Raw genomic sequence first — 118,694 nt, 5'->3', positions numbered from 1 at the left:
TGGGGATGTGATGTCACAGTAGGTAATGACATCATTGACGCACAAGCACTACTTCTGCGAATCATGAATGATGTCATGTTAGGGGAGGGGCTTTTAAGGGACGGTGTCAGTTTAAGGGGCTCGGGTCAGGAAAGGTCAGAGGGGAGGAAGGAGGGTCAGGAGGAGGAAGGAGGGTCAGGGGAGGACGAGGTGACGGACAGGAGGAAGGAGGGTCAGAGGGGGAGGAAGGAGGGTCAGGAGGAGGAAGGAGGGTCAGGGGAGGACGAGGTGACGGACAGGAGGAAGGAGGGTAAGAGTGTGAGGAAGGAGGGTCAGAGGGGGAGGAAGTAGGGTCAGTGGAAGACGAGGTGAGGGAGGTGAGACCAGGGGACAGCAGGGTGAGAGGATGCTTTGCTCCAGATCAAATAAGCCGGTGAATGAGAGGGGTCAAAGCCCTGCAGCCTCTCAGCCAGAGTCGGCCCGGAGTTCAAACCAATGACCGCGGGGCGGGTCAGGCTCCAGTCCCCACACGACCCTGTGCAGAATAAGCAGTCAAGGGGCCGAGTTTGCCTGAAACAAAACTTATTCAGCTCTGCCTTAAATTTACATGATCTTTATTTATAAGTCTGCTTAGCTTTAAGGGCATGATGGTCATCGCCTCTCTGTGAGTCGCTCTGTCCAAATCTGGGCTGTGGGACTTTGTGAAACCAAAACAATCAGTGGAACACTTAGAGCCGCTAACATAACAAACACAACTAATGGTGAGATGAAGGAAGAAGCGGCCGGATGTTTTAATCTAAACTCTCATATTCACAGTCACTTCTGTCGTCGTCTCCCAGATTGGAAACAAATAGATGAATACTTATCCATACTTATTTCTTGACATTCATTTGTGAGGTGGATGCTGAGATGACAGGAAATGGATGCAGCGTGAGGTGAGACCAGACAGCTCCACACTCAATTGACTGATATCAATTCTCCGGGCGCTACAGGCGGCTGTAACCTTGTTTTCCTGATATTTCCTCTGCTGATTGAACACTGAATTATCACACATTATGCATTTAGAAAGACAGCCGAGCAGAGAATCATTGGATGTGATGAACAATAAAGAGTCTGTTCTTTAAAGTATCATTGTCTCACACTGGAGTGGAAGTTCCCATCATCCTCCGGTTTAAAGTCTCTGCATGCATCACAGCCAATCAACAGTGCCGATTTTTGGGGATAAGCTGTAATTATTTGTCCCAGCAGGTAAAACTCAACAGTGTTCTGAGAAGTGCTTTGCTAATTAATTTAATTAACTTTAATTTTTCATCTGCTCATGGATGAAACGATGGCATAGATTTATGTGGCGAGCACAAATGCCCTAATTGGAGCGTCGTCGTATGCATTTGGCACTGGCGGCGCTCCGGTGTGGCGGCTGAAACCTTCCCCTCCCTCCTCTTCCCTCCCGAACGCGTTCAGGATCACAGGTCAGAGTCTGAAAACATCCTGCTGCTGAGTGTCACACCCCCAATTCTGACAAGATGACAATAACGCATTCTGCAGGATCTTCCCTCCGGTTCTTCATATCCTTGAGGGACCCTGGTGTATGTGTGTGTGTGTGTGTGTGTGTGTGTGTGTGTGTATGTATGTGTGTTACTCTTGACATTGTCTTATGTACACAGCAAATGACCCTGCATATTTAACAGGGGTCATATCTGCAGAGGGGGGGAGGGGGGAGTGTCTGTAAAACTGCATAATCCAATGCAGCAGTGTGACCTGTGTCAAGCTGGCAGTGCAGAGTGTTTCTGACACTGTGTCACAAACTTGTTGACTCGACTCTGCTGTCCTTTCTGTGGATGCGGTGGAGTGGAGGCGCTGCGGCGTCGAGCGTCAGGTTGTTAGATCTTTCCCTCTTATCTGCAGGCCGGGTGTATTTGCATACGCGCCGCATCGGACCGCCTCACACGCCTTTCACAGGTGTCCACCTGCTGGATTAGCATATGAATGCTCCTGTAATGAGGGTCACGTCTGGGGAAAAAGCCAGATTCTTCTCTCTGGCGTTTGTCTTCATGCGATACTTTACAGCGACGAGAGAGAGACGTTTGAAGAGACGCTTCAGACGGTGAAGGTCTTTGATCAGACTGGGATCCAGGATGAGGCGGTTAACGCAAACGCACAATTATCAGAAACTCAACTGTCGATGAGATGAGAATAATTTCTTTGGCAGTCAAAGTGCCGCAGATTCAACAGAAGGTATTTGTGACCCTCATCCGCTGACAATTCACCAGCTTAAGGACGGTGCAGTGATGTAGATCTGCTATAAAGAGGCAGAGAATGGGGATTAGTGTGAAATGGAGATGGACCAAATGATCCGACGCTTATTTCAGCCTCCTGATGAGACGTCCTGGAAATCATTCATGTAACCTCCAATTAAATAGTTTAAACCCCTCCCTCATGGCAGAATCTCAACAAATCAGAAAGTTTGTGTTTTCTATAAAGCAGCTTCACTATCCTACACACACACACACACACACACACACACACACACACACAATAAAACCGTTATATAAAATAGCGTATATACAAATCAAACTCTGTTTTAAAACCAAGCTGATAAAAGTTATATGCAAAGGGAATGAATAGAAAAATGATTAAAACGTAAAGCTTCAGACTCAAAGCCTCATAAAGACACGAGGCCAACCATCTTTCATAAATCAATTCAAATAAATGAATATCAAGCACCGCATTCTCAAGCTGCTCATCGACTCTTAACCGTGTTGTGTTCTTCTCCTTCGACCAGACGGGAGATATTTCAGAGCATAGTTTGTGAAAGTTGCATAATGGAGGTTGACGCCTGGAGAAAAGAATCTAGGAGGAGAGAAACTAAAACAAGCTGAACTCTTTCTCCTGTGACATGGTTAACAGATTTGAATTTGCCCACACACACACACACACACATGGTGAGACACGCCCACACACACCCTATATGAGCCATGACTGACACGTTGTGATGAGGCGAAGCACGTGAACGCAGAAGAGAAGCGGCATGTGAGTGAGCTGCTGCTGCACATGTGAGACGCACACGCTAACGCTGCGCTCTCTGGTGTAAAAGCAAAAGAGTCAAATCAAAAAGGGAAAACTTCAAAGACATGCTTATAGGGGATAGGCGTGTTTGCTCTACATATATGTGTGTGTGTGTGTGTTAAGAGAAACATGCAAAGCAGAGGAGAAGGTGCAACTTCACTGGAATGCACCAGAGATCAGATCAAAACTCTCCATCTAAATAAACTGACTAATCAACTGCTTGGGCTCAGATGTTATTTTTATTCCTAATTGATAGTCAGATTGAAGCTATTTGAAGTGTTCCTTGATATTGTGTTTTACCCCACATGTAAATGAGGCGCGGCGACGTCTCTCTCAGGGTAAACACTGTAAAAAAGGCCAAGATTAAGATCGAAGGGAAGGCGGTTGTGGCAAACCTGAGGCTGGTCTGTACTCAGTGTGCACAGTAGTGCTTCAGCAAGAGGGAGCGGAAGTGGATGCACATGGGTGTTTGCGCAATACAGCGTCGCAAAGGTTTCAAACTAGACCTCAAAATGACGATAAGAACACAGATATCTGTATAATAAGATCCCTTTGTTAGTCCAGGGAACAGAATCCCACCGAGGGCTCCAGCAAAACAGCAAAGATGCCACTGGAAACTCTATTCCAAGTCAGAATGAGCTCTCACACCATCAATGATCTAAAACAACAGTTTTCCTATCAAGCACTCGGCGATAGAGTACCATCAGCGCCGCTCGAGGACGCTCAAGCTCCTACATTTCCATAAGTGTGGGACGGACGGCATCAGTAGTCAGGCGGCGCATCACGGTTCATCACACGTCTTCCTGCCAGTGGAGTCAGACACTGATTTATTATCATTAGCAATAATGAAAGAAATATGGAACAGTAGTTACCATGTATCAGACATCAATTTTACTTTTGAGAATAAATGCAGACAATTCATTTTGGCGGTGGTGAGATGACAATGACATTGGGTCAGATGAGGGATGATTAAACTCTCCACTTCACTCTCACAACTGGGCTTGTTTGAATTTATGCAGAGTGATCCTCTCGACGCTTTTAGAGAGGTGGAGAAAGGCAGTTTTGAAAGCTTTGGTGTTATACAAAAAAAAAGAGAGAGAAATGACACACAGGAGGCTGGTCCAGAATATCAATGGCCTCTCCTCAGCTACAGGGGAGGCGAGAACAAAACACGCCATATGCTACAACACGCATACGGTGTGTGTGAACGGCCGAGTAGGTGTAGATCACAGGACGCACACACACACGCACACACACAGTGTTGTTTGCCGTCGGTGCAGGATGTCGGAATATCGCCTCTCGCCTTTTATTTATCCCCAATAAAAAGTGCAATAAACACTGAATATGATCAAATCACACTACTGCATTACAGCGCAGAACCTCCAACCTGAGAGCTGAAGCCTGTCACATCAAAGCCTGGTTTACAGAGCCAGAGTTCAGTCATCAGGAAGCCGCGTCTGCATCTTCCTGCTCACACAGATGGGTCACCCAGACAAAATTAATTGCGAGAGAAAAACATTTATTTGTGTGTGTCTGTGTGAATTTTTGCCTCTGTGGAATAATCTGAAGAGGCTGCTGCTGCTGCTGCCTAATGAACGGGGGTGTCGGTTCTACGCCTATGGAAAGTAGCGTCAAGTAACCGGCTGAGGGAGTGGGGACCTGTAAAGAGACGTCTCGCCGCCTCAGAAGCTCCGTACAGCTCTTAACGCCTTCACGAGAACAACTATAAACACACTAACGCTCGGCGAGAACGGCCGGCGTGTCGTCTAGGAGGAAACTATCGGGATACTTTCTGAAATCTGCTCCTAGTTTGCATCATCCAGCCCAGATTTTAACTAGCGTGCAGTTTATCCAACAAACTATGAACAATTCAAATGAGGCGATTTTATCACTCGGCTTTATCTGGGAATCATTACTGGCATAATAAGTGGGCCAGGAATAACTGCAGCAAAGCTCCCTGCAGCTGCATAAATTCACACATTACAACACAACTGCAACAAGTATAATAATAATACAAAGCAGCTTATCACATTGTGCAAATTACAATATTATTTTTTTTTCTTAATCACAACATCCCACAACACAAATTAACAAAGATTGATATCCAGTGATTAAGGTTCCTGGACGTGCTGGTAATACTGCAACAGTGTTACAAAAGAAATCAAACCCTACATTTCAAAGTAAAATGGACTCCAGCAAACATTACATTCTAAAAAAAAAAAAAGAAAAAAAAGTGATTTATGATATAGGAATCAGCGTGTGTGTGTGTGCGTGTGTGTGTGTGCGTTACTTGCTTCCCTGTGTCGCGGTTATCGCTCATGTGTTTCAGATGACATGCCAAATTCAGCAGAGCCTGTAAATGGCCACTGGCTACTGGTGGATGGACTCAGCAGGGTTTGGAGTTTTAGCATCTCGCCGCTGGTTAGCTTGGATGCTTCCCAAATGGACCAATCTGTGGTAAATGGGGTTACACAGCATCTAGGGTTGCAGATGGTGTCTGAAAGCACACAAGCTTGAAATGCTGCTTCTTTTTCTTTTTTTTCTCTTTTTCATTTAGTGGGAAGACTTGAGCAACACAAAGTGGGGTTGGGGTTTGGTGTGCAAGGTTGATACTTTTAGATGAAGGTGATTGTTAACACTCAGTTTGAGGCTGGAATCCATTCTGGATACTGGTCTCTGTGGAGACAATCGGCCCCCCTAATAACAGTAATCTATCTCCTCGTTGGCCAGGACAATAGCTGTTCTGCAGGGGATGTAGACCTGAGAGAAAGAGGGAGAGATATAGGGAGAGAGAGAGGGAGAGGGAGACAAAATGGATGATGTTAACGATTGGTTGATTTAGCAGATTAATGAATCTTTTTCACAACCGACACACGAGGTGAACTCACAATCCACAGTCTCAGCGATATCAACGTGAAAACAAAGACCAGAGGAGAGAAAGGAGAGGAGAGGAAGAAGGAGAGGAAGAAGAAGATGAGACGGGAGCTGGATTCAAAAAGACGTGCGGGGAGGAAAGCGACACATGCTGCAGCCTCCAAGGAAGAAAACTGTTTGGCTGAGAGTGTTATAATCAAAGTGTCAGGATGATGGGAGGCTGCAGGTCCGTTGCCGCCTCTAGGTGGCACTGTGGTCAGCAGATCTCACAGTAAACACAAGACACAACAGCTTCAGTTTGGGCTCTGAGCTGCAGATATGTAGAAGATGCAGTTAAGTTCTTCATCTGTGTTAAAGTTAGACTCTTCACATTCTATTAAAGAGGAAAAGTTCAATCCTTAAATAAGCAATTTAAGCATCATCTGCAAATGACCAGAGTCTGGACGGAAGCAAAGGAAAGGGACAGGAGGAGGGTGTGTGTGTGTGTGTGTGTGTCTGTGTGTGTGTGTGTGTGTGTGTGGAGACGTCAGCTCCTCTCTATAGGTACAGTACAAAGAGAGGAGAGGTAGTGAGGGTGTTAGTTTGGCGCGGTGAATCTCATAAAGTCTTTGATCAATCCTTGTAACATTCACAGAGCGGTTTGGAGCTCGCGCGGCGCCACTGTGCATCATTACTCACTTCAGATTTATGCCAAAGGAAAAGCCAGCCAGACATATATGATTCTATATTTCCCGACAGAAAAAGCCGAAAAAGAGAGCAGAGCTGTAAACAATTCAATCACCCCCTGAACTCCTCACGCCGCCTTTGGCATCAGTGGATCTGCGCTCGGCTGTGGACGTGTTTCTCTGTCAACACTTTGTCACCGAGGGAGCGGAGCAGCCCGCCGCCGAAACACTGACACACACATTGGTGACTAATTAAACAGTCACAGTGGGAGAGCCTCCATGCACAAGCGCCGCCGCAGAGAGAGAGAGAGAGGGGGGGGGAGAGGGAGAGGGAGGGAGACAGAGTGAGAGAGAGAGAGAGAGAGAGAGAGAGAGTGAGAGGCAGGGAGACAGACAGAGACAGAGAGAGAGAGAGAGAGAGAGAGAGAGAGAGAGAGAGAGCAGAATGAATCATTGCACCTGTTTAGACAAAAGGCAGCACTGAGCCCAGCCTGGAATGTCAACATCTTTTATTCCCACCAATAGATGATGTGATAGTGACAAATCCTAAATCAATCTGTGAACAAAGAGCAACGAGCGCAGCAGCAAGTGTCGCCGCATCAATTAGCTGCAGACGGTGTAATCAGCATAACAATGCTTACAGCCGCAACATGTGAAGGGAAGGTTGGGCGCACGCGTACCTCACACACACACACCACTCACACACACCTCTCACATAATGCAGACGAGGCGGCGAGAAAAGAGCAAAAATCACATTGGATTTCCCGTCACTTTAGATTTCATTCATAAAGCCTGTGAGCAGTGTGACGGCAGGAACACGCCGGGTCTGGCAGAATGGTTCTTTTCACCGCCGCGTCCGTATTTCTTACCGGGTCTGTCAAGGTCACTGTTACTGCAATTACACAATACAGGCCTGATGAATGGAGCAGGCTTCATATTCCCTCCATCAGCTGAGGCTAACTTCAGCAGGTACAAACTCATTCAGATAGGACTAAAGGATACTCTGACAGCAGCCCATACCTCCACCAAGGCTCACTGTTTGTTCTACTATCTACTACAAATCTGATCCAAGTCTTTTGGAGACATTGAGCCAAACAAACTCAGGCAGAAACAGAAGCTGCCTGATCCTCCTCAGGTACATTCAGTGTGAGTGGAAACATCTGGAAGCACAGCTGTATACAATTATGACATAAAGGTGTAAACACGGTACACATGTAAACATTATGTCACAAGCAAAACGCTGCATTTGCTTTAGTTGGAGTATTCTACCAAAATGTTACCCTTCTCCATTCTAAGTCAAGGTCCTGCATCCAAATACTCTGACCTCCAAAACTGAAAAACAAATCCAAGCTGCTCATCTGTTGTGAAGAAAACCTTCCACATTCCAATTTGAGAGTAAAATAATCACATTTGTGATTATTTTGTCAACAGAAACAGAAAAACAACAGAAAAAAGCTTCTCTCATTGTTGTTGTTGTTGAGGTTTTTGTGTTTGTGTTGGTTGAAAGATTTCACAGCCTTGGACAGGCTCGGCTCACTCTCTCTCATGGTCAAACTCCTGTGATGAAGAGGAGACGCAGTTTGTCCTCAAGCTCAAACAGGACGATGATACCGGTATTCCAGAAAGTTTGAGGCTTAGCTTTGTGTCGGATTCTGAAGGTTGTGAGTTCTGTGAACGTGAATCTGAATCCAGGTGAAGCTGCAGGAGTTTTGTGTTCAAACCAAACAAAAGGAGGAGGAGGAGGAGGAGGAGGAGGAGGAGGAGGAGGAGGAAGCCAAACTGCTGCTCCATCAGTCAAACTGAAAACTTCCGAGTTATTCCACACACACCTTGTCCTCTCCTTCACTTCTTTGGGTCTCTGGCTTCTCTTGTTCGAGCTCGACTCATCGCCCTTGAGAATTTGGGGGTTTGCTCCTCACTTCAAGGGAGAGTCAAGTCCGTCTGTCGGGCTAATGCTCCATCTGATCAATGTTCAAACACGCTGATGAAGCATTCATGAGGCGCTTCACAGGTTCCTCTCATCCGCCGGCTTTCCGTCTCCTGACGTGGGCTGCTGGTGAGATGGCGGCCCGGTGATCCGGCGCTCCAGACGCGCTCCTGTCGGGCTCCGTTACAGACTTACTGAGGATCAACGCTCGCTCAGCACTGCAACACACGCAGGTGGCAGGCTGAGATTCAGACTCTGACCCAATGACTGAACACGAGGAGGACGACCAGCTTCACCGTACATATGATTACAGTGTTAGAGTACGAAGGTTTTATCTCAATTTAGAGTGAAATCACGGAAACTTTCTGGTTTTACCATCTCAGGACCAATGAATGTTTTTCCTCGTCAAACATCCATAAGAACCTCTACACAGGTTGAGAACCGCTGCTCTGATGTCACGTGTGTAGGTCATTGATCAGACGCAGCAGGTTTCGAAGAAGGAGCCACGCCCACTTAGGTTTGGCAGCCAATTAGAATCAGGGCTGTGATGAAAATAGACAAAAAACTACGACACAAATTGAGCTTGTTTTGGTTCAGACATACTACACGTCAAGATTTGTGACAATTAACCCAAAATTGTAGAAGCATATACGCAGAAACTGCTTTGGAAAATCAGGTGAGGCACAAAGGGGCATGGCCTTGGTCGAGCCACCTGCACCATCTCAAGTCTGCCTGAAGTCTAACACACTTTTGAGGCAACCTGCTAACATGACAACCAAAACACTACGTCCCGAGCGCACACACGTCATAAAAAGAGGTGTGTGTGTGTGTGTGTGTGTGAGTGTGTTTCCCAGGTGTGTGTGTGTGTGCGCATCAAACCCCTCCACGTGCTGCTGCAGTTTCACAGCTCGGTTGGAAACGTTCCTCTTTTGATCATCTGCTGCTGCGTCTGCCACATCTCTCTCTCTCTCTCTCTCTCTCCTTCGTCTCCTTCCTCACCACTAATTAATTTCTTTTTGTGCAAATGTCAAAGGAGATGGCACCTCTGATGCATGCAAAGTTCATCAAAAGCTTCTGTGTGTGTGTGGGGGGGAGCTAATTATTTATCAGCGCTGCCCCGATATTCCTCACATCAACGCTTGATCGTCTTTTTAAGTGACAAATAACAGGAGACGTTAAGAGTCCTTATTTTGTTTCTTTTCCCCCCACTTTTAATCTTCCCATGTTTCTTTTGTTGAGTGAAAACGTGTCACAGCGTCCCAGCTGTTCCTACGAAGCGGCCCGCTGAGGCAAACTGTCGCTGAGGCAAACTGTCGCCGAGGCAAACTGTCGCCGAGGCAAACTGTGACTGCCTCCTTCTGATTTCCTGCTCGGCTTTATCCTCACAAACACAAAGTAAGTAAGAAGCAATTGTTTTCACATTCCGCTGTACGACCGCGCTCATTGTCAGTATTAATTAGTACTTTATATAAATCTGATATAGTAACACTGTTTACATGTTTAAATAAAGGATGTTAAACTTTTAAATCCCACTTCTTCCTCTTCTTCTTCTTCTTTCCTGTTCTTTTTCTATTTAAATAAGTGTGAACAAACATTTTAGGTCAATTAATTTCTTCTTAAACTCCTTAATAATACTTAGTTAGCAATTCACTACAATAATTATTAAGTGTCAGATGGATTTTAGGATCAAGCTATTTACACTAAAGTCAAACTAAAACAGCCTAAATGTCACAAAGTCGAGTTCTTGTTTGTGAGCTGAACTACAATTAGAAAATAAAGTTACTTGACAACAGCCGTGTCCAATAACATGTTTATATACACGATACAGGTTTGATTCTGATCTAATTAAGGCCATAACTGGATGACCAGATCAAACTGTGACACACACACCCCCGTCTGTGTGTTATGTTTGTTTGTAGGCGTTCCAGTCTTGATAATAAAGGGAGAGTCACATATGGGGTTTCAAAGAGACGCCACGAGAGAAGACAAAGGTCCGAGGGAGCATCTGTAAGCGGCGGACGCTGTGAGCACACAGTGTTTGTGAGGCTCTGTGCTCTGCTGGTTTCATCCAATGATCTGCATTCTCAGTCTGGGAAGTGATGCAGTCTTGGAGGATATGAGAGTTTATTATGGCTCAATAAGAAGGAAGCCATTCTGAAGACACGGGAGGGAAAGTTTCCACAAGACTTTTGGAAGCAACAGTTGTTAAATAAAACATGGACGGTGTGGGCGCCACCGCCGCTCACAGCCCCCGCACGGGCCCTCGTCTGATTACACTTCTCATATCCAGGTAGGTGTGAGGACGAGGCAAGGAGGGAACGAGGAGGGAACGAGGAGGACGAGGACGAGGAGGAGTAGGAGGAGGAGACGGCTTCTTTTATGCAACATCCTGCCTCACTGTGCAATCTATACAACAAGACGCTTCGGCATGTGCCCCCCTCCCCCCCCTACACACACACACACACACACACACACACACACACAGAGACCTCGCTTTCACTCCCCATGAATCTCTGATGGCGCCAACATTAGTGGATGACTTGTTAACTAAACTTCACATTTTGGCCAAGAGGGATGTGGGTGTTTGAATTAATAAGAGTTAAGAAAAGATTTAAGAGAATGTGGAATAGAAGTCTTTAAGTGATGAAACCGGAGCTAATAGGACGGAGGATGACTGTCTGCAGAGGAGAGGAAGAGGCTCTTTAACTGGGGTGGACAGAATTTTAAATAACATCAAACCGCCGCTCTTTACGGCACCGCGAGCGTCTGAGAGCTTTCCAACGCTCCGTCTCGGCTCCTAATACAGAGATTTCCTCGCTCCATTAACCGCAACACATTGAGTATCGATCTGAGGAAGTTCAGGTTGAGTTCAGATAAACAAACACACCTCATCAGGTGCTACGTTAACTACACGACTAACGACCTCGCCGCATGTGCTCTTTCATTAGACGAGTGATGATAAGCACGGCGAGGAGATGTGCGGCGACTGTGCGGGCCGCCCCGCTACACACCAGCCTCCTCACACACACACACACTCCTTACCTTCATTAACATCGACGCCCGCCGACGCCGCCCCGCTACAGTCGGAGCGCTCGGGCGTCTGTGTTGCTCTTCGCTAATTCACCTCTGATGTTATTCGTAAACATCTTATTGCCTTTCAGCAGTTTAATCAAGGAAAAAAATGACATCAGGAAATAGGGGGCGGCAGACGTGAGGAAGATCCTGAAGCGCCCGGCTGCTTAAGATGCACGTCGGTGTGTTTCTCTCTGCATTTTCATGGCTCGACCTATTTCATGCTATTAGCCCTGAGCGATCTGGTTGATGGAGGCCCGGCGGTTCATTCTGCCACATATTCCTCTCCCCTCCGTGAAGCCGCACGAGGTGAGAGGCACGAGAGGAAGAGTCAACTTTCTAACGCCATGAATAATGCACATTGTGTGGGAATCTAAAAGAGTGGCGGATATCCGATTCACATAACTCCCAATGACTGCAGGATAACAGGCGGCTCCGGCAGAACAAAACACAAGTTTACCCAAATAAACACAAAGTCTGAGGCGCTGAGGAGGAGGAGGAGGAGGAGGAGGAACCACAGGAGAGCAGGACCCGCCGACAGACTCAAGTAACCTCTAAGAGTTTGGAGACAGACCCATATTTGATCATTTCCTTGATGCCACATTAAAAGCACATCACATTGATGAGGTAGACACTCAATTATAGAGCAGCGGCTAAGCTAACAGAGCCAGACGGGCCACATTCATCATTATACCTCACTTGAACTTCATCAGCGCGGCCTTAAAGGATCCACTCAGCACCCAGTCCATTCTGAGCTCATCCAGCTTATTAAACTAAACTCAACTTAAAAGTCTCAAAGAGGACGAAGAGGCAACACAGAACTATGAGCGAGACCAGAGCCGGACCCTCGCCACGACATCGCCTGGAGGTCAACGCATCACCTTGTACTTGGTTCTGAACTAGATTGGAACTAATTGAATCAAAGAAGAGAAGAGTATCAGAGTCCAATTCAACCGGACCAAACTACTTTTGTTTAATGGAGTCTAGAAAAGTGAAGATTTAGGATTACAGCTGAGAGAGAAGTCTGGTTAATAGACCGCAATCCCACTAACGAGTCAGAATGGAACATTGATGAAGAGTAAAGCTGAACCCTTTTACCTTGATGGAGTTGGGCCGTCCGTTGAAGGGCTGTGCCTCTGTGAAGAACTCCGTGTGGTGGTCCAGACGTCCGTGACCTCCGTACTGAAGCTCGTCTGAGTCCAGCTTGATTTTGTATCTGAGGAGGGTCCGGGGTTAAGGAGCGTGTTCGCTTGTTTGCAGACTTTGGTTTTAGCTGTTAGAAGCCCACTCAAATCTAAACACTCAGCGTCTCATCGTCTCATCCGGCCTCTCAGCACTCCAGAGTCACAGAGCCGAGGCCCCGGCAGACAAAGACAATGCTGCCTGGAATGAACATAAACACAGTGATTCAGACGAGGCTCACAGTCCAATTCATCTCATTCTTTGCATAAATAATGACTTTCATTTTAAAAAGTGATGCAAACGGGTGACAATAGATCCACACAAACACAAAAAATCGTGCGTTCCCTTCCTTCCTTCCCGCAAAATCTCTCTGCAGTGCTGCCGAACAAAGACGCTTTCACCTTACAGAGCTGACTGACTGACGGCTCCGCGAACTGGCAGCTCGCACAACACAGACGCCATAGTTTCGTCAAACACCGCATTCCACGATAACGAAATGAGATGAAAGAGCAACAAGCTGAAACCTAAATGACGCCGTAAGCAGCAGCAGCAGAGAGAGAGAGAGAGAGAGTGAGATCTCTTTTATCCTGTATTTACCTGTTATGAAAGAGCCAGATCTCATCCATAACGTGACAAATTACGCCCTTCAAACGGGGAAAATTGAGTACACTGTCGAACATGAGATCTAAATTGTCGGGGAAGTAAAGCCCAAAGTCTGTAAGGAGAAGTGAATTTGGACGGAGTTTAAGGAAAACCAATCCAGGCTTTCTTAAAAAACCCTCGACATTAATACGGCCCCCACTCCTGCCTGCCAAACAACATAAAGGATAAATGTCTCACACGGCAACAAGGCCATAATTATGATGTCACTGGAAACAATCTAAGACATTTTAAAAGCAGGATTTAAATTTCAAGAAAGTGCACTTTGACAACTGTGTTACCATGTCTATACATATCTGAGAGAGAGAGAGAGAGAGAGAGTGAGAGAGACAAAGACAGAGAGACAGAGAGAGAGAGAGAGAGACAGAGAGAGAGACAGAGAGAGAGAGAGAGAGACAGAGAGAGACAGAGAGAGAGAGAGAGAGAGAGAGTGAAAGCTCTGCCAGTCAAAGACGATGGAGCCGCGGTCCCCTTGATGTTGATTTCAATGTAAACTCCTATAAACACACGTGAGTATTTACATGTCTGTAGCCGGGGCTGCAGGAGGGAGAAGGTTTTTGGTTCTGTGACACACACCCGGGGCGAGGAGCAGACGTGAACACACACACCCCCAATTGGCTGGATGAATAATCACCGCCGCTCCCCACAGGCGGTATTCCCAGATTCGAGTCTGATCCCCAAACGTCTCTTCATTCTGCAGCAGAGCCGGGGAAGAATTCCGCCTTTGCCGCCTGCTTGTCGGCTTTGATAACGATGATTAGAAAAAAAAGAAGCTCTGTGCATTGTTTCCGCTGAGGAGGAGGAAGATCCCCTCCCTCTTCACCTCCTTCGCTCCTCTCTATGGCGCCTTATTGACAGACAGACTCACTTTGTTGTGAAGGTTTGACAACAATTATGGAGGGAAATGGAAATATTCGCAGGGTGTGTATGTAATGCTCTCACAGGGAGAAGCAGAAGCTTTGTGAATTTAAATGTCAGGACCCACAGAGGCTTTTAACTCCTTTGCAACTGAGATAGATGCTTTCTGGCCACTTTGGTAGAAAAACCTGATCTGACACACACTCACACAAACACACACACTCACAGCTGATTATCAAGCTGTTACGGGAAAAGTGTTTGTTTAAAATCATACACACAATGAATCAGCATCAATTGGCGCTCACTTTCGGGCCACGGGAGGCATCGAAGTCAAATATTTACCTCTGTTTACGTCTGTTCTGCTCCTGCTCCACTCTCTGTTTAAGTATCTGAACCAGATGCTCGCTCTTCTGTCTCTTGAGACACTTTAGGAGGATTTTTCACCTTTTCCTCTCAGTTTGGACCTCGGAGCAGTGAAATTGGACCATTTGCCAAATTTCACCATTTGTGAGGGCAGAACATGTGAGTGGTTCATGCTGTGAGCAGAACCAGAACCTGACCTGGGTTCCCCCCATGTGCCTCTGAGAGCTTGTTTGCTGGAAGCTGCTGTCTACGTTTGACATTGAGTGTTGGTTGGCCTTGCAGAACAATAACACAAAAGAGGCTAAAAGCCTGAATCCTCTGTGGTTTGTCACAATGCGTGACCTTTCTGCATTAACAAATATTGACGTTCAACTACAGAGAACATCTGTGAAAGGTTAAACAGTAGAAAGCGTGTTGTTGTGATTCCTTTCTAATGAGGCTCACATTTGATTTAGAGTTCCAGTCACTCAAACGCCTGGACTCTCTTTGTGCTGCGTGTGGAGCTCGTGTGTGTGTGTGTGTGTGTGTGTGTGTGTGTGTGTGTGTGTGTGTGTGTGTGTGTGTCTGTCTGAGGCATAGCTGCAGCACTTCAGAGTTCTTTATCAAACTTATGTGTAAGGAAGCGAGAACCAGCACAAATTGGTAGTTGGAGACTTTGGTGATTACAGACGGCTGCCTTGTCGCCTGTGGTTCAGCTGTGAAGTATTATAATCAATACAGCCTCTGTGAATAAAGGGGAAGATTTAAAATCTAAATCAATTTTGTCCAATGAGCAGAAAGGACCGAAGGCAATCCAGAGCTCGGTGATTAGAGCCATTGATGACCTGAAAAAGACGAGCTGGACATGACCACGATTGCAGACCGTGTCACCACTTAGTCTGTCCATTAGATGGCTTCTTTTCTTGCTCTATGGAAACAGCAGCCAGGCGTGGGTGAGCCAGAGCCAGAGTGGAGCGAGATGTGTGTGTGCACGTCTCAAGGAAGCAGCGCGGCCTTGTGAGACCTGTAAACATCTTTCTAAGTGGAGGGCGAAACAGAGAAGAAGAGAGACGTCTGACAGATGCATCACAGACAGCTGGAGGTAAACAAACCTAAATATTAATTATATCAAAACTGGCCTAAAGTTGAACACTTGAATATATTAAATATTTAAAATTTTCATTAATAAAAAATTCATTAACATAATTAATAAAACAAAGTTAAACTACTGTGTTTGCTACAAATTCTATTTTATAATCCAAGCGATAAAAATAGAGACAGGGTAATAGTTTGACTACGCAAGAGCTTGCTCTCTCTCTCGCTCCCCCTCTCTCTGTCTGTCTGTCTGTCTCTCTCTCTCTCTATTTCTGGAGAGTTGATTCATGCATTTTGCAATTTTGGGCACCCAGGCTTCTAATCATTCTCCATAGAAGTTTGCAAGTTTGGGAAAGCGGCACACTGGTATGTTTCTCCAGTACACATCAAATCAAACCTGAGCTACTATTTCTACAAAATATACGGATCCTGTGGTTAAATGCAATTTTGTGAAACGTGAAAGCTGCTTGAAGTCTGCGCTGTTTGAACAGAGGCAGAGTTGGGAGTCACACACACATCACCAGATGGATGAGCGTTTGCTGGTAATATATGGTACAACCCAATGGGATCACACACTGAGAAAAGTGTTGCAACTTTGCATAAGGAATTCATCTTGAAGCATCTTACAACAAGCTGCCGGGAGCGGCACACAAATCAACACACAACACACACATTTAAGGCTCCTCTGGCGGGTTTAGCTGCGGCATAATTCCAAATAACATCAGAATAAATGATCATCACCTGTGCATGTCAGGCTGCATTTGACTCTAAATTAGGGCGAGTTAGTGTCACTTCACCCAGAGCGGAACTCCTCCAAACGGCATTCAAGAAAATGGCTCAGACAGAAAGGGAGACTGAAGACCTGACACCGGCTCGGCCGCCTCCTATTGTCACAGTGTAAATCAAAGAGCAATCTGGCTGGACAGGTACAGCTTTCACCACGGGTCCAACTGGGGGATTTCAAATACTCAAAGCGGCCTGGATAAAGCCCGGCTGCCTGAAGAATACGTCCACCAGGAGTCAGGGAGAAAATAATAAAAAGCACTGATGGTTTGAGTGCCTGCCCGAAAAGCTGACGTTGACTGCATTTTAATGGCCGACACTTTTGCTGAGGTACTTCGCTTCCCATTCTGTCCTGTAATTTGTGAGTGGGTGGGGGTGAGGGTAGGGTGGGGGGGGGACAAGGCATTCAAAAGGGGACAAGGAGAGGCAGACGGAATGCTCCTGGGAAAAATACGAGGAGAGTAAACAGCCAGGAGGACTCCAAGGACTCACGGAGGGGAGAGGACTATAATATTGCTGTTGAATTATTATCCGTTTATTAGGAAAGAAAGACGGCAGAGTGTCAGAATTACAACATTCCAGCGGAACAGAAGCTCTAAGCAGTTATTAAGCTGTGGCAACCGCCGCTCCTCCAGCTGCACAGTGTCAAATGTGAATTCTTTACAGCATTATGTGACCTCGTTTCAATTTATAATCAAGCGGCTCACTCAAACTTCACGCCGAATCCATTTTGAAATAGTTCTGTAAAAGCTTCACCGCAGCACCTGCCGCTCAAGCAGCACAATGTGGCGTGTTCAACCAATCAATCTCACAATTTCTTAAATGAGATGTGTTCAGACATTGCAGAGTGCGTGTGTGTGTGTGTGTGTGAGGCTCCCTGGTGTATCTGGATGTGGGGTCACAGCAGCGATGCGGGGCTCTGCTGCCACCTTCCTGACCCTCACACAGGTTTAAGAAAGTTTAAGTATATGACAGCCGAGTGTAATGAAAAAGCACTTTTGGACTCTTTGAGCTTGTCTTGTTTACCTCCTCTGCTTCTGAGTGGCACTTTCATCTGTCTTCTCCCCTAATTGGATCCTCTGCACACATTCCCATCGGAGGATCTGCATCTCCTCACACTGGCTGTGCATTTACCTTCCTCACACGCCGCACATTTGCCTCTACGTGTTTACCGCTTCTCCGTATAATGACAGCCTGAGCTTTGCCCCTCGCATTTATTTGCATTTCCTCCCGAACCCTCCCGGTGTCTGAGGCCTCACCTTAAACATCAAAAGCAGCACCAGGAGGGGAGCGACGTGGTGCCATCTAAATGAAAATAAACCCTCAAAAACGGTGCTACAGACGGGCTGCAAACGCTGTGCCCAAGTTTCACCCCCGTCAGGAGAGAGAGAGAGAGGGGGGGGGGAGGGAGAGAGAGCAGAGCCAGAGAGGCACAAACCAACAGTCACAGCACATAAAACAAGCTGATCATTAATGAATGATAGCCAGAGTCTTGGCTGGGTGACTGTGGTTGTTGTTATTCTCTCAATAAACACGACTATCGCTCCCCGTCAATATTCATGCGAGACCTCTTTGTTGATCTCTGTCCGGCTTGTTCCAGGTTGAATCTCGAGCTACTGTGTCGCCTCGCGAGTCTCACTACGTCTTCTTCCCCCAGTGGAGACCAGTTGCCCCCCCGCGGCCTTCCTCCTCCTCCTCCTCCTCCTCATCATGGATCATCATCTGTCACTCTCCCCAAATTTAACAGAAGCTATTTCCATTAAAAGGTTCCATTCCAGTCATTAGCCTGACACTGCATGGTCACATCCCATAAACCCTCTATCAGTCGTTTCTATGTGAAGCTTGGTTCCTCATTTTGTGTCTGAGAAGCTTTGACATGAGCCAGAGTTTCATCACACCTCTGATTCAAATCAAACATCACCTGCAAATCAAGGGGAACAAACCGCCGCCGCCTCCAGCAGCCTCATTACGGGCTGGATCATTATATCTGCTGTGTAGTGTTCTGACGCCGAGGTGTCCAGAGGAAACTAACAAACTAACCGTCTCGCTTTTGACTCGACGCCGCCGCCGTGTTATTTGAGTCGTAGCTGAAAAAAAGCAAGGCGGCGTCTCCGTCGTCTGTGGGGGGAAACGGTTGGCATGATCTGCACCGAGCCCCCAAAAGAGAATGATGTCAATTATAATAAATCTAAATCCGTCAGCTTTCTGTCACCCTTCACATCCCTAATCATTAAGCCTGCTGTAATCACAACTGTGGGACTCATTAAATTCCTCTGCGCTGCTCGCTGGGAAGACAGACAGCCGCCGCCGCCGCTAAAGAGAGGCGCTTTCTGAATCACTGGGCTCTGCTATTATTTCCCCCTAATAGCATCACAACACCACAATAAACAACTGACTCATATTCCCCCCAATAAGCACTGCTAAAATTACATCAGGCGAGTATTCATCCTCGGAGGAAGAATGGCGGGTCATTGCTCCCTGATCCCCTCGTTAGGCCGCAGACGCTCGTCTTGTCAGAAGTGATTGTTCTCGACTGAGACGCCCCAAAATATCAGGTGGAGAGAAGTTTGTACGGCGTAATAACAAGAGAAGAAGAGTGTTTACAGCCACGTTTAGCACTGAAAGGCCGGCGTGTCTCTGTGATGATGAAGAGGAAACACTGAGGAAGCTACAGATCGGATCAAACCACTTCACTTCGTCCCCCGTCGGATTATTGCACACATTGTTTCTTACAGTTGAGTCCTTTTCTGTATTTAGATTTCATTTCATTCCATCTCAGAAGCAAAAGCCTCGTTGCAGCACTCAGGTTGTTCAGGGTAAACGTTTGTTGTCTTGTGTTTGTGTATTAAAAGATCGGTGAATCAATAAGACAGTTGGTTTGGTCTGAAAGCGGCGGCGTGCGTAGCTCCGCTCTTATTTCCATCCTTCCATTCCTGTCAATCCTTCTTTAACAAACATTTAGCGTCGCGGGCGAAACACTCACACTTATCGATTTTGTCACGCTCAGAGTCGCCGCCGCCGCGTCGCCCGTAACTAACAAAGGCGTCGTTACTCAGTGTGCGCCGCAGCGTGAACGCAGGGAGACGGCGCCGCAAACCTGTGAAACTCTCAAAGATAAACGAGCGGCGTTCTCGACAGACGAGGGTTTGAAAAGGATACTTTCCTGGAACTTCCACAGCCACCCTGTAGTCCTGGAAGCTCTTGCTGGGATGGAAATTGAAGATAAAGAGCACATTCGCCCTGTCAAACACAATAACCTTGTCCCCCTCATGCTTGGCGCTGACAAAGGCCTGAAGGTGGGGGAGAGAGAGAGAGAGAGAGAGAGAGAGAGAGAGACGGTGAGAAACAGCCCAAATCTTTGCTTATGAATAATCATTAACTACCTCATCTTGGATTTGGACAGTAATACTGAGGCACATTATATCAGCCGGCTCCACATTTCCAAACAGACAAGCGACGCATTCCCCACATCAAATTTCAGGTGGCACTCGTCGGCAGGGAAACAGGTGCCTGGGGTGGTGTGAGGCTGGCTGTCAGCTTGAGACAGCTGCACACGACGAAGCCACCGCTCTCCTGTGGAGCCGGCTACTGTGAACGTGTCATTAGCAGAGATTATCAATGTCACCCGACCCCCTATTTTTAGTGCCTTGCTCCCCAAAGCCAATTTCATGGCGGCGTATTCACGACGGAGCGCGGAGATAAGCATCCGTGGCGTAGAAGCGTGGAGGTGAAGGAGGCAGCTGACAGGCCTGAGTCCTGCTTTTGTATGTAAATATGAGGGAAACTGTATTTCTAAGTGTGATTAGTTAGTTTTAGATTTCTTCTCAGACGACTTTGGCAGCTCTAAACTTCACACAAAGGAACCCGGAACGTCGATCAGGTGAATAGGGAGTGAGGAATTATGGATTCTTCCCTACAGAACAGCTCGGCCCTCTTCTGATCACTTCAGGTTCCTTTGGACCTGGATACGGACTTGGTCATTACCAAACTTGAAAGCAGTTAAATGTTGGATGTTGTGGTTTGGGTCATTCAATAATAATAGCTTCATATTCTCCTATCAAATTAGTTTGGAATCCATTTTTCCCTGGATGCCTGTAAGCGCTCCACCTTCTGAGGTAACAAAGCGTCTCCACATCCCGGCGCTCCTCTGCTCGGAGCTCCTCAGCTGGGAGGAGCTGGAGGTATTCTGTATTTCTCCAAACAGCGCTGATGAAGTAACCAAATACTAGAAATAATCACCGCCTCCCTCGCTCTCTCAGCCTCCTGTAGGACTTAACTACCGCCCTGATTGGGTGATTTGCCGAAGGACACTTCAACGGCGTGAGAGCTCGCTGTCGGAAGGGTTTGAAATCAGATCCCGGCGGCTGATTGATGGGTATCTGCCTCCCTGCACCACCCAGCTGCTCAGAGCTTTACATAGAAGGGAAACACACCCTTGACACTGACATAACATCTAATATCATAATCCTACACCTCACCTGAAGTGACACAGCAGAGAGTAGCTCATAACACACACACACACACACACACACACACACACACAGTATAGTAGTGCTGTCATCCACCGTATGGCTTTTCAGCAGCAGCCAAGAATAAGAGACCCGATGTGTTTCAGGTCAGTACTGCTGCCAAATATATGCATAATCCCTGCCAGTCGCTTCCTCAGGGATCAGCATTCCCCACCATTCCCCCAGAGGAGCGCGGGAATCAGCCAGCCGAGCTCTGCTGTTCCTGTTCCTTCTCCTCGCACCTCCAGCTCTGAATCACACGGCTTGTGAGAGGTTGTAAAGGCTCCATGTAGGCCGGGGCGCACTTCTGATTGATAGTCCAATATGTTGAGACCATCCTTTACACTACACATGGTTCTAATTATGCTCACTGGTACAGACCCCTCCCTCTCTCTCTCTCCCTCCCTCCCTCCCTCCCTCCCTCCCTCCCTCTCTCGCCTCGGTCTTGCTGGCAAGGAGAAGTGGATGAGAGTGGAACGCAGCAAGGTGAAGTAGCTCTAATCTGAGGACAGAATCGCGGGGATGTGAGGGAGGCGATTTTTGAATCAATTACACAGACTCAGTTCTAATCCCTGTCAATTTAACCACACACACACACACACACACACTCCATTTGCATTATCCCATTACTTTGCTACCAGCCCCTCAAGAGAAAAACACGGCGCCACATCGTTTCTCTCCCCCAAAGGCTTCAATTGCGAGCGAAGAGAGAAGCTGCGGCGTGATAGTGAAATCATTACTGTTCACCTTGACAGCAGCCCCCGAGAAACAAGACGTTCGCTAAAATGAACTCCCTCATTTATCTCTGCCTATTGCGGACCCACGCCTCAATTTGGAGACGGCGGAACAAAGAAAGGTAAAGATTTGTGTTGATGGAGGGCAAAGAGTCAAATGACTATTTAACAAAAACAATTTATCAGTGCATTCGCAGCGCTTTAATGGAGTGAATGTGAGGAGGAACAGCTTCCTTTAGAGGGAGGAACGGAGGAGTGGAGCGCGTACGGAGCGCTTACAATCGCAGTCTGACCTTCAGCGTGTTCACCTGAAGACGTGTGAGGTCGCGCCGCGTTCGTACGGTGCGGGATATTTGGTAAAAACATTTATTTATATCTGGGGAAAGTGCTGCAACCTGTAATATGTTGCAACTACCTATAAACTCTTCTCAAGTACAGTGATTGAATAATATAAATGTTACTTTCCTTCCTTGCAAAATCAGCTGTGCACAGGCTGAATAGTGCTCCAGATGTAGCTGAGGTGATATTTCAAGCATTTGTGTCACTGTGAGAGAGTGTGTGTGTGTGTGTGTGTGCGTGTGTGCAGTGTGTGTGTGTGTCCTTACAGCTCCAGCAGCCAGCCAGCCGTACTTGTCCTCGGTGCGGTTCATGTCCCGGTCAAAGGCGTAGAGCTGACGGTAGCGGAGGTTATCGGCGTCCACAAGGTTAAACTGCCGTCGGGCGTAGTGGTAACTCTGATTGTTTCCCACTCTGGGGAAATCCAGCCACTCCGGATGCCCAAATTCATTCCCTGCGACACGGAGAAGATTATTACATAGGATGTGGGTAAATGCAGGAGACTGACACACATTCTCCATGAATTAGCATAGATTTTGTCGATTTTTTTAAGCAGATGAAGCGTGAGAGAGGGAGAGAGAGAGAGAGAGAGAGAGAGAGAGAGAGAGAGAGAGAGAGAGGGAGCGAGGGGCCACAAAGCGCAGTCAGCAACATGTTTATAACCTGCAGCTACGCCTCCCTCGGCAATTCTGCAAAAAAAAAAAAAACCTCTTGCAACTTTTCACCCTTTATGCCCATCCTGTCGCCCAGGAAACGGGACGCTTTCATGGATAAACCTTCAAACAAAAAGCCAACACAGGTGGAAACACTGTGGGAAAATAAAATCCCACCGCTTTCATTTGAGTTTTCACTTTTTCAACAAAATATACACCCGCATTAATTCACCGGCAGATATTCATCTATTATTTCTTCATAACAGAGAGCAAACTTCCCGGTGTGTGTGTGTGTGTGTGTGTGTGTGTGTGTTGGGAACAGAGGAGGAACTGCAACAGAACTATTGAGGACACAAATGAGTGCAGAGCAGGAAGTCTCCAGGAGATCTGTCTCCCTGCACAATATTCATTCATTCAAATCAAGCAAAGTGTCGGCTGTGCTTCGTACTGAGCCGCTCCACAGAATTGTTCTCTTCAGGTTCTTTAGCGTGAGAGGGAGACCGGATGTTAGAGGTAGAATAGATTTAGAAGACACACACACACACACACAGAACACGCACACACGCAGCACAGAGTGTGTACATTAAGCTGTGAGCACATAAGTGTAGGAGTGAGCCGTCCCGACGCCACTGTCCTCTCACGCACAGTGATGAGATAATGAATCCGTCACTGGATGTCAAGGAAACGTCACAAAACAACAGTGGGGATAATTGAAACCCTGGCAGAGGAAGAAGCAGGAAGACGTGAGACACAGAGAGGAAGATGCACCACAACAGAGTAGAGACTCGATGTTTGTTTGACGCAAAAAGCCCCCCCAGCTTCTCCCCCCCAGCCCAATCTACTTCAAAAGAAAAAGGATATAAAAACAGATTGATGGGATGAAGCAGAGCGGATTGGGAGTGACGGCAGATTCTAATGAAATGCATTATGTAGGTGTTAAAGAAATGGGAAAACAATGAGCGGTGGACTCCAAACGGAACAAACCCACTGCAGCAAGACAGAGAGAGAGAGAGAGAGAGAGAGAGAGAGAGAGAGAGAGAGAGAGAGAGAGAGAGGAGAGAAGGAGAAGGAGAGAGAGACTTTTCCTGTGACATCTGCGTGAATAATAAAGCCTCCCACGCAGCTCAACTTGAAATGTAAAGAAGAGAATTACAAGTCAGACTTTGTCTCCTTCCTGAACTCCAGCAGCAGCAGCTTGAGTGCAACACAACCTCAGTAACACTGTGCGGTGTCACACACCTGCTCTGATTGTTCACAGTGTCAAACGTCTCTGAGCAGCTTTCATGATGACTGATTAGAGGACAGACTTTGTTTCCGTCCATCTTCCTCTGCTTCCACTCCTATCACTCACGGCGTCCCTCAGGGTTTAGTATCAGGCTCTACTCCGCTTTGTTTGCTTCGGCTTCATCTTGGCTGCCGTTTCCTTTGACGCAGGCGACCACTGTTAATAAAGTGTGACTATAAAACCACATGTTGGCCTTGAATCTTTGAGCAACGGTCTTATAAAGATCATTAGAAACTCTATTGAGACATTTTTATTCATAAATATATTTTTCTATCCACTTGGTTCCATCCCTGCACTGGTTAACTTTGTGCTCTGCCAGAGTCCCCGGTGATTGGACCCAAACCAGACTGTGGTCACTGCTCCTCATTACGCAGAATTATCATCACTCTGATTCAATCAGTGGGGAAAGTAGCAGCAGCAAGAAGCTAACTAAACACGCCGCTGCTATTGTGGTTCAATGCAGAACAGAATCATTAACTCACCTTGGGCACAATAATTCAAACGGTGCCGTGCAGAACACAAAGAAAAAATGCAGGTTTTCAAAAGGCTTGGAAGAAAGAGATCCTCTGAGAAAACCCTCAGCCAGCAGAAGCTCATAAAAGAAGGAGCGCAGTGGGAACAGAGGCTGGGCTCGCCATCGCAGCCCGTAACTGCATTCACACGTTTCCAAAGGGAAGTACATTCAACCAACGCTGACAAGGACATGGTCAAAATGAAGATGAATGAAATATTAACAGAACATTTCGCACAAACGCGGCCACAATGAACCCACTGGCTGTCTGCAGGCGGCGTGATATGGAGACGTGTCAAGTGGGAGCAGAAGCAGCAGCGACAGAGGATCGTCTCCATCTGGTGCAACAGGTTACAGCCTTGAAGAAGGAGCAACCTAATGAATAAGCTCATGATTACTTGAAGGAACCGGTTCTTTAGGATTTATTTAAAAATAAAACCCACACTATGGTTCTCGTACACTCTTATAAATATGTGATGCTCAATGCAACATTTACTACAGTGCATAATTTATTATAATACCTTTTCTCCCTCCGTCTGTGTTGTCAACACCTACTTTTGAATTCCTACATTTCCCAGAATGGCTTTGACAAGCCTGAGGGATCTTGGTTCTTTGTGTTACACTGTGTTGCATATGTGTAGTTGACGGGATCCGGAGCAACCACAGTACATTGCACATTCTTACAGCTGAGAAGCCAAAGCTGAAACAGATCAATGCCACGATGTGCAATACACCGTTCAGACCGCAAACCCCCCCAAAAAGAGAGAGGTTTGCTGTATTTCACACGCCACCGATGACAGATCCTTACAGATGCAAGCTCCAGCTGCACCGCATCCTCGCCTATGTGAGCCGCGGGTATTCAGCCGTGTGTGTGTGTGTGTGCCGCCCAGGGTTGAGTGTGTATGCAGCATTTTGTTCCAAGCGCAAAACTGCAGCAGGTGATACCGCTGATTACTTCCTCCTCTGTGGCTGAAGATGTGCTAATCAGTGAAATCACCTGGTGTCGTCTTGGCTCGGAGCAGGAATCTGCATCCACTCAGCTCTCTGTGTGACATGTGGCTGAATCCCCCCTCCAGGCCAGCGTGGAGACATTAAGCAGCCCTCCAGCCCACATATTGCTTAGTTGTAGGCAAATTTCCGCAAAAATCAGCAAAAATAAAATGCAAATGGATGCATTTCCACCAACTAGTGCTGCTCGCAAACACGCAGGTGTGACAATTAGATGTCGTAATCTGGTGCATCACGCCGCAGTCACTGCTGCTTCCCAGCTAAGACGCCAATTAGTTTAATGAAGGAATACTTATCCTCTTCCACACACGCACACACAGTTTTCAGGCAAAAGCGGAGGGTCGCCTGCAACGAGAGTCTGTGACCAGGTTCACACCGGCGTGTTGTGATTACACAGCATGAGTCCTGTGACCACACAGTTCATGGAGTCCAGGCTGTAACATTAATGATGTACGTTTGTCTGCAGCAGGAGAAATAAACAGAGGAATAAACAACAAGAGGCTTTCTTCAAATCCTCTCTCACCTTTATCCAAAACACAAACTTTACACCTCAGCCAAGCACTTTTCTCCCCTGATAGCTGGTATATATGTATACGTTCAATCACCGCGCCAAAGTTTATGGGTTGAAGAAGTTTTGCTGTCCAATCATAAGGATTCTTTCCATTCAAACTAAAGTGGAGTAACCTGAATCCTGTATCCACTGCTGGGGCCGGAGAGCAGCAGAGTCCCTGAACGCCACATTTTCCTCAAACTGGTTTGAGCCGGAGAAGCCTTTCAGGTGAATAGAAAAATGCCTTCAATCAAGGAAATTCCGTCGGGTGATTGCTCCGGAATCTCCCAGACATCTCACCTGAACGACTCACAGACTATAGAACGCTTCAGCTTCTCTTTCTTCTTCTCTCCCCCAAAATGTCATGCATTTCCATTCAGGTTGTTCAGGCCCACAGTTTAAAATGCACATATCAATGTAGAAGCCTGCACCTAAACATGCACCTGCACCTATATACTGCTGCGGCTGTCGATGCAGAGATAATGATCCTCAGAAGAAGTCTTACGTTAGCTCATGTGACCTTCTGACCTCTTAAGCAAACTACACATGTACCAAGACATGCAAAGTACTGTGTGCTATTTCATATCATTCAGGATGTAAATGTTTTGTATTTAACTTTAATAGGCAATCAGCGGTGAGTAATTCCTTCTCACACACCGGCATGTTGAGAGGTTCTTGTGTACACTAAGGCAGAGACGGCGAGAGGAGGAGGAGGTGAGTGATTTCCGGCGCAGGTTCATTCGGCACTCGCTGAAACCTGACGTCTCATTAGAGGTTTAAAGAAACACGTTGGATACACCTGCATTAGTTAATCACTCCCCTCATTCACCGGCTCCTGACTGTAACACACCGGTGTGTATTCCTCCCGTACGGCCGCATTAATCACCGTGATAATCGCCTTCCTCTGCCTCTTCATGGCTGAAACAAAGCAGATAGCGCCCGGCTCTGCCAGAGTGAAATATGATGGATTCAGAGGTAAGTAAAAACATCATTTCAGTCTCATAATATACAGTGGGGTGCGAAAGTTTGGGCACCCTTGTTAATTTTCATGATTTTCCTTTATAAATCATTGGTTGTTAAGATAAAAAAATTCAGTTAAATATATCATATAGGAGACAAACACAGTGATATTTGAGAAGTGAAATGAAGTTTATAGGATTTACAGAAAGTGTGCAATAATTGTTTAAACTAAATTAGGCAGGTGCATAAATTTGGCCACCACAAAAAAAAATTAACTCAATACTTAGTAGATCCTCCTTTTGCAGAAATAACAGCCTCTAAACGCTTCCTATAGCTGCTAATGAGAGTCTGGATTCTGGTTGAAGGTATTTTGGACCATTCTTCTTTACAAAACATCTCTAGTTCATTCAGGTTTGATGGTTTCCGAGCATGGACAGCTCTCTTTAAGTCACACCACAGATTTTCAATAATATTCAGGTCTGGGGACTGAGATGGCCATTCCAGAACCTTGTACTTGTTCCTCTGCATGAATGCCTTAGTAGATTTTGAGCAGTGTTTAGGGTCGTTGTCTTGTTGAAAGATCCAGCCCCGGCGCAGCTTCAGCTTTGTCACTGATTCCTGGACATTGGTCTCCAGAATCTGCTGATATTGAGTGGAATCCATGCGTCCCTCAACTTTAACAAGATTCCCAGTCCCTGCACTGGCCACACAGCCCCACAGCATGATGGAACCACCACCAAATTTTACTGTAGGTAGCAGGTGTTTTTCTTGGAATGCTGTGTTCTTTTTCCTCCATGCATAACGCCCCTTGTTATGCCCAAATAACTCAATTTTAGTTTCATCAGTCCACAGCACCTTATTCCAAAATGAAGCTGGCTTGTCCAAATGTGCTTTAGCATACCTCAAGCGGCTCTGTTTGTGATGTGGGCGAAGAAAAGGCTTCCTCTGCATCACTCTCGCATACAGCATCTCCTTGTGTAAAGTGCGCCGAATAGTTGAACGATGCACAATGACTCCATCTGCAGCAAGATGATGTTGTAGGTCTTTGGTGCTGGTCTGTGGGTTGACTCTGACTGTTCTCACCATTCTTCGCTTCTGTTTATCCGAGATTTTTCTTGGTCTGCCACTTCGAGCCTTAACTTCAACTGTGCCTGTGGTCTTCCATTTCCTCAATATGTTCCTAACTGTGGAAACAGACAGCTGAAATCTCTGAGACAGCTTTCTGTATCCTTCCCCTAAACCATGATGGTGAACAATCTTTGTTTTCTGGTCATTTGAGAGTTGTTTTGAGCCTCCCATGTTGCTACTCTTCAGAGAAGATTCAAAGAGGAGGGAACTTACAATTGCCTTAAATAACCTTACACCTTGAACCTTAAATACTCTTTCTCATAATTGGATTCACCTGTGTAAGGAGGTCAAGGGTCACTGAGCTTACCAAACCAATTTTGAGTTGCAATAATTCATTCTAAAGGTTTTGAAATCAATAAAATGACAACAGTGCCCAAATTTATGCACCTGCCTAATTTAGTTTAAACAATTATTGCACACTTTCTGTAAATCCTATAAACTTCATTTCACTTCTCAAATATCACTGTGTTTGTCTCCTATATGATATATTTAACTGAATTTTTTTATCTTAACAACCAATGATTTATAAAGGAAAATCATGAAAATTAACAAGGGTGCCCAAACTTTCGCATCCCACTGTAGCTGCAGCACTGCCATCTGAGGGAGAATGCTGGGAATTAAAAGCAAACAAACACGCAATTTCGTAGCTCTGGTTCATGTCTCTTAAACGCTGCCTCAAGAATAAAGCTTTAAATACAGAGCAGGTCATTTATGAAGCGCGGCGGCAGATTGAACCTGTTCCCTTATTCATACACACCTGTTTGCCCTGGAAGAGGCCTTACTACTGTAGATCCTCATTTGCATGTCAAGGACAGGTTTTGTGTCTGAGAGATGAAATCTCTATGTGCGTCTAAAATGTGTTAGTGATCAATACATCTGACATCTTTTAATCTATTTATTCAAATGGAGAGATTTGATTTGATCTCTTCCACATTCTAGTAGAGCTGCATCTCCCTCGTTCACACACACACACACACACACACACACACACACACACACACACACACACACACACACACACACACACACACACACACACACACACACACACACACACACACACACACACACACACACACACACACACACACAGGAGTATAAACATCTGTCGTGGCGGTGGAGGAGTTTCCCCCTCTGGTTTGTCACGTGCACTTTGCTTTTACACACCCAGCAGCTCATCACCATGGTGATCCTCGCTGCTTCTTCTGTAAGCCTAAATGATCAGGACGTATATTTACATACGTCTTAAAAAGATCTGGTGTTAAATAAGTTACAGCCTGATTTGATTGACAGGCGTCTCAGCCTGTCAGAGCTGAACTTGAACTGAAGTGACTGCTGCTTGCTGCTCACATCTCAACTCTCCCGGGACCCCACTCCTCCCAAAAGCTGATTTTCTGGATCCAGAAACTGACAACCACAGAAAACCAGAAGCACACTTGATGTCACTTCCTGTATGTTCATCTGCTGTCTCTGCCTAGAACCCTCACATCTGTGCTCTACAGGGGCCCAAACTGGCTCATCTTCATTTACTGGTCTATACTTAAACACTACTCTCCCTTAATGCAGCACTGTTGTGAACACTGAGTGAAAACAACCTTTTTTTATACCGTTCAGGCCCAAGCATGCTCGTCTCTGATTGGTGGGTTGCATTGGGTCTGACCTGGCAACAATCAGAATCACTTTATTTGCCAATTAAGTTTGCACTTCAGAGGAATTCACAGGAACAAGTGGCACAAATGCCCCATAAATACCTTGTATGTTGTCGGTGTGTAGGCGGGTAAATTCAAATGTGTTACATTATGATGTAATCATGACACAGAAGCAAAGGATCGATCAAACACAAAGCTATTATGGGCCGTTTGGAACCAATGGGTTTGTCTGTCCGGATGCATTCCAATTCTTTTTTTATATTAGACCAATTGAAAGCAGGGGAAACAATAAAAGATTATGTCACCTGTGGAGCCAAAATGCATAATGACAATACTCAGAGTTATGGTTCCAATAATGATATGATTAATGGGGGGCAACCATGTTTACACAAGGTTATGTCGGACAGCTTTTCAGCCGGCACATCCCATTACTCCTCTGCACGGCCCTGCATCAGATAAGGGCCTGACAGTTACACGCTCCCCTCAGTAATTAGCAGCAACGGGAAGGAGCCAAGGATCAATGTATTTTCCATTGGAGGGATTCTGGCAAAGGACAATCGATATGGGAATGGGAGGGGATGGGATGGCGGGAGAAAAAACAAAAACAAGCTGCAGACGAGATGGAATGATTACTTGCTAGATTGATTTCTGGTTAGTGTGTTAATGTAGAGCAACACTCTGAGTTTACACATAAAGGTTCCTGCTCCAACAACAGAGGTGGGATTGGAAAATTCATCAAAAACCACCAGCATGAGAGCAGTTCCCTTTTTTTTCCCTGAGATTATCTATTTAAAATGTATGAAGGGGAAATTCAGTGTGTGCGGAGGTCCGCAGTGTAACGGCAGCCTGTTGCACAATCCCATGAATACATAGGAGAACCTTTAGCTCCATTATTTAGACGGTAAATCTGCAAGGTTATCCAAAGTTTCTGCGCAGCCCTGAAAGTCAGGAAGTGAGAGCGTTTCCATTCCATCCCTGCTGATGTAATGATAAAACCACTGAGGCGTTTCATTACTGCCACGCCACTTGGCGCTTTAATGTCATTGACACTCCAACAACCTTTACTGTATCCATCTCACGCCATCTCAAATCCTGATGCTCCCCTGTCCCGGCGCCGTGTGCGGCTTTCTATCGGTCACGAATAAATAAATGGGATTTTCGTGGCGAGGCACTTCAAATAGATTTGCTTGCTCAAACTCTTTGCTGTTGCTCAGCACTTGTTAAACGGCTCTGCAACCATCGATCCAATAACATGAATGTCATTTGCATTTATGTGATTTCTTCTTGGGAAATATTATTGTGATGCTCATCTTAAACTTTGCAACTTGTACTTCAGTGGGATGTGACCTCACAACCTCGTCTCCAAACAAATATGTTCAAGAGTAACTAACCTGCAGTGGCACTTTACTGCATATTCACCCGTTGTGCTACAGCAGGAAACACTGTCACTTTCTTATAAAGCCTCCAGAGTTCCTGCAGGTGTGTCAGCTGGATGGACACATTGTGGGCGGATGTGAAGGAAGTGAAATGTAGGCTTTTCTGTTCTACCGTTTCTCTTTAAAAAATAAAAAGCTTTAAAATGAGTTCCCCCTATAAAAAGACACTCTGTTTTCTGTTGTTGCATTTGCAATGATGCAATGTCCATTTCTCCTCTGCACTGCTCCATTCTGTCTGTCTGCCTGAGGCCTGAGCAGCACACACACACACACACACACACACACACACAAGCTGACAGAAGGACACTAGGCTGCTTGTGTGTGTCAGGTCATTTGAAATGGGTTAAATGTCGATGTAAACATGTTACAGACATAACGACTCATCAGAGCTGCTGCTTTCAGTCCATGACCTTTGCTTTTCTATGGACATGACCTCCAGCACAGTTGAACACTTGCTCCCTGGTATGTTACACTATAAAAGAAATGGAAAACAACAAAACGACTAATACGCCCCCTTAAAACACATCTTTGATCCATTACTTTCTTCTCTCTTTTGTCCCCCACATGATTCCCTTTCCGTGTCTAAACGCCGGCCTCCTCTCCACATCTCTGCTCTTAAATCCACCACACATGAATTTCCTCACGCTGTCACGTGATTTGACAGCGTGAGGAAATTCTAGTTTGATTTGCGTGTTTGTTTGTTTTTTTTGTCTGAACAATTCCTGAAACTCTAATTAAAGAAAAACGAAAGACATTACAGTGAGTCATTTCCTCTTCCTCCAGGACGTTGTGCCACTAACGGAGGAGCTTGTCCTTTCTCCCAATTTACTGCCTACACAATTCTGCAGAAATGAAACTGATACATTAATTTATGCATGACAGGAATAAACAAAAACAGGAGAAACCCACTGGCACAGACTACAAGTCCTTACTGTCTGTCTGCCATCTTAAATCAGCTACAGAACTGGAGGAAAACAACTCACGGAAAGGGAAGGGAAGAACTTCTCTGAAGAAATCTGTGCAAAGTGAAGGAATGGAGGACGGTCACATACGACACACAGCATCCTAAAGGCCCTGGCAATAAACTGGCTTCAAGTCCGGACAGGGCCAAGCTGCATCAGCACCAGGAACCGGCTTTGATCTGGAGGTTAAAGCTTCTCACAGCCCAGCGACGCAAAGAGCCAGAGCACCATTAGGAGCTGACTTCACCTGGCAAAGTGAGACACGTCCCCACTTAGACCGTGAAAACTAAAAGGGTGATGGATTCAGAAACAGGTTTTCTGTTGAAGATGTGAAAGAGAGCCGAGTTTAGTTAGGAAGAGGTGAGAGGGTCTGTGTTTGCACTCTCCTCCTGTAGATCAGATAGACTAAAGTGGAATCTCTCCCGGAGCTTTCTAGGGCTTCAAACCACCACCAGTTTATCTGCACAAATTGTTATTATCTTAACAAATCTTGTAGGTTAAAAATGTAAAATGTCCGGAGTGAATTTGACTAAATCACGATCCTGCCCAGGACACACGGATACGGATGATGGATGGACGGATGAGCGATTAAACAATCGCCACAAAACACCTAGAGATTTAGCTTCTGTCCTGGATAAGTGAAGCAGAAGGTAACACACTGCTCTGTCACACACACTCATATTGCTCCATATGCAGTTTAACTTAAGTGCATTGAGTCTTAAATGTGAACTCGTCACCTATCGAGAGCTTTACTCGCTTAAAATGAGATACAAGTCAATATTATTTATTTATTCCTCTATTTTTACCCTCTTCCTCTCCAGCAGGTCAGACAGGTTGTTAATTCTACAGAGCCTTTCTATGGAATTAATGCCTTTGACTTCTGTGCTTTGTGTGTTCCAGGTTGCTCAAACTCCCACGGTTTAATGACATAACGCACACAATTTGGAAGTATAATGGCGCATTAGTGCACCTGGGATGTTTAAGTTGCATTGCAGAGACAAACTGCACGCGTGACTGCTAAGAACAGAAGGTCAAAGGTCAACTCGGGAAGCCACTGTGCACAATCCAGCATCGACAACGATTAGTCCCGGGTATTGACTCCATGTTTTTGGCCACGACTTTCCCTTCCAAATAAGCGTGGGCTTGTTTACAGTCAGTGTGCACGCCGCTGCGCCCTTCTGGACTCTGGGGAGAGGAGTGATGGCCAAAACAAGGCTGCAGGAAATCTGAATGCTCATTAGAAATAATAACAAATGCCATGAGAGGGGATGAATAAACTGTTCAATGAAATTATTATTATTATTAGGCTGTGCACACTTATCCAAATACTAATTCCTAATTTAGGAGTGTTCCTTAACCACTTGTTATTCTCAGATACAGTTAATAAACGTTTCTAAACCCTGAGCAGTGACTGTAGCATCACAAACCGAGGGAAGACAAAGATCAGAGAGCAAAGCAGCCTGGAGCGCCACTTTATCCCCACCGAATAACTGACATAATTACTCTCAACCGTCCTTCAGCTGACCATATGAGGTCAATGCTGTGACATCGTCTTCAAAGGGAGCCGCCCTGTTCTGAGCGTCAGTCAGGAGAAGCTGCTTTGATGCCTCTCTCTCCCCCCACACATCAAGCCACTTTGAGGGATTTCTAAGTGTTGTGGCCGACCGGCCCGAAGGGGCTGAAGCGTCACAAATGGAACGTGTTCCCTCTTCACTCCCTGGTTAACTCTCTTTAATCATTTAAGTTTATATAACGCGGCGAATAACCACTCGTAATGAATCCGGGGGAAGCAGCTGAGGCATTCTGAGGAGTGTTTCCTTCAGACGGCGAGCTCAGCCAGGACACCGAGTCAGCAGGTGGAGCTACAATGCTGTGGATGGGAAGTGTGTGTGTGCTGATTCACACTCGGCCGGAGAGCGGCACATGCACGGAAACACATTTCCTCCCGCCAAGGTCAACTTGCAATATCATTAATTATCACTTTATTATCTTTAGCAGCAGGCCTTGGTGCAGACAAACCGTAGCTTAGATGGGCGGTGAATATGATGAGCATCTGAGCACTGACGGAAGAAATTGGATCCATTTGAAAAGCCTATCTGATGTTAGACGAGGCCTTTTGTCCTTTATTTCACCGTGAGCTCGGGAAAATAAGTGTAAGCCAATGTCAACCCCACTTCTCAAGCTTTCTTTGATGCTTATCTTCAGCCTTGACTCGCTGGTGGCTAGTTACTCCAGAGATGTAGCCCTGGAAGAGAGCTAACAAATCTAATAAGTTACATTTCCCCCCAAACGGAGGAAAGGCACTAAGCCCACTTCAAGCTTTTTCTATCCTTTGGGAGGAGAAGATATGTTTACTGGTGCTCAGGTAAAATTTCAGACCCGACTACGATACAACACACACACACCTCCATCAAATGGCTTCACACCCACGGCAGCAGGGCAAACCAACACAGTAGGGATCGCCTTATCAATTAAATATTTATACTTCAGCCTATTTCTGCCTGCTGCCTGTGGAGGCCTGTGGACGGACAGCAGGATGAATGTGTGTTTCTATCTGTTCAGTGAGCACTTAGGGAGTGTGGAGTGTGTGCCTGAGGGCCGCGCTCACATTCAGCTGCAGCTCAGCTCACCAGAGACTCCGGCCTTTGTGTTCAGAAAAGAGAGGGAACCTGACTCACACTCAGGAACTTGACCTTTGGACTCACAAACCACCACAGACTTGCAAAATGAAAATATATCAATGATCGCATTGTAGATTTTGTGACCTATGATGTAATTATATGATAAAATGAAGTGTCCTTCTTTTTAAAAACTGAATATAACCTGATTAGTTTTACCATCTGGATTTTATTTCCTTCACATTACACATTTTTGGAAGAGTTTCATAATGCAACAGGACACTTTTCACTTTAATTGACAGTAAACAAGGTCATCCAGCGGTGAGCGTGGCTCACTGGCAGCTTTGTGTAATAGGAAGTGAGGAGAACACTGGAGAGAAGGTCTGTTAAAGTAACAATCCCCAAACAGTTCAACTGCCTCTGCCCATTCACTGGAAGATTTCCCCTTAAAATGTTCCATTATTATGAGTTTGCCCTTAAGAGTTTGATCCATTTTTTTAATATTTACATTTTTCATATTCTGGAAAATAACTACCTATAGCCCTAACATGACTCCATGGCCGGTGACATCATTTCATCTTATATAATGAATAAAATATGAGTTCATATTTCGCATTATGCTCATTTTGTGTCGTTACTTTGAACCGTTAAGGAACCCATTTTACTATCTTTTAGTATTTCCATATTTATAGTGTAATATAGTGGAGTGTGTGTGTGTGTGTGTGTGTGTGTGTGTGTGTGTGTGTGTGTGTTAAACACTGTGAGTTGCAAAATCTATAGAAATGAATCCAGTAATGCAAACTCATAGTGAGTGGAGTGAAGTGAAGGCCTGGGGATGAGGCTGTGGGCCTGTAAAGTCCTTTGAGACATTGTGATATTGGTCTATACAGATAAAGCTGACTGAACTTGACTGGATACATCAGAGTGTCTTGCATATTAAAGCCTTGCAAAGGTTGGAAAATAGACTCCCTGATGAAAGTCCAAATGAAAGAGAGAGAGAAAAGAGAGAGAAGAGAGAGAAGAGAGAATCTATCACCTCTGACACCGCCGCTCTCCATGACACATTTATAAATATCTGACTTTAGAGTGCGTCAGTGTGAATTATAATGATATTAAGCCTTCACTCACCTATAAAGTTGAGGTAGCCCTCTCCACCCAGACTGTGTGTGAGGAGGCGGATCATCTTATGCAGCTGCATGCCGCGGTCAATGACGGCCGTCATTGGAATCTCTGTGCTCATGTTGGTGTACATCTCTTTGTCCATTAGCCAGAAGGCCAGCGACTTATCTCCCACCAGAGCCTGGTAGTAGGACAGTACAGGGTCCATTAACCACAGATCAATCACGCTAACTACCCTGATGCTGGTGCGGGTGGAAGGTGGATCCTACCTGGTCGTGGCTTTCTGCATACGCGATGCATTTCTCCCCGTAGCGTCTGTTGGTCAGCGTGTGGACAATATTGCCCATGTCCCACTCCTCATCCTTGAACTCCTTCAGGATCTAGTGTGTGACAGAGAGGGGGTTATGGAGGAGGGCGGTGATAGATGTGTGAGCTCACCGATCCATTTGGAGTCTGACTGATGTCTGAGGCTCAGTATTACACTCTGGCCCGGCAGTTGGCAGGCTTCCTACCTATCTGGACTTTTCTCTGGGTTACACTTCTTTCTCAGATCAATCTCTGTTTTGACATCTCTATATCCCCACCGTGAGTTATGTCCACCTATGAATGGCGGTAATGGAGTTTTTAATAACTTCTACTACAGCCCATGGGTGGTAAGGCATCAACGTTCCTCCACCCCAGATGGGCAAGGTCACAGCCCTTCATCCCAAATAGAAAGATCCCACAATAAATTCAACCCTGGAATCAATGCTCTGCCACTGGACAGCCTACACACACACACACACACACACACACACACACACACACACACACACACACACACACACACACACACACACACACACACACACACACACACACACACACACACACACACACACACACACACACACACACACACACACACACACAGCCACTGAGTTACTTTCACAGGTCAGAAGTAAACACAAGTCACCATAACATGCCTCTGCAAAGCAACAGCATCTTCCTCCACTGAGCCTCTGCTGCTGCTGTGTCTGTATCTTCCTCCTCCTAATGAGTCAAACCCGCAGAGGGAAATGAGAAGAGAGAAGCCAAAGTGCTGCAGAGGGCGCAGAGATGATTTCATTAACCAGAGAGGTGACAGAGAGCCACACTATCCGTCGTTGCAAACTTAAGTATGCCCTTCCCGAAAAACCCCGTGTGATAGAGTGTGTGTTTGGGCGAGCGCAGGCCGGTCCGTCTGGGTGACAGGCCCAATACGCCGGGTGGAATTGGCCCCGACAGCTGATTGACAAGTCGGGAAACCTTTATATTACTCTACAGAGCCATAATCCTCTGAGCAAAGAGAGTAAATGTGCCGATCAATACGTCTGCGATGAACTGACTGCTCCACCTAAATAGAGGTTATCCCCTCTCTATACATCACCATCTGCTCGCCCCTCGCCACCCCTCCTCACCGAGACTTGTGCGGTTTCCGCGTTAGCGATGGCCGAAGGAAACCGAGGCTAAATCTCAGCCGGGGCCACTTGTCATCTACATGTACGACTAAATGTGGCACACGTCTTCCTAACTCCCTGTGAGTCCGCACAGCACAGCCGGAGATTCTCAAGCAGTGGCTAATTTTAGATTTAAGCTCAACATCAGAAGTGGCCTGAGTGAACAGCTTACCTGGGCTAGAAACGACATCACACCCAGCGTTAAAAACAAACAAGTGAGAGTTTCAGTCTCAATTTAAAGCTGCTTTTGGAAATGTGGAGACGTGTTTTAGTTTAGTTTAGTTTACCGCTGCAGAATGTAGATTCATTTCTCCAAGCTGCCTGTTAAAGGTTAAGAAGAACACGGTGCTCATATTGTTAGTGCACATTTCAGTATGATCGCTTCTGCTTAGATGTAAATATATGTGAGGAGGTTGGTCTTGGCAGAAATGTGCAGAATGTCCAAAAGTGAAATATCTTTGCTTGGCTTTGTTATTATTCTTTACTGCCCACTGCATTTCAATCTTTTGATAATAAGACTTGATTTAAATGTAACTCCTGTTGAGTAACTTCAGCATGTACTATGTAATTGTACTGTGTAATACAATAGCCTTAATTACAAAACTTGACTCTAAGAAGAAATTCATTATTATCTTATGTCCTGGTGTGGTTGATCATAAATACTTTGTAACATTATTTGCTGTTGCAAAGCTTAGAATGCAACACGGACCCTTTCCTACTCTTCAGCCCAGCTAAGCGAACGGCTCCACAGCTTGAGCCCCCCCCTGAGTCCGTCCACCCGCCCGCCTCCACATTCACGCCACAATCAGACACTTTACACTTCCTTATGAATCATTACAATTCAATTCGACCGCAAAAAAAGTGGTCCGGGAGCAATTAATCTGGCAGCGAGTCTGTCGGCGTGGAGACGGGAGTGACTGGGTTGACGACTTCGCTACCACCAGCTCACCCACATCAACCCCGACCAGCCGAGCTGCCTGGCACCACTGACACGCCACTTCATCAATGATAATGAGCAGTGCACAAATCTTACTTTACAAGCCGGCTGTCAGGAGCCAACCAGAGCGCCCAGATTAATTAGGCAGAGCCGGCGGATTAAAAAAAAAAAAAAGAAGGGAGAAAAAAGAGCAGTGTGGGATGAGGTCATCTCCCTGCCACTGACATCCTGTGCGAGTGATTCAAGAGTCTCTCCGCCCGCCGCCATCACACGGTCCTGGAGCTGCACGAGGACTCGCAGGCGGGGAGCCATTTAGTGCAAACCCCCTCGCTTCTTCACGTCGGGCTTCCTGCCTCTTCTGCCTCTGCAAACACGTCCGCTGGATGTGTGTGTTTTTCCCGTTGCTATGGGGACATCTGCTCTTCACACACGTAGCGCCGCCCCCGGACGTGAGCGGCGAGAGAAGGTGTGTAACACTCGATCCCACGGATCAAGCGAACGCCTCCCCATCTCCGTGTTTTCACTGTTTTGGAAATTAATGAACTTTCCCCCGCCCACGCAAATGTCTTTGCCCGGGGCTTTGCTCGACTGAAAGGCACTCCCAGCTCACCGCACACTTTTCCCTGTAATAAGCTGACGCCGGAGAAGCTCACACGCTCTAAATCCTGCGCTGCCAGTTAACACAATGCAAGCAAGGGCCTCCCAGGGCAAAATGAGCTGAGAGAGTGAAGCCAACACGCCGCTGTGAGTGAAGGCAAACGGGGTGAGACTGCAAAGGGGAGGGGCTAAGACAGCGAGCGAGCAAGCGAGCGGAGGAGAAGCGGCAGAGATGTTGACATTAAAGTGTAGGTGATTGAAAGGTTTGTGTCGGTGGAGGTTGGGCATCTATCTGGATGGAAGCTGAGCCGATGATGAGGAAACTGTGAAGGCGGTTAGGCTCGTTTAGTTTAAACAGAGTAACGAAAACAGAAAAGGAGAGCAGCGACCTTGAGGTCAAACCGAGGAGTCAAAGGGAACTAGGGAACACCAGAGAGACCTGAAACCCGCTCGCCTTCCACCTCGCCTGCTTGTAATTGTTTAAACCCCGTCTCAATCTGCAGCAGCTGGAGGGAAGCTGCCTTTGTAACGTTATCCATTAGGAGTGACAGCACTTTACGCTCATATTCAGATCAGAATCGCCCAAACTTGTGCAGCGCGCTCCTTATCTGGCCCTCTCATTAGGATATCTTCATTTTTCACAGCCTGTTGGCCTTAACCGCCTTCTGCAGCCAGCAAATGAGTCGTATCAATCAGTCATGCCGAGGACGAAGACGCAGCGTGAGGCCCAGCTGGAGGCGGGGAGGGAGGGAGGGGGGGGGGGGAGAGAGAGAGAGAGAGAGAGAGAGAGAGAGCGCGCTGCATGATTACTTTTCTTGGTTCTTTCTGTATTCTGGCCCCACAACATACATTCACACACACACACACACACACACAGAAACACACACACACACACACCTCACTGGAGGCCCCACTTCAGTCCATTCAAATCCCTCCCTAATTGACACTCTGTGACGAGAGGCCCGGCTCGCCCCTGAGACCACTTCACCGCACACACACACACACGCACACACACACCTCCAGGCAGGCGTGTTACAAACGCAGATGAATTCTCCCCTGCAGTGGAAAACATGAATTCCGCTGTTCACTAGCAGCTTCAGGATTCACGAGGCATTGTCTCCTCCGGGAGGGGGGAGGAGGAGGAAGAGGGGGAAGAGGAGGAGGAGGAGGAAGAGGGGGGGAAGACAACAAATTTAATTGAAGAAAATAAATGAATGAATTAAAGCAGGAGGAATGTCGAAGCAAATACAGCGTTATTGTTTGATAAGTCAGAACATCTCCAGAGGCAACGGGAGGATCCTGTGAACCCCCTGGTTACCGCCGTGCAGCTACAGCTAGTATCGCTAAGGAAGGTCGTCTCTCTCTCTCTCTCTCCTTCCCTCTCTCTCTCTCTCTCCTGCGCTCCCACCAGTAAGAAACCCACCGCTGTGAGAGACAGACTTGATTAACGACGCGCTGACTTCCCCCATCGAGAGACACGAGAAAACCGTGGGGTTGGAGGACGCACGCGGCGCCGAGGTCACACACACACACACACGCGCACAAACACACTCCACTCTGCTTTCCGCCAAAATGTGGGTAAATATAACTTTTACTGTGACCGAGTGGAAACAAAAGGAATCGCACAAGAAACAACAAAACTTCACTCGCAATTCAGTGAACAGCTTTCTACCCCACTCGCTCTTTCGCTCTGCTCTGTTTTCACTCAGCGTGCACGTTGAACATTAAAGCTTTGCATAGGTTTAAACAAATACATGGAAAATATTAAGTACATACATTTACTATCTGGATGTGGTTTAGGTGTTTTTATGAGTTACAGCTACCTGGCAAACATCCTAACACACACACACACACACACACACACACACACACACACACACACACACACACACACACACACACACACACACACACACACACACACACACACACACACACACACACACACACGCAAACCCAGCCAACCCCAACAGACAGACACGTCCCAGGAGACAATCTGCTGTCTGCTTTCTCACAAATGTCTTTTCTGTGGAATATTTTGCTGATTTTATAACAATAATAAATAAACTCCATTGTAGCACTTTGACAATGATTGAGTTACACACACACACACACACACACACACTTGGAGGGTCCGGATAATACATGATGAGCTCCATACTTAAGCTCAAGTGTAGCAAACATGGCTTTGAAACACAGAGCGCCGGTTGCAAACAGCTTCCTGAGAGCGAACGCAGCCTGGCACCGACATCCTCTCAGCACAGATGGTGACGGAAAACACATTTCAGATAAGGAAAATATATATTTATCCTTTATTTATGGATGCTAAGGTATAGACACGCTGTCCGTACACACTTTCACACCTGAGAGTTGCTGGGTTTGAAACACACTTCTCCCTTCATGGGCGACTAAGTGCTTTTCACAAGAGGCGGTTTGAGGTTGAAGTGCCTGGCTAAAGGGCACTTCAGCAGTTGTTGTGGATAGGATGGAGATTATTTCCTGCCCACATTTTCCCATCAAGTCTCAAGCACGGCTGCTTAATACCAATATTAGCATTAGAATGTCAGCCAGTAATGATTCATTTAGAAACAAGCTCAGTAATATTAAAGATATCGACTTCAGAACTGAGGCTGATTTAGGGGAAAACATTCCTATCATCCATAATCAGTTACTTACAATTAAAATAATTTTTAAGGAGACATAATGTCCTACATGATCATTATTGTAAGTTATTTTATTTTATTTGTAATATAAGCCGTTAAACATTTGCTTTACAGTTTCAGAAAATCCGGTAAATCCAATCTACTAGTCTTGAGCCCTGATTGGTCCTTTACCTCAGGCCACGCCTCTCGCCTCTCGCCGAACAATTCAACGAGACGCTGGAGAAGTTGGGGAGCACAAACACGAGGAGGAACACACAAAGCGGACAGCTGGTCAGACATGATGCGTGTCTCTGAGGAACATACTGCACCCTCAACCAACCTAAACACTTCAATCAAACACAACAAACAGCCTGGAGAATGTTGACTCAACTTCTACAGAGGAAATAACCACGAGTGAAATGTTCCTGTTCGTGTTGTAATATTGTTTTTCTCTCCATCAGCAGGCTGTATATAAATATGTATATGAAAGCAGCGGGTTACTAATGGTGAGTTAAATTACAGTTGTCAGACAGACGTAGACTCTGAATCACAGCACACACACACACACACACACACACAGCACACACAGCACACTCCTGCTGCGTTCAGGTGACAACAATATAAAACTGCACAAAATGAAAATTAATCTCGCAAATGTATCATTTTATTTGGAGGTGAGAAATGGAGACGCAGCAGACGAGTCAATCTGAAGGTATGGAACCCCAGCGTACACCGAGATTCATCACATTTCACGGAAGTGCGATGGAGCAAATGCAGACGTATTCCATTTTCATCTGGCAGCTCGGGGGTGAAAGTGATTCTGTGTGTGAGCAGAGTCGATCTCTAAAGATTACAGATCCACAATGTTCTTATTTCCATTTAAGTCACAGTTTCTACTTTTGGAAAGCAAAAAATAAAATACATTAAATCCAAACTACTACAAGTCTCTCAGGGTGCAGCATTGTTGTACACACTGAGTGAAAACGTTTTAGGTGCCGTTTCTTTCATGATTTCCCTCCAGGTTCCTCATTGATTCCATCCTACAGACTGCTGCTTTAATTATGAATGAGAGTATCTGGCGTACTTGAGCCTGCTGGGACACTATTTGGCATTTGTGTGGGGGGGAATTCACAAATTGTGATTGCTCAGCGATTAACTTTCCCTGACAGCTTGTGGGAAATCAGCACAGCCTCGAATTCAAAGTGAAAAATAACCTTTGGCAAAAATATAAAGGGACCCAAGGACAGAAGTTTCAGACGGAATAATGAATCAAAGGAAACGTAAAGGTGCCTGTCATGCTGCTCAGATGCTCCACTTATGAGGAAAACACCCACGGAAGGAATTTCAGCCTGAATCTGTGACTGAACGACCTTCATGTAACATTACGGAAACTCATCTTCCTCCTGGTTTGCATATTCTGACGTCCCTGCAAAAGGACTCACGCTGACGGATGAAAAGGTCGCTTTTCAACAAAACTCACCTTAATTTTTCAATAACAATTGCATGCTTTTCATGGTTTGATCCTAACTTTGTGTTTGAAGGGACGAACCATCGCAAAGCAGAGGAAGAGGTGGAGGAGAAGAGAAAAACAAAACCAGAGCCTCTTTTACAAATGCAAATGAAATTAAAAAGTGCACTCACAAATTACATAACTTGCTTGCACACACACACAGAGACACACACAGAGACACACACAGAGACACACACAGAGACACACACACACACACACACACACACACTCCACAGAGATAGTGCTTGTGAACACCTGGGCAGCTACTGAGCAAATCCGCCGAGGTCAGGGTTGAGTGTCTCGCTCTGGGCTCAGGAAAAAAGATTTGGGGGCTTCGCAGCAATATTTCCACCTGCCACCTGCTTTGCAACATATCAAAGTGATGCTCAGCGTCTCTTGCCACAGGCTAAACATTTGGTCCTGGCAGAGGAGTGGGGTGTTTTTTTTAGGGAGGGCAGCGACGGGTGCAGCTCCACTCAGAGGCACAATCTGTGAGCTACATGTAAACAAAAGGCTCAGAGACATGCAAACCTCAAACTGACACAGACTCTGAACAATGCATCCCATTCAGATTTAACTTCAAACAACCGGATCATTCTTCCTCTGGTTTTGTGTAAATTATGAAGATGAAAACTGAAAAGTCGACTCCAGAGGAAAACAAACGCACCCTGGCCCCCTGCAGCTCTGTAGATTACAGCGCCGTCTTGACTTGTAGATGGGAATGAAAGCATCCTCCGCCCACAGGTAACACCAGAGCATATAAATTAATTTCTATGTTCAAGCTTGTGTTGGAGTTCTCCTTCAAAGATTGGAACCTGACAAAAAGCTTTTCACGCCGCCCGTCCTTGTCGGTGAAAGTTGCATTGAGGAATATCTGTGTGCTCCGTCTCCTCCAGGAGAGTGGAGGACTTGATTGCAGCGCCGCCGCGTCGCTAAACAAGATCTGACACTCAGAAAACCCCTTCAGGGATTCAAAAGCTTAGCGAGGCCCCAGCAGAAATATAAAAACAAGAGTTTAATGCCTCCTCATATTCAATCCCTTTTGTCTTCCGCGCCTCTCCTGAAAGCAGACCCCCCCCACCCCTCGCCGCCCCCCGCCTCCTCCTCCATTTTCCATCTATGCACAGCTCGTGAAGGAGCCGCATCGTTTCCAATCTGTCAGCCACCGAATGCTGAAAATAAGCAAATGGTCTTACCTGGATCCACTTGTCGGGGATGGCCATGGCCAGCCTGTAATCGAAGCCCAGTCCGCCCTCCTTCACTCCCCGGCAGACGGCAGGCATCCCTGACACATCCTGGGGAGAATCCACAGCGTTTCATATGAGATTCTCTCTTTGTGTGCACAGCGGGCAGCCTTGGCGTTTTCATCTGTATTCTGCCTCGCACTTATATGAAATCACATCAATACTCACTCAAAAAGCCAGCGCACACATTAAGGGGCCAAAAACCCCTTAACCACAGAGCCAAACACTGACATCCCATTTACTTTTGCATTACTTCTTAATTACGCCAATGAATACCAAAGTAAGCCATGCCTCACTAATAAGTGCCTTTTAATTAATAATAGCTATGGGCAGTGTCATTGCAGAGCGAAGGAGTGCTCAGTGTGTGTGTGTACGTGTGTGTGTGTGTGTGTGTGTGTTTTTACCTCTGCGATGGTGATGCAGTCGGGATAAAGGGTATGAAGAACGTGATTGGCAAGCATCAGGTAAACCAAAGAGTCCTCATCCACTTGCAGGCCAAAGTACTCGCTGTAGTCCCCAGAGAAGCCACTGCCTGAGGAGTAAACACAGCAGCTGAGCCTGAACCCTGCAAGCCTCCACCGCTCCCCTACACACCCGCACGCTCACTGCTGCTCCAGTCTGTCTAAACTAGGCCACCTTCCTGTGCCGCACCGCCACCGAGCTCTCCTAATGAACTTACTCTAGTTTACTAACTATTTTGAGGAAGGAAAAAAAAGGAAAACCATGCTGATCAGCCTCAGGGTGGAGAAAAGTGGAGAACATATGATGGGTAAGTGGCAGCTAGTGGACTGGAAGGCTGGAGGCTAGTTTGCAAATAAGCATATTGCTGACTACTGCAATATTTCTGTGGGTAAAAGTTGATGTATATAATGTTAATAACACCATTTGTCCTTTACTTCTATTTCTATCCGCCATTTTGTTCACAAGTGTGTGTGTTGTGCTGCTGACAAACACACTCATTATTAGAGGACGCTCTGAATATAAAGGCAGACTTTTACTATTGTTACCATGACATCAGATGTGTGTAAAAAATGTCTTTCTTTGTTATTATCTATCATGTATTTACTGTACAGCAGATATCTTCGTCTTCATTCCAGCTCTATATCCATAACTGTGTCAGAACTGTTTCATACTGCAGAATCCATCTCCTCTTTGTGTCTATAAATGAGACTGTAAACTGATCCAGCGGGTACAGATCAATACCTGAATCTGGACTATATTACATCACTTCATAGTCCATCATAGGACACTTAGGCCTGATTGATGCTTTAAGTTCCTTTAGAAATAAGCAAAATGTTACCAAAGGCCTTTTCTTGTGATATGAAGGGTTAAGTAATGAAAGTGTTAAGATTTAAAGAAATTAATGGCCTTCTCAGTAAAGTATGTTTGTTTATGTTTCGCATTACTCCATACTTCATATTTCTCTGATTCTATGTGCATAAGTCATGAAATATTTGAGTTGCAGGTAATTTGAGTCTAAATGTATTTGAGTATCCGTCCTTCTGTCTGACAGTTTCACTTTCAGGACATCTTCACTCAATGCAACACAAGTAGACTTGATTGGATCTCTTCACAGTACAATCCTTAAAAATCCTTCCAATCAGGTAGGATTGCAGCGCTTCAAGTGGCACTTGGCAGGAAGACCTCCATTCAGCAGGTGAACCTCGCTGCAGCAAAGGTGCCAGCCAATCAGGTTCCATTATGCGGCCCTCCCTCTCTGTGTGTGTGTGTGTGTGTGTGTGTGTGTGTGTGTGTGTGTGTGTGTGTGTGTGTGTGTGTGTGTGTGTGTGTGTGTGTGTGTGTGTGTATGGAGACTTTTCACTCACATTAATTTGCAAATCTGAGCCGTTTCCAAAATGTTTTCCTGATTTCAAACAGACCACTAGAGAATTATCAGATGACTTGTAAAGGCCAAGCGATTTAGCTTCAGTGAAATGTGCCGTGATGAAGAGCGTCGCTGCTCCAGGCCTTACCGATGCCGTGGTGATGATACAGCATGGAGGTGACGCCGTCAAACCTGAAGCCATCAAAGCCGTACTCCTCCATCCACCAGCACAGGTTTGACAAAAGGAAGCGCAGCACTTCCCAGCTAAGGGAAAACACACACACACACACACACACACACACACACACACATACACACACACACGCAAGGTCAGATAAACAAGAAGCTGTGAATTATTCACACAACTCATTATGCAGGTTAGGCACCAGAGATTAATTTTCATTGCCAGAGGACATTCCCATATTGATAAGCGGAGCTCCATTATGTTGCAGATGGAGTGGCGGTGACAGGAGATGGTGTTTTCATTAATTACATTGTAAAGGAGAAGATATCTTTGATGTGTCCAGCTGTCAGCGCTGTCAGGAGGAGGAATCAGCAGCAGAAAGTACACGGCAAAGTTCTCTGATGTCAATCAGAGCACTGGCATGTCAATGCCGCACATGTTTATGTATTGCCGAGCTCATCCCAGTGTATTTGAACTGATAGGATTTCATGCCACACTTGGGTAAACAAACACCATGCAGGGGAATTGAGCTCCGTCTCTGGAGGACGAGATCAGTCATACTCCTCTACTCGCTTTGACCTCCATCCTCAACATGTGACTGTATCCTCTGTCCTACAAGCAAGAGGGGGGGGGGGGGATTACACTGTAAAAACAGGCCACCAAGAATCTGTGTGAGTGTGTGAGTGCAGCGTGAGGTCATGGGTTTGTGGCCCGATGCAGATTACAGCAGCGTGTGAGAGAAGCTGTGTGAGCCTGCCGGAGGCTGCACAGATCCATAGATCAACTGGATATGAACATCACAACACCAAGTAAACTACACACCTCGCCTATTCCTCAATGGCACGTTGCCATGGATATAGCGGTTAAAGAGAAAAGAAATGTTTCGGTTTCTCTACGCGGTGAATGTAATGAAATATAAGACATGTGGAGGCCATGAGAGAGAGAGACACACACACACACGCACACACTCACACACGCACGCACTCACACACGCACGCACGCACACGCACGCACACACACACACACACACACACACCATTTATGAGGCTGATTCCATCTGAAAAGCTGCTTCTGCTGTATCTGAAACATGTAACTGTGATGCTCTCTGTACTTTGGCTTCAAAAGCAATGAGACAGGGCAGCGCAGCCACAATGTTACAGAGACTGAGAGTGTGTGTGTGTGTGAGTGTGTCTGTCAAAAGACCTAAAAGGAAGTTTAGACCAGACACCAGAAACGTATGAAAGTATTTCTGTTAAATTGGAAAGCAGCAGGGAGATACTGACTCGGGCACTGAGCAATGTTTCAATGAATTCATACAAGTGACCATGTGTGTTTGGGCAAAACGCTAAAGAATGCTGAGAACAGGAAGCAGCTCAGGCCCTGGTGCTTAAGAAGCTTTATATATTGTGTTTCCACTCTCTTGCTATTCAATATTGGCACTCTGGGATCAGTGTGTGTGTGTGTGTGTGTGTGTGTGTGTGTGAGGCAGAGGTGTTTCCTCCTTATCTGATGTCTCCATAATTCTGCTTTCTGGCTTTTTGTTTGTGGCTGTCTGACATTGAAATGATTCCCACGTCAGGATGCTGTGTGTGTGTGTGTGTGTGTGTGTGTGTGTGTGTGTGTCTGTGTGTGTGTGCGTGTGTGTGAAGGCTCAGGCTTTCACAGCGTTTCATCTCATCCATCTATAAGACTGTGGACCTAAAAGCTATGCATAATGCAGTAAATGAATAATGAGGAAGAAAATAGTTTGCCTTTCTAATCGTATACTTCACTCCCCCTTTATTGTTACTGCGGGCAAAATATTGCTAACACATCACTGGCACTTTCCCTGAATGAACAAACGTACACTTCTCAGAGAACTATCCAGGTAATTATTAGAGTAAATGACTAAACTCCTGATTTTTACCAACTAAGCCTCGACTCAAAGTGCATTTTTACATATCCTATGCTTGATCTCTGAGGATTGGGGAGCCCCAGCACAGTTTGGCAGGTGTGAAGCCCCGCATGTTACAGCGCTGTGCCTTCCTCCCCTTGAGGAGGAGCAGGAGGGAGCCTGTATGATGGAGTACAGCAGCCTGCCTGCCTGCCTGCCTGCCTGCCTGCCTGCCTGCCTGCCTGCCTGCCTGGCTGCCTGGCTGGCTTGCTGGCTGGCTGGGTGGGTGGGCACGCAGCCCCTTTGATAAATAGATTAGGTCCTCCACTCCACTGCGCAGAGCCAACAAAGGCTCCGGCACAATGTATCCTCACGGGATGGAGATAATAGCCAGCGAGAGCCAGAGGCCCAAGATGAAACCATCCTGCCACATTAGGACCCACAATGCCATTCATCATCAAGTCCAATTACAGTGCCAAAGTTAGATCTCTACGCCCGACGCCATACACTGCTTATCTATGTAGTTAAATGAAGTTATCCTTCGGTCAGCGCCGTTAATAAAAAAGCAAATTACACGTGAGGCTGTCCTAATGCGACGCCTCCACAATGACAGCCTCGCCCTTTTAGGCAGACCTAATAAAGTCAAACGTTAATATTGCTGCTCGTGGCGCTAGATGAGGTCGTCTATCATTCGCCGCCGCTCTAACCTGCCGGCGGCGACGACACGCTTCGTAAGCCAGCCAAGGTCACGAGCGGGCGAGCCACGCATGACGCATTTTCCCCCGCAAATCTGTTTCCGTCTGCGTCACGTTTACACGACTTCTTATCAGAGCTGCTTCCTGCTCTGCGGCGCCACATTAATGCGGCTCACATTAAAAGCGATTTAAGTTCAGGTGCGCGCGTTAACTGACGCACAAACGTGCCGAGGAAGACGAGGGGGGTGGGGGGGAGAGAGGGGGGACAGGCAGGGCTTGTCATCGTGGCAGAGAGAGAAGATTTAAGTCTCTGTTTTCACAACATCACAGGTAAGCTGCAGATAAGACCGAATAAATTCAAGCAGCTGACAGGTCATTCCACCGCCAGTGTGATGCTCAAACAACAGCGGCCGACAGTCTGATGGATGACGAGACTCTGCTGGACCAAGAGGACGACTAAGGTGCCTCATTTAATGTCTTTCTAACTTTACTCTAATGCTCCAGGGTAATGACGCATCCAGACCAGAGTCACTGACACACACACACACACACACACACACACACACACACACACACACACACACACACACACACACACACACACACACACACACACACACACACACACACACACACACACACACACACACACACACACACACACACACACACACCACACCACACCTGCTATAAATCCAGATTTGGAGGTTGAAGGTTATTTATCAATTGAATCATTGATTTGATCATCGGGGCATCCTTATGGACAAAGAATATTGTTGATGGATATGACTTGATTTATGTCTCTTCTACATAGATTGTGTGTGTGTGTGTGTGTGTGTGTGTGTGTGTGTGTGTGTTGCTGAATTCAGCACAAGGCATTTTCAGTGTATTTACATTACACACACACACACACAAACTGCATGAGCTCATCAGACTCTGCGGTCACAGCTTTGTTTCCCTCTTCATTCCTTCCATTTTTCTCTCTCCATGCTATGAATTCTGGGAAGTTTTCTCTCTGTGTGCACCTGTACAGCCCCTTGAGACGATGCGTGCATGCTGGGCACCAAACCAATTCCATGGAGGGCAAAGTGGCTGCAGGTTTCCAATCAAACCAAACCAGCTGAACTTTATTGATTAGCTCCCCCTGTCCGATCTGCAGCTGGCCCATGGCTGATGGCTGAAGGCTGGAGTGGAAACCTGCAGCCACGTCCAAATCAACCGCTTCATACTTCCCTCCATGTTGAGCTGTCACACACTCCACACCATGCACTGTGCTGGACACGTATGAGAGCCATGCTTTCATGCTACACACCAGTTTGTGAGCAGCTGCAGAGTCAGTGTGGTATACAGGCTGAGACACACACACACACACACACACACACACACACACACACACACACACACACACACACACACACACACACACACACACACACACACACACGGCCCCGCCCCCCCGCCTCCGCCTGACAGACTGCCCCTGTCCTGCTTTGCTTTGTGTCAGATCTCTGCCATTTGTCTGGCTTTCTTTAGGCTGCCTGGCAGCTACTGTACTTAGGCTGCTTTGGCATCCTGGGAGGCAGATTCTGCTGCCGTGGAGACCGCTTGTATGTTTAGCAGCCTGTAATTACTATCACCTTTTACTTGCTGCCTTTGACGAATTGGTTGTAAACTGCAGTCTGACACGCCAACGCTCCCCCGGAAGAATCTGCTCCAATAACAGCGGGCCCATATCATAAGTTAGCATACGTTTGCTCCTTTTAGCACTGAAGCTGCTAACAAAGACTATTTCACCTCTTTAATAATTGTTTTCTTGCTTTAACTTCTGTGTAATTAAATGATAGTATTATATTAGAATCTACCCGTAATTAGTGTTTCCCAATGTGATGATGTATTGGGGTGTAATTGAAATAAAAGTTACACAATTAAACGGCAGGATGTTCTCCACTGTACACAGGCAGATAATTAAAGATCATGTGGAAATAGCTGAGAGGAAAAAAGTCTCTCTCCTCCGTCGTCATGGAACTTTTTCGGCGCTCCGTTGTGTGCAGAGCGGCTCGGTTCCTGCCCACTGGCTCCGAGCGGCACCGAGCGGAGGCTCCACAGGCGGCGCCAGCCAGCAGACAAGCACACCTACAGCTAAAGTTGTTCAGCTAAGTTGAACTCATTAGCCGAGGCTCACCAGAGGGGAAAAACAGATTTCCCCTGCTGCGTGGCTCGTTGGTGGAAGCTGGAGAAAAATAACTCCTAAGTGCTTTCAAATACTGAAATGACGCACTTTTGCCCCGTGGCCACACTTCAGCTGTGAGTGTAATGATTGACCAGGAGCTGGACACTGGCCCCGACCCCAACCGGACCAAAGTGGAGCCAAAGAGGCACAAACACAGACGGCCCAAAGGCAGAGCGTCAGGTTTGTGTCTTAGCCTGCTAACTTTTATTCAAACCATTACCCGGTGTCGCACTGTAGTTACTCAGAGTTTCTACTCAGAGGTGCTTAGCTGCAAGTTAAAAACAAATAAAGCTCCCATTGTCGTCGGTCCTGCTCGTCTCATTACGGCGGAGCTCTCTCTGATTCCTTCCCTCGCTCCTGAGTGTCGTTTCCATCCAGAAAGAGAGCGAGGAGATATGGTTTTGATGTCAGCGACAGGAGTGAAGCTTGTGATAACGATACTTTAGTGGGATGAGTCGTTTCCATTGAAGTGGAATAAACGTTAACACGAATTAACCTTTAGCGATATGCAGAACGTATACGTGAGTTAAAGAAGGCACACAGATGCAGAGCTGGTGGAGGAGTGATACAAGCTCGTCCCTAGGAACCTCAACACGCCGTCTCCTGTCTGCTTTCCTTTAGGATCAATGGCAGCAAAGAGACGCAGAACAAAGAAATACCAATTTACAAAGCTCCATCCTTGAAATTCAATCCAATGACACGTGTACTAAATTAATTTCCATCTATTTGTGAGCTAGAGAAGAGTTCAAACCAGCAAAACCCTGGCCTCAGTTTGTTTCTCCTCGCCTAGAATGCAGACAAAAACAGATAAAAAAATGGTTGTCGGCTTTTCTCCCGCGTCTGAAAACCCCGACGGACCAAAAACGGCCTCGCCCCTCGCCCGCCGCCTTCGTCCGTGTGTTTGTCTGACGCAGCGTTTCCACCATAATCACCGCACACAAGCACAAACCGGAGCGCGGCGTGTAAACATCCCACGCTCTCCCGGTTTGTTTCGCCGTATTTGAAAATGTTCCTTAAGCATCTCGGGCTGTAAATGAATAATGCAGGAACGACGGCGGCGCTGGTTTGGTCTCTAGCCATTATCAGCATCTGGGCGACGTCTCTGTCTGCCGTCTCCACTGTTTATCCTGATAAGAAAGGAGGCTTTTAAACTTACCTTTCAACATCAAAGTGAAAGTATTCCAAAGACATCTAATTGAACATTTCTGAAGCTACAACCTTCTCAACATACACCAACAAAACTCCTGCAGCTCAGACAAGCATCTATACAATGTGTGTCCTTCTGAAGTTTCAATGCGGCCGCCGTATCTCCTGATAAGACGTCGCTATTCAGTGAAAAAACACGTCTAGCATTTCAACGGGAGCCTTTATTTGAGAGGCCAGACGTTCTCAATACCCAAATCCAGACGCATTTGACTGGAAGGAAACCCAAGTCGCCGAAATTGAATAGAAAGCGCCGTATCTAAACCACGCCGTGACCACGCCGGGCTGAATAGGTTATGAGGGAATATGTGCATCGGGGAGGAGGACGCGTTTGCCTGATGAAGACGCGGGAGTGGACCCAGGCGGAGGCGAGGAAGAAGACAGATCCGCGCCTGGATAGCTGCTATCAGTCAGCTTCTGTCAACCTAATACGAACATCATGGTCTGCCTCAGATGGCTGATAGCAGGGCTGCTTGATTAAAAACAGACTGTATTCCTCAGCGGCTTCCTCCGTGCCCTCTGTGCTTCATTTCCTTCCAAAGGGAGCAGCAGAGAAGCGACACAGTGGAGACACAAGCAAGCAAACAAACATCAGGGGTGTGTGTGTGTGTGTGTGGGGGGGGGGGGGGGGGGGGGGGGGGGGTGGCAGGAGAGACAAATGAAGTGAGGAGGACATTGCGGGGCTCCTTTGGGCTCGAACAAATGACTCCTTATATGCCTCAGAGTCACGGCGTACGTCTGTGCCCCGTCTAATGAGCGCTTCTGATATGAGCAGACTTCAATAACTAATGAAAGAAGAACCTTGCTCTTATTATAGCCTCCATGCCCGACACTAAGCATCGCCTAATGTATTGTACGCCACCGCACACAGACACACAGACACACACACACATACAGTGATTAAAGGCCAGTTCCAAAAAAGCCATTTGATGGACTCAACAGTTTCTGCTCTCATTTAATGTGTGTGTGTGTGTGTGTGTGTGTGTGTGTGTGTGTGTGTGTGTGTGTGTGTGTGTGTTGGAATCATTTTTCTGTGCACAGCAGCGAGCGCAGAGGCACTTAATTAACAGACCACTACACCAATCAATACTTTTTGGCATGCGCACACGCACACACACACACACACACACACACACACATAGTGGGGTCAGAAAACAGGCTGCTGAGGCTTTTCATGTTTTCCCTCACACTTTTTTTGTAATTACCTTGAAAATGTGAGCATCTCTTGCATTAGCCAGCGCCGGCCCGGCCCGGCCCGGCCTCTCACATCCAATCCTTATTCAGGACGCATTCACACTCAACAGCTGTCCGGCCCAATGTGTAAAGGCCGAATCAAACGTTGGTGAGGAAACTTCAAATGGCCATTAAAAGCTCATTTAATGTTCATTAGAGTCGTGCTGAAGCTCACGGCTCGGCTTCAGATCGAGGTTCAGACGGCACAGAGCAGCGTTTCAGCCCATCTGTTTACATGTTGCTCTTATTAAAAGGTAAACATCTGTGCGTCCGCTGAGGCCGGTTTAGATGCCGGTCACATATGAGAGGCTGAGATCATGCGGAAGGCTGATATTGATTAGTAGGCAGGTTCTTGGTTCTACATCACAGGTGGTGCTAAAAACTAATGCTGGATTTAATGGACTGCTGCTCCAGGATCAGGACACACACTCTGTCTCTAAATCTCTGTCTCTCCGTCTTTCTGTCTCTGTCAGACAATTACAAAGGTATTAAGTGTAAGAGAAAACTAAAGGAGTCCCACTGTGCCGGCTGAGTGAGGACCTCAGTAACCCTTCAGGTGCTGCACCGGTAAGTCGCTACAGTTCTATCACATTAGAACACAATTATGATTCAGCTGTTTACAAAACCAGGGATAAACACAGATATCATTTCATAATTGTTCAGTTTGGTTGCTGATGAATCATATTTGTATTGTATTTCACCTGAATGAGCAAATTCAGTATGAAACGCCTTAAACCTCACACAATATGATGAGAAGGAGATCTACAATGCAGTTACATTCATGTTATGTGTGCAGTTTGTGTTGATTAGTGTTGAGTGTAAGAAAACAAATCATTCAGGTCATTGTTGGTGTTGTTGTTTGTTTCTTGAGACGAACCTGGAGTAGTTGAAGAGGCGGCTGTCCCACAGTTTGTGCTCTCCTCTGGGCGGGGCGTGGAAGAAGCAGGAGTCGGAGCCGTCAAAGCTGTTCAGGCCGTCCTCGGTGTTCTTGGAGGCGTGGCTTTGAACCATATCCAGCAGCACCACTATGCCCATGGAGTGAGCCACGTCGATCAGCTGCTTCAGCTCGTCTGGGGTACCATAGCGACTACCCACACACACACACAAACATACAACTGAGTTAGCGCAACAACATGTACAAAAATACATTTTCATACACTTCCCCTAGCCGCAGCCCTTCTGTGCATACATAGTGAAAATGTACCATGTTTGCGAGTTATTGGAAGGATTTCTGACAATATCCAGCTCAAGCCCCCCACTGAACTACAGAACAAAAACACACCCACAGCTTCAGCTTGCATTAGCATGAGCATTTGGGGCAAAGTCGCCCTTTGACCTTGACCTTTCGCTGGTTCAAAAACAAACTGATAGCGCAGGTCGTGACACTCATCCTAACCAAGATACCAAGTTTGATCCAAATCCAGTAAGAAAGTTTTCACCGTGACCTCAGCGATAACACACACACACGCACACACACGCACACACGTAGGCGCACACACACACACCAAATCCAGAAACAGGAAGACACATAGACACATCCAAACACACTTCTTCTTCCATCTCCTAAGAATACCAAATAAAATTCAAGAAGAAACTAAATTCCTATTTTTGTTGCATAAAATCTATTTGTGATTAAAAGAACTGGCGCCACACTGAGCGGGACATTATTTCCCAAATGTAATCTCCTTCTCTTGTCTTAGAAAAACATTCATTACAGGCGAGCTGTCAGGATTCCCACATTATTGTCATTTGATAGATTTTCTGCTGCGGCGGCGGCGGCGTCTCAATGCTGCAGCAGCCCCTTGATATCACTCAGACGGTCAGGAAGAAGAGAGACAAGAAGAAAACCACATCCTGTTTGTACATGTATGCATGCACACCTGCCTATGCAAACACACACACAAACGCACACACATAACACACATCTTTGTGTACATTTTGCAATGACGTCCTCCCCGTCCTTCCAGCTATCATTCCATCAGCTCCCTTGCCAAACAGGACACATAGTGACAGTATCGCCCTGCTTGGCTTCCCGGTATTCACTCGCTCCGGTTTTAAATGACTCCCAGGGATCAATCATGGGTGAAATTACACTATATACATTACACTTTGGGTATACGCCGCACTCTAAAGAAGGAAGGGGATGCAGATAAATATGACTCTGCCTCGTCCGTCCTTTATCTGTGCTGCCTGCGCCTCTTCTGGATTAACTGCAAATGTATTTACTGGGAGATTACGGCTGGTGTCAGACTTCCTCACCTTCATCCAGGTGACTCCAGACAGAAATACTAGCATAGTCGTCTTTAAATCCAGGACAAAATGATCCTAATATTGTGAGAGAATTCATACTAAACACTAACATCAACGTAAACAATCCCCCTGCATCAGGACCAGAGATGGACGCACCTGGACGCGGCGAAGAAACTGGTGATCTGATACCCGAAGCTGGCGTAGTAGGCGTGCTCCATGACGGCCATCAGCTGGATGCAGTTGTAGCCTGAAATCAGAGGAAGATCGATCATGCGCCTTAAATAGATTGAGACTTGATTTGAATGTTTTCAGAGCTTTCCCATAAGAGTGTCAAGCTAATGTTGTCTAAGTGATGTCAAAGTCATTCAAACGGTAGTAAACCGCTAAATTATGTATGTTTGGTAAATATGTATGACTCTGTGGCGCCGTGTTTACACTGGGCTGTCTTACATCCTGGTGCCTCCGCCTAATTAGATGAGGATTTAATTCCAAGAAATCTTCCTGAAACGCCAAGGGGAAATTAATATCGTTTTAATGAATTCCCCTTAAAGAATTGAGAGGAACAGGACTGACAGGACTTCCATCAGAGGATCAGTCGTTACTGCGGGCGTAGTGGAACATCTGGGCTCCTCTGCCAGTGCTCTCTGACCCGCGTCAATCCCACACACACACACTCGCTCCAGGCATCTCCCTTCATGACACCACAGCCGCGGAGGCGTCCTGAAGACACGCGGCGGCGGTGGCGGCGGCGGCTGCACGGGAACACCAGCTATCAGAGTCACCGGGTCATGTAGAGTGTTTCAAAAAGCAGCTACGCAAAACTGCCTCCATGAATAAGAGAACATGAGGCTGTGAGAGGCACGGAGCGATCCAGCAGGAGGGCCCCAGGTTGTTTTCTTTACCCTTGACGGGAGTTTTATTTATTTATATACAGTATGAGCCTCTTTTCAGGCGAGCGGAAAACTTTGACTTTTGAAGGATGGTGACAAAAGCACGGCGGTGAGAGGAAGCTTCTCTCTCTCTCTCTCTCTCTCTCTCTCTCTCTCTCTCTCTCTCTCTGCAGTGGAGAGAATGAAATGGCAGGCAGAGGCAGGCGTCAGTGGAGACGGAGGAGTTTAGCCTCCTGGAGAATCCCCATTGTGCACATTTCCCAAGGCTGCTGCCGGTACGATTCCTTGACAGCATTGTACAACGCCAGGTTCCACTTCCCTGCTAAACACCGACGGCCGCAGCCAAGAAAACAGCGTTTATCGGATTCCTTCCCTAGTTTGCAGTGGCAGCCGGATCTTTGCCTTTTAATAACGTCGGAGCTGCCAGATGCGTCTGAATGCAAAGCGACGTCTCACAGCCGTGCAGGAGTTAAACCCACAGACAGATCCGGCATGTTCTGCATGTCAGTATCATCACATCGTCTTATTAACATGACAACAATGAGGGATATGAGGAGGAGGAAGAGCAGGGAGAGTTCTTCTCACAGATTTCACTGTGTGTTGGTTAACGACTGAACTCTGTATTGATTTCTGCCGTAATTACTCATCAAATATGGTCTGATCTTCATCCAAGTCATCATAATAATAAAGGCAAACACATTGGGCCGAGCTAATTATGTCTTTATTGAACAAACTGTTTCATCTCTCTGTCTAGCACAGACTTCTGTACGTGGATCTTGACTTTAAGAACCTGCTGAAGCTCCTGTAACACTAAATGTTTCCCGTCGCAGCTGATCAGAGCTCGCTGGGCATTTTAAAGCATCCATCCCTGTTTCTCTAATCTTCTCCTTTCAAACCTCTTGATTCATTCCCCCTCTAAATGACCATAAGCTCTCCATGTGCTGAAGCAGCAAAGCCGCCAAAAGACTCCACACTCCCTCCATCATTGTGCTTCGTCGCTGGAAGTCTTCAGAATGTGGAGTTGGTGTGCAGAGCAGCTTCTCTCCCAAACAAAGTGCAGTGCGTGTCTAACCACAGAATTCCCTCTCCTTCATGTTTTCTGTGAATTTCACCGTCCAAGGAGTCCCGTCAGACATCCAGGTCCTGTTTAGGAAACCTGACACATACAGCCGTGTTTCCTTTGGGGAGCAGAGGTTTGTGTGGTTCAGCATTTCAGCTATGGTGGAAACAAGAACACAGACTTCTGATACGGAGAATGAGAAGCTGTAAATCTGACCTTTAGTTTTCTTACTTTAAATGAAAGATATATTTTAGTTTGTTCTTTATATGTCAGGTATACATTATTGTTGTTTCAGTAAATAAATATTTGGAATATTATTGCATATATTCATTTAATTACCAGTGAAGTTTAACTCTACTTCACTGTTTAAAAAAAAAATGTTTTCCACAAAAAATTAAAATAAAAAAAAAAAAAGAAATAATAAAAAAGAAAAAAAAAAGAAAAATAAACAAAAGAAAATTACATTATAGATGAAGTCTCTTAGTTTGTGTTCAAGTAATAATAATGATAAATCCGCATTAGAGTGAGTTTTGCTCTAAATATGAACATTACCACACCATGATTCCATCTTGTCCCTGTGCCTGAGCTGCTTACTGGACGAGCCCCTATTTTCCCTTCCATCCCTCTGTTTCAAGATCACAAACAGGTTCACAAACTCTGCAAACGGCCTGCGACTCAAGCTGTGCTGCTCCCTTTAGGAACACTGTCCAAAGGTAAGCATCACTTCACATCACGCCAGCACACAGGATGTTGACTTACTGATGTGGCTTTGTGCAGAGACAGTGTGACAGGTCTGCCACTGAGAATCCACTTGAAACGCCTGCGACTGGGGAACGGACTCAAAACAGCACAGCATGTCTGCTGGGTTATGGACCAGTGCTGACAGAGATGGCACAAGATGCTGGCAGACAGAAATGGGCTCTCCATCCCCGTCTACCCTCATCTATTGTTCTCCCATCCACACTGTTGGCTCAGAGGTGACGGCTACGCAGCGACGTACAAACCTCATCTTTACGGTTCACTTACTGTCTGTACTTGGCTGGAGACACAAAATGTTCTCAAGTTGAGTCAACAAACAACTGACATTCAGTCAGATGAGGACAATAACAGCTGGATGATTGCGCTGCGCTTCTATTCTGCGGAGCTGAATAGCAACAAAATAACAGGGAGGTCCCGCTCCACAGCCAGGGGAACAAAGCACTCTTTTGAAGGTAATGCCATCTCATGTCTTACCCAGGTCTTTGATACGCGGCAGCACATTGGTTGTGAAGTTTGTGTATGATGCAATCTTGGCCTCGGGTGAAGCGATGCCCACGTGCGCCTCGTAGATTCGCAGGCTGGTGGGCTTCTTGGGCCGAGGGTGGATTTGCTGATGGAGAAACCCAAAGTCAGAGCATCAAAGACGGGCAATGTTTCTCAAAGACGTAATCAATGCTGAAAATACATTTGTGGAATCATAATGAAGCAGAAAGGGCCGAGTGTGTACTCTTCACTCTTCACTCTTCACTCCGTCTCCACTCCACCATCTTAGGACAGAGCCTGATCAAGGTGGTGTGTGTGTGTGAACGCCTCTTGAGATCTATGATTAACACAGATTTGCTTTATACACTGAGCAAGTGTGTTTGATACACAGAGCGAGCCCTCAGAACGCCTCCTCAGCTTTTCGAGTGCATGATTGAGCCACTTACAAACAAAGTGAATGTACTGCCAGTAAAGGGCGCAACTCTCATTAAAACAGGTGATAAAGAAAACAAGGTGCTTCTTAATTTGAGGCTATTGTTTTGCTTGTGCACACTCGGGGTGAGGGCGAGACGTGGCATCCAGATGCATTCAGCCGCTCTCCAATCAGCAGCGGCGAGCACGCGCCTATTAAGACTCGCCGCCGCTGCGTAAGTAATCAGACATATGGACGATTCTGGAAAGCAGGCGGTGGTTTCAGTTCTTAAGCGTGTTAACACAGGCGTACGCACGGATCGCTTAAAGCTCTGCAATCGCTCCTAATTAATAGTCTCAGTTATATCTTAAAGCAGAGAAGAAGGATCCTGCAGCAGCGATGATCGGTCAGACGCAGACGACAGGAGAAGCGTGTCACACGATATTACGAGCTAATGTCAAGCAAATCCTGACAGTCTGTCGATGACGCTCACTGGCACAGATCTGATTTAATTTGATTTGGATCACTTGTCCCCGGCAGTGTAAATGCAGCGTGAGGGACTCCACAACAGACTTTTGCTGATTTTGCTCTAAGAGCCAGAGAGTGAAGCCTGTAAAGTCCTCTGAGACACGGGGATGTGATATCGGGCCGCACAGATAAACTTTGATTTGATTTGATTTGATGAGAGAGTTGTTGCGAGGCTCTCACCTTGTACGGCTGAGGGGGATCCCAGTGAACCCAGTCGTAGATGACAGATTTCTCCTGCCTGGTCACATATTTGGCCCAGGGTGAGATCCTGTACAGCCGCTCCCCGTCTTTGGTGTGAACCACCACCTGGGGAAAGGAAGACAAATGAGACGGGGTTATGGCGAAGCAAAGGGAACCACACCACAGTCACAGCTCTCACACTCTTTGTATTAAAACAAAACAAACAATCAGTAATGGATGAGGCTGGGTCTGGATGAAATTTTGATCACAAAGAGAAAACGCTGGAAAACGTATGATTAACTGCAAAATAGGGAGAAATAACAGAAATAACAGTTGAGTAATAACAGTATTCAGTTTAACAAGCACGGTCACAAATCAATAAGTGCTGTAAGGTCCTTTGTGACTACCCAATGTCCCCGCGCCTCTGCGCGTGTGTGTGTGTGTGTGTGTGTGTGTGTGTGTGTGTGTGTGTGTGTGTGTGTGTGTGTGTGTGTCTGTATTTGAGTCAGCATTTATGTACGTCTGCCAGGCATGAAATGCTTACATTCTCAGATGCGTCCCTGTTAGTCTCCATCCATTACACTGAAGAGATGGCTCGCATTTCTCAACCAATCTACCAAACATATTTCAATACGTCAAACATCAAAGTCGGCCTCTCCTCCACAAAAGCGTCTCCGTCTCGGCGGTGCAAACGTTCACGGGTTTCATATCTCTGCAGGCTCCGCTGGCAGACGGGACCGCTGACAAATATGCGAAGAGAAATAGCAGCATACACATGTTTACAGGCTGCGTGTTGATGTATGTGGGATGGATTCTCTAATGCATCCACCTGAAAAATCAAGTATCCGCCTCCAAACTAAACTCCAGTCCTGCGTGACATCTAACTTTTCCAATCGGCTCTTTTCAAAGCGGCCGATGTAGATTTGAGAGTAATTTAGAAAAATAGCAAATCTATGTCAATCTCTCTGCGGCTCGCCCGTGACGACTCGGAGCGGCCGGGGGTCAGATATAATCGTGTAGTTTGAAAAGATAATAACCGGCAACTTACTTTCCCTCCTCCGGTCCAGAAACACAAGAAAGGAGGAAGCCAGCGTGGCATTTGAGGGAAAAACTCAGCCGGGATCGATCCTGGTCGTGCCGCCTGCAGCATGCGATCGCCCTGTTCTGTCCCCTGCAGGAACGGCCTATTGGAACCCGACTAATTCTTGCCACTGTTGTGAAGTAATGACTGTTCCGAAGCCACCTGCCTGCCAGCCGCCGGGCAGACCCCCCTCGGAGGTTTTTCCATTATGGCCGGGCCTCCTGGGGGGCGAGCTGCCTGGCTGCCATTATGACAAGCTTCACAGTTTATAGGATTAGGAAAAGATAGTTGGATAAATGGACCGGCATAAAGGCCGATGGAGTGGTGGCCCTTCAGAGGAAGAGTGGCCGGCATTAGGCGCATTAAAGACCAATCAGAATGCAGAGTGGGTTGAAGGAGACACAACCGACGTACGGAAGCCTCGGCGCCCGGCTCCACTCCTTCTCCACTCCTGCTCCACAGTTCTAGCAGGTTCAAGCTTACTGTAAACCAGGGCTGCCACAAGAGAACATTGCTTGTTTACGGAGACAAATTGGGCCCCCGAACAAAAGGGGACGGAGGGCAAGCTGCTCTACATGAGAGTGATGGGAGCTCGGCTTCTGCCTCCACGAGGGAGTGCTGTGGAACTAATCCTAAAGTGGAGCTCACGGCGAGAGAGAGCCATTCGCAGGCAGCCGGGGTGCAGAGAGAACAGGCCAGGTGCCAGCGTTTCTATCTGCTTCTTATCGTCCTTAGACTGACCTCCGCTGACAATGGGAGTCGGGCAGCCTGTCCAGGGGCACGGGGTGTGTGTGTGTGTGTGTGTGTCTGTGTCTGTGTGCCAGCGATGACCCGCTCCCAAGGAGAGACACGGCGTCGTCAGCGTGCCATCCATTCCACTCCTGCCGTCTCATTTCAGCCTGATTTCTCATCCGCGCTGTTTACTTTGGAGACAATGCATAATGGGAGGTGCGTCGTTTGCATTTAACCCTGATGAATTATTTACTAGAGCTAAAAACCAATCATCTCCAGCCGCCGTGGGATGTGTTCTGCGCTGAGCGAACACGGCACAATCTCCCGGGGAATGAAAAGCCGTCGCCCGGGTTCCTCAGGTGTATCTTACCTCCGCTGTGCAGAGTGTGTATATATAGTAATGTAGTAATCTCCAGCTCTGCGTGCTGCGAGCGTGACACGCCGTCGACGGCTACACGCCAGCTTTTTCATTCGATTCATAAGAAATGACGGAGCGCACACACACACCAGTGAATCTCTCCCTCGCACCTTACAGAGACACGTCCCAGCGGCGCCGCAGCGAGGTGACACCTACCTGGGGCGTGAAAACAGGCATGAAGACGCTCTGTTCTCTACCTTGAGTTTGCTGTTGTGATCCACGGCTGGAGAGTTGTCATGCTTGGGTGGCAGAGTCAGCGCCCACTTGCCGTATTCCTCCCGGGCGAAGGGGTGGGAGAATTTGTCCCATTTGTCTGCGAGAGAAGACGAGAACACATCAGATCAGTGGGTTTAAGGGAATCGGTTAGCTTTGTCTTGATCAAAGGCTCTGTAGGGATGTTACAACACACACACACACACACACACACACACACACACACACACACACACACACACACACACACACACACACACACACACACACACACACACACACACACACACACACACACACACACACACACACACACACAGCTGTGTTCCGTATTAGAGCTGCACGAGACGAGACGTGTACGTTATGATCATACATCAGCTGAGTCACAACGCCAACAGATCCTTCGCCCCCTTTGGATTTAAGACGATGAGGTTTAGTCTGAACAGGGGTTGATTGATAAGTTCTGAGCCTGATGTGAGGAGGTGCAGAGGTCATGTTCAGTACTTCACTAATAAGCAGATGGGCTCAAAACTTTTCAATCAGACTTTGGGACGGCGACAAAAGCAACAATTGAAGCCTTTCAGTTGAGATCAAAAATGTATTGTTGGGTGCCCAGCTGTACTCATAACCCCAAACTGCTGTGTACTTCCGAGAGATTGTCAGAGTGATAGTTAACTGTTATTGCTGTTCTGTTGACTGCCGGGGGGAAAAAGCATTTTTCTGCGTTTCCTCGTCCTCCAGCCAACAACACCTCCTGGAAGTGATCCACCATTAAAGGCTCTCGCTCTCTCTCTCTCTCTGTCTCCGTCTCTCTACTTTGCAGCGTTTTTAGTTTAGATTTCCACACACACACACACACACACACACACACACACACACACACACACACACACACACACACACACACACACACACACACACACACACACACACACACACACACACACACACACACACACACACACACACACCCCGTTTCTCCTCTTAGACCCTCCTTGCCTTGCACAAGTCTTTCTTCACCGCTTTCTTCACTGCTTCCTTCTCTAACTTTTGCAACACTGTGTAAACCTTCAGGCACACACACGCACACACACACACACACACTGATAAAATACCAATTCGCTGCTCATTGAAATATTTCATTACATCGCCGGGGGAACAACAGACAGGCGTTACATTCATAACTTTGCTGATGCCACCCTGCCAGCTGTCAGCGGCTGACTGGGATACAAATCATGTATTATAAAGCGACTACAGTGCCGTGTCAATTTAGTGCGGCGTTTTCATGCGGTAATCCATAGCTGCTTGATATTCATGAGTCAAAAACAATGGCAGGGATGGGGAAATGAATCACAGGGGGATCCTCCAGAAGTGACCGGGCGCCGCTGCCGCCGCCACCTTTTCCCCCCTGAGTCACATTTCCTTTCTGTTTATTTATCTTTTGCTTAAAGAGAGACAGAGAGAGACAGAGAGAGAGAGAGAGACAGAGGGAGAGTGTGTGACGCAGCCGTATTCATGGCCGGGGCTGCTGGGCTGTTTCCACATTTGCTATGAAATTGAAATCAAATAATATGACTGAGCCGTGTCAAAATGTAATCTCTCACAGAATTGAATGTTGGGATTGAGCCGCTGCCCTAGGTCCTGGGGAGATAATTAAAAAGGAAAAGGGGAAGCCGGAATATGGAAGGAGGAAATTGGAATGACAGAATTAACCACCACAAAAAAAATAGCATAGACAAAAAACAGAGCGGGAGACAATAAACAAATGGACAAATCTTCAGTGTCGTACACCGCATCAAGGGAGCGTATCAGTATCCTCCTCATCATTACCTGCAGGGTGTGGGCTCTGATGACTGCAGCACAGAGGTGTGTGTGTGTGTGTGTGTGTGTGTGTGTGTGTGTGTGTGTGTGTGTGTGTGTGTGTGTGTGTGTGTGTGTGTGTGTCGCGGCCTCGCAAATACAGAGGTCTTACATTCCTTCATCGTCCCGTTTGATTGAGACTCTTTTATGGCGCGTGTTCATTCAAATGAAAGCAGCGTCTCCGCCTTGCGTCTGTGTGCGGCGGCGGCGGCGGCCGTGTTGCAGCCGAGGCGATTCCATCAGTAAAAGCACTCAAACGAGAACAAGGGGGTTTGTATATTTGTTTGCAAGGCGTAGAGTAAATCTCTGTAATAAAAGGCGCCAAATAAGGAAACAAATAAAAGGCGTTTGGCTGCAGCTACACGGCACACACACACACACACACACACACACACACACACACACACACACACACACACACACACACACACACACACACACACACACACACACACACACACACACACACACACACACACACACACACACACACACACACACACACACACACACACTCCAAAGACTACTAACCTGGTATTACTTTGGAAGTGGATACAGGAGGGAATAGAGATTTCAGAGCACACGGAGAGGTTGCACTCTCTCGCCAACTTGGCAGCAGATGATGAAATAACCAGCTACTAAAATATTAACAAATACTTCACATTCAGCAGAGCGCCCCCTCGCCAGCCCAGTTTATCCTGCGTAATCAATATCTTCCCCCCCTGCTTTCCCCCCGCTCCCAGTGCTGGTTGATCAAACAGGGCCGACGCCCGTGGACCGCGGCGCGCCACAATGCGCCTGCAGCTCGCCCGCGCCACGTCCGACCCTTTTTTGTGTCCCGCAAGCAGAAACAACACAAATTTTATGCAATACACCAAACATTTCTTTACTTTTGGTCCCGGCGGTGACGGTGCTTTCAGGTTCAGTCTCTTTTAAGTCATTTCCTTGTATAAATAAAGTAATAAAGCTTTAGATTCTTATTGAAGAGCCGCTGTGTAGTTTGTGTTCAAATTATCAAACAGAGGCACGATTCTTCAACAGACGAGGAGAGGAGAACGCTGAGAGGAAGAATATTTGTTATAAAAAGAAAGTTATTTTTCACTTGCAAAGCTATAATTGGAGGACTGTTTGGCCTTGGTGGAGGTATGGACTAAAATAATTTCTTTACTTCTACGGCAAGTTTATGTCAAAATGTAACATATTTAATTTTACCCGTCTAGTACGAGAATCTACAATGCCACGTTTTCACTCCATGTGCACAGTGCTGCAGCAGCAAGCAGGTGAGAGAGAGAGAGAGGGCGAGAGAGAGAGGGAGGACGAGGCACATTAGCATATTAAAGCATCGCAGACCAAATTTAGAAAAAGATCATGTAAGATTCTCGCCCTTTAAAAAAAAAGAAAAGGAAATCTGAAGTTCATCCAGAGTTGCAGATGAAACCGAATCTGCACTCGTCTCAAAATAGAAACGCTGGAGTAAAAAGGACAAGCGCCGAACGTTATCCCAGCGGCTCCGGCGCTCCAAACACAGAACGTGTAGGTGTGCTAATAAAGGAGCAGCGCTGAGGGGAGAAGGTGGAGGATCCGGCGGCGGCGGCTGCGGCGGCGGCGGCTGCGGCGGTGGCGGCGTGCAAGGGGCCGACAGCTCCGCTCAGGCTGACAACAATCTACTTACTGAAGTCTCCGGTCAGGAAGAGCGCCTCTGCCGCCGGGGCCCACTCTTTAAAACACAGGCTGTTGTCGGGTCGCCGCTGCACTCCAAAGGTCCTGTAGCCGCGCGTGAACTGGTCAAAGCCTCCCTCCGCCTCCTGCAGGAGGAAGAGCTGCTTCTGCAACAGCTCATACCTTCAAACCACAGGGAGACACAGAAAGTGCAGTTAATACACAATCAAACCCACACACACACACACACTTATTCTGGGCTATTTCACACTGCGGTTATGTGCGGCTGAAATGATGATGCATCTTCCTCTTTTGCTCTTCCTCCGGTGCGTCAACCCACCTCCATTTCCCAAAATGCTTTTTTGACAAGCGGGCATGTTGGTGTTACAGATAGATGTGGGCTTTATGTGTGGGTGGAGAGGAAAATAACAATAGAGAGTAGAGAGAGAGAGAGAGAGAGAGGCGAGCCAGAGTGTGTGAGTGTGTGAGTGTGTGAGTGTGTGAGTGTGTGCTGCTGTGTGACGGCTGGATGTCAGAGAGCACAGGGATCCTGGAGGTGACACCTGGATCTGGACCCAGACTGGAGACTTTTATAGGGGGAAACCTGTGAACGACTACAGAGGAAGGACAGGAAACAGAGGAAGCAGAAGCAGGAACTCTTATTCATCTGAAATAAAGGCAGAAAACTCTAATTGTGACTGAGCTATTAAGTTTCCTGACCACCATAAGGTTCAAATAAAGAACTACTTCCTGTGCTGAGATGGAGAGATGAGGAAATGACCTGTATTAATAAATGAAACAGGGATCAGGTAGATCAACATCACACACATCTCCTGGTACAACACAGGAGGTGAAGTGCTGCAGGCTCCAGAGGAACAATGACCATCATCATCATCATCATCAGCCTTACTTCACAGATACATGGAGGGTCGTCATGGTGAAATGTGTGTGAATACGTTCCATAGAGACGATGAGCTCCACACTTCAGGCATGTAAGAAGGTTGGTGGTGAGTCAGAGAGCCAGCAGGTAGAATGGGACTGGAGCAGGGATCTGAGAGAGGAACTGGAGCCAGAACCTTCACACACACACATCATCATACAGAGCTAAATCAATCTGACCATGTCTCACAAATACAAACTCCTATAGAATGATGGATATGAAGCTTTACTTCCTGCTTCATTAAGCCCCTCCTCTCTCAGAAACAGATCAACTCAAATTCATTTCTAATGTTTTGAATGTTTATATTAGTGAGAACATGTTGCTGTATGAGGATGAAAACCTTCCACACTGATAAGAGGTCCAGAGTATCCTAACACCTCCTCCTTGGCATCTTTATCTCTTTGGGGTCCTACCTGAGGACGCAGACCTGCCTCGCTCCCTGCAGAGCGCCTGACTCGCGGCCGTATCCACAGCGATAAGCGTCTGTCTGTTACTTTCAACACGGTCAGGACCAAACTAACTACTTTGAATTTATCTCACTTAAGTTCCTGCAGCCAGCTAGTGTCCATATCAGATTCCCTTGGTACAGAGAGCCTCTTTCAGCCAGCTGAGTTAAGTGCCAGTCTCTCCCCGCAGCCCCGGAGCCAAGCTCAGGCTGGCCTGTGAATGCCCGGGGGCGAGCCGTGATGTGCTGGAGTAACGCCGCCATTTCTCAGCAGCTGCTCCCTGTGCTGAGCACCGAGGACGCAGACGGCTCTCGCCAAATGTAAAACCTTTAAAGTCCAGCCGACGCCGCTGCCACATGCCTATTTTGCCACTTTGTCTCCATTTCGACAATCTGCTGAAAGGAAGGACAAAGGAGGGAGGATTCACATAACGGCAGCGCTCCTCTGCCTCAGTATTAATAGGCATGAAAGTCACGGCCATGATTATAACAAATGGGTTTGAGCGTGTTGGGCCGTGGGGAATAGGGCCGGGCCCAGATCCTGCATGGATGCATTATTCTCCGCACATCTCTTGAGTCTGCTCCCACTTGAGATTACAGCCAGCAGATGAGCTCAGACCACACACACACACACACACACACACACACACACACACACACATCACAATGAGACGCTCAAAGTGCCTATAAAGGCGCAATTCATCTCACAAAGTCATTACCAGACCTCGAGCTATATGCAAAATCTAAATCTTTGATTTACTCGCATATTATCAATAATCAGATGGAAAGCGTCTGCGAGCATCCGTTTTGTCCTCAATGTCCTTATCTACAAATTTCATTTTGATGAGGTCGTTTCACTTCCTCTTCTTAGGCCTGCCGCCGCCGCCGGTGCCCCAGCTGCCACGTTCCATTTTGTACGGGATCTCTTGAGGACATAACAAAACACAATATCTGGCACAGGGCCGCCCGTGACCTCCACTTGTATTCCGCCATAAAACATAACACAGGCCTCAGACGGGGGCGACGGCAGCAGAGGCTTCAGTCACACCGGCCGGAACTCCAAGGAACCTGGAACTCATCTGGACCCAGAACTATCAGAGCTGCCTGAACCAGACTATAGAGGAGCAACTACACAAGTATTTAGTTTAAATGGAACAGAACCGTTACAATGATTCATCAGCATTGAGGTTCTGATTCCCCACCTGCACCTCACTGCTGCTTTGTCTCCTTATGTATCCAGTCAAACATGTGGATCACATTCCCACGGTCTCATTAATATTTCTTTCCTTCTTCTCTTTCTTTTCTCCTCCTCTCTCTGTATCAAAACAATCTTGTACCAAATGGTCTCATCACTGCCTGCTCATTGTGATGTCAAAAGCTTTCTTCCATGAAAACACTCCACAAAAATAAAAGAAAGAAACACTCCTGGTTTGCTTTTGAAGAAGATGGAGAACGAAATGAAGCCGCTGACTTTTGTGTGAGTAGTAGGTATTAAAAAGTATTCAAAAGATCTAAATTACAGACTAGAACTCGTACACACAGAGGGAGAGCAGGTAGACGGAGTGTGTGAGTGAAAAAAGAGCCTAAACCAGCTCGGCCCAATGCGTTTCAATCGGTGGCACAGTATTTGATCACACACACACACTTGTATTCACCATATCAATCTGTCTGTGTGAGTTTCTACGCTGAAGCTGCAGAGACGTGAAGTTTAGAGCCAAAAAACAGATGAGCAAATATTATTGAGCTCCTCCGTTTGGAGCCTGGATCTGCTCTGTGTTTGTCTGAAGGATTAGGAGCGACTTGATCAACCTTCTCTGCACAACAAAACAAAAGAATTCCGCCATTTCTTATTATTTTCCTTTTCCCCCCCACTAAGAAACACACAACTAATCCCTCCGGCCGCCAAATCAAAGGAGAGTTTTGTCCTGAGCTACGGAGCAGAGAGAGAGATTACCGTCCTCCCAGCTCTCTAATCTCCCGGTTTGGTAGATTGGGCTTTGTATGACACACTGTACATCATCTGGATCAATAGCCTATCTGTATTAACCGTTGAACACAGCTGTCAGACGCATCAGGCTGTCCTAATGTAGACAGGATCTACGAGGGGAGTTGAGTCTCTCCGCAGGAAACAAGGGGGTCGCCTAAATTCCACGTGTGACACCCGCCTGTCAACGACCACGCCGCACACGTCTCAATTAAACCGCCAATTCAAAAATCAGCAGCCGTCAATCCGGGTTTTTGCTTTTCTGCAAGCGTCACCTCGCTGACAATCTGTTCGCACGCCGCGCCGCCACACAATGAGGCGTCTAAATATAGAAGCGTCTGCGGGCCTGATGTTTGGTTTGTTGGGTTGTTTGAGCGACGGTGGCAGCTGAGGCGCAGAGGTGTCAGGACAGTCAGGGAGCGGCGGAGAGAGAGGTGTTCCCAACAGCAAGGTGACTTTCAAACTACGGTATTAACGTCCTTATTTGACTTAAGTGCATTGACGGGGCTGAAGAGGCAACTGGAACGTTTTGCGGGGAGACTTGATGGATGAAAGCGAATATTCCCCCGCCGACCTAATATGAAGCTAAATAAGCACCGGGCTCCAGGCTGAAGGGGAAATAGTTTCAACGTGGGATATTAGGATTTGAAAGAGCTTGAGTTCTATCTGCAGCACGTATTGGATGAGAGTTCAGAGTCAAAGGGAACACGGCGTATTAGGCCTTCTGCCAGATTCTCTCATTTCTATGATCCCATATGTGGTGAGTACATATTGAACATCGGCAAAGTTGGCAAAACTTGGCACTGTGTGTGTGTGTGTGTGTGTGTGTGTGTGTGTGTGTGTGTGTGTGTGTGTGGCTCCGCTCGATGGTGTAACTGATGCTTATCCGTTTTCCATCCATCATTAATTCCTGTATTTTTCCAGGCGATGCACATTCATCTGTAATCATCACATCAAAGTCAATACTCAGTTGAGCTTCAAATATGTTGCATCACCATCACAAGATGCGCGGCGGCTACATCTCCACTTTGAAAATTAGCCGTGATGACATATCCCCCATCTTTGCACAAAAAAAAAAAGAAAAACGTTGCCATAAAAAGCGGCAAAACTCCAAAAGATTCCTACTTTCATTTAGTCCAATTTAGGAGACGCACGGTGCCACGAGTTGCAAAATCCCAGCAGCACTTCCTGTGGACTTGTGCAACGGGAAAGGGTAAATAATGAAGCGTGTCAACAGAATGTGGCTCAGTGGGGCTTTGGGGGGGGCAAATCGGGTAAGTAGGGTGGGTGACAAACTAGTTCAAAGAGGATCGTGTACAGCAGCCAACAAACACAGAAGACAAACACTACACATTCCCCTGTTAGTCCATCTGCTGCCACTTATCTGCCTGTGGCCCACTCCGCATCAAAACACCACTATACACCACTAAACACCACCGCTCACTTCCTCACCGGTCGAGATCATGAGGCGTCGACCAACCAGATCCATCGCAAAAGACGAAGAATCGGCTTTATTTCTTTCCCCGATACCAGTTTAATTTTGATATCAAACCTTTAACACCGTCAGAAAACATCACCGCTTTACTTCTGTTAACACTGACGCAGTATTAAAAGACCTGCCAGTCAAAGCTGAGGGCCAAACAGCCTCCAATCTGGATGTTTGGTTTGTGGTGATGAGGCTTTTGTTTACTATTGATCACAGATTGCATCTTTAACCGCCGCTCAAACCAAACACGCATCATCCTGAGCGCCGGGAAAACTCCTGAAGGACATTTGTTCATATTTCCTGACACTGTAAACGCTCAATGACAACTCCATCCATTGAAATAGTAATCAGCAGTGAAGGTAATTGCTCAGTCGCAGCCCGAAAGTCGACAGGAATGGAAAAAAAGGACCGATACGCGTGCGTGCTGATGTGACGCAAAGCAAAGTTCAACAAACTGAGCTGAGCTGTGGGCAGCCTTGAGCGTGACACGGTGGTGAAATCTACAGTCGCCCGTCGTGGTCAGAGGTCTCTCGCTGATAAGACGGCTGAATTCTTCGCACTGCAAGCTCGGCGAGCAAACTCAGCGTGACACCGCGGGCCCAGAGCGCTCCTGATTTCCAATGCTCGTGTTCACCAAATAGTGTTTGGGCTCTCGGGGCTCACAGTACCGGGGGGGTCGATGGAGAATTAACCTTCACACAGCGCCGCTCCTATATGTAAAATCATTTATGCGCAGTTTTCATCAGGCAGACAGGTGTTGGATACATGTCTGGGGCGCGGCGAAGCCTGGCAATCCCAAGCTGTGTCTGAGATGGAGCTGACACACTCCTCTCTCTGCACGGATAGAGCCGTGCTCACACACCTCCAATACAAAGCAGGTGGTCCCTCACCTGACATATTAGAAAGCACATCTGATCCACTAATTAAAATGGATTCAGATCCACAGTAAGCAGCGCTCTGAGCTCTGGGTTCTGGAGCTGTGGCCATGTGAGACGCAGCGCAGCATCGCCGTCTGATCCTGAGGGACATGCAGCATGGAACACTACTGCATTCTGAAGAGAATGGAACTCAGCTTCGGAATCACGCTCACAAGCTGAGGGCACATACCTCCGCCAAGGCTGAAGAGTGGTCTGATTATGACTATGATTTTAATTGTTGTTGTTATAGCGCCACCATCAGGGAGAGTGATGCTTCTTTTTTTTGTACCCTACAGCTCTTAGAAAGGTATGAAAAGGTATAAACCGATCAATTAAATCAATAAATACATTAAATAATATCAATTTAAAGATATTGTTAGAAAAAGAGGAATTTGGACAGCTTGTAGGCATATTCAGCCTTGGAGGAGGTATGTGCCCCAAACAGCTCCCCTTAGTGTTGGATTGCAGTGGATTTGATGGGTGTACCTAATAAAGTGGACGCAGTGTCCAGATATCAGATCAGCATGTAAACGTATCCCTGCACACCAAAAAGTATTCTCAGATCAATACACCAGATCTGTTTACCTGGGATTAAACACACAGGGACCATAAATAAATAAACATCATGTGCCTGTGTGTATCCACTGACTGTTTGAAGGTCAACCCAATGAGCTGAAGGACGCGTGGGGGCTTTTTAAGGACGCTCTGGAGGCAGAATACCGGGTTATTTCAGTGTTAGAGTGATTAATTCAGCCCTATACGCATGAACACAACAGACTTACAATAAGTAAAGTGATGAACCGAGGTAATGACCTGTAGAGGGCGCTGACCTTGAGACTTCTACTGTATTATGAAGTGTGTAAAGACAAGTTTATACATTAGTCTTAGCATTACTACAGTGAATATTAAGGAGAGTGGTGCAGTATGAGTGCTGCATGAAGTCAATAAACCCTCTGGAGACTGAATGTAGTTATATTTTTAAAGTTTGTAAATAATAAAAGATCAAATTTATTCTGTTCCTCTCTCATTCCTGTAACGTGTTGATTTGTATCACAGGCAGATTTGCTCAATTATTTGCAGTCACACTTCCTGGACCTGTTGACTGAAAACTTTATGATCACTTTCGGGTTTGTTTTGACATCTTATTCCATCAAATGCCAGGATGTTACCAAGCTAAACTTCATTATGTCTACTCAAGGAGCTTTTTGAGGATTTTTAGGTGACAACTGACAGAAATAATGGCTGTGACCCTACAGAGGGTTCAGATCTGAGAGGTGATGAATCAACTATGTGTTCAATCCCATTTCTGAGGCTCATTTTTAGAAGATCAGGAGGCAAACGGGGAGCTCATCACAGAGAGCCACTCCACTGAGCACCGGGGCCTGCGGGGAGGAGAGTCTGACCTCCACCTGGACCACAGTGACGCATCAGAACATAACACGAACCCCACCAGCTGACACTGCATGGTGACGTCATCGCACACAAACAAGCATGTCTCCCCTCGAGCTGTCAAACACTGAGGAAGTTGTGGCTCCTTCCTTCTGCGATGACTTGTCAACACAAACACAAGCACCCCTCGCTACCTCCTTCCTTCCTTCCTTCCTTCCTTCATTCATTTTAAATGCGCATCCTCGCCACCTAGCTACCCGGGGGGAAGTGGAGCGTTTCCGGGGCTACGTGACCTCTACCGCCGCGCGTCACACCACCGCGACCTCCCCTCTGCAAAATGTCAACTCCAACTTTACTTTGTAACGCGCTTCAAACATGCTTTTAAATCGCACTGACGCTTTGTTTTGACGGGGAAATCGGTGCTCGCTTGCTTCGCCTCGTTCATAGCGCGACTTTAGGAGCTCTTTCGGGGCGATAGAGTGCGAATTAGCGGCGCGTCATTACCTCCGCTTGAAGTCCCTCTCGTAGGTTTTGAGGTAGGGGTCCATTTGGAGGAGGTAGATGAGCTCGGGGACGGTAACTTGATCCTCCGGCTCAGCCATGGCGCCACCACAGTCCAAGCTAATCGAGCACCGAGTGAATCGCATATGCTTGCGTGTGACGCGTTCACGTTTTGTTTAATATCCGGGATTAAAGAGGATGGGATGGGCTTGGAGCGAAAAGAGCCGAATCAGAGAGTTTTTGCTCCGAGCCCATCCCACCGTGGCCCTGCTGTGTGTTTGCAGCCGCGGCGGGGCTCAGAGGTGAGACGGAGCCGGTGTGTGCTGGGAGACATTACGGCTTTAAGATGACAGCAGAGGCGATGGGGCGTCAGAGGGAGGGAGAGCTGGATCTGTGTGTGCGGATGTACAGATGTGTAGGCATGTGGAGACAGTGTTGCTCTGTGTCTGCTGCACCATCATCACTGCAAACATGGACTGGTGTGTGTGTGTGTGTGTGTGTGTCTGTGTGCGCGCGCTTTATATAAATAAAATATTCATTTTATGTAAGTATTGAATTTTATAGATGTTTTCATTCATAATATTATTCATAAGTACACATAAAAACTTCACCAAAAAGTTCAGTATTTCAACTTTCTCCATCTACTCTTCTTCCTCTATGTCCTTTAGTGTCTTCTAACATTTTCTTCCCCCTGCTTTCATTTTTCACATTTACATCTTATCGTCTACGACCTCAACAACTTTCCCAAAGACGTATAGCCTAAAGTTATGTAACGGAGTGTAGAAGGGCCGCACCATAATTTAGATGAAAACCCCCGGAAAGGCTGATAAATATGCACACTTACATGGCAGGAACGGCGTGTCTGCTGAAGAGTGCCGTCCTTGTCACGCAACAAAACGCTGGCAGATAAAGGTCACAAAGCGAGTGTCATTCTAAAGAGCCATCTGTTGGTAATAGATGAAACAAGTGTGTTACTGTCCACCCCAGAAGGTTACGCCAATAAACGCTGTCTCTTTGATTCACAGCTAAATAACAAATGTTTACTGAGGTTGTCTGGAAACACACAGCACCCGAGGACAACGGGAGAAAGTCATTCCAGACGATATTCAACCGATGACCTGCAGGATTTCATTCTATCTGTGAGCCCCCGGCGCCATTACCTGGGATCTGCTTTGATGAGTGAGGCTGTAATGGATGACGGAGGCGTTCTGTATATGAGAGGAGCCACAGGAGGAGAGGGAGGGTTGGGATTTGTCGTCATTTGTCTGTAAATTCTACTCCCTACTGTTATTTCTCATTTCCTCTACAAACTAAATGAACAATTCCATTCTTAATGAGTTAAATTTGAAGGTGTGAAGATTGACATTGACATCCATACACAGAATATAGTTTTCTAAATCTAATTACATTACTGAATCTGAGCTATACATTGGTGGTTGTGTGTCGTGTTTGTTTGTACAGCGATGCCATAAATGTAACTGAATTTATCACTTCACCGCATCAATGTCAATATCTGGAAGACAAATAGACAGACAGACACACAGACACATACAGACAGACAGACAGATGCTGATGGTAACACAAGTTCCATGCTGGAGGTAATTACAGAGGATAGAAGCGTTCTGTGGAATCATAATGAAGAACATGGCTTCAGGTTGACAGCTAATTAGCAGCATTTGTTACAATATAAAGTCGCTCTGGTTATCATAAAACTGACTTGCAAAGCAACATGAGCAAATTAACAACTTCACAAGGAAATGATGTGAAAACTTTGAAAAGATGAACCACAGGTTATTCAATCCATTACTAACAACTGCATGATGTCACTTTATTACCTTAACACGACCTTCACTTTAACATATATATATAAATACTGTGTGTACTCGACTTATCAGGCTAAAGTGACTCAGGTTTGAGAATTAACCTGCAGAAATCTTGTTTTTATTGACTATATTGGCTATTTTTATTGAGTTTTTAACCGTTTTCTCCCCATTATGTACCCAAACCTCTTCTCTGAGCTTTAAAGACATTGACTCAGGGATACAGGACAGAATCTAAATGTTGTTGTGATTTAAGCACAGGCTGACACAAACGAGATTATTCCTCAACTTAAATGATGCGAGGACGCAAGCATGCTGAACTGATATCATGCATAATGAAAGAATACAATTAGTCCTTTAATACCTGTAATTATTCATGAAAGCATTGTAACTCATCCACGCAGAGAGAATTGCTTTTCATGGATTTCATCATCATAAGACTCCTCCTAGGCACAATTTATTAGTGTTTGGAAGAATGAGCAATGAAATCAGTGAATGTTAAAACATTATATGTTCGGCAAACCAATCAGTGTAAAACAAATACCCAGAGTTCCTCCAGGAGACACGCTGACACCGGTACTTCCACTATTTCAAATAAGCAGCATCGTCTTTCTCCAAATGAAAGCTTTGAGTGAAATCATTTTGGGCTTTACAGCGTCAACATGTGCATGTGGAGCAGACAGAACCAATAAAGAGGATGTTTGCTCAGCAGAAATAAATAAAGCTTTAAGGAAAGGCGTCATGGGGACCGTGTGAAGCACCAAACACAGAACCAGAACTATTGTACATAACATCTACTCTGATTCAGGATGATGCACACTGCTGGGTAATATTTATACATTTTCAAAGGATGAGAGATGCAATGGAAGCCGGAAAGTTAAGGAGGGAAATTACTTCATTTTGGTCATTTTTGCTTGATTTGAAATCATTCTTTATAGAACACCTGTTCTAATTCAAGTTGAACTGAGGATTTACAAAATACATTTTTATAAATCTTCCCAAGAACTCTTCTATCAAACCTACAAGCATTTATTCAAGCAACAGTTCAACCAGAGGAAGAGGAGGAAGCGAGGAGTCGTATTAGAAACTAAATCCTGGAGGCCAAAGCAAACATCCCTGATCTGCTGTGGATCAGCTTCAAAATGATACTTCTGATTTTGCTCAATGCTGCGAGCAAAGATAGTGACAATCGATGAACTCAGCGTTTTGATGATGTAACATAAAGGTGGAGATGTAACTGGAGGCTAACAGATGAAACCCAACGCTCTCCATCAGCTTCTCTTCACAACGTTTAGCTTTTTTCCCCTTCGCTTCACGACTGCGTTTACAAAAGTTTAGTTGTTTTGTGGATTTTTTTATTCTAAAAGAAATTGCTCAGGGAGGAAAATCAACTTTGAAGCGTGAGTTAGTTGAAAACCGCATTCATGCCAAGTGGGGCCGAGTGCAAGTGAATATTCAACGTTAATTTGGATTAAAAATGGAAACCTCAGTGTCTGATTGTCATCCACATCAGCAGCTAATTTGACTCTCTGACACCTGCTCGCTCTCGGAGGATTACATCTTTGAAGCTTTTAAATGTGATTGTGCAGCACTTGATTAAAACACGATGCCTTTTCTGATGTTTTTCAATGCAGATGAGTCTGTGTGGACACGACGTCATGGCAGTCTATGGAGGGAAGGTATTTTTAGAGGAGCGGGGCTTTAAAAAAAAAAACAACAGACATCTGCAGCTGTCAGACGGCAGCAGCGTCAGCTCTTCTGTCTGTGAATGACAATAAGGAAAAGTATTGTTTATTCACGTCAATACGGAATCCATCAATCTGAACTCACAAAAGTGTGAAGGAATTGTTTTAGAACTGCATTCATCCAATATTATCATTCCTGTACTTTTTCGGTGGTGCAAATTACCCATAATTCCTCATCAGACAATTAGGCTCGGACCGTATTGTGCTTTACAATCCATGAACTCCTCAAATAAGAACGGCAACGCTTCATGATGCCACAGAATTTACTTTGGCACCAATCCATCTTAAATGGAGATACGAGTCTCGAACTACCTGCACACTTTAACACCAAATGAAAACGTATGATAATTATTATTACACACATTGAACTCCACTTAACACGTAGATTTGCACTAAAAGAAGAACGCCACATTTCCATGAATGCAGCCATGTGAGAAGGTTAACACGGTGCAATAAAGGGAGTCGGGGAGAATGGGAATGAAGCTAATGAGAGGAGATAAGATTCAGTCCAGACCTCAATTTCAAGGATGGAGGAGCCAGGATCTAAGAAAGGACCACAGACTGACGCGAGGAGAAATATCTTTAATGAGAGACATTAGAGTGGGAGGAAGCTGCCATATCCGCGTGTATCTGTGAGGCCCAACGCACAGCTTATGCTGACAGGAGGTGTCGAGCCCACCAGGTATGAATGGCTTTTATATGGTAGAGATTTACCAGATGATGTGTCGGATCAGCTCTGCCATGACCATATGCGGGGAGACTCGTTATGTATGCTCTTAGAATAATTCACAAGAGAATCTGAGGGCTCGGACAGCGACCGCAACACATTTTGAATAATGCGACTCGGAGTGGTTTTGTATATCCGTATACTTTCTAGTTGCTGATGTAGGCCGAGGACATGAGGCAGTAAGCAGGGGCCGTATCGCCACACTCAGGAGTTTTCACCAAAACTCATTTATGAATTTCAGGCTAGTCAGCCCCTTCAGTAAAAGTGAATTGTTAACACCTGACCTCACAGTAGAACGGGCCAAATGGTTTAAATCAAGCAAAGGTGGCTCCAGGGACGGCATCAAAGAAAGAAGGCCAAGAGCCTCAATTTCAATTGTAGTTCAGCATGTGGGAGTCAATGATTTCTTTAATAGAGACAAGAAGACAACCGAATAAGGTTAGAGAAATATAATTACCTAGGCCGCTCAATACACCTTATCGAGGAAAATACATGACTACGTGTCCTCGTGGCTAATTCAGCATGCAGACTGTCCACCCACGGCTCGCACCCAATATCATTTCTCTCTTGGCTTCAAACCCGTGACCAATTTCATCCCACCGTGTCTAAAACCTGCAGAGTGACACGCATAGTGACACACAGAGTGACATGCAGACTGATTGTGTTGCAAAGCAAAATGTTTTGAATTTAGCTCATCAGTTTATCTCTGCCCTTCCAAAAGGTAAGATGTTGCTGTTGAGATGCTCGTGGAGATTACGGCCAAAAAAAAACATTTGTTCTTGACCTTAAATCTTAAAAGGACCGGGTGTGAGGTCATAAAAGTGACCTAAACGTTTGCATTTGGTACAAAGATGAGACAGTGAAATGATTTAAGTACAAGTTGTTCTTGGACAGAAGCTTCCATATTTATAGCTTTTATATTTTATATCTTCCTTCCTCAGAATGTATCTGTGTCATGCATTAGTCTCAGTGGTCTCCAGCTTCTTTCACAGTATGATGAAAGATGACATGAAGAGAAATCCTATTGTGCACATTGGAATCTGCAGTCCTCTCATGATCTTATTTTATATGAACTGAGAAATGTTTTTAAAACTTAAATTGGTCATAATGTGCTCACGTCTTCATATTCCTCCATATTTCTCTTTTAAATTCTTCATATGAATCTTAAAGCTTTAAGAGAAGAGTGAAGAGTGAAGATCTGAATCAAAAAACTTAATTTAATGTCCCCCATTAACCTCAATAGATGCATGAATGCCTTAAATTCCATTGGACTTCAGTAGAATGCCCACAATGTGACTGAACATGTCCATTAACATACAGTATATTTCATTCATTCCTTCACTCAGGGCCAAACGTCGCCTTGGAGAATATATTTCAATTAAAAGCCTGCCGTGACAGTTTTACATTTCATTTTACCCGACACTTGTCCCAGAAAACTTTGGTTTTTAAATGGGTTGAATGTATCATTAACGACAATTATCACCAAGAAACAAGCCTGTAAAATGTTGTGAAGGGGTATTCATCACTTTAAATGAAGAATACTGACAGCCAGTCTCATCTTTAATTCACTTTGCCAAATGAAACAGTTCAGATGTGCGGTGGTTCTCTTTTTAATCACGATAACGTGTTCTCTGCCACCGATAGATTTACAAATAACACTGGAGGAATCATTAAAGCATTTCTTAGCAGTGGAAAATGCATCACAAATCACTAATTAACTGGAGATAATCTGTGGATATATGATTAACAATGAATGTAGATCCTATATAACAGGGTCCTACAGAGAAGCCATGAATCTCAAGTATCTCAAGTATCTAACAAGGATGTGGCGGCAGTAGCTCAGTGGGTAGAGCTTCCGCTTGGGAACCGGAGGGTCGCCGGTTCGAGCCACTGCCGAGGTGCCCCTGAGCAAGGCACCGAACCCTCAATTGCTCCCCCCTCTGCGAAGGGTGGTAATGTAATGTAAGTCGCTTTGGATAAAAGCGTCTGCCAAATGCTCGTAATGTAAAGAATAACTTCCATAAATACAAATGTCAAGAAAAGTCAACTGAAGCCTCGTTTGTGCTCGAACTTTCTCTATGACGACCCAGTGTAGTATAGTTTAATATGGGTGTTAGTTCAGTGTATCTTATGGTACTTGGAGGTCAAACTTCAAAGATGATTCAATTGGTGGCGTAAAGAAAAAGCCACCTCAATGTTTGTCTGCGTTTAGCACCAAACACAAATCCACAACTGTTGTATTTTTCACCATATGACCGACTTTTGACTTAAGCGGGAATAAGACTCACTTAAGTTCAGAGAAGAAGAGAGAAAAGCATGCGTGGCGCATCTGGATCTGCAGAGGGTAAAAGCGGCTTATTGAAGCTGAAAGAAGACTGCAGATCTCTTTGACCCGTTTGTCCACATTTTGTTTGCCTTCTTAAGTTACGCCTCGACTGAATCAGATTTGTGCTTAGTGCATTTTTCCTTCACTCAGTTGTTGACAAAATCCAACGCGCCGAGATGCTGTTTGATACTCATCAGACTGTTCTCAAGAACACACTACAACAGATGTAAAGCAAGAGTTTACAGATGTTATGGGCAAATGGGAGCATCTTACAAGGAAAAGAAGATAGGACCCAAAATTGAACCCTGCGAGACCCCGCAAGTGATGTGTGGTGAGGATGATGATGAATTGCCTACAGTGACAGAAAAGTTTCAATAGGAAATGTGGTAGCTGAGCCAGCACAGTCCTGTATCTCTCACTCCCACCCAGTGCTGGAGGCACTCAATTAAAATTGCATGATCTAGAGTATCAAAAGGCTTGCAGAGGTCTAAAAGGATTAAGATTGAACATTCCCTAGCATACACTGTTAAAAGAAGGTCACTTTTTACTTTTGAAGGGCTGGTTCAGTGCTGGGTAACACTCCAAACTCTTGTTGGAACTGTTGATGTGGTTGTGGTTGAGTGAGGAACACTGTGTTGGCTGAATCACAAGTTTAAAACCAAATAGTACTCCAATCCTTTGACGCCACTATAACCTATGGCCTCTACAGTATAATACTAAGAGATTGAGATATGGGAAAGTATTGTTCATATATAAACTTGACAAAAATACCCCAATATATTACAGCAGCAGTATTATTTTTACTACTGTACTGCAGACTGTTGATTTTGATCTCACACCAGTGCCAGAGTGGCTAACTGGGAATTGTCTGAAGATATATTTATAGATACACATAAAGATACTTCCTCCTTCTCTTTAATCATTTTCTAGAGGCATCAGATACACTTTATACAGACACTTAATACAGATTTAGGCCCATAGTCTGGTGAAAAGAGCTTGAATCTTTAAAGCATGTCTGATTCTTAAAGCTAAACTGGACATGTCTCCGCAGCCTAACTGGCAGAGTGCTTACCTACATGCTGCGTTTCACTGCACAGAACCCTAGAATTACAAACAGAAATCTCTGGTTCTGCTGTGAAAGGCACTTTAATAACCTTCCATTTAGCTTCAGTTTTTGCGCTCTGCTCAAAGACCTCCTTCTGCAGCTCCGACCTCCCATTCAAACGTACTCCTTTGAAAGCGTACAATTACAAAGACTGATATTCCATTATATGCACAAGTCTCAAGTTGATTTGTTGAAGGTGAATTAGTTGTCACTTCCCCTTTCCCCTGTTAACCAATGATTCACTCACAAGGCCTTTTCAAATGGTTGATGAGGTGACAGGGGTGGGAGCGGGGGATTACTCACCTTTTATTTTAAATAGGAGAAACAAGGTTACTGACTGCTCCTGAATGAAAGAGGAGCAGAACTCCACACTTACCTCAGCAGGACTACTAGCAAGGCCGTAGCTAGCTATGAGGTCACCAAGGTCAAGGTGTGTGTGTGTGTGGTCTTCACCTTCACCACCTGATCGGCAAAGCAGGACGATGAAGGAGCAGCTACATCAACCTACGCGACTATTAGTACTGGAAGGTGCGATGAAGAGTTCTGCGAATTATACCCACAGATGTTTTTAGCTATCAAACATAACAGCAGCTCTGATCCAACAAACTACAACAGGAGCAAAGGCAGACAGGAAATCAGGATCCTTGTGCGTTCCAGTGTGTTGGACCTGTTACACATTGGAAGAAGAGTATCATGGTGTGAGACTCAGTCATGAAATAAAAGGATGAGCAGAACTAAGAGGTGAACCTGGTAAATGATGTAAGGAGTGTTTGTTTCCTTTGCTCTCTCTGCTCCCGTCTGCTCCTCGTCGTCTCGCTCGTCTGTGCATCCTGAACCTTTTATCTGACTGACTGAGCTGGAAATTGGTCTGGTTTATTTATTATTACATAGCTCTGCTCTTTAGATCTCTCACTGAGGATGGAGGTTAGATGAGGCTCGCCAACGGAGCGACAATCCACGGACGTTATAACTGTTACCAGACAGATTCGTCCCTTCCCTGATTGGACGGAACAGCGGGTTTCCCATGTCAAAGAGGATAGACGACACGGATTAGCTTAGGGTCCATTTCAACACATTCGCTACTCTTTAATGTACAATAAATGCATTGATAGACATCTACTCTGCTCTTAAAAACAAGTTGTTTTAGGCTCTGTCTCTTTAAAGCCCCCTCTGGAAAAAGCCAGCTCTGTTCCGTCTGACCAGCTGTATCAGGCCTGAGCTCGCCACCCATGGGCTGCAAACACAGATGCTCTTTGTACGACTCGTTAAAGCAGGTCTGAACTCTGCGTTGCACTCCGGGCGTCGAGCAAAGCAGCAAACACACGAGCTCGTCTGAGGGAGCTCGTCTTCAGATTAGCGCGTTGCATTCTGCACCTGTATGTGTTTGATGCCTTCCGACGGGTGAACTTTTCCATATGGCGTCTTCAAGCGTTCTGCTGATATTGTTTCACCTTGTAGACGAGGGTTGATTGGACTGGGAGATCATTTGTTTCTGTCCTATTTGGTTTTGAGTTCTTGGTTTTGAAAGTTTTCATGAGTGTCTCGATGTACCAAAGTTGCACTCTTGCTTCACTATCTAAAACAAATTACTGCCTGTTGTTATTATTATTAAAATAACACTTCAATAATACAAGATTGTCACCATCTGTGCTGCACAGCATAGTGTTTCTAATGAGGTGTGAAGTTAGTGTAAACAGGAAATTAACAGCTTTATGAGGCAAGAGGTAAAATATACAATTAAGCACAGTCTGAATATGAGCTTTACCATAATAATTAACTGGAAATCTAACTTGACACGTGAGTTGAGATCAGCTCTAATCCCTCAAATACGCAGCAAGAAATAGACAGGGTACGTATGTGTCTGTTAATAGCTCAATTAATGGCAAAGCATTGTTCGGCAGATGAGGTGGGTATTATACATGCGTCTGACTTCACCTCCTCCTCCCCTCCCCCTCCCCCTCTAAACAGACCTGTTCTGGAGTGATGCCACAGATGGTGATGAGCCCGTGTAATCCCTGTAGATTTCCACGGTTTATAAACAGCAAGACAAGCAGCAGGTCCCTCCGATCCGAACAAACACTTCTAAATCAGGGGGTGTTTATCATGCCTGTTTGAGACGGAGGTTGTAATTATTGCAAACAAGAACAAACATGCAAAGAGAAATGGATTTCATAGATCTAATTGGTTGCGGGAATAGCTAAAGATTTAGGGATTGCGCGCACGCACACACACACACACACACCTCCTCCCTTTGCCCCCCGCCCCCCTCTCACAGAGCTGTGAGGATGGAGGCTTCGTTAGAGGTGAGAGCACCTGAAAGTCTTCACCCATTTGAATGAGATAGAAAACCGCGGCCTGTATTCCATTTGTCTGAAAAAAAAGTTGGGGCTCAGTCGGAAATGCCTCATTGTTATGGACCTCACAGAAAAACAACAGATTCATAATGGTGAAGAACATGAATCTCACCCTGGATCCAAAGACGGGGAGAGCGCTTCCAGATAATTGACAAATTCCTGCATGAAATGAAACGCTGCGCATGCTGAAAATAACATCTGTGTTTGCTCTCCGTCAGGCAAAGAATCACTGTGTCTTGATATATTGCCTAAGCCGCGCGCAGAAATACATTCCGCTTTTTTTTTGTCCGGTGAGCTCTTTCCCACTTTTCCAATAGGCACATTAGAAAATTGCTTTGATCTGTGACATGCTGACATTTCATTTGGAGAAATCAATCAAAATCTGATTGGGTAGCGAGCAACAAAGGCGCCGTACTTTATGTGTCAAATGAAAGTGCCGGAATACAAAAGTTTTAAGGGAATGGTTTGGAATATTTATCAAGTAAATGAGATATTTCAGGGCGCCAGGAGAACTAATCATGATTTTCATCTCTTACTGTTACTGAGAGGTTACCCACGGGAAATTATTATTATCTGCAAGGCTAGTTTTGTTTTCTGGTGCCCTGATATGGAAAAAATTCAACTGTAGAAAAGCTACAAATTAGAAAACCTACTTTGATCATCACTTTCTGATATTAGAAATTGTTCATTTCTTTGTCTGCGGTTCACATAAAGTCCTTGTTTTACACAGTTGTCTAAAATTAGCGGCACAGTTTGAGAAACAGCAGGTAGTTCACCCTGCTAATATAGACTCTAGAGGTGAATTAGCCATTAGTTGAAAGGGTTTATTCACCTCTAAAGCTGACGCCTTTGTGCAAGAAAAAGTGAAATCCCAAAGTGGAGCAAGTATAAAGGCTATAATAGAGACATTTGTTTGATTGGACTAACTCAACGTACAAAAGCGCCAGAGTACCGGAGTCCTTTATGTAGAGGCAATTATAAAATACTGCATTCTACTAATGTACATGTAGATAAGTATGACTTATACAATGTGCTGAATGTAAAGAATTAAACCTGGCAGAGCGAAAACCCTCAAATCTGAAGATATTGTGGAAGAAAAATGTATCGCCTTAATAGGAAAGATGGTTACAAACTGTTTGATCTAATCTGACAGATCTAGTAAATGTAGCTTAAACGTTGTCAGAATCTCTGGATAAACTAGTGGATGTGGCAGCAGATCTCAATGATGTCAGACCTTATATGACCTCATGGCTCAGGTTTACAAAGTAACACATGGAAATATTTCACTACAGTATTTGAGTAATATTTGAGTTTGCACAGATGACACACAACATAATAAAGGTTGAAATTAAAGCACTTTTCAGGCCTGGTGTTTTGAAGTGAGGGACGTTACCTGGTCCTCCAGACGGTGAACAGGTGTTTCTCCTGCAGTGTGTCCCTGTTCTCTGGGCTCTGGCAGCTTTGTTTTGACCGAGGAGGACGGAGGAGGACGAAAAGGCTCCGTACACCAGAGGAGCAGAAGCCTCCTGGAGCCTGAACGACGGAGGAAGTTCAGCTAATCTCGGTTTTGTTTGCTTAAAATGGCGCTGCAAAATCAAACCCCAACACAATCAGGGAGACGCGCGCGCTCTCATTAAAGGGGGCGTGTCTGCAAACAGGAGCCTATAGGAAGAAGATGGGACGGTCACGTGCACATACGCAAATACGTCAGAGGAGCTCTTGTGTGTACGTGTGTTGTTGTATTTGTTATGATTCTGTGTTAACCTTACTGAGACATTCATGTTAAATGCAATTTAAATGAAGCTGATTTGAATTACAAGTTGTCTTCAGAGTCATTACTGGATCTTGTTGATCGAACATCACCTGTGATCGATCCCTTAGAATCATTATTATTCTCATAATCGTTGTTTTAACGGCAATTACGGCAGCATGAATCGCAAAGCAAGAAGCGAACATAAACATCTGCTTTCACCGAGAGTCTGTGGCGTTGGTGAAGCATCTCCTCCGGGGACTGAATATCTAAATATCTAAATCTATATATACGGGAAACCCCCTAAAGATCCGTGAATGGGACCATACGGCGACGCTCATTTACAAGCCAGCTGATTGGTCAAGAGACAGAGCTTCATAAGTCACCCCGACCAAGCTCCAACTAATACTGCTCCGGACTCCAGGATTGCCGAGGAGCATCAGTTACCATGGCGACGGAGTGAGATCAGAGGTGAGTCAGCCCCGTGATGCAGAAAAGTCCGACTTGAGCTTAAACAGAGCGACTGAGCACTAAATAGTAGGCCAGGTCCCTGGATCTGGTGGAACACAACACACACTAATCACTCACACTGCAAAACAATCAAACATCCAGACTAGAAATGATTTTGCAATGAAGTAAACACATCAATTCAAGAAGAAACTAAAAAAAAATAAATAAAAAAAAAAACTCCAAAGAAATCAAAGCTGTTATTCACCCTTTTATTCCTGTGTATCAGATGTTTATGCCATAAGACACGAAACACCAAAACAAATCTGTGCATTAAAATCTTGGCTTTTATATGCAATTAACAATGTGTTAAAATAAACATTTAGCCATTTCAAACTGATTCTTTCTCAGGTCATTATAACAGCAGTAATTTACCTGAGAATGTTTGGACAAGCTCTAATTTCTTAAGCATTTAATGAATCTCCATGACAGACTGTGTGCCTATATTGATCTGATTCGGGAAATAAAAGCAAAGCTATCCTGTTTTCTCATAATATATGATATAATAATAATAATAGATCCATTTGTGAACCTTTAATTCGCGTATTCAGTGACTGACTAAGAACAAAATCATTTATTTGGAATAGTGTCTCATCATCCATTGTTGCTTAATGAAACAAAAATCTATTGAAGTGAATTGTAAAACCTGATCTTGCGGTTTGATCTGGTAAGTGATGTGAAAGGTGAAACTCTTAAATGAGCCCAGGCGTCTGTATCACATGACAACTAAGAGAGAAATTAAACCATTTCATGTATGTGTTGTGTAAATAGGGCCACAAAATTTGGTGTGTTAAAGGCAAAAGTCTCTTCATGATGATTCAAACACAAATGCAATGTAGCATCCTGCATTAAACTGCAATTACCAACAATGACGCTTGTGTAGGTTTGTATCTGTCGTTACTTTACATATGGTGGTTTCAGGGCCCGGATAGCTCAGTCGGTAGAGCATCAGACTTTTAATCTGAGGGTCCAGGGTTCAAGTCCCTGTTCGGGCGAAAAGAAGCTTTTAATTGTGAGTAGAGACAACATGGAAAAAGATTCTGAAAGATCACAAACTGCTACACATTCTGTTTCCAAATAGGTTAAAAGTTCTCAAATTTCCCTCTTAAAGTCAGAGAAAACTACTGAACGGAAATCCAAGCGCATGCGTGGGATTTCAGTGCTGTGGTCCAAAGGCTGGCTTGCGGTCAGGAACAAGATGGCATCAGATAACACAGTCCACAGCGTGAGCCAGGACCATCACGCGCCAGCTCAAAGCAATCCAGGGTCAGGCATCATCTCCTCCTCCATCTCCGCACAGCTATTACTGAAAACATTCCCACTTCATTCATCATCACACAGGCTGGTACAATGGTTCACACACACACACACACACACACAGACACACACATAACAAACTACAGCACGTTGTCAACCAGTCATTGAAGATTACTGGTCGCCCCCCACCCCACCTCTCTCTCTCTCTCCCCCCGCTCCCATCAATCCAACCACTCCATCCCAGCCTCACGCTCATTCATTTCTGAGCCAGGACGTCACTTCAGCCTCAGCCCTCAGGGGGGCGCTATAGATTTTTACCCACAGAAACAATGAGAACTGGACCCTGGACCCTGAAGCCTTTGCTGTTGGCGCGATCTTGTTCTGTACTTAGAGGCTGATGGGGGGTTTGGGTGCAGGTGTGTGTGTGTGTGTGTCAGGTGGACAGGTGACAGCTGGTGGACAGGTGGAGAATAATAATTCAGTAATGAAATGTGATTAATGTGACAAAGGAGCAGGTGCAGGAGAGGTCGCTACGACGACTCTGTCCCTTTAAATGTGTAAGATGAACATGAAGAAGATGAGCTTCACTGATGTGATGCACATTTCCTACGCAACCATCACTTCCTTTAACATCAGATATGTTTACATTGATGCAAGAAAAGCTGGTGATTGCTTAATCCTGATCAAAGTTTCATTTATGTATGAATTATGTATCAGTTTGAGCTTTTCCTCATAAACAAAATTGGATTTTAGGGGGGCACAACTGTTTAACATATGCAGCTCGTGTATACAAACGGCGGCGGTGTGAGCACAGCAGAACGGCCAGCCTGGTGTGTGTTAAATGTGTTACTGCAGCCGCATGCATCAGTCTGTTCAGGATGAGATGTTTTACAGCAGTCCTTCAGTGCTTTGCAAAGAGTGTATTAGTCATTCTCTTAAAAGCCCGAGGCAGCAGTACAGTTCTTAATACACTGGAGTCGAGCTGAGCTGAAAGAGCAAATGGTGGCCAGTCAAACAATAGATACAGGCTGCAGCTGCACAACACAGCGGCTGAGCTTTAAGCAGACAACACACTCGACAACCACACACACATACTCTCTCTTTGTGGGCGTCCACATAAACAACAGCGGAGCTCAATCTGTGCTTAAGCATTAATAAGGTCACATGCTCTTAAATCCTGGCCTTATCTCGGGCTCCGGCTAATGAACGTTGTTATTATAGATGATTCAATTCAATTTCTCATGATTTATTCTATTATTCAATTGAGGAAGTTTCCATGTTCCACTTCTCCCTTCAGAACAGTTATTGTATATTAGATTTTAGCTGGAAATAGGCCGACCTGTCTCATGTTCACACTACGTTCTGCCGTTAGACGCCGGTGTCTGTAACTTCCTCATCATGTCGCCTACACGCACACACACACACACACACACACACACACACACACACACACCTACACACACAAAAGACTTTTCTGTCATTTTTCTTCGAGTTGCTGGTGAGGTGGCGCATAGATATTTTGGTATTCTTGTTTCAAAAAAAGTGTGAGACGTTCATTACCTGTTGGCGGTTGCGTGCGATACAATAAGCACCCGTTTCTTTAAATTATACGTCTGTGTCCCCTTTTCCTTCCTTTGTTATCTGGTGTAACTGTGCTACATGAAATGCTTCCTCTCTCCCCGCCGCGCTCCCTCTTCCCTTCCCTTCCCGTTCCCCAAACTCAAATCCTCTGATAGAAATCTTTATCAGAAAATATGTCAAAGCCCGGTGACAAATGTCTGTCTCCAGCTCCCAGAGGTTAAGGTGAAGCTCAGACTGTTTGTTTTGTCTGCACGGCGGCGGTGGAAACACCCAAAGGGAATCAGTTTACAATGAAGTGAAAGAGAGAGAAAGCACACAGGAGAAGCTGAAATGTGCTATTGTTGAATTTTCTGTACTTGAAATGACTCGTCTTTTATCAAAATTGCTGCTGATTGACTGATCTGTAAGAGTAGGTATTATTACCACTGGTGCCATCATTACTTTCTTTGAATTGAACGGCACAATAGACTTCTCAAACAGCCAACATTTGACTTTTCAGAGCAAGATTAATGATTCCTGCGTGGAGTTTTGGTGCGTCAGCGGGAGAGCAGAGGCCCTGATACTTGTGCCAGAAAGGCTCAGTAGTTCATCCATTTGAGTCTGAAGCATTAGGAGAGAGGGAGAATATAACTCCGTCGTTCTTTTCCTACATCCTCGGAACTAATTTCAGTTCAGTTTGTGTTGTACAAAATAACAATGTATTGGCTGGCTGCAGCTGTTAACTCGCCTAGCAAGCAGCCGACTTGTCTGATTCTGCTTTGTGTCTGACTTTCACCTCTGCAAACACATAAAAGAAGATGTGGGACCTGTTTTATATGAGATATCGGCTGTGGAGAAAAGATTTCTGTGAATCATGGATAAAACACCTCCAGTCAGAAGTGGCTATAAAACCGCTCCGAGGAGTAGGAATGACCTCGCCTGGGCTCGTTACTTATCATTCAATACTGAAACAATATAATTAGTGTGTGGCGTCGTCTTCAGATCTGACACAACAGCTGCTTATCCAATTCATATAAGCAGTAAGTAGGCAGATGCGGACAGTATAAACATGTAAGACGTGTGAGGGAGGAAAAACCTGCAACAGCTTTCACATTTGCTGCTCTCTCACTGTACGGCATGATGAGTGTGTTAATCAGAGAGGCAGACAACAGAGACGGAGAGGGAGGGGGGGAGAGAGAGGGAGAGAGAGAGAGAGAGAGAGAGAGAGAGAGAGAGAGAGAAAAGGACGGCCAGAGAATTTGATATCAATACTAAGATTGTCTCAGTAGGGGGAGGATGTCGAGGCGTAAGCTGGCACGCTCAGAAGATTGGCAGCAGGGAACAGATGGTCAGGAGGAGAAAGGAAACATGACCAGGATGTGTAGTTATGCAAAGATAAGCAAAGGAGGTGCCCAGAGTGCTGATGAGCTGTGAGGCAGCCGCATCATCATTCAGAGTATAACACACTCATCCAAGTATCAAAACTTTTAGTAACGCTTGCTGTGTCAGACCACCAGCAAATCACGCGGAGCCTCGGAAAAAAGCCGCTACTCGGTGTTTCTCATTTACTGTGAAATGAACAAAAGCTGCTACACAACAGATGTCTTCCTTTCTTTCTCCTTTCGTGGATGAAACTGCTCCGCTCCTATACTTTCATTCACTATGGCAATATGTTAGACAAACACAAGTAGCACGTCAGAGAATAGGACGCTTGCTTTGTTTACCTGCTGCTGCTGTGATGATGACACCATGACCTTGATGTCTGAAACTAAACCATCACAACAACACACGCATCAGACCTTAAGATCTACAGCTCCAATGCAAATATGTAAATAGCGTTATGTAAATGGACCTGCCTTTGTCGGAGCTGGTAGACAGTAAAAGGCAGCATGGCGGATTACAAACTAACAAAACTGAGAGCCCAGCACTAAAATGTGCTGTTAATCTTGCCCACGTCCATATCAAAGTGATTCCGGCCCCAATAAGCTCGGTGTGAGAAATCCACTACGGGCAACTAAATCCTCAAATCAGCCCATTTTCCATGCAGTGGTCTGTGAGAACACCAGCTGCCCAGGGCGATCGTGAGGCCCAACACAAAGCACTTCGCTCTACATAACATAAGCGGGGCACTAGGTTTTGTTTGTATGGGCGGGCACGGAGCACCGGAGAGCGGAGCGTCTGCCTGGATATGCCTCTGGAGCGATCCCGCGGGGGCGGAAGGCGCCCTTGAAAAGATGCTGGGTTTGTAAAGTTAAGACAAAGGCCAGTATTGATTGAATCATTATGGGGCTGTTTTCCTGGAGCGGCACTGTAACAATACAGTAATTGTCATGCACCTCTCATGTCTCAAAGATGACTCATCGCTCAGTCGTGGCTGCAGTAGAAAGTAAGGGGGAGTCGGCCGTTTCACCGTGTTTACTTAACATTTCATTTGCAATTAATGAGCCGTGCTGGGGTTCTGCCTTGTAATCCTGTGATGTGAGCCACACAACAGTCGCACTTAGCTCCTGTGCTGTAGATGCGTGTAAGCACTTCTGCATTAAATGGTACTGAAATGTTTCTCTCACAGCCACAACGCCAGCCAGAGCACCTACAGCACGTTATGCTGCTTCCAAGTGGAAAACATGTTGGATAATAGGGCTTTGAGGGAATACAGGTAAATGTTTGTGCCATTGAAGAGAAAGACTGATGGCATATTTGGATGTAGCTCAAGGCTTTACCTTGTAGCTCGCCGCAGCAAGAGAAAGTCTGGTGGTATATTTGGATGCGGCTCAAGGTTTTACCTTGTAGCTCGCCGCAGCAGGTTGTGTGGGTTAAATGTTTTGGATGAAACATGCAGTATTTCTGATCTTGACCTTGTCCATTGTGCCGCGCCTGACCACCTGGGTTTGCAAACACAAAGTACGTAATAGCAACACGTCTGGAATCTAATGTAACATGTAGGAAACACGCACACTTATTCTCTGTATGATGGAGTCACACAGGTGTTGATTCAATTCTATGTCGGTGTTCTGAGGCTATAGCTCGTGTTTATGATCTGGGACTGCACGTCGCACCAAGGTGATGCTTTGTCGACGCCCAGGAGCAGATGATGTTCCTCTGGATTCTTTAGCTGCTTTAGTTTCAGCCAGACGAGCTCATATTTGATATAACCAAGATAGAAACCACATGATGAGCTGGTCTGGAGACTCAGAGAGGATAAACGCTGGTTCACAGCACACAGATGACTGAAAATTGAAGAGTGGCGCCAGCAGCAAACACAGAGGCCCAGCAGCCATGAGCACAACATCTTTGAGCCTAAAACCAGCTGTACACCCCTTCTAGACGTGCTATAGGTCCGACTTCACCTTTATTTCTCTCTGTGACATTGCGACAAAAGCTGGATTCTTCAGATTGTCGCCAGCTTATATTATGTTTAGGTTGATCAGCTGATCAGACAATAAAGAAAAAGCATTCAGGAGCTCCGATCACAACATGACACACTCATAATATCTCAATATGATGATGGAATTCATTAAAACAATTCACTAATGGAAATAGCAACGAGCTTCACACATTTCCAACAAGCCTTTGAGTGATTACCTTTAATTCTGCCGCATAATGACACCAAAGAGTGCTGACTTGCATGTTCTCCGCCTTGTACAGAAAACTCATTATCAAGTGTTGCCGTTCCCAATGTCCCATCAATAAGGGAATGAACATATGGAATTGTATTCCCACCAGCCATCAATAACAAATATTCTTACAAGGATAGGGAAAGGCAGCAGGAACATAAAGCTCTCATTACGACACGCTGCTGAAGTTCAAGCTCGACAAAGCCTGAAGGAGGAGGTGTTATTTCCCACCAGAGCACGAGGCAGGAAACAACACACGTGTCAGACGCTTTGGATCACAGCACGCCGCTATGGAGAGTTGTATACAAAGTGGTTTGGTGTTGTTGGTGCATCCCCGGAGTATTTCTCACCCTGAATCTGACGGTAGGAATGCACAGACGTCGTGCTACTGCTGCTGCTGCTGCTGCTACAAGAATATGATGCAATCAGGACTGACGAGGGAAACGTTAATGATGGGAAAAGCAGGAAGTAACTGACAGGGATTACCACGTCAAGATTCCTCTCTTTCGCAAGAGAGAGCAAGAGGAAGTCCGACACAAATACAGCTCAGATAAAACATAGCAGACACATTATGAACACACAGCCACGCATTAGAATCATAGCTGTGCATCAATAACAAACTAAATGTTGCTGAATTAGAATGTATTCTGTAGCAAGAACCTAAACACTGGGCTTTGTTACTTTACATCACCGTTAATCCTCTGTAACAGTAAATTATTATTTGACATCTAAGCGGACAAAACCTACCACAAGATCGGAGTTTGACCTTGAATCAAGCTCATACACCGAGTGGACGCTGAGCGATTGTATCTGTCAGGCTATTTCAAAGTTTTTCTTCTGTGTTTGAATATTGGTGTCGGTATAAAAACACTTCTAAATAATTTAATTGTGGACTGTCAGGTCAAATATAAACATAAGTCAGCAGGCGGGCTGTTATGCTGTTTAAGCCCGTCCTTCCTCATTGCTCCGTCAGTGATCATCATCATCATCATCATCATGGCAGGAGGACGAGCTGCCTGTGTCACGGTCAGAGCGGTCGGCTCGGGTTTGCCTGATTCGAAGCTTCTCTGCTCGGACTCATTCTGCTGCCAGAGTTCTGCTTTGCTTTCATTGTTCTCTCACTCTCACAGCCAGCAGAGCCGGTAACATTAGCATGCACCAGTATGAATGGGCTCTGTTGTGGCTGCTGTAGCACACAAACAAGTCCACAGCCGTGCTGCTTTGGCACCGGTTGGCCTATTAATTAACTGTAATGTCACATGGAAAAGGTCTACACTGTATAATCTGTGACAGTGGTCCCGAGTCCTCCTCTCCTCCTGCTGCTCTGCCCACAGCCTAATTAGCTTAATCTCTGTGGCTAACAAGCCTTGCTGCACGTTGCAAACTGCAGAGAAGTTTGACACGATTGCTAAAACTCTCAGGAACAAGTCGCTTCCCACTGGGATTATTTTGCTTTGGCTGGTTTGGAAACTGCACTTGACAGAGGCGAGCTCCTTATTTGAATGCTACTTTTTTGTTTGGACTAAAGGAGTCCTGAAGGGGATTCTTTCTTCTTCCCCTGTTTGAGCTTCTGGGACCCAGCAAAGGACTCACATTAAGTCAAAGAACTCTGGGTAACGGAATTTTGCACCTGTTGTATAATACGCTCGGGTTTGGAAAAACAGGGAAGTCATTTTGGGAGCATGATGTGATTTCCTATGTTTTTTATTGCACTTGAAGTCCTCCTGCTGGCTGAGTACTTTTCCATGGGTTCCAGTGCTCACTGCTCATGGATCCATTGTACAGTGTGACCAACTTCAAAACTGTCAAACACACTCTGACTGGCAAACTGACACATTAAAAGGATATAGTGTGTGGTTCATTCACACAGCCGTGAAAAACAACATGCCACAATACCACTGTGTGCAAGAACTGTCTGAAGGCCAGCTGGGAACTTTTCAAAATAAAATGACTGATTTATATTCATCAAGCTGTGACAAGAGGCAGGCAGAGAGCGTCGACATTCAGCAGGAGCATGTTTGAATTTCTAATGCCTAACACGACTTCAAGGTGAGAAAAGAATTAAAATGTCTTTGTTCAAAATGCTTTTAATGGGTTCTTAATTTTTAAAAGGAGCATAGTAAGACTTCAAAGAGGTCATGTACAGATTTGTATATTCCTGCTGCATTTAGTGGTGTGTTTTGAAACTTTGTCAATTCTTTAACATGCTAATTGCTCACTGACACATCCCGGCTATCCCTTCTTGCAGCACCACTGTGCACACTGAGTGAGGCACAGGAAACTTGTCTCTACTTTTAACCCATTCAGATCCCGTTCCTGACAAAAGCCTCTTCAGACCTGCTGGCTAAACCCTCCCTCACTCGTCTCTGCGGGCGAATCTGACTGAGTGTTACACGCTGATGTAAACAGGTTACAGAAGTAAAGGAATAATCAAAAAGGAATCTTTCCAGGCAGGTCAGGGCCTGTGGGTTTGTGTTATTGGATGCATTTCTATAGATGTAAACATCAAACTTTATCTCATACTCCATAATACATGACACTATAATAGAAGGAAAATAATCAAAAGTAAAACTTTGTCCCCTCTGCAGGTCATTCTCCATTTTCAGTAACGTGCATAAGTTTTTGGGGAAGACTTTGATGTGATGATATTTATCGGTGCTGAGCTTACAAACTCAGCCCCGGTCTGAACTTCGAAGGTGTGTGTTCCCTTCTTTGTTTTGGTGTTCCCTCATTAGCGCCCACAAACTAATGGGAATATGTAACTGCAGCGTCCAGCTGAGGTAGTTAAAGCTCTGCTGTGTGCTGCCAGCTGAAAAACACATGATGCTAAATTTCACAATATCTCCAAGCAGAGGAAAACAGAGATGCTTCCTTCTAATTTAACCCATTTAGTTTAACCCAACACCTGAACAATCGCATCAACAGTGTTTAATCTGGAGCCACGGATGCATTTTAATTTTTTTACCTGAGTTCATTTGTTGAATTTTCAAGCAACATAACAATAACAAACAGTGCATAACATTACACTGAAACAAGATTATATATATGCACGCTTAGTGTCGCATAAATACAACAAAGACCAAACAAAAAAAAGGAAAAAAGGATAATTACTTATTTCCCGTCCTTGACAAGAACAATGCAAACCTGAAGATGATTTTAAAAACCTTGCTCATGCTGCAGTCACAGTCCCAAATCACCCAGAATGCACCGGGAGCCAAAGGCACGTCAGCCCTCACAGCCGTCATTCAGACTCACCCTGGGATGGATTGGGCACAAAGTGTGTGTGCATTAGTTGTTTTTGGATCAGTGAGGGATTAAGCCTTATCAGTCCCGGGAGGTGACACATCTTATGCATAATAATGTAACTCCACCTACACACTCAAACTTTTTGTCTGGCAGTTTTGTTTGTGAGTCTCTCTGGTTAGAAGCTTTGAGTCGGCTCACAATACAACATCCAGGCCGTGAGTAAACATTATGGATTATAGGAGTGTGTGGATCGATGTTATGTATCATCATGCCAACGTAAATATGTGGACCTTGAGCCAAATACATAGATTTCTTTGTGTTTTGAACCTGTAGCTGTAGTGTTTGTGTTCTATCTGGAAATACACACAATCGGGCGGTTTAAGGAAGAGAAAGCACCAATCGTTGGGCTCGAGGTCAAAGCCTTGTGGGATAACGTGTGAAAATAAAAATGCGAGAACGCGCGTCTCTGCATTACAGATCTGTGTCAGCACCCTGCGATTTACTGCTCAACCCACATGGTCAATACATTCAAGCTGTTTGAAAAAAGGAGACGCACGTAGAATCTGAGTCTCAAAGATCTAATAGAATGACGAGGAATTGACCTTCGGGACACGTGGGATTGATTCTTCACCAGCACCCTCATGGTAATTGGCTTTGCACAGTTCTGCTCTGAATTATAAGTGAGCGATGTATTCAGAGATGTATGTGGAACAAAAAGTGCTCAGTCCTTCAAGGTTTACAGGTTCAGGAAAGCAGCAGTGATTTCACAAGAGATTAGAGATGTGCGCGTGTTCTAAGGGTCAAACGGAGCACAGGCACACACAGGGAGCACCAGCACGTCGCCGTGTAGAATCCCCATCTTTGACCCCAAACGCTGTAACGCAATACAACACGTTAAAAAACACCACTGATTTCAAGTTGGGGCAATAAAAATGTGTCCGCTCACAAATTGCTCGTTTAAATAGCGAATAGCAGAACTTCAGGTATCTTTTTATATTCTACTGGAGAGAAAAGCCGGTGATTTAAGAGCCCAAAGATGTACTTTTAGTCCACACAGCTTTTCCAAGGTGATACAGCCAGGTCAGCAATTTGATTTGAAGTGGGAGTGGCGTGGAAGGCCACTGCGCAAAATTGGACCAAATTCGTTCCTGGCAGCATGTTAAACCATGTGTAAAATCCTCAGGATGGGCTTAGAAAATGATCCCAGGCTGGAGCCTCCACTTTCCCCCCCTTCTGTCTTCAGGGATGGTCACACTCATTTCTGCTCAGCACTCCGAGGAGCCTTTGAAGGAGGAAGGATGTCCAGCAGCCTATTAACCTCCCGTGTGCCAGGGCAGAGATTCCTGACGTCCACCCAGACTCTGGGTCAACACCTTTAGGAAAGCAAATTCCTCCCTTTCCACGGATGCTCAAGTCAAAGACCGAGATTGAAACGTGTGGAAATATTGGACGCCACCACGCCCGAGTGCTAAGGAAACAATCTGTGAATGTAAATAAGGAGGGTTTGATCTGTGAAGGACAATGGGTTCGACTTTAGAATCACAATCAAGTCATCGTGAGGGAAACTATTGAAAATCCAGAAGTGAATCTTGACAAAATTCTTGCATTTTAGGTGATCATTTTTTAATTTTTTAATTTAGTTGATTGAAATATTCAAAATTGTAGAATATTTGCAGTAAAAGCGACATCCATTATCAACTTCTCATGGGTCTGTGCTTGGACTTGGAGCTCTTCATGTTACCGAGTCTCAAACCGAACCTGAACACACCCAGGACCTCGCCCCACCTGAGGTCAGATCCCAGTCGGTGACAGAGATCACGGGTTCTGTTCCGTGTGTAACCTCGTCCTGGGATCCATGAAGCACAGATGTGGAGTTTGAGTTTCAAAGTTTGGGAAAATCCGCCTCTTTGGTTTTCACACGGGTCTTTCATTTGTAGCTTTACACCAAATCCTCTAAAGCGGCGGAGGAGCGGCTGGAATCACAGAGAAGATGTGATGCATATCCCTCTTCCTTCTCCTCCTCCTCCTCCTTTCTCCCACAACTCCTCCCACCAGAGGAGGATGAGGCATGACTGGCAAGTGAGGTCACCGTTCCCCTTGTGGCACATTACGGTACTTTCTTTGGGGGCTCCGCATATTTTCAAGTCCCTTCAATAGGAGGCGCTACCGGACACAATCTATGAAGTAGCAACACACAGAGACAACATCTCCTGCTACGTTACAGAATCAAGCAAACGACATGAGGGAGGATGTCTCAGAGACTTTGGAGGCTTGCTTGTACGCTGCTCACACTAACCACAGTCACGCACGGTGCAAAGACGTGTGATGTTCCTGTGCAGCCTCACACACTTCACTCTCCCTTAATGTCCTTATTATATTTTATTATGTTTTTACGGTTTCACGCTCATGTTCCTATGGAGACTCTTTCCACTGTGACATGCTGGCAAATGATGTTGTTGTTGCGCAATAACGACCCTCCCCCCTTCACCCCCACCCCTCCCCTCCCCTCCCCCCTCACCCCACCCTAAACCCTGTCGCAAGGTGTAATTGTTTTGACAGTTTTTTTCCCCCTCCTAAACTAATTGTAGGTGTTCTCCATTGGTGAGGCGTCTTCATTAGTCAAAGAGCGTGGGCGGGTCTCCTGCTCTCTGCGGCTCCGGTCTGAGGGAATCAGGCTCCAAAGGAGGCTGGGGCTGCACTTTCTTTCCTCCCCCTCCCCGACCAGCATCTCTCGCCGTCCCGCCTCGCTGCGATCGCTGCCCCCGGATCTGCCAGAATAGAGAGGGACTTCAGTGGGAGAAGGAGAAGAAGTAGAAGAAGAAGGAAGGAGAAGAGGAAGAAGAAGGAGGAGGAGAAGAAGAGGAAGAGAAGAGAAGAGACAACAACAACACGCAGAGTTCATCCCCCTGCAGAGGCGCACATGTAACTCCGCTCAGCCCCGAAACTGCGCCGTTTACCTGGATAAGTCCACCCCGAGACGAGACGAGAGACGAGAGACGCGAGACGAGAGACAAGACACGAGTGGACAGGACGCGAGTGGACTGCCGACGTGCCATTTGTGAAGGAACCAGAGAAGAATATGATCCTCCAGCGGCACCTGCTCTTCCTCCTCTCCAGCCTCTCCGTGAGCATCTGTAAAGGTGAGCCTGGATGTGCGCCCGTGTGTGCGTGTCTCTGTGTGTGTCTGTGTGCTGCGTGTCAGACGGGCGTGGTGGCGGCTTTGCGTGGGGCTCGGAGCTTCACGCGTGGACCCGTGTCACGCGTGTGAGTTTACCCGGGTGTCCTGCGCTGTGCGGCGCGGTGGTTCTGCGGGGCGGAGGGAGGGCGAGTGTGTGTCGGAATGCCTGGAAGTTGAAGCGTGCGGCAGAATGCGGCGAGCACAAGTTTGGTGTCGGTGGCAACTTGGATGTTGTCTGACATTGGCTGAGGGGGGGAAACACATATCGGGCGTTGAACGCGTCGCCTGCTGGGCTCCGATGGTCCCGACGCGGCGGCGGGGCGATGCGTGGGAACATCCAGCAGCTGAGCGCCGCGTCCGGTTCATGCGGAGACCGGAGACACCGAGCCGAACCGGCAGAGGGAATGTCAAACCGGCAAGAAGTTAGAACGGCTGAGGTTACATTGGAGCTGAGTTACATCCGAGAGGCAGTTTGCGCACTGTGTGTGTGTGTGTGTGTGTGTGTGTGTGTGTGTGTGTGTGTGTGTGTGTTGCGTGTTTGCGTGCGTACGTGTGTGTTTGTGTGCGTGCGCGTGTGTGTGTGTCTCTCTGTCGGTATGCGTTGGTGGCTGTGCTGTCCCTCATTCAAAGTTGTGATGCGTGGATGAGACGCAGGTAAGGCTGTGTGTGCGTGTGTGCCCGTGTGCCCGTGTGTGTGTGTGCATGTGTGCGTGTGTGTGTGACGCCTCCCTGCAGCCAGGCACCGCTGCCTCTCATGACAGCCCCTCATCTCCCCACAGACTGTCCCATTCTTGGACATGCTTGCGCAGCCACCGCCCTGTAGGCGACCAGTGCTCGTGTAAACGCACACACACACACACACACACACACACACACACACACACACACACACACACACACACACACACACACACACACACAGACAGAGCTATACATCCCCATCTGTCAGACGTGTTCTTGTGGTGACAAACATGTTAGTCGGGCCTCCTATGATAAGATGACACCACACTTCTCACAGCACGAAGGCACGAAGGAAGGTTCTGGTCTCACTGATCCAAGAGCTGTAAGTGTGTAACGGGGAGGCGATACTGTCGAAGCCACAGTGATACGGTTGAAGCAGCTTCACTTACACAGCAGCTAATATGCTGAACTCACAGGGATGATGGGTGTCTTGTTGGAGTCCAGCACTGCTGAGTCCAGACCACCGAGTCAGACGCACAACGCACAACGCACAACGCCGACACAGACATCTGCTTTCCATATTGCATCATTGTCAGATCAATGATATCCAATGAGGCTCAGATTCTGTCAGGAAACCTCACCTCCTGCCACATGTCAAATGTTATTAGTCTTGGTGCCAGACGGTTGTGTGTTGAAGGAAGTGCACAGACTGAGCAGCGCAGGAAGACAGCGAGCAGCGAGTGTAATGCTGTTAAATCTCGTTAAACTGACTTGTAATTTGCTCTCTGAGATACAAAACCCAGAGTTTATTTTGGGCGTTCTCGCTCTCGCTCCCTGCACTTCATTCATTCATCTTGATTAGACGACATCATGCATTGCCATCATGTGCTGCGTATGAAAACGCCACATTTAACACACACACACACACACACACACACACACACCAGCCCAGTATCATGTGTGGTACTACATGTATTAGCCTTATAGGGTTAAATAGACTTATAGGGCTGTATGGACATGAACATGCATGTTTGAGACACATTGTCATCTTCTGTATGCTCATGTTTGTTACATGGAGAAATGTTGTTGTTTGGACGGTGAATCGTCCTTGAGCTTCTCCTGTTTTTCCCAAACAGTCCCTGCTTGCAGCTGCGTCACCGTGCGATGATAACGTAACTCTGAGTGTCAGGCTGGTGTCTACTGGTCGGGCTGTGATCCCTTAGAAAGCTATACTGAGAGCAGAGTTCCTAACACACGGCGCAAAAGGTCAAGATTAGTGTCACTAACCAACAACAGGAGGAGGGTTTAGGTGCGTGACATCCTGCTATAGAGGACAGGGAGGCTGAGTTTGATCTTGAGGACGAGCTACACTTGAACATTTGCATTGTGATGCAGAAGCTGGACACCCAGACTCTGACACCACAGCTTTGGCTCCAACGTCAGCCTGCAGAATGTGAGGCTCTTAGTTTGGACGACGCCTCTGCCTGCTGAGTCCAAGAGATGCATTATTTCAATTGAATGGGATGTATAATTCCTGTAATGCCTATATTTTTGGGTAATTTTCCTGTAATGTCAAAGTTAACAGCCAAAGAAATGTCTCCACTTAAGACAAACTCACTTTCACATCCTGCACGGCCCAGAAAGATGAAATGTGGATATTCTGGAAGCCGACTTAAAGAGGCAGTAACCAGAATGGTTACTCAGTGTCACTCAGTGTGCAACGCAGTGCTGCAGCAAGGGGACTATAGAAGTGGATCCCTACTGTGTGTGTGTGTGTGTGTGTGTGTGTGTGTGTGTGTGTGTGTGTGTGTGTGTGTGTGTGTGTGTGTGTGTGATGCACATTGCAGATGTTCCAAAATAGAAAATGAAGATAAGTAGATTTAGATCTATAGAACATCTCTTGTGTAAATCAGATGCAGATGTATGCGATGTGATCACGGCCCCCCATTATGTTCTGCCCCTGAACGCATCGCATTGTTTCCACAGACTAAACTGAAGCGTTGTGCCCCTCCATGCTCAGGGCAAAGTCACGTTCTGTATGTGCCGCCGCCGCCGCTGCTGCTGCACATGATGATGAATGAAACAATAGATGATTATGTGCCGTTATTCTCTCTTCTCTATTGTGTTGCGTGGCTCCATTGTCTCTTCTCGTCCTCTAAGGCGCCGTAAGGTCACACACACATCAGCACATCATCACCACAGCACATCTCACCAAAGCAGCTAATGCAGATTCCGTCGGTGTGTGTGTGTGTGTTAACAGGTTAGGTGGCTGGTCTGCTAGTAATGCTAATTAGCCATGTGGTGCAGCTATATTTAGCCTCTGCTTCTAACTGTGGGCCGGCGGAGGAGTCACACATGTAAATTGTGTTCATCCGGCTTTGCTTTGAGAGTCAGAGAGCCTCCACACACTCAGAGCGAACATCTCCTCTTTGTTTGCACACACGCACACACGCACACACACACACACACACACACACACACACACACACACACACACACACACACACACACACACACACACACATACACAGCCTTTCATCATTCCTTATCGCCTCACACAGTTCGGCAAGTACAACCTGCAGGTGACATTTGAGTGTGTGTGTGTGTGTGTGTGTGTGTGTGTGTGTGTGTGTGTTTGACCATAATGCAGTAATGAGGGCAAAGAAGAGAACCCGGATTCTTCTTTTAAATTCAGACCACAGACATCAAATGTACCTTTATATTATAAAAGGTAAAGAATTGCTTAAATGTTGATATTGCAGTGACAAACAGATGTGAAATTAAACATTAATCACAGCCCTATAGGGACTATTGCTGACTGATTGCTATTGTATTCACAGTAGGACAGGAAGTCATTTCATCTAAATCAAATCATGTGAAGATGTCATCTGATGATGTCATTAAAACATCACCAATATTAAAAAATGTCACTCTAAATATTCACCGCTGACACTTTCATCTGAACATCCCTGGTGTTTGAAAACCCGTCGGAGGCTTCAGTCGTAATATGATTTGAATATCGGAATTTCTTTCTCACAAAGGAAACTGGAATTCCAGACCAAAGTTTAATAAATAAACAGCAGATTCACATACACATTACATGCATATTAATGTCCGCATGGTCTAAAACGGTTTGAATTATTTAAAATGCTTCATCTGCATTCACCGAGATGGAAATTCCAACAGTTAAGCAAAAATAAATGGAATATATTAGAGGGCCTCTGCTCAGAATGCAAAGGGTTAGAACGCTGCGTGTTACGTCTCATTCTCCTAATTCTTTGAATATGCCTTATGCATATGCATTATCAGGATTAAAATCAGGCATCAAAGTGTCTCTTTTTGTTTTGTTTTTTGGCTACACACCACATTTGCAGTTGTTTGTCTCAGTAGAAAGAATCCAGGAGTGAAGTGCCCACAAGAAAGCAGCGTCCTCCTCTATATTTGGATGGAGAATAAAGAGATGAATAAATGTCCTCCCTGCAAGGTTCTTTTTCATTTTGTTTGGGCAGCAGTTGGTGCACCACTTCTTTGTGCTTATATGTGAAAATGGAGGATTGTTGCTTGCTGGAACGCCACATATTGAAAGTGTCTTGAAAGGACCACATACTGGACCCACATAAACTAAACCCCAAAATGTCATATATTTGTGAGACGCAGGGAGCCGGAGAGAAATTCATGGGAACATCTCCCATGGGCTGGAATAAATAGGCAGCGGGAGGAAGAGGAGGAAGAGGAGGAGGAGGAGAGAGGGGGCTGGCAGAGCTGAAGGCGAGGCAGGGCTGAGGAAGGTGGCTCACTGGCGAGGATGCTCCTTCCTCACGAGCCAAGGGTGAGCTTATCCCTGCAGAACATCGCTTAGTTGCCGAGCGCCGGCCGTGCTGCTGCGCCGTCTAACACGGCAAATGAATAATCCAGTAAAAGGGACGACTGTGCTCCAAAAGAGCCGCCGCTGCCCCGCTTACTTTCTGTTGACAGATAAACATCTGTAGGGATAAGCCAGCAGCCAGAGGCAAATGTGTCCAGACAAGTGGGGAATGGACTTAAAGATTAGCTGCTGCTTTCCCCAAACCGTGCTGCTGCTGTCAGTCTCCCTCTGCCGAGCTCTTTGTCATAGCACGTTTACAAAGCCTGACCCCCCCCCCCCCCTCTCAGAGTGGGCTCGGGCTTAGACATAAAGCTGATCAATCACAGTTTATATCCAGATATTCATGATAACTGTAAAGCTGCAGTGGTTAAAGCAGCACTGACATCAGGCACCTGAAGGGGGAAATCCACCTTAAAGCAGAATTTACATGCGTGCCAATGATCTCAGACAGCCGAGGCGGTAATTCTAAACATGAGGAGTAAAGTTAATCACATCGTTCATTTACAGTCCCATCCACAGCTGTTTCCAGGTATCATTTCCACCCAGAATTGATCTAATCATATCAGATTCCAGGTGCTGTGTGTGGTGTGTGTGCGGTGTGTGTTTACAGTATTTGGTTACTGCATGTGAAAGAGGTGATTGACAACTTCACTATCATGTAAGTGTGTTACAATCAGGAGTGTGTCATGCTTACTGATTCCAAATCCAGCTAATTATTTGAAAAGGTTCCTAATTTGAGGTGCACACACAGTTCGTTCATACAAAAATGAAAAAAAACCTAAGAGGAAGAAAACAAATTAATGAAACAAAGAAGTGATGATCCTTCCCCCGGAATCACGTCTTTATTTCACTGAGATAAATTAACAGCTGTAATTTGCTGCAGCTTAAAAAAACAACAACACCCCCCCCCCCAAAAAAAAAAAAAACCCCAAAACAAACGGTTGCTTGGACGCGGCAAGATGTTGTTTCTTTGATGTTCATAAATGACAGATTTAATTTGTCATTTGTAACCCAGATCACATATAAATAAATAAGATTCTGTTAGCACGACTCATTCGGCGTGAGTTGCACCACACACACTGTGTCTGTCACACAGATGACGAAACGTTCACGCTCCCCATCCAGATCAGCGATTCTTTCATTTTTCCTTTTAATAGTGCCAGATTTGTTGAAGACATCTGGATAAATAAATGAATACGCTGATCTTCCATAATTTAAAGACGAAGAGTTGTGATTGGAGGACCTGCTGGGCCTTGGCGGAGGTATATGGGGGGCCGAAGAACATCCCTGGCTGCTTTGATGAATGAGACTGTGCTTCACTGTTGGAAAGATGGCGGGTGTCCTTTCTGTGAGAGCATTATGCATTCCCTGTATTTCACTATTGTGCCCGAAATGAAGCCTATACTTCATTTTATGCCCGTTTGCAGTGTTGACCTTTACCAATCTCTCTTGGCCCTCATCTCTGCTGAAGTGGGCTTTGTCCCCGACTATGGATGAGCCCCTGAATCTCATTTAGCCGGTGTGATGAACTCCCTTTTCTCCTCCTGCAGCAGTCTCTATGAACAAAGTTAATATTTTCTGTTCAGAGATGGCGGCGGCACACTGTTCCCTGACCGTGGCGCAGGTTCTTCACAGCCAATGTTGTTTCACCCCAACCGATGTCACCTTTGTCTTTCTCTTGTCTATTCATGAGTTTTCCTTGATTATTATCATGGGGGGGGGGGGACACGTCTTCACAAAGGCACTCATCATTTTAAAAACAAAAACAGCGCCAGCAGCAAATGAAATTGTTATTCAGAGTGTTTACATGCATGTTAGAACATTGCTTCTGATCAGATTAAAGCAGTGAGCTGATTGTTCTTGTAAACACCGTAATTATATTGAAATTGTCATAAATCGACAACGGTTTACTACAAGTAACTATGGGTAATATCATGCTTGTGTGATTGTAAGTCGATTTAGTCGAGCACGTAAACGATCCACTGACTTACAATCAGAGCAACAACGACCACATGTGTCTCCCCCCGGTCAGCAACAAGTTATTTATAGTCCCCACAGAGTCCTGTTAGGTCCACCCGTGTGTGTGTGTGTGTGTGTGTGTGTGTGTGTGTGTGTGTGTCTGTGTGTGTGTGTGTCCTACTCTGCATCCGAGGATCTGAATATAGTGGGCCTGTTATTGTACCTGAGGGAGTTGATTCAGTGAGAGATGTGGAGCAGTATAAGGAGCATCACTATGTGTTTGCCGTGACAGATATCGCCCCCTCTGCCGCTCTGCATATTTTGGACGCTTCCCAAAAGAGTGATGGACTGTCTGAGGTCCCACACAGCAAACCAACCACCTGGCAGACTGACCAGAAGTGATGGGGCTTGTTTTGAATTATGTCAGGTTCCTTTGCAAACACATAAACGTGGGCTACAAAGACAAGACAGGGAGCTTTTCCTCAATAATGTTTACTTCTCCTTTCAGATCTGCACATCTTGACAGTACAGACAAGGAACATCTTCTCCTCTCCAATGAACATTTGTCCAAAAGGTTTCAGCATCAGGCTTCCCCACATCTTTTGGAAATATACTGTATATTTTTCAGGGAATGTTAATATTGCAAGATGAGGCATTTGTTGACATTTTGGCAAAGCTCTCCCAATCTCAGACACCAATCTTAATGACTGATAATGACTAATCTGACTCAGTGTAATGACAGTAAAAGTGGGGCTTTATATGCCAGAAAAACACATCAAACTAAACCCAATGTCAGTATTAATAGTCTCAAATTAACCTGGTTTGCATATCTTTGAAAATTGAGAGGAAACCCACAAGGATGAAGGGAAACATGCCAATATAACAAAAAGGACAGTTTGTAAAACTTAAAATAAAGAACAGACTAATTAAAAATTGCCTTCAAGTCAGGCGGTATTTCAGAACGTTTCATGATATTTTCCCATGTGCCTTTGCTTTTTTTCCCGCCGCACTCCCTAATACTGTTACTTTCTGTCACTGCAAAATAAGTAAAGGGACTGTTTCCTGCCTCGGAGCATCCTGGAAAAAAAATGGCATAACTCCAACCTGTTTATTTCCGTACCGCGATTAAATGTGACAATTTTATTGAGCAAAGTTGCTTGTAGTTATCAGTCGACTAATTCCCACAGCTTCTGCTGTCAAAAGGCAGCAAAGTCTCTGCATCTTCACTCCTGAATTGTGGAGCAGGATTTCACACTGCTGCAGAGATCTGTGGCAGGTTTGGCCAGGAAATCCACACAGTTCGACCTGCCTGAGAGTGTTTGTGTTTACTATACTCTGCAGCATAGACACCCTATACTGAGCTGTGTGTGTGCGTGGGTGTGTGGGTGCTGCACAAAAGAATAAAGGCTCCAGGTAATCCAGTGGAACGTGTAATGACCGAAGTATCCTCACTGCTCGGCCCAATTAATTCAATTAACTGCATTCTCACAGAGACTTGGCATTAACTACATCCACTAATGTTTAAACAAATGCTGGGCTTTAAGTGCACGCATTGATGTAATTTCATCATAAGCGGGGATTCTGCTGTATAATTGTTGAAAAGGCATTTAATATCAATGGCTCCGTGGTCCTTAATTAAAAATGAGCAACAGTATCAGAGGAAACCCGTTTCCTTCATAACTACTGAAGAATTGCTTTTGTTTGAATGCAGTGCAAGCGGACAAACGGTGAGAATTCATCTCGGGCATGAATGCATGAGTAATAACTGGATAATGATTTTGTTCTCCAATCCGGCTTGATTGAGATGCTGTTCCAAAAAGCTAGCTTTGTAATAAAGACACTAAACGCACAAACGTAAGCTCATGCATGTTTATATCCTTTTATTGACTCCCTCTTTAAAGGCTTCCCACGGGTCTCTAAAGCTTGAGTGTAGATCCTGAATGCAGGCATATTTGCAAGTGAAGGTGGGGGATAAAAGCATTGAAACTCATGTCCTCATAAAGAGGGATCAGCAGTCTGAACGGGAGCTGCATACCGATGCAAGAGTTGCCAGTGCTCACAGCCAGAGAGCACGCTTTGCTGCAAAAGACGCCTTAAAGCCACTAAGCTGAGAGCAAGAAGGGGAAAGGAAGGGGATGTGGGAAGCAGGCTGGCACACAAACCACAAGGCAGAGGAGAGACAAGGGTGTCGTCTCTGTGTAGCGTTAGGCACATCTATCCTGTTCCTTCACCTACAATAATGGCAACATCTAAAAGATCCTTAATTAGGTTTAAACAGGGAGATTCATTCATTTGAATCGGTGTGTGTCAGCTTCTGCATCATTGTCGCCACGTTGAGAAACGAATTTGCGGGCGCCGACGCGGTTCATTCTCACCCACCAATGCAGAGGCTGATTAAGTGCCTGCAGCCAAACCTCCAGCTCGGTGAGTCACGCCGGTCAGTCAGGGCCGCGCTCAGGTTGCACCCTAAAGAAGACGGCACCGTGCGTCATGGAGACAGAACGTGACCTCAGCGGTGAGGAGGTCTGGGGTTCCAAACCGGAGGCGGAGATAATAAAGTTTTTACATATTCTTGGTGGATGCTGGTTGTCAAAGTAACGGGATGAAATATACAGCAATATGCAGGATGCAGACAATATCGATGATTCATACAGGTGTGGCCATCATGTTGTGTGTGTGTGTGTGTGTCCATCTGTTGGCTAAAATCACACTGTGCCACGCTGAGTAACTTCCATGATAATTGAAGCTTGTGTTTGAGTGAGAGAGAGAGAGAGAAAGAGAGAGAGATGCAGAGTGCACGGGATGACACTTGACAAAGAGACACTGTGCCACTACAATGTGCAAGATGTGAGGAAAATGTGTGAAGGAGTGAATATGTTATCATTCAGAGAGTGAAGTGAGTGAAGGAGAATTAGGTGACGTGTAAAATCAATCAATGACAACAATGAGACAGTTTGTCTCATTACTCTATAGATTGTGTTTTCTTCTAAAAAGCATTTAACCATATTACTGTTGTGACAAGGTGCATCTACTTGACAGATACTGCACATAATAGCAACCTTGATATGACGATGTGGTTTCACGTGATGGAGGAAAGTTTGGTGCCTTGTGATGGAGACTCAAAGTGTCGGGCGCGGCACAAGAACCTTGTTTTCCTCTGATAATGTTCTCGCCGCTGAAGGGTTTGTTCCCACCGAGCAGTTTTTTTTAAGCCCTGAGGCGTAATTATTTCAGTTTGGCTTCATTCTGGCAGGTTAGAGCCGTTTCTCAAAATTGGGCGCCCAGGAAGCAATCACTGTGTGACTGGCAGATCATTCAAGTGTCAGCACTGTTTGCTTCCTTATGAGCTGTAGTGTAATTTAAACCGATTGCACATTCAACCTCTGGAGTTGTGCTTGATTCCATGTCACACTGGTTTGCGACCCTTGTCCACCTGCTGGTGTGCAACATGAACCCAATGAACTGCACCAACACAACTGTAGGCAAGGCAACAGAAGGTTTACTGCTATGGTTCGTATAAGGGAAATCAAACTCTGGGCCACTTCACAAATGGTACAATAGCTTAACTGCTTTGTTCCACAGCGATGTTAGTGTTCTGTGATCTTTATTTCTTCTTTGTTTCTTGTTATTTCTTCAGTTTAGTTTTAATATAGCAAACAGTACCAAAATGTTCTTCACAACAGTTTGACTCACATCCGTCTGTTTTGTTGTCATGAGTTGTTTGTGATCTCCTGATGCTTATTTGTTAGCGATGTTGAGGTTAGACTTAAGATCAGGCTTAGCAGATATACTGTTAGCGTTAGATATCCCTGTATGTTATTTTAAAAAAGTAATTGCACAGAGGATAATTGCTTTCAGGGATTGGAAAAGGTGACAAAATTGGAAACAAGGCAAAGAGCAGACAGTGGCTTTGCTCTCAGACTGAATCTGTGACTTTGAGCCAAATGAGAGCCCAGACTTCCTCACAGTCTGCAATGTCTGCTATCTGTAAGAATACACGGCTGGAAAGATGTACTATTTGGATTGTCCTGCTGAAATAGCAGGATATAAAGCCAGAATGGTCCCTACAATAAGCTCCTATATTGGCCAGTCTGGATATACGCAGCCTTTTGTGGGCTCAGAGATGATTACACATTTAGTATCCTCCAGTACCGGTGGAGTGTGTGGACATCCGGTGTGTACCAGGTGACCTTAACTACTGGAGCTGTTGCATCCCCCAGATAATGACCACTCTGAAACCCAGAAGCAGGTCTCATCACCCCATAAATACAGGGACCATATGGACTCTCGGTGGAAAGCTGCTGAGGGTCACTTTTCAAATGGACATTTACTTGTAGGAGGCTTTGTGTTGTGAAAAAACACTGCACCGGCATGTCCGCAGGTTCAGGGAGACAGACAATGTTTCACAGGCACAGATATGTTCCACAGTGGAATGTGCAGTGCAGTGGTCTTAACTTAACAAAACAAAACAATATAAATGGGACAGTAAATGGCCCATTATACATTTAAGCATTTATTGTTGTACTGAGCTCATTTTGTCACTTTTAACTGTCAAACTTGCAAAAATTATATCATTATAAAAATCCATGTGATTTTCATAGTAAATTCAGATTTGCAAAGATTTCAAAATATTATTATTAAACACAAATAGTTCCACTTTATTTTAATCAATGCTTTCCTCATAAAGTTAGAATGAGTTTTGCAGCCATTGTTCTCCCAACATTGTGTACTATCTGGGGCGCGTGAACGAATTCAAGCTCAACCGCAGTCCAATGAATGGAGCCCCTCCCACTGACTGCTAATGGTCCCACTGTGCGGCATGAATTCGGAAAAGTGGAGGGAAATCAATAAAAACAATTATATCCAGCTGGAAGTTGTTTAGAAGCGTACAGCACTGTGAAAGGATGCTCTCCCTTGTAGTGGTGCTGGTTTATAGAGCTCATGTATCACATATCCTCCATTTATACTGATGACTGCATTCATAGTTAATCAGACGGAGAACTAAAGTTTGTTTGGTTGTTTTTTACTGCTTGTGTTTGTTAAATATTGAAGAGGATGAATGACTTGACCACTCTGAACACTCTGACACATGATCCACTACACTGTAACCACCATAAAGAGACGGCTTTCATAAATGTAGGCTGTTGGTAGAGAGATTCTGGTAACGAGCTAAAATGTATATTTGACTCCATTTTAGTTCCATAAATGCCACATTGTGTTTGTAGACGTGTGTGCCGATTGAAGCATCTCTACAGGCAGTGACATGGACAACAAGGTCATATGAATTCAATGTGTTTGTGCAGTTAATGAGACGAATGTGTGTGTGCATGAACAGATCAATGAAAGATATCAGTGCGTCGGGACTTGAACTGCACAAAACACGTTCGTCACTGCCGCCAATAGGTCCGTCTCTCCATCTGCTGCCGAATCTCCAATAAAGACCCGCAAGATAACCTATTTGTGTAATGGTTGTTGAATTTCTATTTTCTGCTCAAGGATGTTGACGTTTGCTATTGTTGTCATTGATCCAGCTTCAAGCATATTATTGAAATAAAAGAGACATTCTGAAAGCCCAAATGTGGCGGTGAATGAGCTAATAGCAGCCAGAGCGACTGCAGAAGAATTCACCGTATTGTTTGCTGACGGTCGGCATCTCGTTACTCATGGATAAGTGAGCCCTTTGAAACGGTACTTCAGTGCAAACACGAAGACCTTTTGAAAGATGATGCGGTTGCATTGAGATGCCAAATTGAGTACTTTCACACCATTCAGACAACAGACCCTGTAGAATGTAGATACTCTTCCTCCTGAAGGCCCTGGCCTACACGGTCTATGGTTCACTGCTGTATCTGTAGTTTGAGTCCTGATTGAATGAACGAGCACTGTGTGAGCAAGTGCGCCTTTGCATTCTGCAGTTGATACAACACAATCAATGGCGTGATGTTGCGCTCCAAATAATGAGCCGATATGACTCATATCCAATGTTTGTCAGCCTCCAATCTCGAGCTCCAGTCCTCATCCACCATGCTCCTGCATATTCCAGCCAATGTCTTTGTGTCACAAGGTGTTTGTCATAGTGATACGATTCACAACATGTGTACAACCTGAAAACAGGCAGCATTGAATGGTCTGCTGTCTCTCAGTGTGCACAGCAGTGCCGTAGCATGGGAGATCAGAAGTGGATTGGAAGCCTAAATCAAAAGATCATGGAACGACCCATTTAAAAAGGTGCATTTAGTATTTTATCAGCATTATCCTCCCAAAAGAGCATTTTGTCAGTAACAAAACACATTTGCTTTTCTGTACCTAACAATAGCAACAATAGATGTTATACCGCTGGGCTTCTTTAGGTGAAAAGGAAATAGTGTGCACTGTGGAAGTACACCTGATGGTTCTTGTAATTGTGTCTGACTTTGAAACCTTCAGACTGCAGGTTTCTGCTCTAAAATTTCCAAAACGCAATTACTGGAACACAATCAGAACATTTGAAGATCGTCGAATCCTTCTTCAAGTCTGATTGTGGATTTCTTACACGTTTTCTCTGGAGCAGTGATGGGGCGCATTGCTTTTCAAGATATTCTTAGCTATACACAGACTTTGTCAATTTCATCCCAGATTGACAGGCTCCAGTGGGGATTTTTAGATTCTCTACCAACATTGAAACTATAACCCACTGTCATTTCTGCAGCATAACTCCAGAGGTAACAGAGAGAATGGTCTGACATTTCTACACTTTTGATCAGTTGTCTCTGCTTTACTGGGGGATCATGGGATGGAGGTTTAATATTCTGGCTCTCCTGCTGCACAGCCAGATATTATTATACCTAAGTAATTACAACTTTACTCAGACTTCAGTACCCCCATTTTTCTGTGGTAAATAGCAGTTTCCGTATTGCATTGTGTTACATCACTGTCTTATGATGTGGGCTTGTTGTTATTAGTCTGGAAATGCAAATCAGTTCAGCTTCACGTGATAGATGACATTTCTTATGAAAAGCATATTTATTGAACTTAGTCATGGTCTGGGAACAGAAATCTTTCTCCTGTCACTTTGCACCAAGCCTCATGTGGAAGTGAAGTCAAGATGTATGTTGTGTATTTCTATGCGTTCTGATTTTCTGGTGGGCTCACAAACATCTCCGCATCATGGTATTGATCCCATCTCACCACACACACAGCAGCACAGCGTTTGATACGCTTGGTAATGACATGACATTTTGTTAGACTACATTACCTTTATTGCATGAAAAGTCAGTAATTCTGACCTTGAGTCTGAAGTAGCAGGAGGTGTGCTTCCGGGCTTTTTATGTTTTTGCCATTGCAAATTATTAATACAAATTCTTTGCTTTAAGAGGGAAATAACCTGATACATAATTGCTCTCAATGAAAAGAAACCATGGAAACGGCATTTACAAAATGCTGTCGTAAAGGCAAAGTGCAAAGTTCTTAAAATAGTTTCGAATAATTGGCCTTAATGCTTCAACACTACAATGCAGTGCCGTCCAACAGTTCTGTTCAACCACAGGAACATCAGCTGCTGCAACAAATGTGGCAGACTGCTTTGAGTCAATAATGTTCTTATCTGTTAAATTGACCCAATCAGTGTTTGAATGAATCCAAAAATTCATACACCAGTCGACATTTTAGATGCATATATAAAATACTGGTGGTAAGTCTGGTTACTCTCTCATTTGAATAGTTAAGTATTTGTTTTTGTAAACTCTTTTTCTGGATTTCTCTTCCCCGCTTCTCCCCAAGTCCACTCGCTCTTGCCATCCTTGTCTTTGCTGAGCCCCCAATTGTCTGCCAAGGTTGGTGCAGACAGACACAACATGGTAGACGCTGCCCCAACACTTGTTCCCTGGCCTGCTGCTTTGTGTGTGTGTGTGTGTGTGTGTGTGTGTGTGTGTGTGTGTGTGTGTGTGTGTGTGTGTGTGTGTGTGTGTGTATGTGTTAACCATATGGGTTACACTGTGACCTCAACATGTTGCAGAAGTAAAGGACTAATCAAAAATTAAGCTTTCAGGGCAATTTTATAACCTCTTGGATTTGGCTTAGTGGATACATTTCTGCACACATGCCGTTTATATTCTACTAAAAAATGCCTAAAAGGCACAATGCTCTAATGAAAATATTTACGGCACATAAATTGTAGTTTAATCCGTGTCCTATCCAGAGAACGTCACATTATGCAAAACTGCCCATCAATTGTTGAAGCACATTATGAATTGTGTGTAATCTTCACTTTAAATGAACTAATACAGAGTCAGTAATTAATCAGGGATTTTATGCATTAACAGATGCCTCATGGGTGTTTCCTTTCTTGATACACAAAGGCTTTGTGCTGAGAAAGCCCATATATGCACAGTCAGCCCCACACAGTCATGAATGGTGTCATGTTTATGGCCGCTCAATCAGGAGGCTGCTGCATTAAAATGTTAGTAAAGGCAGCCCCCCTCCCCCTCCCCCCCAGAAAAAGAGAATGAACATAAGTTCCAACAACATCTTAATGAATCAATCTTCCACATTACATGCATTCCCTAAGCAAATTTTTTGTTAATTGTTTTTTTTGTTATATTATCCTCCAATTTATACTTATTTCCCCTGCCTGCACCAAATCCCTCCCCTGCAAGAGCTGCACAGGCTCCTGTAGTGTCTGCTCTGCACTGTATGCGTCACAAAAACCAAATGCTTCCAGGAATCTCTGGCCATCTACGGTTCTGTGATTGGATTTTATTTATGAATATTGACATTTATTTTATAATAACATACTTGGGAGGGGGGGGGGGGCATGGCATTTAATTTAAAATCCACACACTTGAAGTCCTTCATAATGTAATGCAATATAACAGTAGAAAGGTTTTCTTAACTCTAACAAATTATCTTTCTTTCCCTCTGGCACCTGTGCTGTAACAAGAGTCCACTGCTCCATCAGAGGGCGCTTACAGCTGCTCTCCAAGTTACATTATAATTTAATCAGGAATGTACTTCTTCCTTTGCTATATGCTTACAGATACCAGCATTACAGATTTCCTTTCATTAGCTCTTGGCAGCTGATCCCATTACATCTTCCCTTCCATCTCTTCCCCATCACAAACACCATCACTAAACGGATTTCCTGCTGTGTTTTTAAAATGCAGTTACAGTAAGACTCTCTGCAATGACATTCACTTTTGCTTAATTCCTCCCTTAGTGTGATTGCGATGTTGTCACCAGAGTATCAAATAATTGCAAGAGAATTCATCCCATATTCAGACATTGGTAGAATTGCCAAAATGGAGTTAGAATGCAGTCAGTTTTGTCCAATTCTATGCAAAATGTTGAAAGTCTAACCTGTGAAAGTGTGGGTGACTCAGATTTGTTGTTTGGCTTGGAATATTCCCGATCACGGCTCTTTTGTTACCTTCACACAGGCCTCCCACACGCTGCTTTAGGGGGGATTCTTGTCACTTATTGGTTTGTTTGGGTGATCATCTACATCTACAGCGTTTGGCAAAGACGATGATTCTGTCTCCTATGGACACACCCAAGGATTGAGAGTCCGCAATTAAGTCTGAAGATTTCTTACTTTCTTAAAACTCACTGTAATTGAGTAGTCACGGTTTCCCTGTCAGCAGTTATGTAATTGCCCTGCAGAAAAGGCTTGAGAACAAATAAACCCAGGAACACATAAACACACAAATATGAACTGGGTAGAAACTGAACTAGATTGATGAAATGCACAGACGCACAAAGGACCAACAAAACTGTCTTATTACTGCAATAGGAATAATATAACAACAATCATAACTTCAATAATAACCAATCACAAAAGCATTTTAGTCATCTGTAAAAAGCTACACACCTAAACTACAGCACCCTAATTATCTCTCTACTCGTTTGCTTGTTTTGTCTTTGATTCTCCTCAGTCTGTTGTTTTTGGTCCATATTGGATCCTAATCATACATACATTTATTTATTTTTTATAATTTTGAATTCAGACATCATGTAGGGAATTTCTGAGGCACCAAGCAGCCACAGAGCATTTGTCTCTGGTACAGACTTGATGGTTCTGCTATGGCTTGTAGCTCATTCTTTTTAATTAGCCCCGCTTTGGAAGGTCATTAGTGCAATTTTTTAACACTATCACTATCAAACTAGCATCCTGAGTTGCCAGACCCAGACCGTAGCTCGTGTTTAATTATCTTTTTCTCTGTACTTTCATGTTTCCTCAGTCTGCACAGCCTGTGTGCCCTGACTGAGAGCTCTCTTCAGCTTTCTTTAGCTGCTGTGTAGCGAGCTTGCTGCAGGTGCTTTATGCATGCATGGACCTCCTCCTGCCTATGATAATGGTCTGCAGTGGTCTTCTCAGGCCGGGTCTCCTTCCACTGAGCCTTATATGCAGCTGGACATTCACTTCTGTAAATGCCTTTCTTACAAGACCCATCGGCTCGCAACCTGTCAAGCCCGTTTTCCTGCAAACCTACTTCCGTCAGTCATTAAGCTGCTGAATTATCTGACCTAGAGCTCTGGCAGACTGATTCTTCTGGCTGCGAGCATCTTCCAGCTGTGCGATGAGTTGATGAATTGTTGTCTCGACAGCCACAGCAAACTGGCATTATTTGCACTAAGCCTCCTTCAGCAGGGCTTTGAGGGCAGCGATCTCTGTCTCTGGCAGTTCCCCTTCCTGTCTTCTCCCTGCTTCCACTGGACCCGATCCAGAACTGCAGTCAGCATCTCCACCTGGGTTTTGAGGTCAGCTCACCCCCCCGTTTTCATCTTCCTGTGCCTCACTTTCGGGGTCATGCAACTCACATTTTGACTTCCAGAGAATTGGAATAAAATCTCTCCTGAATATTTAGATATATTTTGCATCTATAGTTCTGTATGTATCTTATTTTGTTGGACCTCTGTATTTCTCCCTCTGCCGTCTTTTCCTTCTCATTTTCTGCGTCTCTTCCATATTTGCACAAAAGATGGAAACATAATAACAATGTATAGATAAACATATATTCTGTATCTTTCTCCATACCTAAGATTGAACAACAGTATTATGGTATTGCAGACAGTATACCTATTACAAAAACAGATTGCATGATATTGAATCGCCACCATTTCAGCTGCATCCCCCTCAGCTTCAAGTTTCTAACCCTGTTTGTTCATGTACATCAACTCCATTAATATTCCCTCTGTCAAAAGACTGTACCTATGCACCTATTGATGATCTGTCTTGGGATAAATATGCCTGATTTGTTTTGTTGTGATTACTGGATTACTGAAGACATTAACAAAAATACTGAGAAACTGCACCAAATCATAGCCGATCCCTTATCTGGACAGCTTGCTGCAATATATCTACAGTATGTGATGATGATGGCCAAGCTTCAAGAGTGGAAAGTAGCTGCACCAAATTGCTACTGGAGCAGTGATTGACATGGCCGAGGAGAAGTTTTTGCTAAACTACCACCTGCTCACACAAACACACTTTAGATATTCTCTTTGGATCAGCACTTAATTCCTAAGGCCATGCCCCACACCTTTACCAAGTTTCGTCACAATTGGCATATAACTATTTTCGTAATCCTGCAAACAAACAAGAAATGGCAACCAGCAAACACTGGTGAAAGCATAGGCTCCTTGGCAGAGGTTATTTGGCCTGAAATACGGCCAAGATTCTTTGTAAGAGGAAAAAAAAACAGCTTCCAGCTTGGTTAGAGCCAAGAGACTCACCTAAACAGTGTTTGTGTGGGCTGCAAAATCCAAAGAATGAGTTACAGGCTGCGCAGAGATGCTTATGCCGGAGTTGGTGTCAATTCTTAGAGGTTATGACACAAGTGACTCTTTTACATTACAAAGGGTCATTTGATTTAGCGGTAATATCCACCAAAAATCTGTAAATCTACTGTTTAAATGTTAAGATGGCCCTTAACAAGAATATTTCAAGAGAAGCAGAATCCTCTGCAGACAAAGGGAAAGACTCCTCTGGGTGTTTATGGAGTCAGTCGCAGCCGCAGGATACGCAGGCGGTCTAAGATGTAAACCAGCTGATATACAGCAGCGTATTAAAAGTTGTAGGAAAGCTCCGAGCCATACTCGTGTTTGTGTGCTCATTATTGTCACTATTCTGAGTTTGAAGAGGGCGCTTACGCTTATCAAAGAGTGAATTATCAAGCATGACATAAACAGGCATAATTAGACCATTAATCAAGTAAATTAGTTATGGATTATCTCCCTGTAATTGACCCCTTTGGATTATGGGTTCAAAGTGAAACCCGGCTGAAGATTTTTAAAGTGGCTTGGGTGGCTGTGATTTATGTTTCCCTTTGTGCCTCGTAGAAATGTAGTGAAGGGTAGTGTTTTGTATACACTCACCAAAATCCAGCAATTACTATCTCTGTGGGCTACGCAGCTGTTATTTTGTCCCTGCTGTATTAGTGATGCTGAAATCCTCTTAAAATGTGTTGGATGGCTTATGTAATTGCACGGGGGCGGGGGGGGGAAGAAAAAAAGGATATACGCTGGCTTTTATAAATGATTTGATCGAGAAGTGAGCCAGGCATTGGTGTGAAGTGATGGATCCTAGTCTCAAACTTAAAGGCAAAGCGTTCCTGTTAACAGTCTGCGCCAACATGATGCCGTTAGGACGCGAGAATGCAAATGGATCCTGGCATGGCTGCTCCGACGTCTCTAAATGAACCTGACGCACTGTATCAAAGCACGGTAACAACAAAAGACCTGCCGACGCGAGGCCGTGATCTGCACTGCCGGGCCCTTCTGCTATACCTGAATGAACTCCCAGACAAGTTACCAGACGCTCTTTTGGTGAGCGAGCAGCCAGGCAGCAACTGTGATGTCTGGAGATGTTTACTGCGGAGCTGTAACGAGGAAAGGTGGAGCAGCCATGTGTCTCCTTCTCTGTAGAGTCCCACGGGTGTGTGACTGTTATAAGGCAGAGGAGTGAGAAGTTATTCAGGCAACATTTATAAAAACGCTCTTGTGCATCAGGCTTGAGAGTTCTGGTTCATTTTAAGCAGCTTGTCTCTGTCAAATGGGTCCCTGGGTGAGAGTGGAGGTGCTTTACTGCTCTCATGCCACCAACATAACAAATACACACATGCTGGGATTGCTTCATTTTATAGTTTACCATGAAGTGAGTAAAATAGAATTTGTGTTTTCTAAAGTTCCATTGATTCAAGTCACTCAAGTAGAAAATTGCAATGTTT

The 118,694-nt window shown here is 45.5% G+C and overlaps 1 protein-coding gene and 1 non-coding gene across 2 annotated transcripts; one reads left to right on the top strand and one right to left on the bottom strand.

Moving 5' to 3' along the window:
* Positions 1-4,304: 4,304 nt before the first annotated feature.
* gbe1b (glucan (1,4-alpha-), branching enzyme 1b) lies at positions 4,305-73,960 on the bottom strand. Its single transcript, XM_076146016.1, has 16 exons — positions 73,802-73,960; positions 66,150-66,319; positions 62,602-62,717; positions 60,174-60,299; positions 59,045-59,180; positions 56,018-56,108; positions 54,489-54,698; positions 46,342-46,457; positions 44,773-44,900; positions 44,321-44,419; positions 36,230-36,340; positions 35,970-36,141; positions 22,351-22,535; positions 19,663-19,793; positions 12,682-12,799; positions 4,305-5,805 (listed from the first exon to the last, which is right to left on the bottom strand). Exons 1-16 carry the CDS (start codon positions 73,942-73,944, stop codon positions 5,743-5,745), a joined length of 2,115 nt encoding a protein of 704 aa, XP_076002131.1. The 5' UTR covers positions 73,945-73,960; the 3' UTR covers positions 4,305-5,742.
* Positions 73,961-87,054: 13,094 nt separating this feature from the next.
* trnak-uuu (transfer RNA lysine (anticodon UUU)) lies at positions 87,055-87,127 on the top strand. The gene has a single exon. It is a non-coding gene; the product is annotated as a tRNA-Lys (tRNA).
* The last annotated feature ends 31,567 nt before the right edge of the window (positions 87,128-118,694 follow it).

Source organism: Genypterus blacodes, unplaced genomic scaffold (genome assembly GCF_046128005.1).
Source record: "Genypterus blacodes isolate CSIRO-AG114 ecotype Tasmania unplaced genomic scaffold, CSIRO-AGI_Gbla_v1 ptg000032l_1, whole genome shotgun sequence".
NCBI lineage: Eukaryota > Metazoa > Chordata > Actinopteri > Ophidiiformes > Ophidiidae > Genypterus > Genypterus blacodes.
Note: the sequence above shows the minus strand (reverse complement) of the source record. Positions and strands in the feature narration are given on the sequence as shown.

Bases quoted from the DNA above. Each gene is read 5' to 3' on its own strand.
- gbe1b (XM_076146016.1), bottom strand. From the start codon at position 73,944: ATGCGATTCACTCGGTGCTCGATTAGCTTGGACTGTGGTGGCGCCATG. The intron at 66,320-73,801 runs GTAATGACGCGC...TGTGGTTTGAAG, and splicing joins GAGAGGGACTTCAAGCGGAG to GTATGAGCTGTTGCAGAAGC. The intron at 46,458-54,488 runs GTTCGTCTCAAG...GTTTTCCCTTAG, and splicing joins CGCCTCTTCAACTACTCCAG to CTGGGAAGTGCTGCGCTTCC.